The 140,898-nt window shown below is 45.0% G+C and overlaps 3 protein-coding genes and 1 pseudogene across 5 annotated transcripts in view; 2 read left to right on the top strand and 2 right to left on the bottom strand.

The window, feature by feature from the left end:
• tlcd4b (TLC domain containing 4b) overlaps positions 1–4,707 on the bottom strand; it is an 11,797-nt gene extending 7,090 nt beyond the window's left edge. The window contains 3 exon segments of the mRNA XM_079282035.1: positions 401–490; positions 2,266–2,418; positions 4,452–4,707. Of these exon segments, the coding sequence (XP_079138161.1) occupies positions 401–490; positions 2,266–2,411 (236 nt within the window). The 5' untranslated portion in view covers positions 2,412–2,418; positions 4,452–4,707.
• A 31,440-nt stretch (positions 4,708–36,147) lies between these two features.
• Positions 36,148–45,859, top strand: LOC306787355 (acetylcholine receptor subunit alpha-like; annotated as a pseudogene). The gene is made up of 9 exons: positions 36,148–36,258; positions 41,266–41,310; positions 41,880–41,989; positions 42,151–42,254; positions 42,465–42,704; positions 42,949–43,167; positions 43,214–43,328; positions 43,486–43,605; positions 45,833–45,859. The product of its transcript is annotated as an acetylcholine receptor subunit alpha-like (transcript).
• A 2,073-nt stretch (positions 45,860–47,932) lies between these two features.
• plppr2a (phospholipid phosphatase related 2a) lies at positions 47,933–85,399 on the bottom strand (the record flags this gene model as incomplete). Its single annotated transcript, XM_079281082.1, has 7 exons — positions 47,933–48,041; positions 49,020–49,147; positions 49,647–49,823; positions 50,770–51,020; positions 51,492–51,612; positions 64,339–64,527; positions 85,307–85,399. The coding sequence occupies 7 exons, from the start codon at positions 85,397–85,399 to the stop codon at positions 47,933–47,935; spliced, it is 1,068 nt and encodes a 355-aa protein (XP_079137208.1).
• Positions 85,400–101,867: 16,468 nt separating this feature from the next.
• On the top strand, positions 101,868–125,511 carry LOC306787554 (uncharacterized protein). Of its 2 annotated transcripts, XM_079282728.1 has the most exons (9): positions 101,869–102,194; positions 116,391–116,579; positions 118,011–118,062; positions 119,223–119,303; positions 120,755–120,819; positions 121,238–121,367; positions 122,276–122,303; positions 123,445–123,525; positions 124,131–125,511. In XM_079282728.1, exons 3-9 carry the CDS (start codon positions 118,018–118,020, stop codon positions 124,949–124,951), a joined length of 1,251 nt encoding a protein of 416 aa, XP_079138854.1. In that variant the 5' UTR covers positions 101,869–102,194; positions 116,391–116,579; positions 118,011–118,017; the 3' UTR covers positions 124,952–125,511. The 2 variants fall into 2 exon arrangements, with proteins under 2 accessions (XP_079138853.1, XP_079138854.1); XM_079282727.1 differs by lacking the exon at positions 116,391–116,579 and having other exon boundaries at positions 101,868–102,194.
• The last annotated feature ends 15,387 nt before the right edge of the window (positions 125,512–140,898 follow it).

Below are 140,898 nucleotides of genomic sequence, written 5' to 3'. Positions count from 1 at the left end.
GCCAAAATGACGAAGCATAATGTGTCGGTAGCTTTGCAGCAGAACTGCGTCTGTGTTCATTGGGTTGTATTTGTTTTCATGTCACATCTTCTCCAGCCGTGTTTCATTGGATTACAGTGTTGTTGGATATTTTATTTATGAACGAAACCGTTCCGGAGCTGGAACAGCAAGGGTTGCCCATGGCAACCATTTTGAGAAACCAATTCTTGGCCTTTCGTTGCCATCAGTGCCAACCACCTTTTAACATGTAAAATAATAGGAGTGGCAGTTTTAATATTTGTTAAATTAGTGATTTTTAATTATTGCCATTTCAGTCAGAACCAGAATAAGCTGCACGTGAGTTGGTGCATCAGCAGCAGCCACTTTAAGGAATGTGTGTTGGGCTTTCTGTTCCTCTTACCAAACGGGGTCGGCGTTGACGACGTCATCGAACCACAGGATGTACAGACAGAACAAGCCCACGACCAGAGCGTGCACAGTCGACACCAGCCTGGGGACGCACACATACAAGAACAAAGTGGTAAACATGATGACCAAACAACAGTTTCTTCTTCTGCCATTAAATATTCATCCAGTCTGAACTGATCCTTTATGGAAATCTGATTTTATGATCCGCATATTTGATATTTTTACGCCCCCAGAAAGGCCCAGAGACCAGGGATCGAACCGGGAGCCCTGAGCGGAGGCTGATTAGGTCTCCAGGGTCTTGATAACAGTTTGTATTTAATTGCATCTACGTTATCTGCTAAGTCCACGTGGCGGTGACTTCTTCTTTATCAGGCTTGATACAGTATCGCCCCCTGACCTTTGGAGTAGTTATCTGTTCGACTGAAGAGATACTTCAGAGAGTTCAGCGAGCCTTATCGCCGCTCCGCCAGAAACACAGGTCCTCCACGGTCATCACGCAGCCTCTCTAGGGGAACAGCAGTTCACTGTCCGCTGGGGCCACGGCTCTACAGCCGGGCCACCGTAGGACCGGATGAGTCCATTATTACCTCTGAATCACTGCAAAGAGTCTCAAAACGGAACGTCCATAGAGGCACTTCTGCTAAAGGACGCGTCAATGCAGCCGATCTCTAGTTCCAGTGTCTGCATTGAGAAGCTGTCCATTATACATCTGTCAAGTAGTCGCAGTTAAGAAGAGAAAAAGACAAAGAAATCAGTAAACAGTCTACGCCATTGTGCGGCTGTGCTTCAATGCTAGCTGGTCGACCCGGCTCCCTCTTTGGAAACGCTTCCGCCCTCTCTTCCCCTTAAGTCGCGGTTACATAAACAACACGCTGACAAACAGAGCTGGCTGTTATGCAACAGCAGGGCCACTCTGAAGTGAAGCATCAGTGCCTGGGCCTTTGCCTCGTATCGGACTATTCATTGGTGAATACACCCCGGTCTTTCACATGAGGAAGGCCTAATGCAAACTACAGCTGACTGAATGAAGGCTGTTTTGTGAGGAACTGGCAGACGGCAAAAGACAAAACAAGAAGTTATGCAACTACGAATCATCGCCCTCTGAACTTCACCCCAGAAGCTTCAGCTTGAAACCTAAAACCTCACAGCTGCGTGGGACGACGACGAGTCACCGGAAACACAAGTTGTGTCAGAAGGTCACGACTTTGCAATGTTACGCAACGACGTGGTGGTGTTAGGAAGTGGTAGGGAGGCGCGTCTCAGCAGGTCTACGGGACCATCAGTGATTCTACGACCAACATGTTTACATTCTTTGCATCAGTGAGACCGTCAAGGAAATAGGAACAATTGAGTGAACCAACAAAATGCTAGTGGGTGTCCCTTCACATCCAATATAGGAGGAAAAATGAATTGTTACAGTCAGGTATCGATGCATCCAGAGCTTAGTGACAGAGTCTAAGAGATAAGTGGTACATTGCACCGATGGGGGAGTCTGAAAACCGTGGGAGAGAATTCAATTGCTGTTTATTATTGTGTGTTGGACGTCACAAGGAGCCTTGGCTGGTGATAGATGATACTTTTTAAAAATGGTGTTACACTTGGGGAAATAACCTTATTTGCTTCCCTGCCGAGAGTCAGATAATTAATACTGCTCTCGTGTCTGTTTAGTGAATATGAAGATGCGGCTCTTTATACGAGCACGTAGTTAAAATAGTGTCCGCCTCTATCAGAGAGGACGCTGTAGAAGGTGCTGGTAGTTTGTTTCCTTTAGGCAGAGCCACGCTAGCCGTGTATGTTTGCAACCGTACGGCACTTAACAGATGAAATAAATAGAAAATGAAAAAGATAGTGGCACACCTGGAGTTCCACTCCGTGAGCTTGGTGGAGGGCAGCCGGCCGTAACCCGGCGTGATGACGGTGGAGAGACGCGGGCTGACCACCGAGAAGAGGAGCTGGAAAGTCACGAAGCTGCCAGCTACCACGGTCAACTCTCTCGTCTCCATCACTCACCTAAACACGAGGAGGAGGAAGGGGAAGGGAGGCGAGGGTTGGGGGGGGGGGGGGGCAGGACAGGGACACACATGGACAGGTTCAGTCGAGGACTCTCAGTCATCCTGGGCGGAGCCAGAAGAGAAGCCGAGGCGGCGGTTGGGTGAGAGGGTGAAGCGGCACCCTGTGTGGTTCATCCAGTCCACAAAGAAGAAAAGGAACGAGACAGAGGGTGGGGGTATATGTGTGTGTGTGTATATATACACACACACACACACACACACACACACACACCAAAGACATGGGCTGTCTACTGAGAGTGACATGAGAACATTAGACAAGCAAACTAATGAGGACAAACACAGGATGTAGGCGTGCGAAGCAGCTGTGTGTAAACACAAGGGCGTGCACACTGAAGAGATGTGTTTACACTCTCTCTCAGGTCATTAGGTCAACAATCTAGAGGCCTGTCTTTTTCAAATCACAGGCGATCAGCGGAGACGGCCTGAAATCTGTTCACAATGGTCTTTTTTCCCCGACCCGGTTAAAATGACAAAAAGTGGAAATAATTTATTTGAATTACACAAAGTTGTAGATCGACGTAGCCGTAATCGTGTCGGTTTCCCAGGGTTGCTTGAGTTCCAGAGCAAAAATACTTGAGACTGTGTCCTGAGCAACCGGATGCTTCGGGGTCAACAACAACTCGCATGCTTCATTCCTAAGAGAGACAAAATAAGGAGCTTAGTCCGAGCATCGAACCACAGAGATCGTGACCACCTCTTCCTCGTTTCCATCTTTCATTTTTCCGTCATCGTGACCTCTCACTTGTTCCTGAGCCGTTACAACATACCGGGCTTATGCTGGTCTGGACTCTGGCCCGAGGAATGCATTCAAATTCTGAATTTACAGAAATGAGCCGTTTAAACCCACTTGCTCCAGGAGAGGTGGCGATTAGGGTCGTGTAAGGTAAAGATTACTACCGACTGCCAAACATAAAAAGGTGGAAACCTCATATACTGTAGCCATATACTACTTCATTAAGCTTTCCAGTGTTCCCCATCCACTCCAGAAACTGGCATGTTGAACAGGGGAGGCTGAGGCACTTCTTCTTCTTCTTCTTAGGGAAGCCACACTACTCTTTAGACTCTAAAGAGTAGTGTGGCTAAAGTTTAGAGCCTCTCATTGTCTCCAGCAGCAGCTATGCACATTCCTGGGCCACGCTGATCATTTGCAGCATGTGCCTGAATAATTCAGTGGCATTCTTCACCTGGCACGCTGGTTCACACTGCCCCATGGGAGGAGGAGGAGGAGGAGGAGGAGGAGGAGGCAACGTGCAGAGAGCCTCCTCACTGCGGTTGACAGCCACGCTCCGCCGTCCACGGCTCACCTTGTTCCACCGGGCCGATCTTGCCGCTGTCAGCAAACCGTGACCCCGTGACATCTCGACCAAACATAAATAATAGCGGTTCAATCCCCCCCCCCATCCTCCTCGGTCCTTTCGGAAATCTAACACCCCCCCCCCCCCCCCCCCGTCTACCGCATTGCTACACCAGACCGATGGGTTTGACTCCCCTCTCTCTCTCCGTAGCACAAAACCGGGGCACGCCTGGTCTTCAATCTCCGCAGGCCAGGTTGGCTCATGACAGGACTATACTAACGATTATCTCCGTTTAAAACCCGACAGATGTTTTTGCGGTTAGCGTACAGACTCTTTATAGCGAGGAGCCGCTCCCCCTCTGGAGGAGTGTTGTGCACCCTCCGCCACAACAGCGCCGTCAACGTACACGTTAAACACAGCCATAAAAACACACAAATGTCGGTGGTGTTGAACAAGATGTAACAAGAAGCGGAGCCCCGGACACGCGACCCGCTTGAGATTCAGGGGGCAAAGTTGTCAGCTAAAACGGGAAGGCTACGTATGCTGTTGTTGCTGCCGCTGACGAGGCGTGTAGCGGTCCCAAGATCCGTACGGCTAAATATAACCTGAATTGTGCGAGATAAACACATCACGCTTTTATATTTAAGGTGGAAGGCAGGAGGGAGAGCTCGGTTACCTGCTGTCCGTCGCATGGGTCTGTGTAGGCGGGTAGGCTCCCGTTTAGCCGCAGTCTTCTCCACTTTCTTAGCTACAACTTGACGTTAGCTAGCAAGTCGGCTAAACTGACACAGCCCGCTGGCTCTCGCTCTGCGACCCCTGGAAGGAAGGAGAGAGAGGGGGGGGGGGAGCCTCCTCTGCTACGCGAACAATGGCGCCTCCCAACAGCCACTACAACCAGGAGATGGGGGAAATTGCTTTCCCTCACGGCTTCATTTCCCGACTGCCATGCGTTTTTTTTTTTTGGCGTTCACAGTGAAGACTGACCGGTGACGTCGATATGTACCCACCCCTCGTGCACACGCCCCCAAACCCCCTCCACCCGACAGAGGCTACACCCACGAGGAACAAAGGCCATAATGTAATATTAATGATGATAACGTGCTCCAACCGTAGCTAGTGCAGACTTAAAGGACCACGCCAACCAAATAGCCCATTCACTACAAATCACTATTCAACGTTATAATTAATCACTGTGCTGTGTTTAAATGGACTTTCTACTCTTCCGGTGGTTTCCATTTTTTGTTTTATTAATCTGCACTGTAACTGCATATTCATGATCATCATACAACCACACAGTAACGTGTGACAGAAACAAATGCACGCCTTGTGGTCTCTGTGATTGATGACGAGGCTCAAGCTACTTTTAGTCTCATATAAGTGCAATGACTGCTGACCAATGGCAGCCTGCAATGTGGAAAAGAAAATACATCATGTGATCCATCTCAACTTGTAAACAAACTTCTATAAATGATGAATTATCCAATCTTTGTTTTCAATCTTTTCATGCAATCCAATGTGGTGAAAAAAAACAATGTTGCCAAAGCATCAACATACAAAAGTACACAACAATATTGCAATGCATGTTAATACAACATTAACATTGTTATACAATAATGGTATACATTATATCCTTTTTCTTTTTCCTTTTAATTCTGACTATTGATATCTAATAGGTATACTCAGAAGCCATTTCTGGCTTTTAACCTCTCCTGCACAACAATGTTCAAACTTGTTTTATATATGTGTATATGTTCAAATAAATAAAAAGTACAATAAAGCATATAATGGGCAAATTATTTAATAATCCATTAATTATTTGGGTCAAAATTGTCAAACATTAGCTGCTTCCAGCTTCTCTTAGGAGATGATATGCTGCTTTACATCACTGTAAACTGAGTATTTCTGGGTTTAGCGGTGTTGGTTAGAGCAAACAAGTCAATTCAAGACGTCTACTTGGCCCCTCACAAATACACCAGTGTGGTCCTTGAAAAGACAGAGAAACCGTCTGGTCTTGCAGCATACAGAACCATGGAGAATAATAGCACGGTGAGGAGGTTATTATCTTCTTTCTTGGCTCCAAAGCCAGATATGGATGCAGTTGGATCCGGGCTTTTCCCAGACCCGGAAACACCTTCAGTTACCAACAGACTTTGGAATGTATGAGGGAACGGGCACACCTGGAGGGAAAAGTGAACGCATGAATAATCCAAAGAATTGAAATGCAAATACTTATATGCTGCATTGTCAGAATACGGACACAGGTTGACTTCCTGGTCATTTCAGCCTGCTAATAAGTTGTTTATATTTTGGAAAGGAGGGTTTGTTCTTTGTCTGAACTCTTTGTTCTGTCAGCTTCTGGGTAATTTCACCGAGCGATGTGTTGAGTCAAGGCCGTCTGTCTAGTTCCACCGCACGTACTCGCACAGCGAAGGAGGAATTGCTTTTTCATGCTCACATACCGGCCTGTATAGAAAAATAAATTCACATTTAGTGGGTTAGCCTTGGGCTTACATTGTGTGGCACCAAGTGCACAGTGGGCCCTCTGCGCAAGGTTGAAATAGACACAGAATCTGATTAGAAATGAGAGGCAAAGGTATTGGTTTTATTGAATTGAAAATGAATCACTGTTTGGGTTTGTTCTCTTAAAGAGAGAGGGTGAGAGCCGGAGCGTACCCTCCATTAAAGTATACTGAGTGAGTCAGACACGAGTGTGGAGACGGAGGCATTTTTGAAAAATGGAGTGCACGTCGACGCAGAGAGTGTTAGAGGCAGATATATATGAAGCTGGCGGTATACTCGCTCGGTGCAAGGCCAACATGCAGCCTCAGAAATGAACTGAGGAGATACCCTTTGCATTATGGGGGTTCAATCACAACCAGAGAGCACAATTAACATTACATTGTGATACAATCCCATGAAAATTTAGAGGAGAGAATTAGGTTTTAAAGTAAAAAAAACAAAATCCAAATTCTGTTTAATATTTCCTCGCCAGTATCGCAGAGAGAGGGAATACGAATTTCCATTGTGATTGACCGACGGAGTGTGTGAGAAAGCACACAGAGATGGTTCAGTGATATTTGCGTCGGTTTAAAGAGTGTGTCGGGACAGGATGAATCGAATTCTTTCTCCAACAATGAAGAGGCTCACGGAACGGAATGTTTACCAAACATCAGCTGCTAATTACAGCAGATCAGATGATGATCGAGGAGCGGCAGTGTGAAATCAAGGTGCGTGCGGAAAACAATGCATTCCGATAGAGTCAGATGGTATGACACGAGCAAGCATGCAAGCAGAGGGTTTGGCATGTTATTACTTGATTTGCATTAAATTGTAAAGTCTCTGTAATCTGTTCTGTAAAAACAAGTGGGTTTTTATTTTGTCATTTGGGTGAACTGGCCCTTTAAAAAGGCACGTTAAAGGAATATTTTGAGACTTTGGGAAGGACGCTTATTCACTTTCTTGCCCGAAAGTTAGATGGGAAGATCGAATGGCACTCTCATATCAAGTTGGAGCCGAGAGACGGTTAACTTAGCATAGCACAAAGACTGGAAACAGTGGGAAACAGCTAGTGTCCAAAATCAACCTAGCACCTCTAAAGATCACCAACTAACAGTTTATGTCGTGTTTGTTATCTGGACAAAAAGCCAAGTGTAAAAATGACATGTGGTTTAACGGGTTATATGTATACGGCTATTGTGCTAACTTGCTGGAGTTTTAGGTTTTCGTACGGGTTAAATCTTCAGAGGTGCTGCTAGCTGTATTTAGATACCTTTGGACAGAGCCACGTCAGCTGTTTCCCCCCCCGTTTACAGTTCTTATGCTAAGCTAAGCTAACCAGCTGCGACCAACAATAAAGTAGCATCAATCTTCTAATCGAACTGTCAGCAAGAAAGCAAATTAACTTATTTCCCAAAATGTCAAACGAATGAATGTTACATTTTCCATTCCAGTCGGGTTGCGTGAAAGTGAAGCGAATATTTCAGGACAGGAAGTTGCGACAATGCGCTGTAACCACTTGGCTGCCAAGGCATTCCTTTGATGTGCGGGTACAAAATAACAAAATGAATAACACACAAAGAAAACCAGGAAGTCTCTCCACTGAACTAAAAAAACAAGTTTTCAAAAGCCTTTGTTACCTGGCAGATTCAATTAATTCAGTCAGACACACGAAACAAATCCTTAATTTACATTTTCAAGCAAGGAGACTTTGTGCCCTCGATGACTTACTGTAATTAACCTGTAATGATGATAATGAGAACAACAACGCTGTTTATTGTATTAGGAGAGTAATTTAATACAGCAGGCTACATAATTAATCTCAATGCAGGCCAGAGGGCTGTTCTCATCGAGGCGTCATTTAGGACGAAGGGCAGGCCACAGCAGGGCGTAGAAATCAGCAGGAGTCTCTGGGTCAGTGCCATCCCTGTTGGTTCAGTTCAAACAAAGCATAAAGTCTGTGTGAAGTGGATTTTTTTTTTTAACCTTGAGGGCAATTGCTGGAAGGAGAAAGGTGGTTGGCTTGTAGCCCAGGACAAAGAGGTAATTGGTTCACAGCAGCCCTGCAGTGGTATTTGCCGAGCAGAAGGGGACATATATGTGCTCGTATACAGCTTAAAGTGGGCCGGTACTACATTATAGTCTTTGGCGTATCGTGACTTTTTCTCAATACAATGTTCGCCTCGTCATAACTTTTTTTTTTTTCAAATTGTAAAGAAATATAATTAATGACTCATTATTTAAACGTTTTCAGAATCTGCTCTTCTGATTTACAGACCATAATTTTTCAGGGCAAATATTTCCAGGATAATCATATGTTCGGGCGAAGGCTCTGATATGTGTGAATGATAAGATAATTATTCAACGATTGCAAGTTTTGTCGAAAAGCTTTGGTCGGTCAATGATTTTAATTACAAAGTTTTAAGTCAGATGTCTTCAAATTGTCTTGAGGGAGGACCATCAAAACCAGGATCTCCTCATATCTTTTACTCACTGAAGAAATTCAGAATGTGTTTCTTTATCCTGCTGCATTGTATGTACGAGCATCCTACAACCTGAATGAGTCGTTCACAACCTGTCCGACTGGCTGGTGTTGATTCCAGCCTGTACATTATACAATACATTGTATAATGTAATGTAATACAAATTATAATAATTATAATGTAATAATAAGAAATACAACAGGCTATAAATAACACAGGAAAGAGCTTTAAGTATTGACGCGATAGGTGAATATACAAACACACCACTAACCCAATAACGATAATATTATAGGCCTACTAAAGAACACAGCCCGAGTAGAACAATAAAATCACAACTGGCAAGTATAACATGCAAATAATTAGCAAGACTACATGCCAGCATGTGAATATAAGTCAGTTTGGGGGTTTTATATTTATTTATGTGTGTTTCCAAATCTCTTGCAGAAAGGTTCTTGGGAATTCACATGATTACCAGCCAGGACAGCAATGCTGGTGTTACTTTCACTTTGTGAGTCTGTGTGTGTGTGTGAGTCATCGTAGCAAAATGTGGCCCTGTGTATCAGGAGCTAACACAGAAGCGTCTTTTTGTACGTTGCCAGGTGGTCGATTTTTATCAGCAGGATGGCGTCGCAACCGTGCAAGATGCAGTCACGTAACTCTACAGGAGCGCTTTGTTTACGGCTCATGGACCGGTTTGGCGTCGGCTGGCTGTTGTGTTCCCATCGCGAGATGGTCTCTACTTAGATTATGCTGCTGATGTAACAGGGTTAAGTAGTCTTTGCTTGTTTGCCTCGGTAGAAATGGACAAATGGGCAAAAGCAGAGCGGCAGTCGCTGTCCCCTTTTTCACCCGAATAGACGCAGTCGTGAGACGGAGCTCCAGAGACACAGGAAATGTCAAGGCTCTGCCCCGAGGTCAGGGGCATTTGGAGCCGTGATTGTATATTTTCTCAGATAACATATAAAACACAATCAAGCCCCAGGAGAAGGCCACAGAGGATAATGAAATTAACTGATTAGCTCGCATAAAACAGCAGTGGGAAAAAAGAAAAGTGATGAAGGTTTACTGAGAACTGCATTTGACAGGATATAATGAAACATGAGAAATTACTGAAGCATGTTCCAGTAAAGAAAAAGAAAGAAGAGAAGACTTACCAGAATGTTTGAGAACAGGAAATACTGTGTGAACTGCCCAAAGCAGAAACCTAAATATTAAAATGTTGCTTGTATTTGTGCAGCATGGACCTGTACGATTTGTCTGTACTAATATTAGTGGGACTCTGTGTCAGGTGGATATATATGCTGATGTTTTTCTATGTTCTAGCATACACACACATGCAGAAACACGTATGCATCTTCATCAGTGTGACAGTATAATGCAAATCATATTCATGTACCGTGTTAATATATTAATGCTGCGTTTTTTCCACTGCTTTGGAGACGAGTTTGGAAACGCTGCCTTTATCAAACAAAAACATTCGCTGCAATTCCAAGAAAACGCTTGGCGGAATAAATCATTGTGCTGCCGTCTTTAGTCAATTACAGTAATTATTAACCTCCCTTGGGCCCCCGTGAGTAATGTTTGAACTTACCAAGGCTCAGAATATTTAATTATCTCAGGATGAGACTAATTAGCACTTTATCGCAGGTAGTGATACAAAAACAGCCATTATTCAAACAAATAAACATGCAATTTAAATTCAGTTTCATGGTCATGTTTCAGCAGTAGGAGAAGGGTTTTACGGTGCTTTTTCCAGACCATATATACATATCTATATAGATGTATTTATATATATGTATGATAGATCTAACATTGCCTGTTTCTGAATGAACAGTCTGCTGTGGTATCTTTGACATGGTTATTTGCTTCAAGCTGATAAATGATTTGGCGTCCGAGACGTATCCGTATAGGTGAATGAGGGCAAGTTTTGAGTTTTACATTTCAACCGCAGCACTCACCCTCCCAGGTATTATTCTATCAACAATGTGTCCCTTACTACTTGGGTTTAAAAATAAAATGTAAATGGTGTAAAATCCTTTCACCTTATATTAGGCTTAACAGATTCCCTTTGGCTCAGGGAATCCAGGATGCAAAGGTGCTGCTACACCACAGTGCATGTGGGATATAAAGTGCTTTAGAGCTGGTATGCCCAGTGGGGGACCTTGTGTGCCAACTCCAGTTATTTTAATTTATTTTGCATCCATGCATGGTGTTTTAAATGTATATAAAAAGTATGGTATGTAAAAAAAATGTAAATACACTTGACGATTGCTGCTCAAAGCAGTGAGATATAAGGGACTGTACAAAGATTTGGGTAGAAAAGTTGGGCTGCAAAGTGATGGCAGGAAACAAAGAGTTAAGTGTCTTGGTTGCAGTTGGGTTAACAGTGAACAATAGAGTGTGAATTCATATGAATGCCAATGGACTGATGATGTGCTACTGATCATGTAACTGTAAACATCCATATCATGGCACATCTTTGTGATGTAATCGTTTGTTCACATAAAAAAAACCTCACAAAGGAAGGCCGAGTTAAAATATAATAAAAGAACACAAAAAAATACACTCCCTTCAGCAGCAAACTACATAAAATATAAACTAGCCACGACATATATTCACCGCTAATCATTGTTGTACAGTCCCTAAGCACGACAGTGTGACTGTGCAGCGATCACACACACTCACAAGTGGAGGGAACACTGTGTGATTGAGGAGAGACTGACTGCAAATTGTCCACCACCAACTGGTCCGAAGTCGTCGTTATTCCCACAGTGAGCACAAGGTGGCGTACTTGTTTCTGTCCTTTCCAGTAACAGCGCCTCGGAGAAGGGGAGTAGTAGCTTGTCTTTCTCACTCAATGGCTGTTACATCAGCGCCATCCTCCAACCGACGGCCTGCGTTTCTTAGAAAAGTGGAGAGAGAGAGAGAGAGAGAGAGAGAGAGCGAGAGAGAGGAAATTTTTTTTTTAACTTCCCAAATCCCACTGGACGCGACCCCGTCTCCTGCCAGCCAGGATTCTAACATGTAGCGTCGTGCCACCATTGCGTTTGTGCGTGGGGGTGTGTGTGGAGGCGTCGGAGGAGGAGAGGGAAGGGGGGGTGCCATAAGTTTATATTCCATTCTACGCCCACGCAACTAAACTAACTACTGCAACAACTAACAAAATGCAGGAGGAGAACTCACGAGTAAAACATGTGCAAGATACACGGAGGCCGATGAATTCATGCGGCATTCTTCGACAACCATTGTCAGGGTGATTTAACCCCACTTGTCCTCCGTCTCCGGGACGTTGGACGAGCGCCGTGAGACAAATAGAGCTAGTTTGCTTCTTTCTTTCTTTTCCCTTTTTGACACAGCTGGGGCCTTCTGTGTTGTGACTCCTGCTGCCACATCTGGTGTGTGTGTGTGTGTGTGTGTGTCCATGTGATAGGGGTGCGCGCTTGACGAATTCTGCCACATCTGGGAGGCGGTCCAGCTGTCCCGCTTCCTCGCGCGTCTGGACGGCGCCCTGCAGACACTTTGCTGTCACTCCGGGTTACCTGGAGCCCACCTCACGGATAAGAGGCGAGACACTGGCTACACGTGTGCATCCACACTGCCACATCTGTGTGTGTGTGAGTGTGTGTGAGTATGTGAGGCTGGGGTATGCTTATCAGAGCGTACGCGTTCATGTTTGTGCGCAAGTGAGAATCCGCACGTGCGTGTGTGTGTGTGTGTCCAAGCGCCGGTGCGTGTGACACCGGGGACATGCGTGTCCTCGGGGCTGACGCTCCAGTCTTCACACCTCTCAGTTGAAAACACACCCAGAAAGACACAGCAGGCCCCGTGCATGTGGGTCACAGACTCCTTCAGACGGAAGATCTTCAAGCTCACCTTTTCCAAAAATGCAAATATATTTAAAGAAATGTTACATTTGATAAAAGATGTCCAACAGCAGCACTTTTTTTTTTTTTTTTTTGCAGCAGGTGATCACTGAGCGATCCTGCAATGACGTTCGCTCAAGGCAGTGATCATTTGTAGAGATAGTTTCTGTTACATTTCAACCCATGTACTCACAATATTGCCCTTGAATTTGACCGAAAGTAAAGTTGTTGTGTTTTTTAAACTGCACAATCTCACAGAAACTTTATATTCTGGATCTGCTTGTTCCAGTTCACCACCCAACACATTTCCCACAGTGAAGAAGTTTTTGAATGAGTTCAGAAAAGGCGTACATTTGTAAAGAGGGCAACTGAAGCGGTTGTGGATCTCTTTCTGTCCGGGTCAATGAAAATGAGGTGACGGCCCCTTCAAATCTGTGATCAAGAAGGATGTAAATATATGAGGAAAAACTTCAAACACATAAAATATATGCAGCTATATCTATCTCTGTACGTTGGGGCGAGCCAGGGGTCAGAAGAGGGGCAAGGTTATGTTCTCCTTTGCCCTGAAGGAGGGTAGTCTGATTATATTTGGGGAAAGCAGGGGGAGGGTCATTTTCTCATTCCAGATTTATATTTTATTTCATTCTCCGCTTGTGCCGCGAGACATAAAGTTCACAGCAAGTCAAACTGTTACCAGGATATTTAGAGCTTTGCTGCAAATTTTCCCTTCGTCAGCGGTTCAAAGAAAATATGGATAAAGGTGGGGAGGGCCTTGCTTTCTTTATGAAGTGGAAGGTTCGGCCCCTCTCCCCACCCCGACAATTCATGTACCAGATAAGAAGAAACCTCAATAACACCACAACAGAGAGACACACAAACAACATGAGAGCAAATACACACCGCACAATGTGGATTACCACACTGCGGAGGTCAATTTACCAACAGGAAGCACATGAAACATCTCACCTCATATTGTCTTCTATAAGTGAGACGCATGAGAATAAGTCAAAAATTGCAACATTTATGAATAAAAAGGTATTTAAACAAATGATCTATTTCTGAAAAGCAAAATGCCATGAAACATCCAGCGCTTGCAGCTTCTCAAATGAAAATATTTTTGCAGGTATTCTTAGTCTTCTTTCACACTTAACTGAATACATTTTGGTTTTGGACAGTTGGTCGGACAGAAGGGCATTTTCATTATTTTTTAAATATTTATACTTTAAAAAAATCATTGATTTCATCAGGAAAATACTCACTCACACTCAAAACTTACAGATTATAATTGAGAACAAAAATAGCGGTTATTTGCTGGCGTCAAGATGATTTCTATGACGACCAAACAAGATGCAGTACACTGTAGTACAGCGGTGTACGTGTACATACAGTATGTTAGACATCTGCCTGTTCACTGGTTCAGAAGCAGTCCTGTGTGTGTGTGTGTGTGTGTGTGTGTGTGTGTGTGTGTGTGTGTGTGGTGTACTGAGGAGCCTTGGAGTGAGACGGCACCGCCGCACTGTACTCGGCGTTCCAGCGAGTACGTCTCTTTCTCCTGCCTTTTTGTGCACTGTTGCCAGTTCTGCACCTCCAGATCAGTGCAACATGCATCTCTCCCTGAGCACTCCACCACTGAAGAATCTCCACTCTAATTAACCGAGATTACAGCAATTAGCAGACCATTAATCACACCCTTATTAGTTTAGCCAGGCGGAGGAGAAGGGAAGAGTGGAGAGAGGGATGGAAAGAGACGGAAGGGAAAGTGCAATCGGATGGGAAACAGGGGGGGGGGAGGGAGGAGGAGGAGGAGGAGGAGGAGGAGGAGGAGGAGGAGGAGGAAAAAGAGAGAGGTTCTCCTCTTGGCACCAGAGCGGGCTGAGATTTCACACTGGATTGTGTCTCACATAGCGCAGCTTTAGGAGCTGAAACAATGCCCCCCTGATTAATACATGCCCGCTCCATATAGTGTGTGTGTGTGTTTATATTAAAGTGTGTGTATGGTGTCGACCAACACGCGCTTGCATGCAGAAACATCCTGGTGCAAATTTCAAAACGCGCCCTGTGCAGACTTGGACTTGTGATGGAGGAAGTGTAGATTTAGCGTGTAATGTGCTGGGTCCTAAAGACAACTGTGTGTGTGTGTGTGTGTGTGTGTGTGTGTGTGGTGTTCGTGGGTGGCAGAGTGTGAGTTTGAGTTGGCATGAGCGCTGGTATGTTAAAGCTTAGAGCGCATGTGTGTCTGCATGGTGTTACAGTATCAGTGAGAATGACTGTGTGTGTGTGTGTGGGTGTGTGTGTGTGTGTGTGTAAGCCAGGGGGTGTGAGGCTGTGTGTGTTAAGGAAGGAGTGATAGTGAAGCGGCTTCAGAGGATACATACAAATCTTTTCAAAAAAACGCTCTGATCATCCTCCATCTACTATTCTCTCCATCTCTCCTCCCCCCCTCTAACTCGCCTCCCCCTCGTCAGCAAGCGGGGTCAAATGTTATTCCCTCCTCGTTGTCACGGTTGCCAATCACCTCACATTCTGTAGCAACTGTTTCCAAGGCAACGGAGGGATCCGGTTGCCAGGCACCGAGAGCAATGCATGTGATTGTTACTTATTTATTTAATTCCATCTTTATCTATTTGTTCATTCTAAATGCGTCCGCACTCGCCGTTCACGTGTGCTCGCGCGAGTGCTCTCTCTCCATGCGCCAGAAATACACACACATATGCAAACACACACACATATGCAAACACACACACGCGTGCGCGCTGTTATCACTGTTCCGCTCACACTCTTTTCTCTCTCACATGCACACATACGTGAACTGTCTTTCTCTCTGCACACACACACACACACACACACCGACTTGCATGACCCTGGCGCTAACTAACTAACCCATCTGCATTTACCACAGGTGTGAAACGTGCGCAGTGGATGACAAACAGTGATTATCACAGCAATAAGGATCCTAATCTGAGCCCCGCTCTCCTCCTGGCCTTCTGCTCCCTCCTCTCATCTGCCACGTCTCACAGGAGCTGCACAGTGATAACGACAGGCCCTAATGAGAGGGCTCTTATTGCGCTGTGATTTCCTCCCTCCGTATCCATCCTCCTCTATACCTGCAGCATCCCTTTCGCTTTCTCTCCCCTCTCTCTCTCTCCATCCAACTATCCATCACTCCTGCGCGCATGCCGCCTTTTGTTTGTCGGGATAAATATTACAGGGTAATTGCAATGGAGTGACCCATCGAGGGGTAAATTGCCGGTTTCGACGCATGGCCACGTCCAAGACACGCTGATTCATTCAGGGTCTATTGTCTCTGCTTGCTTTGGTGCTGTGGTGAGTGCAGGCAGAGGTACAGGGTGTGGGAAGGGGGGCATGGATGGAAGAGAAAAAGGGAGGAGGAGAGGCTTCAGTTGACCAGGTTGATTCTGACGGGGGGGGTCACTTTGATGTCAGCCCGCTCACAGATGTAACGACCGTTTGTCGGCCCGTGTATTCGCCGCATTCCTGTTGAGAGGCAACTAGCTGTTGTGCAGAGAACACAATAGATGAATCATGTTTATCACTGTCAGCCCTACGGGAAGTAAAGAATGAAGACATATCGCTGATTTGAGTGGTGGGCATGTCGGCAGTGTTCCTGATTATACAGTCCTGTGGATATGCAGTGCAGGCAGATCAACCGAGCATCGGAACAACGTAACATTCTGTGGAAACGCATGCTAGAAATACTCGCCACAGATCATTGCTACTGGCGATACATATTTTAGCCATGCCAGCGGAACGGCTCTAGAAACGGCGACATTGGTTTATTGTTTGATGAGGATGAAATGTTGCACAGATATTCATGGTCACCAGAGGATGAATCCCACAGACTCTGGCTTCCTTCTGACTTTTCCCTTCAGCGTCATCAACATGTCAACAATTGTATCTGCGACTGAAATATCCCAACTGCTGTTGTATGGATTTCCATGAAATTCATGGTGCCCCGAGGTTGAACCCTTGACACTTTGATGACCCCCTAACTTTTCCTGTTGTGGCAACAGCAGGTCACAGTTTTCCTGTGAAATATCTCAAAGTCTACTCATTGGATGCACAACATTCCGCGCAGACATTCATGGTTACCAGAGGACAAATCCTACTGACTTTGAGACCGAGAACTATTTGACGGGTTGCCGTGAAATTTGGCACAAACATTCATGTTCCCCCTCAGGATGAATTGTAATATCTTTGACGGTCCACTGACTTCAGCTGTAGTCTGTTTAGTGCTAATTAGCTAATAGTAGCATGCTAACAAACTTAAAGAAGATGTTTTACATTTAGCTCAAAGCACCGCTGTGAATTATGCCGCATTTCCGCTGCATGGCACGGTACGGTTTGACCGGACTCGCTTGGAACCGTTACTTTTTGGTTTTCCATTGGTGAACGTTGTGGTTCGGGCAAGGTACTATTTTCCAAACCACCTCGGTGTTGGTTCCAAGCGGGCAGAGTCAATAGAGAAGATTAAAACACAGGGAATTCTTTTCAACATTTCACGGGATGATGAGCTACGATCAATAGCGACCACAGTTGTTTTCTTCACTTGACCCAGATTTCTTTTGAATTACAGCCCGTTGACGTCGTACAGACGTTCTTCTGTTTGGTTGCCGATAAAAGGATCTAGAGAACATGAAGAATGTGATAACCGCGCGTTATCATATTCTTCATGTTCATGAATATGATAACCGCGCGTTTTTCTGAGCTGATCAGCTGAGAATCTTACAATCCTACATGTAGTTCGTGCTGTCTGCGGTGGAAAATGATATGGAGAAAAGTACAAAGGAACCAAAATCGTTGAGCCGACCCGTTCAGTGGAAATTCGACATAGGTTCCTTCCTGCAGAGCTGATAGCATGGCTTTATACTGTCACAAACAGTGTGTGTCGTGGAAGATGGTGGAACATTTTGGCTTTACATGCAGCTAAATGGAAGGAGTGGACACAATGTGGATACTGGTAGAATACAATGCAATTTTTAAGAAGTCATAAATGTTTGGGGCTGCAACCCATGATTGTTTTTTTTACTATTCATTCATCTACCAAATACTTTCTTACAATAACAGTTTGAAAAATGTCCGGTGGAAGGTCCCAGAGCGGAACATGACTTCTTTAAAATGTATTGTTTCACCCAAAACCCGAATAAATTCAGTTTCCTATCACACGAGACTTTTACGGGAAAAATGACTCAGTTAACCGTCAAAACTGTGGATGCACATTTCCTGCAGTCGGACGAATCGATTCATTGTTTCAGCTCCATAAGTGGGCCGTTTCTCATGCCACTGTTGTGTTATAATGCGAGGTGCTCATGTTATCGTGTCAGCTCCCTGCACATAGTCTCAGTATTAATCAGATCTCATAGAAAAAAACAAACTAGTGAAGCAGGTAATCAGTGTAGGCAGGGAAATCAATTGGATCTTTAATAGCTGTGTGGAGGAAGAGGCAGGAAAATTGCAGACACACACACACACACACAGTAACGTGACGGAGAGACAGTGGCGCTGATGTGAGTGGAGTCTCTAGGGAGTGGCGTGGAGAATCCTCTTGGCTGGGAATTTCCAGGGTTTAGCACACAGACAGTTTTCTGTCAAAGGGCTCTTTTACATGGATGAGCCCCAGAAATAGAGGGATTTGAATAATCTTATTACACCCCATTACAATAACACGAATATGATCCAATGCCCCGCAAACTAACCCACAGAGGGGAAAATTGACAATTTTGACCACCCCGCAGAGTACCAGAGTACATCACCAAAATAAGAAATATTTTTAACGGAATAGTTTTCCTTTTATTCGTGCACTTAACCAACATTCCAGCTCTTACAACGACTGGACTGGTGATTTGATCCATCAAGTAATTTTCCTTTAGTAAAAGTAGTACAACAGTGTATAAATACAACTACAAGTACAATACCTGCATTAAAAAAAACAAAAAAAAGAGTATTATCTGCAACATGTACTTGTACTTGCTATGAAGCAAAATTACCCCTATAATTGTGTTTTATTTTTTATTATGGGTTAATTTTCACATCAGTGTGTAAGCTTACTGTTATAGCCGGTCGAGGCAAAGCTTCTTTTAACAATCTTATTTGGAATATTCCAATAAAGACCTTTCTGTCTTTATTTGAGTCCTAAAGACGTGTTTTCGTAAAATGAGGGGAACAAAGTCAGTTAAAACACATTCACTTTCAGCTCCTTAACGCTGAGAGGAGCTGCAGATTCAGCTCATCGCTTTCATATCGTCACGTTGTTTTCTCATTATCATTTGATTTGCTGTTGTTATAACAAAATTCATTCACGGCCGCTTTAAGGACTCACTCGCAGACGAAAACAACTCGATAAGAAGGACCAGAGCAATGCATCACGCTTTAGAAGATCGCTTTTGTATAAAAAAAAAGTAAGTTGCTGTCCGATAAATGTATTGAAGGGATGTATACCATTAAAGGTCGGGTTGGTGATCTTCTCCAAAGACATTTTCGTGGAAATCCTCATAACATCTTGACAGCAATCAATGAACCAAATGCTCTGATTAAAAGAAAGAACTAAGAACAATTAAAGTGTCTGTGGTTGTCGCAGCACTGTAATTATCCCGTCCAATCAATTCACGAGTCATGATTGGACGGGCTGCTTTCCTGCTCGTACTCATTGGTCATCACCGGAGTCCTCAAGCTGCTAGCTTGACAGCTGTGAGTACCAGCCATGCTTGTTGTTTACGTTCACAACGATAACTCTGGGGGGAGTATCTTTGAAGGGAGGCCTGAAGGTGTCAGTGTTGCCGACGTGGCGACTTTCATGCTAGATTTAGCGACTTTCATAACTACTGCTGCTAGCGACTTTCATTGGAAAATAGTTGGCAACACTGGGCTGCTTTTTTTCTTTTTATTCAGTTGGATCATTTTTTAAAATCAAGAGTGCTCTTGCTATATTTCTCAAGATTACTCAACCCTGCCTTTGAGTACATTACCTTTGAGTACATTACCTTTTCAAATTTAGTGGGTTAGAAGTATAAAGTAGCGGGAAATGGAAAGTCGATGACAAGTACCTCAGAAAGTGTACCAAAACGCGTTATTGTCCACCATTAGACCCAGAAGGCGTTTCCTGTACTGCTACGAGTCTCATTGTCCCCCCGTCTCTGCCATTCCGTCTCCTTGTCTTGCCCCGCCCCTCCTCCGGGACAGCTGAGAGTAGACTGAGATTTATCTCTGACTTTCTAAATGCCCCAACCTGCCCGTCTGCCCGCCAGCCAGTCTGGATATTGGATTTGCTCTTTGACTGTGACCTTATGTGCGGCGAGCCACGGGAGCTAGTGCGACTGCTGGACCTTCTGTCCTGCCGTGCAGAGTCGCGTCCCCCACCCTCACCCCCCCCCCCCCCCATGCCTCCCCACTCATCCACCGTGTGCACTTATTGGATTCCCCTCTTCAACCACGCTCTCTGATAAGGGCATCTGTCAAGCGGATGAACAATCAGAGCTAAAAAGGTGTGTGATGCACGCTTGGAAGGATCTTACTTCCTGCAGAGAGCCGAGAGGACGCTGGGCGGAGTCTCGGGGACCACAAGCAGGGACTCGAGGAGAGGACTGCCTCTGCAGCCGAGCGAGCGCGTGCGCTCTCACGCCACGTCGAGTTCTGCGTCTGTTAACATCCGTTTGCAGGCCGGTGGTGATGGCTTCCGCTCAGCTACGCGTATTCTCAAGCAATAACATCGACATCTGTATTATCAACCCAAGAATACCCGTGGTCGAGACGGGAGCAAACGGTGGCGCCACCTCACTCCCCTCCACCTTCTCTCCTCTTTCTCTCTTGCCCCCCCCCTTTTTTTTCCTGGTCAACGCTACACAGCGGGAGAGAGCTGGAGGGAAGGGTGGGGGTTTCAGAAGCTGCTGAAACAGTCCAGGTTCCTGCAAGAAAACACAAAGAAAACACAACTGTTTTGGGACTGATTCATGAAACAATTAGGGTTCTAACTCATCTGTTTTTGTATTGAATAATCTGCACATTATTTGTTTCATGAATCAATAATTGTTGAAACGAAAATAAATGAATGACGCAATGAAATAATGCCCAAGGCCACTTGCCAGAGCACGAGGTGACGTCTGACAATGTCTTGTTTTGTTTGGCGATGATGACAAAGAGAAGCAGCAAGCAGAACTACAAAATGTTACGCATTTTGTCACCATTGATCGGAAAATGATTCAATCGTCTGGTCAGTTATCAAAAGTTTCTGTCGACCTACGAATCGATTAATCGCTTCGACTTCAAGGCAGAGCGTCTCCACATCTTCACAAGTGTAATCCGACATATTGACATATTAAAGTTACACTTTCTTCACGAGAGGACGCCGACCGATGAGCGCCGAGCAATCAATCGCAAATACAAGGAGGAGGATCATTTGGGAGGTGGAGTTATGGCCGTCTAAGCGAAGGGCGAGCGCTTTGCTCGACAAGGCCCGCTCTGCGTTGTGCGGAAGTCCTCGCTAACTGGCGGTAACATCTCTTGCGCTTAAACGCCGTCGAAAACTGCCGTTTTTTTCTGCCGTCTTGAATTTACTTGCTGTTCCACGCCGACTGGGTCTGCAGCAGCAGTCGACAAGAGCGCGAAGAACAATGAAGATTGGGCTTTTCAATTCTTTTTTTGTCAATGCTTGGAACCCCTGACTGAGCGCAATACGAGGAAGTTGGAGATGTGAGCTCTGCCACCCCCCCGAGCTCCACAGTTGCACACGTACATCTAACGGGGAGCGAGGGCTGCTCGAGCCCCCCGTCATGAGAGGGGGAAAAAAAGATACAGAGGAGGAGAAGAAGGCCACATGACAGCATCCGAGGGAGACAGGAGTAAGGGAAATGTCACGGAGGAGGAGGAGGAGGAGGAAGAGTGCGTGTAATTTTCAAGAGGCGAAACCGATAGAGAGGAGGTGGTGGTTGGGGGGTGGGGGGGGTGTATCAGCTGGGCCTCGGACTGTCATTCAATGACATGATTGGCTGTGTCAGGAAGAGATAAGCAGTCCTCACATCCCCCCCCCCCCCCAAACCCCCCCCTGCCCTCGCAGCTTCAAGGCCCCCGGAATCAAACGGCGGAGAACACCGCCGAGCGCTCCTGAAAAGAGACGACATGAAAGGAGCCGTTCCTGCTATTATTCTAAACACCTCTGCATGTGAAATTCCACTGTTTTTCCAAAAGGGGGGGGGGGGATGTGGAGGGAAAATAAAGAAAAAGGATGGAAAAAAGGTGGTAGAAAGACAAAAGAAATGTTAAGATTCTTCATAGGGAGGTTGCAGCAGGATAGTGGCCTCGCAGTTACGATGTGTGTGTGTGTGTGTGGGGGGGGGGCTGCGATCTGAAATCCCCGTGTCTTTACAACTCTTTCTTCCTCCTGCGCCCGCCGTAAGCTCTCACATTAGACGGCATTAGGGGAGGGAGACGGAGCAACTCCCCCTCGCGTCCACGGCTCCTTCGGGACCTCACATCTCAACTGTCCCGGTGGCCTGTCCGCCCCCCCCCCCACTCCCCCCTTACCCCAGCCAACCACCTCCCGTTGTATCATCAGAGAGAAATCCCCCCCCAAACAAATCCGTCCCCCATTGCTAGAAGCTCTGACACTCAGGAGCCTATAGATCTGCAGGATTATATAATCGGTAGGAATTATAAGGTATTACTAGGAATTAGTTTTTGTAAGTAGCGGCTTAAACCGTCACGTCTGATGACGGGAAAGAAAGTCGAGTGAAAGGAGTTTTAAAAAACATGAATCCTATTGATGCAAGTGGTTTCTAGTGGGGACTTCGAGTGTACGTTCGGATCACAAACCCTTTGTAAAAGGGTTAGCTCAGAAACCACGCGTCGGGGATCGATTGAGCGGATCGTAGCGTTGGACCCTGCGAGGACGGAACGCCGCACGCTGATACCTACCGCTCCTGGGGGCCCCGTGGCACGAATCGCAACGAGAGGCCGTCAACAATCACTTGACACTTAGCACTTGTATTGTATGTTTTTGTTGTTGTGTTGGATCTGTCGGGGCTAAACGCAGGCCGGGGAACTCGCTCGGAGCCATGTGGGTCCTTCGTTTTGTGAAAAGAGACGATGGCGGTAAACGTGCGTACAAGAGACCTGTGGAGCTTTCACAATGCAAACACCCCCCCCCCCCCCCCCCACACATTGGAACACAAATGCATTTTCACACTCACACCCCGTCCTCGTTTCCATTCTGCCTCTTCCTTCCCTACCAAACCGGCATTTAGCGTGACACGCGCACCGAGGAGCCGCGGCAGCCAATTATCAAACAGATGTCAATGTATGCGTTACAATACTGAGGGGAGCCCAATTACCACACAGATGTTTTGTTTTTCCTCCTCTCGCTGCTTTTTTTTTTTTTTTTTTTACCCAGCATCCTCTCTGCTCAAGGCCCTCTGAGGATGGGCCCTGTCCCTCCCCCGCACCGCCCCGAAAAACCACAAGAGAAAAGAAAAAAAAACACCCTTCACCAGTTCACACCAGCCGAGGTGCACACACACACACACACACACACACACACACACATGTGTTATACAACTAGGCGGCCTTTAGCGAGCCAAATGAAGAGCATGCGGATGTCAATCAACAGGGTGGGGAGGAGGGGGGGGGGGGGATTGGGGAGGGAGTGGTGGTGGTGGGTGGCAGTGTGTGTGTGTGTGTGTGTGTGTGTGTGTGTACAGAAGCATGTGTATGTGCTGGGGGTTGGCGGTGGGTAGCAGGCGGAGGAGTGTAGGGGGCCACGGATCAGAACCAAGGACAGCTCCCAGCGGAGAGATATGTGCTGCTTTGCTGTGTTACTAAATGGAAGTCTCCCCTGAACACACAACACACACACACACACACACATGATGATACACAACTAAATGGACACGCTTGTGTATGCACGCAAGCAGGAGATGCCTGCAATCAGACACGTTTAAGCGCACGCATACACATGTTGCAATCACAAGTGCACACACACACACACACTCACACACACTCACACACACAGCATCCTTGTCCGAAGCGCTAACTGCGCTTTAACAATCAACTGCTAGCTCGTTCCTGTTCCCCCTCTTCATCCATCTCTCCTAATGGATTCCCAAGGCTTCGACCAATCTTTATTTTTTTCCTTCCTTCCTCCCTCCCTCCCTCTTTTCTCCTCTCCTCTTCCTCCCCTCTCCTTTTGATGGGGGGGGGGGCGAGCCTATACGAAACCGGCAGGGGGGGGGGAGATGGAACTTTATGTCTCTCTCCCTCTCTGCTGCTTGATCAATAGGAATTTAATGGACAAGGATCGAGTTCAGGCAGTTCATGCTTGCCAACGAGCCCGAGGGGCTGAGCACACGCGCGCACCGAGAGGCAAGGCAGGGAGGCTCACACGCGCACATACACACACACATGGACACACTTATTCAAATTGACGTTCTCTCTCCGCACACACACACGAGCTGGTGGTTGAATTGCAAATGTTGTAAATTCAATCGTTTTCGGACCGATAGGCAGAATTTGCTTTGAAATAAGAATTCACTGATGATTGAATTACACAGCTCACGGGGGGGGGTCTATAGGAGAAAGCTTGAATATTACATTGGAGAGAGCCGAAAGCAATCAATTGAAGAGGCCATTACATTACAGCAGACTCTCGTCGGCTCCCGCCTCACAAAACGCGGAGTTAAAAGTGCAGCGTTTAGTCCACACGGAAACAGACAGGAAAAACTCGCACGAGACACTGCTGTGGGTCATAAAAAACGAGAGAATGTGGAATCAACGAGGGCCCGCGAGCCTGAAGCAGGACGTGTAAGTCCGCGCGCACATCTGCGTCGCGTTGGCCTCGCAATAAAACGCCAGGTGACACTTGATTGCGGCGTTGTTTGAAGCCCAAATTTGAAAGTGAATACATTTTTATTGAACTCTCATTTTTCCCCCCACTTTTCTTAAAGTGTTTTTTATTATTTCCAAGCTTCATTGGTATTAAAAGTCACTCGCGTTCACTGTGAAGCGCGGGTAGGAAAGTCGTCGCAAACGCGAGCAACAAGCGAAGTCACGTCCAACTCTTTATCTCACTTCAGTCGAGCGGAGAGAAGAAGAAGAAGAAGACAGAAAAAGGGGGAGAGAAAAAGCTCCGGAGCAAGTTGGAAAATACTACGTGAGGAGAAGAATGAATGAATGAAAGAAAAAAGACGTGGTGTGGTGAGGTTCACCCGTTGGCTTTTTAAATGTATTTTTATTTAATGCGACTCTATACAGTGAGCGTCCCCCCTCCTCCACTCCGCCCCGTCACCGCGTTCATAGCGAGCCGTTCTTCTCTACGGTGGTCAAACATTTGAAAAAGCCCACCTGACGAAAGCTGACAGCTCCTCGCGCGGCACCGTGGCCATATTGGCCGCGCATTTCTGCGTGACTTGCGGGGTTATGCGTTAATTCTATGACACAGCATTTTAAGTCAAACGCATTAGTGTGAACGGCGGCGGCGTCAACCTCTGGAGGATTTGATTCCATACTCACCCTCCACTCATTCATTGCTGGAAGTCTGTCAATCCCTCCTCGTGCAACTCACGTCGACGACAGCGCATCGGCAATATCTGGAAATCATACTGAGCGAGAGGGGGTGGAGGGAGGGGGAAACGCCCCCCTCTCTATAACTCTTTTTCTCTCTCTCTCACCCCCCCCTCCCTCCCAAAAGCCTCTCCCTTGTAGGAAATAAGAACAAAATGAAGGTAAAAGGGGAGAAAGAGAAGAAGAAAGAAAAATCCGAGAGGCAGCAGCCACTCTACATCCTTTATCCTCCCTTTAGATCCTGGAATCTCTCTCTCTCTCCCCCTCTCTCTCTCTCTCTCTCTCTCTCTCTCTCTCTCTCTCTCTCATTGTTGCGAATCAAGCGTGGTCAAAGGGGCGCGGCGGAGGCGACTCAACGATTCAAGAGGAGGCAGATTCAGGCTCGCGCATCATCGTGGTGAATGTGATGCACCGCACTGATCGGGACGCAGTGGCGGCCTCATGCTGGGGGATTTATTGGGTGGAAGTCTATATAATAATAATAATGATAAAGTAATAGGAATCCCATTTAAATAAAATATATTAACTTGGCTCTATTTTTTAGTTTTGGGCTCGGTGGACATTGTGCAGCCTCACTTTTCCTCCCCTTTTGTCCCCGCGTCTTAATTCCATGAGGCTACAATAAGCACATTAAACAATGGTCTACTAACTAAGGCTTGGAAATTATTGAAATGTAACCTTCACCAAGTGTTCAAATGATAAACCTGCGCACCGGGAGACACTCATTAGGCCGTGGCAGGCTGACTGGAGAGCGCTACTTTGGAGCCGTTTGCCCCGAACATGACCGCGTTAGGCTAATTCACTTTTTAAAATTACAGATGGTCCCACATTTAAATTCTGGGGCAGAATGATGGACATTTGTTTTTCTGTTATTCATTCTGGGGGGCGCCTACCTCGCTACACATGAATCATAGTCCATATTGTTCATAAAATGAGGGCCCTTTGAGCTTTTATATTTTCCCTTTAAAAAAAACACGCTATTTTCGATGGCGCACAATGGGAACTGATGGACAGACGGCGAGTGCATTACTGCCTGATGCGCAAGTAAAAGAAGTCTCACCCGCCTGCCCATTCATGAGCACACAATCCGTGTGTGTGTGTGTAGCACGGCCCTACTGTGAGCATGTGCAGCTCCCTGACAGCAACATCTCAGTGACTGGCTCTATATTCATCCTAATCCAATCCCGTGGGATTTCCACAGCAAGAGGACTGGCAGCTTCAGCGGGATCTCTGCTTCCCAAAATCTCCCCAAACCTCGCCTTATCTGCCCAGGGATTACACAGCTCAGCTCCCTGGGTAGCGAGTGGAAGTAGGGGTAGTGTGTACTCCAGGAGTAGTAGTACTAGTAGTAGTAGTACGAGTAGTGGTGGTGGTGTGGAAATGACGTTGTGCCGTCATTGCATAATGGCTCAGTATAGCTGACGAGGTGGGCACATTGTGGGACTGCGCCACCATTCATCATGGTTTTATTATTTGTCAAACGGTATCAGGATGCAGGCTTTTTACTGGGCTGACACTGAAGGCACGCACACTCACACACTGTATCTGACCATCTATCACTCTGCGGCTGATACAGCTGTAGTATTACATAATACTGCTGCATGCTGCCCGTCAATCAGTCCACGTTTCGATTTCACATCACATGCTGCGCCGCGTGCCCAACAGTCGCTTTCCCCCCCACTGTCCAGGCAAACGAGTGCGCAGGATTTCCAAAATCCAGTTCCTTCCGTCTCTTCCAGTCTCAGATGGCGTGTCGACGGCGCGTTCCCGCTCCAATCTCATCGGCGTAGGAGCTTAACTGGCTCCCGCTTCACGAACAAAAAACGACAACAATGGGCCACAATCGTCGGTTATCGGTCAAACGCGTAGACGTTAAGGCCTCTGCTCACTATCTGGACGGAGGATAAATAAATCAGCCCATTCTGTTTACTCACTTTACACAGAGCTAAAATGAATATTGTTAAATCTTGTTCATTGGATCAGTTTCTGTTTATGAGTCGTGAGAAATCATTGATGATCTTTTAGAAGCACCAGATGTTCACCGCTAAGCTCGCCTCCGTTGAGTTGACCGATATGTAAAAAGGCATTCGTTTATTTCCACGAGCTAAACAGCGAAAGTGATTCAACACCTCACTTGTGCTATGGATTAGCTCCATGCCGCTAACGGTGATTCCAGTGAGGCTGGTCTAAGTTACAGGAGTCTGACGAGTCTGCTGATGTTCTCTGCGCCGTGCGTGAGGATGGGTGACGTTTACGCCGAGGCGCCATCTTCCTTGCAGTTTTTAGGACAACGATCGTAGAAACGCAAATGCTTTTGCTGTTCTCGCGGCTGTTGGAGATAGCCCCTACAGCTCGCAATGGCGCAATAGTAGAAAAGCAGCTATTTTTGTTGTCATGTGGCTTCTTTAATACTTATTCCGTGAATTGACTCCCACGTGGGCACGATTCTCCAAAGATTCTGCAAGAAAGTGCATCCTTTTATGAGCTGAGATGACCCCCTCCGGGCCGTCAGGTGGTGGTTTCGGGATCCGAAGCAAGAGCGCAGACAGGACGGTTGTAAGTCCTGTTTCCTGCCTCTTCGGGTCTCTAATTTCTCCTCCCTGTCTTCCCTCTGTCTGCCCCCCCCGTCCCTCGTTTGCAGTCTGCTCAGATCCCTGTGGTATGAGCACATTTCTCATTCCCTCTCCTTCTCTCCCTCGCTCCCTCAAGATTGCTGCTTTATTAAACAGACTCACCCTATCTTTCATTTGCCACTCTCCCCACCGTGCTCCCCGCTTTCTTTATTTTTCACCGGCTTCGCATACGTCAACGCACTGCTCGGCAGGCATCTCTGTGCTGTATAGACTTTTCAGCTTCCATCTATACCCGCCACCTTCTCTTTAGTACAGAAAAAAACCAAAGGATGCAGAAAGAAAGAAAGGCTCCTCATTTCTCTCCTCTATATGTTCCATGCTCACTTCCCTCTTCGCCCTACCTCATCTCTCCCTTTGTTCGCTCTCTACATTGCTCCCGCCCTCTGCGCTCCCTCCATCTCCCTCTCCCTCCATCTCTCTCTCGCTCTCCGTGCTCCCTCCATCTCTTTCAGACCCAGGGCAGCTATATTTAGCGGCAGGTTAACTGCTCCTGTCAAAGGTCTGATTTGTATTCTCTGCATGCAAGTCTGACTCGGGCCTCCGCAGCAACACAAACAAAAGGCCCTAGTTTGAATATGCACTGAGCTTAGGAATCAAAAGCCCTCTCTCTGCCCCGCTGCCAGTGGCGCCACCTGCTATGGAGGAGGGGGGGGTTGGTGGGGACTCAAAGTCAAGCTCAATTCACTCCGAAACGCAGACATTCATGCAGGGAGGAGCACCGCGGCTCAATGGGCCTACTTCACTCTGTTGCACCACACACTCTGGATGTGCAATGTTTGAGAAAGAGAGGGGAATAAGGACAGGGTCGCGCCCCCGTACCTTCTTCTCCTGGCGACAAGAATATGGGCTGGCAGGAGGGAGGGACAGGACAGGACAGGGAAATAGAAGGAAGCCCTCGCACAGGAGACGAATTGAGAAAAAAAAAAATCTCCCTTTTCCTCCAAGTCTGCCCCGGGCTGAAGTGACAGTGGAGATTAAAGTGAAAGGCACATACATTACACGCCACTGTACATGTAAGGACACATGGGGAGTCCGCGGAGCTGGAGGAGAGGTGTGATGCTTCCACCCCCCCCCCCCCCCCCCCCCCTGCTGCTCTCCCCCCTGATCCGCTGCCTGGTCTCATCTGGTCCGGCAGCAGGCTGTGGGTGACAGCCTGAAATGGCACCCTGCTACATCAAGAGATACAGTCACTCTGACCAGAGGCTCCACATATCTCACACGGCGAAGCAACGCCAGCCCTAATTGACCGCGTGCTATTTTACTGCTGCTGCGCCTGTCAAGCTTTCAGGTTCTTGCACGGCACATGTACTTTTTATGATAATGGTGGCAGATTTAACCGTAGAATTATTTTGGGAAAATATGAGTCCCTGATGTCAGACACAAGCAGGCCTGTTGTGAACTCTTTTCCAATGAAAGTAAGAGGTTGGCGACGTTGAAAGCCCAACCCTTCAGGCCTCCCTCCAAAGCCGCCCCCAATTATCATTATGAATGCAAACGACAATACCAGCTATTGTTAGCACTCAAAGCTGTTAAGCTAGCAGCTTGTGGAAGACTCCGGTGACGCGCAATGAGTAAACACGCAGAATTTGCGAATTTGCGAATATGAAATGATTGGACGGGCTTGTTACAGTCCTGCAACAGCCACAGATTCTGGATTTTATTTTCGTTTCGTCAGAGCATTTGATTCATTGACTGCTGTCGGGATGTAAAGAGAATTGCAACAAATATGACAAAAGAGTTTCTTGAACACATCACTTCCCCTAGCTTGAAATACTACACAGTGGACTTCACTTGTGACCTCACATAATATAATAGGCCGGGGCTATTATCTGCTCCTCAGCCTTGGAAGTAATGCATGATTACGACTGTAGGCAGTGAGCTATAGTTAGCAGGAAAAGCTAATGATTTATGAGTCTTGCTCATACTAGTGTGGAGGTAGTTATGGCTGAAAAGCTATGATTGGACAGTTGTTTTGGGGAATACTTGGAGAACAGTCACTTGATTTTTATTTTTTTAGTTATGACACAAATTCAGATGCAGAAAAAACTGAATTATGACAGATCAAACATGAATTGGAACGAAAGCCCTCCAGCCATTTTCCTATTTAGCGTCGCAGCAGGTTTCATCTGTTCACACTCACACATGTAGACAGACATTCACACACGGGGGTTTCCTGTTCCACTTACCTGCTTCACTTTGATCAACTGAGACTGATTGAATCAAATGGTCATTCGAATGAATTGACCCTTTACCTGTCAATCTGTATCTACTCATGCTACCGTAGCGCTGTAAAATAAATCCTATAGGAAGAAAGATTGATTCTACCGTCTGCCCCAAGAAAGAAATGGCAGAAAAAACTAACATTAGTCCTTAAATTGTCCCGTTGCAACCCCATAAGGTCTTGTAATGAACATTAATCCGAGCTTGAACTTGCCCAACTGCTTTATGAGCAAAGTCTGAGGTTTACGACCATGTGGCCAGTAAATATTTTGAATGCAAGCAGTGACAGTTAGTGTCCAATGATTGAATGATTCAAAAGGGGACTTATCCAATCAAAAAACAAAAAAACAATCTCCACATAACTGCTTTTGAATTGTCTATTACATCCGAGTGGCATCTCAGACCAAAGTGAAAATGTGGTTGGAAAAACTGGCAGGGCGCAGATATATAATGAATACATTTCCTGGTTGGCAGAAACATATTTGAATATAATTCCAAATGAGCTGAGGAACACTTTATATATTCTGCCCACTGAAATAGCTTTGGAAATGGACACATTACAATCAATCAAGCGGTCTGACGATATATTAGTCCAAGGTGCTCAAGAGCAGCATCGGACTTCTGTTTCCATATAATGTACACACACGATATAAAAATGTAAACGATATCGAATGCATGGCATGTTATTTTGTGATGTACCAGCAGACACTGCAGACCTATGTTTCATACGGGGCTTTCTGTTGTGCATGCACAAGTGCGTGTAGGTACGCAATGCATGTGCGAATTCAAAAAGGGGTTCCTTTTTGTATTTCTTCAGTGTAAATACTGAGACGTACATGTGTGGATTACTGTGAGTGTATTGGTGCATGCATGTCTGTGTGCATATAGGATATAAGTGGATGTGGGAGATACACTGATGGCTCCTTTTCATGTCACATGTTGCATTCCATTTAAATCGGAAGTCGGAGCTGAGAATGACGTCGAACCCGAGTTGGTCGCGTTCTAGTACAAAAACAGTTGGAAAACTTCACAGGGTTCGCTCCAGCCAGGTTAGCGCTTGTTAGCCCTTGTTAGCAATAGCAGTGGATAACAAGGCATCACTGGAAGCAACATGTCCACAGATAGAAGTTGGACAGTACTGTGTGTACGATTGATCTAACGAGACACCAGTCATGAACAGCATATTACTGCAGCATTTTTACTGGTGAGGCGCGGGGCAGCCATCTTGAATTTTGGAGGTCGTGGTCGTTTGGGGTTTGTCAGACTTTCCGACGTCAGGAAATGGTACGCAGCAGGAGTTATAGTGAAAAGACATAAAGTCCGATAGGCTAATTAGAAAAGTACTTAGGGTCCCATTTGTTTTCTAGGTCCCCTCCTAAACACAAGTTTATTACCCTCTTATTCCCTGCAGTGCTTCCCCTCTACCCACCAGTACACGCAGCAAGTATATTATTGGTATCCTGTCAGTACAAAACATTAACATTTTGCAGGCAGTAATTCAAAACATTACCGATGTTTCAATGTATTTTATAGGAGTCCTGGATGTCAAACGACATTGCTGAAAAATCTGAGCCCCGTCCTGCAGATACACAACATTTTACAGATGTTTCTATGCCATAAAAGAAATCACAGCCCGGGCCCTCCCTCCCACCTGTCTGTCTGTACGTCCCAAATCCGTTCGTCTGTCTCAAGGCTGAAATGCGCCGCCGAGCCCGCAACCACAAACATGGAGCGATTTCTCCCCATTTTTCAGCCGACTCAAAACTGACTGGGAGGTGTTTTCAGCTTTGTGGCTATCGACTTTACTTCACACGAGTAGCGCCGACATAAAACCGTGTGTACATGTAGCGTCCAGGCCCGGTCGGCCAATAAGCAGGTCTGTCAGTCAGTCAGTCAGTCTGTCAGTCAGTCAGTCAAGCTTGGAATGAAAAGGTTTCGTTGTAAGACAGACCAGCGGAGAGGAGGGATAGAGCGACATCCAATGCTTCACTCACAATTATATTTGTTTTCCATTTATCCTGATAATTAGGGTGAAATGGTGCAAATATGACAGCTGCAGTGCGGTTTGACAGACTCAGAGTGCGGTGCTTCGTCTCGACTGCACTTAGACCCATCAGCCACTCAAGGGGGGGGGGGGACGTACACATTGTCTTTCAGCTCGGTGTGTGTCCATGTGTTTATGTGTGTGTGAAAGAGGTCCAGGGCCTGTCATCTGTCAGATTTACTACAGCAGCAACAGCGTTGGCAGGCAGGCAAGAGGTTAGGAGGGTTGGGAGGGGATGTGAGGAAGCTCAGCTTGGCTCAGTCCCTCAGGTCCTGTTGCATGTGTGTGTGTGTGTGTGTGTGTGTGTGTGTGTGTGTGTGTGTGTGTGTGTGTGTGTGTGTGTGTGTGTTTCAGGTCAGCACCTCGCCCACAGCCCACTGATGATGTCCACGCCTGATGATGTCATGGTATCGATCAGCAGGGCGTCTGTTGTGGGATTTGGTGTCAGTGGCTGGAGAGAGAGGAGAGAAGGAGAGGAGGAGAGGAGGAGGAGAGGACGGGGTTGCTGGAGTTAGGTGGAGAGAGATGGGCGATAGAAGGAGAGAATATTTTCTCTATCTAAAAGACAGATAGATAGATGAATAGAAGCTCATATGGGCTGAAAGGTCTTAAGTGTTTCCATTGTGTGCAACTTGATACTTCTATTCCACTGCAATTCAAGGGGATATTTAATCTACCACTTCAATTTGACAGCTAATAGGTTCTTTTGAAGATCACATTGTACGATCAAAACATATGAAGATGATGCATCTTTAAAGGTTAAAGCAATATTTCAACAATTTGGGATTTACATTCACTGTATTTAGGGTTAGGCGAGGAGATTGATGTATCACTCATCGACAGCCAAAAGCTGGCTAGCTTACATTGGCATTAGCATGAATGGGGGTAAATAAACGGCCATAAAACCACAATGCTTCATTATTTACGCACCTTTTTGTTTGGATTAAACGCACGGGACACAACGCTTTAGAGGTGCCGGTAGGTGGATTTTCTATACCTTTGGACAGGACGGTTTCCACAAAGTTTCCAGTCTTTATGCTAAGCTAAGCGAAGCTATGCTAGATAGAGCAAGTTTTTGTGATCAAAACATACAAAGATCATTTTAAAACATGATGCAGCTTTAAAGGGTTAAAGCAATAACTCAACACTCTGAGAAATACATTTACTGTGTTGGCTTTCTTGCCGAGATTTAGATGAAAAGATTGATGACACTTTCATCGACAGCCAAAAGCTGGCTAGCTTACATTAGCGTTAGCATTAACAGAGGGAAATAAAAAAACACAATTTTGTTTGGATTAAACACACGGGACGCAACACTTTAGAGGTGCTGGTAGGTGGATTTTCTATACCTTTGGACAGGACGTCCGGTCTTTATGCTAAGCTAAGCTAACAGGCTGCTGGCTGTAGCTTCACATTTACCGTACAGCGAGTGGTATCAATCTTCTCATCTAACTCTCTGCAAGAGAGGAACAAAAAGTATGTTTCCTAAGATATCAAACAGCTTCGAGTTAGATATGTAATGGAGTACAGCTACATTTGCTACTTTTACTGACGTAAAAGATGTAAATGCTTCATCTACCACTGTAGATGGATGGATAGATGGATAGATAGATAAAGAAAGAGAGTGTGGGGAGGATGGTGACCTCATGACTTCCTGTGAAGTGAATCAAGCCCTGTTAGCGTCCAGTAGACACAGGGGACTTGTATGGAGGATTACAAACCTCACTGCCAGCTCCGGCCATCATTTAAACCTACTCCAACATCTCACGCGGTTCTGATCGATACGTTGCCGAGCATTAGAATCACATTAGCCGCGTGAACAAATAGACCCATGTGAGATATTCTTATGAACATACACTGCGTACAGCGCCGTCATCCTGCCAATGATTACTTTAATGAACACCCTCCTGTGTGACAGTGGGCTTTTTATGAAGTGGGCGGAATCATAAAACATACAGTGGCTTTCTTTGTTATTTTTTCTTTTTATGGATTTGTGTCCTTTGGGTTTCCCCTTCCGATGCCTCGGCGTAGTGCAGCACCTCCATCACATTGACAGTCAGTCAGTGGGCTGAAGGTGTGTTGTGTAAGGCTTGTACAGTACAGTTAAGCTACAGCTGCTGTATCAATGCTCTGCTGTGTGCTGTAGAGAAGAAGAAGGGGGGGGGGGGTACTTTTTACTTCACCACCTCCTCCTCCATCTCACTATCCTCCACTTCCTGGAACCTGCCCATGCAATTGGATTTAGTGTCTGTCTGTGTGCCTGGCTTGTCTCAAGCCTCTCTCTCTCCCTCGCTCTGCCTCTCCACTGCTCCATGGCACTCCACTCCCCTCTTCGCTGCTCTCCCCAGCTCGTCTCTGCATTCTAATTGGACGATTAATGCAGCCAATGTGGTCCACGACTACAACACTACATGACAAGTGCAACAACAATGGTGCTCCTCGCCGCTGACTGCGCGTATTGAGTTGTTGCCGCCGAGTGTGTGTGTAGTTTACGCCGCGTGTCTGTTTGCATATTTGTGCGTGGCGAGCGTGACACCCAGGTCTGGTGTTACAGTTGCTGTTTGTGTTTAGACAGGGGGGGGGGGGGGGGGACGAAGGGAGCCTGGGATGGAGAGATAGACAGTTCATTGTTGTTTACCTTTTATCGATTGCACTCCCTTCTCCTCTCTTGCTCTCGTTGCTGTCGCATCTAAACCCTGCGCATTCATCTTTATTCCTCCACGCATCCATCCTGTCCGTCCCCCTGCAGGCCTTCCTTTACACCCGACCGTTTGCACACTTATCGCTGCAACCGTTGCCCCGGCGCCGCTCCCCCTCTGCATCTGCTCCGCGCTCGGCCAGAGGGGGAGTAATGGCCGTGGAAGCGGCCCTAATGACATTACAGCTGCCGTGAGGTTGGGGAGGGGGTCAGGGAGGGTGAGGCAAGGGAGAGGGATGAAGCGTGTGTGAAGGGTGAGGGCCGGCGGGGGGTCTGAGGGGTGGGGTGCTGCGAGGGAGGGAGGGGGGGGGGGGGGGGAGGGGCAGGTGCATCACTAATGGCTTTTTAAAAAGGTTACAGCATGTCGCTCCCTCTTCATAATGGGGCCCTGGCTGTGCTGGAAATGCAATTTCCGGGAAAGATAATGCAAGGAGTGAATGGCTGCGTGGAAAGTGTGTGTGTGGGGGGTGCGGGGGGTGTTGGGAAGGGAGGATGGGCGAGCGGTGTGTTCCTTGTGCTTATGTTCAAGTGAAAGACAGAGAGGGAGAGATAGAAGGAGGGAATGAAGACAGAGATGACGGAAGTGGATGGCGAGCGGGGGAAGAGGGAGGAGGGTACAGGTGTGAAAAAACATGGGTGGGGGGGGAGGTGCACCCCCCCCCACTGGAGGGGATACAGGGGGGCGATTGCCCGCGTGTGCGAGCGCATCAATAGTTAATGAAGACATTATCTGCGGACACCGCGCCCCGTGTATCTAAACAAGCATTATCCCTCAACCCTTCAACATCCTGCACGCTTGGTTAAAGCCAAGTATACTTATTAATTAACCCCCCTCCCACCCCCGCCAGCTATACCACGTGGACACGAGTTCTCAACTTTGCCTGATTGAATCCTCCTGCGTTTTTCGACGGGCATCTGTAATTGCTAGTCATGTTCCGAAGGGAGGGGGGGGGGGATTTAAGTGTGTACATTGTGTTCCTGTCGGCGCCGGGCACTTCGCTTGACGCCGCGGTAACACTTTCAATGTATTTCACGCCCTCTGCACATAACACAAAATCAATAACTCACGGTTATGTGTATTTTCATTGAGTCAGCCCGTACGTAGTTCTGCCTGAACAATTATAATTTAACTAAATTAATATTGTGCTGACATCTGGTGTGTGTGTGCGTGTGCGTGTGCGTGTGTGCATGTGTGTGTGTGTGTGTGCATTATTTTTCATGTAAAGAGAAGGGCGAGGAGCAGGAACATAATAAGTTGCTCTACACCTGCTCTGTAGCTTCCTTTCTATACAAATTCAACACACACACACACACACACACACACACACACTTCTTCCTCCCCCTCCCCTCCACGTCTCTGTCTGTCCCATCATGACTCATCCGGCTTGTCTCTCCCCTTCCTCTCCTCCACTTAACCACGATGATGACATGTGCGACTTCCTCAATGGAGCGCTTCAGCTGACTGGGCCTCACCTCCAAACTGTCAGGGGAAACTGATGGGCCCCGGACCCACAGCACCTGCTTTTAGAAACAGGTCCCGCATCCCGACAGAGGGAGGCAGACAGGAGACGAGACGGAGTGGGGCTGGAATTTGAGATTCGAGTGGGAATGCCCCGTTGTCTGGTTGTTATAGATTTTCTGTTGCACCTCTTCCTGCCACCTGCTTGCTTGCACTGCTGTAAAAAAAAGAAAGAAATGTATACGGGGATGAGCATATAAACCGGGACCCACGGCTGCATTTGAGATGAAAATGAACTAAATTGTTGCATTTCTTTAATACCTTGATGTGATCCACCAATCACGCTAGCAAGCTAATTAGGCTGACGTTAGCTCGGGACAGCAGCTCATGTAGCTAACGTCAGCCTAATTAGCTAGCTAGCGTGATTGGCTTTAATTTTGACTTGTTTTTAAAAAAGAATCTTGTAAATAACAAGATAAATAACTGATATATCATACTTATATATAAATAATAAATAACTAAATAACATACGAGATAAAAGGCTGTGGCTAAAGACGCAAAAAGTCAGCATCCTGACTATAGCATCTAGAAGACATGGAAATAAAGAAACAGCGCTGTGTTGCAGTGAGGTATGACAACCAAAAAATATAAGTTCAGGGCCACTTCTACCTATCTTCAAACAGTATATTTTCAGCTTTAATAGTACAAGAGAAAAGACTTTTAGGATGATGACTTGACAAACCAAGGTGTCTGGCAAACTGAACGCCGTTGTGTAACAATTGTGCTGGTGAACTGAGAGAGCTACAATCGTTAGCTTAAACTCCGTTAGCATCCAGGCCACGGGTCCATACAGTGATAAAATACTAACACATTGTGAACAGTGCTTTTTTCTTTAAATGTTGGAATGAAAGTTGTAACCCCACATTAGTTTGGGGGTTACAAGTTACAAACAGCCATGTAGTAACTTGGAGCTCGTATGCTACCGTACCGTCGGTATTAGCTAGTTAGCCGGACATGCTAACAATCACAGCTTGCGTGAGAGCAGATAAACACAGTTTACTCCACTTCATACACTTTCACTCAGTCGAATGTAAAGACATTGACTCTATACATCTACCCACCATCTTCATTTAATGGTGCTTAGTCTTTATGGTCCTCTTCTAAAATGCTGCCTCATACAGACTCACAGTAATGCACTCAGAGAAAGACCATAATATCTCACATTTTCATTTGCACAGAGGCAGAATATGATTACTCTCTAAGAAATATCACTTCCATCTTATTCTCTGGTGCTTTTTTTTCCTTCTCTGTGGCTTCTTCCCATCACATGCACCTTCATTCGCAGTCTGTCAAATCACTCAGCTATTGAAGCGTTTGGTCACACTGATCACGTTCACCTTCACAACCAGCGCGCTGAAAAATAAAATAACCAAGATTTACCAGAAAAGCCCCCTTGTGATTGTAATGCGGGGAGGAACGCGGTGGAATTAAAATTCCCAACAAACTAACAGAGGGAGTTGTGCTGCCCACACTAATGAAGGCCTGTAGGACGAGAGAAAGACAGAAAAAAAGAGGCAGAAAGACCGAGAAAGACCGAGGAAACAGCATCATCCTTTGAACCTGTCTGACTGGGATGTTTGGTGGTCGTTTAAATTCAGTCAAGCGGAGTTTTTCTGTTTTCAGGAGATTTCAGGTGCTTCTCTCGAAAGTCTGCAGAATTAAGCCGGCTCCAATTAGTGTCAGCTGTACTGTGAGGTTTCTTTTAGCACATCGCCCTAATTCTCTGTGTGTTTTATGGCTGCAAATTCCCCCAAAAAACGAGTCAAAGAGGCACCGCTTATGGAACGCTAGCATGCAGAACGAAGATGTATAAGTAATTCCTTCCATTATCTGTGACATTAAGAAAATGGAGGTCGTTACGTCTCATTAGCGTACACAGGTGCACATCTTCTCATTAGCTGCTGTGATTGTTTCCCCTTGGTTTCGTGACACAGCTTGAGAGGCCTCTCTGATGTTCTGAAAAGATGAGTGCTGGGTTGGGATTGTGTCTCGGTAGCCCCCCCCCCCCCCCCCTTTCAAAACGTATACAAGCACATGTCTATGATGTGCATTGCCATCTTGTGGATTTAACCTGCCAATGCATAACCCTGACAGGGAGTCACGTGGAGGTTCCTAACAGGCTGGTGTGTTAGAGTCAGTGGACAGCAAAGTGAGAGTGGATGTTGCTTTTTAATCTTTTAAATCTCATGTGAATTGGTTTCATCTCGTTATTTCCTAACCTGCATAAATTACAATTCAACTTGTTTTTTAATAATCCGCAAAGGAGCGTTATATCATGTTGCATATTCAATATGCTGCGATATTACAAATCTGCCCTCGTATTCGTGCTTCATTACCAAGATTCGGATCCATCTACGGCGTGTGGTGGGTGAGAACACATTAAACCACACGATGGCAGTGCTGAGCCCACTTAACCTCACACATGGTGGGTCAGGATGGAGAGTACTTCTGCTGTTAACTTTCTATTTTATCCTGAGGGTCATACTGTAGGTCTGCAGTGAGTTTACCACTCGTGGAGAGTACTATATGATGAGAATATAACTTCAATGATGTCATTATCAAGTGTAAGATGTGATTTTGAAACTAAAGTCAGAATATCTCGGCCTCTGCTGCATCGATTTTTATCTTTTTCAAATCTGTTTCTCTACTTTATGCACTGCAAATCACTGGAGCGCCAATGATGACAGTAATGGAAATTGGATTTACTCAACAATTGAGGTACTTGTACTTTACTGAGTGTATTCATTCGATACAACTTCACTCCACTGCATTTATTTGACAGCTATGGTTACAAGGTACCTCACAGATTAAGATGTTTACATACGATACATATTACACTCGTATAATACAAGTCATTAAAGATGAATCCGGTGCTTACGTTTTTGTATTGTGGCTGAGGCTCCTTGTCACGTGTCAGATGTCAAGTTCCACCTCCAGCAAAGATTTATTACAACAACATGATTCGAGTGCAAGTAAAAGACAGAGAGATTCTTTCCTCTTCCGTTAATCATTTCACGACCCTTCAGATTTATCATGTGACACTTTGGACCAAACCCCTTATCCAGCCACAACGGTAAAATGCTGCTCACACATTGATGTATCAGTATTAACAATCGAATAACGTCATATCAGCACTTCCTTATATTTGACATCTTGCTGCTAATACTGTGCGGCGCTTTATTGAGGTGGGATCTTGAATGCAGGACTTGCACTGGAGTATTCTCTAGTTTTGATAATAAAAATCTTACAAGGTCCACTTACTAGATTTATTTGGAAGCATGGTCTCCATCAGCAGATAAAGTTTGCTCAGTTGTCATGGAGATGGTCCGAGATGTAATCACATGACCTAAAAGTGGAAAAGACACACAGACGGAAGGACAGACGGAAGGACAGACAGACGGAAGGACAGACAGAAGGACAGAAGAACAGACAGAAGGTCAGAAGGACAGAAGGACAGACAGAAAGACAGACAGACAGAAGGACAGACAGAAGGACAGACAGAAGGACAGAAGGACAGACAGAAGGTCAGAAGGACAGACAGAAGGTCAGAAGGACAGACAGACGGACAGACAGACAGAAGGACAGACAGACAGAAGGACAGACAGAAGGTCAGAAGGACAGACAGAAGGACAGACAGAAAGACAGACAGACAGAAGGACAGAAGGACAGACAGACAGACAGAAGGACAGAAGGACAGACAGACAGAAGGACAGAAGGACAGACAGAAGGTCAGAAGGACAGACAGAAGGACAGATGGACAGACAGAAAGACAGAAGGACAGAAGGACAGACAGAAGGTCAGAAGGACAGACAGAAAGACAGACAGACAGAAGGACAGATGGACAGACAGAAAGACAGACAGACAGAAGGACAGATGGACAGACAGAAAGACAGACAGAAGGACAGAAGGACAGACAGAAAGACAGACAGAAGGACAGACAGAAGGTCAGAAGGACAGACAGAAGGACAGATGGACAGACAGAAAGACAGACAGACAGAAGGTCAGAAGGACAGACAGAAGGACAGATGGACAGACAGAAAGACAGACAGACAGAAGGACAGATGGACAGACAGAAAGACAGACAGACAGAAGGACAGATGGACAGACAGAAAGACAGACAGAAGGACAGAAGGACAGACAGAAAGACAGACAGAAGGACAGACAGAAGGTCAGAAGGACAGACAGATGGACAGAAAGACAGACAGACAGAAGGACAGACAGAAGGTCAGAAGGACAGACAGATGGACAGAAAGACAGACAGACAGAAGGACAGACAGAAGGTCAGAAGGACAGACAGACAGTGTCTACATTCTACATTCTCAACATTCTACATCCTAGAACGATGACGAGCGCGGGGCGGTGACGTCAGCAGCACTTACTTTAGCAATTAGCCAAACAAATGAAAAAAACAATGATACATTTGTGTCCACCTGCTAACGGGCTGTGAGCATGCGCATGACATGTACTTGACTTAATCCACCATTTTAAAGCTGTTCTATCCGGTCACTTGTCTTCTGTTGTATAGTAATGATGAAGTACAACTGAGGGTGCTTTGTGTCATGCGTTCATCCAGAATTATCCACACATTTCTTTTGTTGCCAGCAAGTAGCGCTTGACCGTTGCTTCTAATTATTTCTAACATGAACATTAGCAGTTATGTACACCCAAACAACCTGTGACGTTGCTGGCATATCTTTTAACATTAAGGCGGCTGTGACTATCTCCACAACCTTTCACTTTGAATATGTGGTGTCAAAATGTTGAATTCACATTACAGATTGACCATTAATATAACAGGATGTTTGCCTCTGAATGTGCTTTTTTATTGTTAAAATGCCACAGATTGTCCATAAAAACATCAAACAAATGGTTACAAGCGTGCAGGTTGTATTTTGTCCTGAAATCTCTCATGACTGTCTTACTCGTCTCTGACTGGTTTTCTTTATTCTGTCTTTTTCTGCTTCTCTCAGGATGAAGTTAACCAGATTGTGACCAGCAATGTTCATCTCAAACAGGTAAATGTGACTGTTGAATTCAGGAAAACCAAAAATATATGCCAACTACATATTTAGAAAATTCTAATGACAATGCTCAGAGGGTTCGCCACATTGCAAGTATGTCGATTTAACAGGATATTGACGAATGGATTAATTAATTAGTATTCATTTCCCTAGAAATGAATGCCATTAAAGTTCATGTGACACCCAAAATACAGTCACTCAAATATTATAAATCATATATTTAATAATTCATCTGCTGTTTAATTTCCATACTTGGATGTAGTTGCAACTGGTAGCCCATTATCGTGTATTTATATGCTTTTTATTGATGAATATATGACAGAAATAGTATCACAAACGAATATTTGTTGTGTCAACTCGTTGAAATAGAAAGAAGGGAGGGTTTATGACATGGTGACTACTGGAGGTTCCAAGATTTGTGTTTCTTCTGCTGTGATATATACAGTACATGACAACTTGTATTTTCACAATGTATTAATTCTGGGAATAAAAACAACTAAACTTGGCTTCATCAGTACACTAGTAGACAAAATGATCTCAAGTTTCCCTGATTTTCACCTCAGCAATGGCTCGATGTGAACCTGAATTGGAATCCAGATGAATACGGAGGCATCAGGAAGATCAGAGTCCCTTCACCTGACATATGGAAACCAGACCTGGTGCTGTACAACAAGTAAACACACACTACTCAAACTCACACACACACACACACACACACACACACACACACACACACACACACACACACACACACACACACACACACCTATACGTCCAAATGCCTCGCATGCTTCTCTCACACTCTCCCTTTGTCCCCGTCTTCCTCTTCCTCAGCGCTGACGGCGACTTTGCCATCATCCACGAAACCAAAGTCCTGTTGGAGCACCTGTTTGAAGGGCACCTGGACCTACGACGGACTGCTGGTCGTCATCAACCCAGTGAGTGTGACTTATATATAATATATATATTCACAGGGTTATGTAGACAGATGAGTGTGAAGCTGTGGTTTCAAATACTACAGATGTATTAACCATCCTATGACTCCTGTCATCAAACTGTAGTTTACAGCATGTAACCCCTGAATACCTTCACCGTTAAGGCCCTTTTCTGCTGCGGTGCATTACCTCCTATACTCCTCTGTCTTCTAGGACAATGATCGGCCTGACCTCAGCAACTTCATGGAGTCTGGTGAATGGGTGCTAAAGGACTACCGGAGCTGGAAACACTGGGTTTACTACACCTGCTGCCCCGACACGCCATATCTCGACATCACCTCCCACCTCCTGATGCTGCATCTGCCTCTACTTCATCGTCAACGTCATCATTCCCTGCATGCTGTTCTCGTTCCTCACCGGCCTGGTCTTCTACCTGCCCACCGACTCCGGTACGTAGACGTGCACGGAAACCTGTCCAAATAAACCTTGACGGTGTGACTCAATAAAGTAGGTTATGACACTTTCATACATGGAAAACACATGGAATCCACTGGGATGTGCTTGTACTACATGAGCTTGCTATTCTGTAACATGAGAGCATAATCACTTTGCCTGTAGAGCCGTAACTTGCCACCATTTCTACTGTAAGAGCTGTTTAAAAGTAGCCTGAATGTCCGTCTCCGTGTCTCTCTGGTTAAAAGACGACTCTGTCCATCTCTGTCCTGCTGTCTGTGACCGTCTTCCTGCTGGTCATCGTGGAGCTGATCCCCTCCACCTCCAGCGCCGTGCCGCTCATCGGGAAGTATACATGCTCTTCACGATGGTGTTCGCCATCGCCTCCATCATCATCACCGTCATCGTCATCAACACGCACCACCCAGAGTTTTATACCCGTGATGATTTCAGAATGTGTTGTGTGTGACTGAATGAAAAGAATGCATCTGTTTGTGTTTGTGTCTCAGGTCTTCATCGAAACCGTTCCCAACATGATGTTCTTCTCGACGATGAAGCATCCCAGTCAGGAGATCCGGCAGAAGAGGTTGTTCCCCACCGACATGGACATCTCCGACATCTCAGGCAAGGCTGCAAAAAAATGAATGACACATCAGCTTTATTAGTAAAAAGCTAAATACACTTAAAGGTTACCAGGATGCCGTTTCTCTCTGCATTGTACTATTATCATGTTGATGATTAATATGTATGACCACAAGTATGACCTGTCTCTCCCCCGCAGGTAACCCCACCCCCACCAGTGTCACCTACCTCCCATCGGCAAAAAGCCGGATGTTGGCAGCGTCATTGAAGGGTGAAGTACATCGCTGAGACCATGAAATCAGACGAGGAATCGAACAATGTAAGACAACGGACACAAGTGGTTTCACAATTCATAGTTACAAATAATTATACATATATGTGTGTGTGTTTTATATTATAGTGAATATTATTATATGATATATATGTTATTATATGATATACATTATTATATTATAGTGAATATTATATGATATGTATATTATTATATTATACTGAATTCTCTGTGAGGGTGACTAAAATAAGATGTCCTGACGTATTTATCAAAGTGTTATTTTCTGCTTTTTTCATGTTGGAATAAAGGTTAACTATTTAACTGCAAAGTAGTAATACGTGTTTGATACCTTCATTGTTTTGCATTCAATCATTCTGGGATGTTTGCTGAAATTGATTGGATGTGGCACAGCCCATACCTAGAACATGTTCCACCAGCCGCCACTGCTTCTGGTACCATCAAAGATCAAAATGCGGTCACGGTGTGGAGTCTTTAAATTCATCACATGGTTTCTCTTCAACATTCAACAAACCTTTTGTCCAAAAGCACTTTAGCTGCGATGTTCTGATTCAAACGAGGAGCTCCAATTGTTGTCAAATAGTTCTGGGTTGTTGTGAGTTTTTGAGGAGTTCAACAACTAACTAGAAACACACACACACACACACACACACACACACACACACACACACACACACACACACACACACACACACACACACACACACACACACACACACACACACACACACACACACACACACCTGTGTGTGACTACACAAGATGAACACATCCCACCAAATGACTGCATGAATACTTGAACACATCACACGGTGCACGCTGACAGCGTTTCTTATTGCAATATCCATTTATTGTTCTCGTCACACAAATCTTGACAAAACAGAGGGTTTGCTGCAACAGGATCAAAGGAAAACGTGTTTCTCCCTCAGAGTTGCAGATCTGAAAGGAGTCTGGTGCTTTTTAAAAAATATTTCACGTCAGTCAACCGCAGCGTGTTTGTTCTTTGATGTAAAACATGAGTCGCGGCAGACTTCAGAGGGAAGGAGAGCCGCGGTGTTTGACGGTTTGAACCTGGAGGAGAACGTTATTCTGACCTGAAGAGAAATCGGACTCTTTCTGCGCGGCGGTTTCCCTTTTTGGTGCTCGCATCTCATTGGAGCATTCCTTGTGCCGAAGCAGCGCTCACACAGTGAACACCGATTCAGATACCGACCGACTGCAATTGGCCAAGAGTTGCTGAGATTTTGCTTGGATGAGAAGCTTGCACTGAAAACACACACATTTACAAGCTGTCAATGTAACTTGATGTTCTGTTTGATTTCCATTAGGTTTAGTTTTTAAGGCATTTCTGCTTCTGAGGGACACTGAAGGCTGGAGAGCAAACGGGACGGATATGACACGAAGGGACGTCATGCGACAAAGGTCATGAGTCTGACTCAAATTCACAACTTTGCAGGTGCCGTGGTGTTTGTGCGCTGACTCGCCAGAAGGTCACTGTTTTTATGACGAGTCAAAGTTGAAGACGCTCGGTCTAATCTTTTCCGAGATAACAGAGCTTATCGGACATACTCTTGACGGCTGTGCTGCACATGCAACCACTTGTTGTGGTCGTGGCTCGGTAGAAATGTCAGAACAACAACAAGGAACTTCCCGGCTCAGAGAAAATTTTACTTTTTTTTTTACGTATAAAAACATAATTGTGGACGTGAATGCAATTTTCCCTTCTTTTTTGTCGCGTTCCCGATCTCATGTCAGCTCACACAGCCAAATGTAAAAGTCAACAAAGGCAACATTAGGCCAGCTAAGAAAAGTACAACATGGACATTAAAGCAGCATTCAGTGATTTTTGGTCAGGACGTGTTAGCTAACGTTATCTTGCGCTAACAAGATTATAAAAGAAATGTGGGGACTCCAGAGACTTCCAACAAAACCACACAGCTCATAGATTACATTTCTTAAAGCGGTTAATCGATAAGTTTATTAGCACCAAACGACAGACGGATAAAGTTAGCTGATAGTTGGAGCATTTCGCAGTGCGGAGCGCGGAGACCCGACACGGTGTTCGGACAAACATTAACAAATGGAGCTCAGGTCGGGTTCGGCCTAATTGACGCTCAAAGTTCCTTTGACTGAAAATATTGTGTAAAAATACATGAAAATTATGAGTTTGTTAATTTCGTCACATAATTTCGTCACAACGTGGTAACAACAGTTGCGTGACAGAGTGACACAGTGCTTTCGGTTACTACTCTCTCAGACCCGAGACTGGTTCGGACAGAAATAGAGCGGCTCGAAACACACTCTTATTTAGCAGCTAAAGAGCCAGATATTGCTCTCAGAAGTTGGTGGGACCGTAGTATAGAAACGTGACTCCAAAAGAACGCTCACGTTGCTCCGTGTCTGCTGGACGTGCTGCGTTCACAGCTTGACTCACTGAGTGCTGCTTTGACTTGTCGCATCACCGTTAGCTTATGCTAACTTATGAGTATGCTAGCTTCGTCGACTTTTACGTTGGGCCGTCTGCTGAACACGAGACCGCGAACGCGTCCGGAGATTTGACATGAAAAGTGGTTCACATCCACCGTTTATGCTCACATGAGAATTCCAAACAGAAAGGGCTTGGAGTTCATAACCTCACGAACACACAGCGTCTTACAGACCGTGACTTTTAACTAAGGAGGGAGTCAGCCGGTGTTTTCAAACCGCTGTTGGTCCAGAGCGGTTCAGCACCTTCATGCACACGGTTCTCTATCTTCGCAATACATACAAAAAAGATTTATGTACAACATCATACAAACAGGTTTCAGTGTTAGAAAGGGGATTAAGGGGTGTGTGTGTGATTGTGCGTGTGTGTGTGTGTGTGTGTGTGTGATTGTGCTTGTGTGTGCTTTTGAAGGTGTTTGAATACGCATGTGCTCTGTGAAACTGGACTTTACTCTTGTGTTTGTGTGTGTGTGTGTGTGTGTGTGTGTCGTCCAGCAGAGGGAAACATTTCACAGCACAGTGATGGTATTACAGTCAAGATACCACAGAGGAGCGAAACAGAGGTTGTAAAAAAAGATGTGTGGGGAGAAGGGTGAATGAAAAACAAAAACAAAAATAAAAAAACATGGATTTGAGGGAGTGTGCAAATCAAAGTCAGCAAAACTGTCACGCCACATGGAGCGCTCACTGCAACCACACCGTATGTACATGTCAATAAATAAATCTGTTGATAAAATCTCAGAAGTTAATCACAATAGTTACACGACTCGGCCAGTTCGTCGCATCGTCTTTCACCAGGATTCGGCGAGAAAGAAAACTCCAGTTCAGGGTGAGCGATGAGAAAAAAGAAGGTCTGTCGGCATTACAGGAAGTGTTTAGTATGAAAGCTCCTGGTCTCAGAAGAATACAAAACTGAACAAACATTTGCTCCCGAATGTGATGCACTTTATATGCCAACCTGCAGTCGGGAGCTCGGCTTTGTCTTATCAAATGTGTTTGCATTTGCCATCAGTTTTCTTTCTTTTTTTGGGCAAAGCTGCAACCATCTGAGAGAAGAAGAAGAAGAAGAAGAAGGAGAAGAAGAAGAAGAAGAAGGAGAAGAAGAAGAAGAAGAAGAAGAAGAAAAAAAGAAGAAAATAGCCAAGTGATGATCTTGTCTGTACTTTCCTCCTGTTTGCTGTTATCTGGTGTCTGCTGAGAGATATGAAATGGATTCTTTGATCTGTGTAAGTCGCATGTGGAGCTGACAAGGGCACTGCTACTCACACTACTGTGCGAGTATGTTTGCGTGTGTGCGAGTGTGTTTGTGTGTGTGTGTGTGTGTATATGGCTTGCTAAAAGGATGTCGGGTATTTTTGTTTTGAAGGGTTTGAATCTCAGCAGCACGCGCATCCTTCAGAGGGCTTCTTTGGTCCAACACGTCCCCTCCTGACAGCAGACGGCGAAGTCACACGGGGACTTCCCCGTCACGTTTAGCCTCCTTCGAACGGGCGAGACCTCGTTCATGATGTTGAAAACTAAAAAAGCAGTGGACATTCTCAGTGGTCACAGTTTGAAGTGTTTTTCCTTCAGGAGAGCACGCCACTGAAGACGAAAGCGAGCGTCACACGACCGAGAAAAGTCTTATACAAAATGAAAAGAAAAAGGAAGCTGTTCCTGACTCTGTGCTGAATGTCCAGCAGAGAGAAAAGTCTTTGAAGAGTTTGCCTATCGGTTCCCCGGGGGTTTGAGAGGGCAGCAGGATGGTGTGTGTGTGTGTGTGTGTGCTGGATCGCGTGAGAGGTCTAGACCTGCGTGGAATAGGAGCGCTGCAGCGTCGCGTACCGCCCGGCCGGATGGGCGGCGCAGCGCGGCGAGTGCTGCTCCGGCTGGTCTAGACTTCGCTGGAAATGGAGCGAGACGGTATGAGGACATCGGGGGTGGCGGGGAACCGATAGGGCTGATGGTCATGTGACATCGGTGAACGCCGATCCACGCGGAGTCTGCAGGGGAAAGAGAGGAGTGAGAAAGAGAGAGAGAGAGGGAGAGGATGGGGGCAGAGAGAGAAAAGTGAAGAAAAGAATAATCAAGAGTGATGCGCTTGATGAGGAGGAAGAGGAAGAGGAGGAGGAGGAGGAAGGGGAGAGGGGTAACACAGGCAAAATCGAGCAGGAAACAGAAATAAGGCAACAGATGACGGAGATAGTGGGGGGGGGGGCGATGGTGGGCGGAACGAAGGGTTGAAGGTTGGTTAGAATGGTTGGACGTAGGCGTTGTAAGGTGGGCAGGAGGAGAGCGCAGGATGCTGGAGGGAGAGTGAGGGACAAGGGAGCAGATTGGGAGGAGAGAGGCAACGTGGGAGACAGAGGAGAAGAGGCAGTCAGGTGAGGGTTAGTGACGGAGACAGACCACAGAGGACGCAAGACATTTCCCGAAACACTCGCCAGATAAAATCTTTTTAGGAGATGCGGCGCCGATGAAATGTCGAGGGGGGGCCCTTGAGCTGAATTCACAGTTTTTTTACATTTGCTTTACATCCGAATGGGACATTAAAACCTTGAGTGTGTCAGCCAAACTGCTGAGTCACCCCAAAGAGATAAGTGACTCTCTAAATCCCCGATGAGATGGAAATGTGTAACAGCGTGGAGTTTAGCAGCGAGGCAGCGCCTCTTTTACGACGTAAAACATCTTTGTTCTGTCTGAAATGAACCCGCGGCTCATTTCACACCTTTAGAACAAATGTTATCGGCCTACGACAAGGCTCGGAGATTTAGAGGATTCACCTGGGTGCTTTCTTTGGTACTGGGGGTGCAGGTGGGACTTGGAGCATGCATGTTTGGGGATTTGATCAGGGTTTTATTCTTGGGGGGGGGGGGAACGAATTCAAGGTAAGAGACAAGGGGTGTGCATCTCAGCCCCTCTTTAGTGAGCGCAGGCGTGCCTCGCACCCACCCCCGCCCCTTACCTGAGGGCCACTTAACTTTTCAAGTGGACTCTCCACACAGGGCAGCGTCACCATCTGCATGCCCAGCACGGACTCGGGGCGCTGGGGGCGCAGCGGGGGAGGGCTGGGCAGCATCTGCTGGAAGTTGTTGATCACGCAGGTCACCTGGAGGAGACAGAGGCCAGGCGAGAGGGGGGGAGAGAAGAAAAGAGAGATGTGGTGAGATTTGACCCCTTCGCTAAACCCCCACTGGGAATCATAGCTCGGTGGAATCTATTGGACTCTTCAGGGGGTAAAAACTGGTGTCTCGAGAGTTAGTCTTGTTTATTTTTGCCGAAAGCAAAAAGCACACGCCAACGTCAGCTGCAAACATGAGCATGATCAGCTAGTTGTGCTAAAATACTTGTTAAGAACGGGAACATCCACCCCATGGTGGCCAAGATGATAATATATCTGAATTTATAGTCAAAATATGGGCTGCGTCTTACTCGTTATTTTAAGGGACGATAACACCAAAGATGTACAACAATTTACTTGTATTCATACTGTACTCTAATATGAGGGCTAACTTATCCTTCCCAGACCAGCTGTTTAAAAACGGCTAAGAATTGCGAGTGGTAAACCTGCCACGGATAATGACTTCCTGTCCGGTCTAGGCGCTCACCAAAAACACAGCGATGGCTCCGCCGGTGAAGAATCCGGCCAGGACGTCGGACCAGTGGTTGCGGTACTCGGCCACCCTGACCACGCCTACCAGCATGGCCAGGCAGAGCAGGGTGAGGCTGATGGTGGGCTTGGTCAGCCTCGTGCCTTTGGTCTTGAACACCAGCGTCACGTACATCTGCAGAGAGGCACACGGGAGGACGTATGCGTCGTTATAACCTCATTGGATTTTTCAGAAGCAAAGAAAACATAACTTATTCTTCTAATTCTATTCAACTGTTCTTGACTGGACACAAATGGAATTTTTAGAGAAATTGCTGATGAAGTAAACGCAAAGATGAGGGTGGATACTGGAGACACTTTTTGATCTAGCTGGCACGAATAAAGGTAAAGAAGTGTTCCTCACGATTTGAAAATGTTTCAACATTCGCAAAGTCAATACTTATACTGAGTCTTTATGACTTCAATTCATTAACTTACTGAGGTTAGAAGAAAAGAAGAGGGTTCTGGAGTTTATACTAGGCTGCTAGCTGGCTACAGATAAAGTCTTGGTACCTTTAAAGTTTCATGTTGCTCATGAGTCATCACTTCCTGTGCACTCAGAATATATCCCAACAGACAACGTTAAAGTTGGAGGTTTTGGACAATACTTTCTTTATTTCTTGCTGAGAGTTAGATGAGAGAATTGATACCACTCTCGTGTCTGAAGCTACAGTTTAGCAGCCGGTTAGCTTAGCTTAGCATTAAGACTGGAAACGTGAAACAGCTAGTTTAGATCTTTCCAAAGTGAGCTAAATCCGCCTCCCAGCACTGCTCTTTCTTTTCGCTGGTTGTCTGATAATCTCCCAGTGACAACGAGACTCCCGGCCAAGAAATAGTCCTGCAACATAACAGACACTGTTGTTTTGCCATTTCCATTTTTGTATGCATTAAGCAATTGATTCTTCATGCTAAGCTACGCTAATTTTGTATCGATCTGCTTCACTAACACTCAACATTGCTGGTTTCTCAGCAAGAAATGTTTTGCACTTCAATCCCATAGAATAAAGTGAAAACGTGAAAACATCGGTGCGGGTTTAGCCCTCAGAAGCACAAAGCATCACCTCCAGCGGGCTCCAACCTACCACTGTGTACACGGCAGAGTAGACGCTCAGCGCCGCGTCCTTGGACGGGAAGGATTTCCGCGCGGACATGACGATCAGCGGGTTGCCTGTGCAGGCGCGCCGCTCCGCGATGTACTGCATGGTGGACTGGCAGCCCAGCGCCGTGTAGTTCGGCCGGCAGGCGGACAGGTAGTGGGGCGTCTGGTTTCCCGTCACCACCTGGCCGGCGTTGACGAAGATGGTGGTGGTGAACAGGCCGAAGGCGTAGACACCTGGGGCAGGAGACGAGCGCCGATGGAGGGTTGAAGGAGATGAAGAAAAGCAAGTTAGATGTTTGAACGATTTCAACACATGTTAACAGTGCTGCGAGATAAAAGTTTTTCCCTTCCTGAAATAGCCCCAACACATTATTATCAGCTGAGGTGTGAAATCGCGAGAAGAAGCTTCCACCTCAGCTGAAATTTGCAGGCTGCTTAATATTCACAAGTGTCTTCTTGCCGTGATCCTGAATATCTTACCTCATCCAATCGTCCAATTAACAGCTACAAGCACAAGCTCTGGTTGACAAACTCTCAAGTGTAGCGGGTCACGTTCTGATAACCTTTTTCTTCCATGTTGTTTTGATCTGTTTGATTTTGCCTCTCGCTCGCTCTGTGAAAAACCTCACACCTAGACGGCAGAGTGCCCTTTCCTTGCCTGTAAAGAGCAGAAGGGGGCTGAGTGATACAAAACAGCGTGTTCACCTAGAAAGCGTATCATGCGTCTCAGCAGGGGGTTGAAGAAGCAGCAGTCTGCAGTGACGACGGTCTTCTCCTGGGTTCCCTCTGCCTTGGTGAAGAAGGCGCACAGCTCTCCGACAAGAATCTGCGCACACAAAAGAAAACACAGAAAAACTTGAGTGTTTTTATTTTATTTTTTTACATGCACAGAATAGCATTTGTTACATTTTTTAATTTAAAACATAAGCGCGTTAAGATTGTCATTACAAGCCTGTTAGCGTGTTTTGTGCGCTAGCATTTTAGCTTAAAGCATCGATGTACGATGTACGTACAAAGAGCTGCTAGCACGTCTGTAGACTCTCACTGTTGTTATTACCAATGGTTATTACCAACACATTGCCCAACATTGATATCGACTTAAATAAGCAGATCAGGTATTGGTTGAAATGGAGCCGATCTTTTCCATTCAATTCCACGTTTCTACATTTGTAAGTTTTGGCCCATTTGTTGCTGCATTTAGAAAAGGTTTACACTTGAACTATATTCATGTTCTTTTGGTGTCAATGTAGATTTTTTACTAAATTGCTGGTGTGCGATTTATTATTAATAATACATAATTCAGTAGTTTTATATCTTTGGAAAGTAAATGAATAACTATCTACGACAGAGAAATGCGCTTAATCTTAAATCATCCCAACAGTTTCCGTGCTCTGCTGAGGCAGTAGTGGGATCCACTTAAACGCTGACCCGATCCCAGAAAAACTCATGAAGCTCGTTCTTCCTCTTTCCACATTTGACATAATCCCCCATTTATCCCGCGGTGGCGGTGTGCGATGCACTGGTGTCTGAGGAAGGAAAGCAGGAGAAAGTGAAAGAACTACTGGACAGAAAGAGAATCGGAGAAAGACGGAGCCAAAGAGATTCAAATGATCACGTTTTCAGCCAAGGCTTGTGCTGCTGGGCTTTTTTTCCGAGCCAAGTCAAATGAGGTAATAGCATGCAGGGGCCCAGTCGGTGTAGCAGTGACTGTGAAGTGCGTGCCCGGCCGAGTGCCTTCATTCATTAGCGAAACACAACCCTACTGGGTGCTCCATGGCAACCCTCGAAACACTAGTACGAGCATGAAATCAAAGCGGAGGGCGTTTAATCAGCAGCTTCAAATCAGAGGTGTAAGGGGGCACCGGCGCTGTGGACAAACGTTTGTGGGCCAATCAAAGACGGCATAGTGGCCGTTTCCATGGGGACTGTGGAGGGTTTAGGCGTGTGTACACCACACGATGTGAGATAATGGTACTGTGCCGTCGCTAGTGGACGAGTGCTCTTGAACGCTTTGCCTCGGGCCGAGCTATAACGCGGTGTCTGTTCGGCATCGGTGCCCTTTTTGTCCAATGTGAATGCTCGTTCTGTGAATGTTTGTTTGGCCTCTAGAGATGGTCAATCATAAGGTCCCTCCATAGAAATAGAATAGGAGTAGAACGCCTTTTAAACTGTTTGCCGTGGTCATTTAACGAGTACAAAAGAAAATGTTTGTTGATATGGCGACAAAAACATGTCAGTGGGGCCGTTAAGTGTTGGCCGAGAAGAGAGCGAGCGAACGCAGCTCCAGACGGATGGCTGGCGAGTTAGTTAGCTCGGTTGCTCTTCTCCAGAACAGTGGGGAGTGAGGCGGAGGGACCATAGACTGGGTATAAGAAGTGGACTTAATCATTGTGATGTCACCCACTGGTTTTTGTCGTTTTGAAGCCTCAAGTTTGGTGATTTCGCCGCCGCCAAATTATACTAAATGTACTAAATGAACATCATGCTGTATTGAAGAATACTTAAAACTAGAGATTGAGACCATAAACTCATGTTTACAATGTTTACTGAGGTAATAAATCCAGTAAGAAGTTTTTCTCATAGACTTCTATACAATCCTACAACTTTTTGCAACCGGAGGAGTCGCCCCCTGATGGTCAGTAGAGATAATGCAAGTTTGAAGACACTTCCACATCGGCTTCACTCGGCAGAACCGGAGAAAATATGGCAAACAAGGTTGACGCCCATGTGGCGATAGCAATGTGCTTCTCTACGCTGTGACAAGAGTGAGTGGATGAAGCATTACGTTGTTTTTACTCATTTACTCTGGTGCTCTTCGCTTCGTAACGTAACTACTCCACTGCTCGTTTTAGTCAGTACTGCAAAACCTCACCTCAAAGACTTTCCTTCTTGCCGTAAGTCGGTTTAGTTTACTGTATGTGGAAGTTAGCGCGATACAATGGTCGCAATTGCCACAATACACATAAAAATGGCCATCGCTCTGACTATCCTGCTTTGTTGATTTGAATGGGAAGGTCCGTTCTACTATTTTATTTATATATCAGGTTTCAAAATCAACACACCCTTATTGGAAACAAGTCATTAGGCATGAAAAAGCTTGAAAACACAAGAAAATTACTAATCGACTAAAGAAATCGTAGTCGACTAAGACTAAAAACGGCCGATTAGTCGACTGATCGACTGCAATAAGAGCGGTTAACGACCGTCATAATGAATGACAAGATGACCACGTCGTGTGCTTGTGATCCATATCCAGTATTGCAGTTATGTAAATGCCGATGATTTTGTTTGTATGCTCAATTTAACCTCCAAGTTTTGAAAAATGAAAGGATTTGATCACAAAAAAATGAATTCTGATACTTTCCGAACAACACATTACCCCCCCCCCCCCATCTGAAACCAAACTCTTAAAGATGAGCGTGCGAGAGATTAAGTGGAAGAGTAAGAGCATGAACACACAATCGAAAAGTTGAAGAGCAAAGAAAGAAAAAGGAAGAGAGAAACAGTCAGAGCAGTGATGAGGTTGGTGGGGTGGGGGGGGGGGGTGTGTAATACTGCAAGAATGAATTATTCATGTGTGGATGGCATCCATGTGAATCATGTAGCGCATTATTTCAACCAACATTCCCTAAATTCTCTCTCTCTGACGGACTCCCTGCCGCCGCCAAGGATTCGTAGTTAAATATGACGCGCTTGTCGCTGCGGTTCAGGGACGAGCGGATTATAATCCCTTGAAATTAAGCGTCCAGTCCACAGTCCGACGACGCAGGACGACGAGATGACTAGAAAATAGCAAGATGAGCTTAAAGATTGGCGGGGGGAGTGTGGACGTGCATTACAAGCGTACTCACATGCATGATTTAGAAGCGGAACAAGAGGAAGGAGTGAAGGAATGAAACATTAACGACGTGACGAGCACAGGACCCATCCTCTGCTCTGTGCGTGTGAGTCATCAGATCTTGCTTTGTGTCAGTGGGTATTCATCAAATGTGAGAGTGCATTCACACTGGCCCTTGTTACGCAACACGCGTCAATTAGAAGACGAGCATGGGGGGGGGGGTGCGGTGACTACGTACGATTTAACACCAGCTTCAATGGCCATCGTGCGGGAATCAATAAAGCTGCGAGGACTAAATCAAGCGTCTACGAAGGAGCCTGGATGACTGCACATGCACAACATTGCCTCCATCAGCATCCCCCTTCTGCAAATAGCGACTGACTCTGTTCAGCTCGTGTTCGGGATCAAATAAAGTGGGGAAAATACAATACGTAAAAAACAGAAGTCAATATTGACATTGAACTTCCCCAGTTGATTACGTACATGGAAACTTATTTTTTATATAACAAGTTTTCTGAAATGTTTAAATATGCAAATAATGCTAACTTTTGCTGAATTTAGGAGAAATCTTCAGCTGCAAACAGACAAAGTATTAAAACAAACACTTGAACGTGTATTATGGATGTTTTCTTTCCACTCGTGCAGGGGTCGGCTCTAGAGCCGCATGCAGCTCTTCAGCTTCTGTTGCGGCTCCCTGAGTCTACATCCACACTAATACGTTTTAAAACCAAAACGATCTGCGTCCACACGGCGTTTCAGCATCGTTTTCGAGATGATCTCCGTTCAGACTAAAACGCCTGAAAACGTGACTATTCACGTACACCGGGCATGCAGGTAAGTGCCGGTGTAAACAGGAAGTAGATTGGTTGCTTCGTTAAAAAAAAAAAATACAACAGAGTGATTAAGTAGTCTTTAATCATGAAAAGTCGTGTTTGATACTTAAGATCTTCTCTAAAATCATCCTCGATAAACTCAAACAGACACATTCCGTGGAAAGTTTTAGAAGTTCAATTTTTCAGACTTAGTTACAGCGCTGCAGGTCTTGCTCTATGTCTCTCTCACATATCAAATCGACTTTAATATTAACACTTACACGTAAAGGTTTACTAGATTATGGATCCATAACAGTGGTCAACACACGTCTCTCACTCGTTTCCTTGGTTTCATTGTTGTCTGTTCTCACTCGTAGCTCTGCTGGTGTCTGAAGTCTCTGTCCTACTGGAGAGCAATCAATGTTTTGTTCCTTTATAGTTTATGTGTGGACTTCACAATAGTTAAGAAATAATAAGAATAAACAATAATGAGAAAAGGCAAGTCCTCCGTTTTGTGTCCGTCGGCCTCCTCAAAGCCTCTAACTGTGACTTCAGACGGCCGCTCCGTAGGTCTGATAGCACCGCTGGTCACGCCGCTCACTAACCGCTCCAATAACAGCTGCTTCCTCCGCAGAAATACAGACTTTAACTGAACAACAGCTGCTAGTACAGACAACAAGGTCAGAAACTCCTGTACTCAGTTGTCCATGTTAAATGAACCTGGTAGTCGATCGGTAATCAAGGCTGTTGATGTTCCGGGAAAGGGTCACGTGATAGGGGTGTGACGAATCAGGGAAGGACACGTCGTGACTGCTAAGAACCGTTCAAGTAGTGAACACGTGATCGTTTCCAAATGTATGAGTTTAGGCCGTCCACACGACAAAGCCACTCCGGAGTTTTGAAACGTATCCGTCCTCGGGAGCGTTTTCAAAATCCTCGGTTTTCGGTGCTCGAAAACTCCGGCGTAGTGTGGACACTCAGTGTAAACATGGCAAAACATGCGTTTTCAAATGGAAACGTAGTGGACATGGCCTGAGGCTTTGACAAAAAATAACATGGAAATAAATAACATTTTAAAGAATAATATTTTCATTTTATTGTTTGCACAGTGGACAGTCTTTCAAAGGGAACACCTCTTATCTTGGAGTTTGAGGTGATACTGTCACTGAAAATAGCAATAAAATGTCAAGAATTGTCTTTATTCTTGTTCTATAATTTCATAAATACAACAAACTATCGTTTTTGTATCTATAATATAACTATATATATATAACTTTATAAGCTGTGATACCAGACAAATTTTATTTGGTGGAAAATAGGGCAAAATGGCTCTTTGGATAGTAAAGGTTGCCGACCCCTGCACTAGTCTGAAGGAAGACATGTTATCGAAGTATAATTCCCCCAAATCTCTGAACTGAGCAGTGCATGTTTCTTCGCCCCTAGCGTCCTCCTCTTAAGGTTAAAGTGTTTATAGCTGTTCCAAACCGCTGCGCTGTAGTGAATGATGAAACCTTAAATGTCAAGAAATACGATCACTCATAAGTAAATGATCGAGCGGTCACGGGCTCCCTATCTCTGGCGTGGAGTGAAACTAAAGCATGCTGCCTCTCTTGCACCGCACAGGATGAGCCGACCACTCTGCAGCCGTGAGACCTAATGCTTCTGTCACTAGTATCCCATTATCCGTCGTCATCTGCAGCGGTCTCGATCTCGGTTTGGCTAGCTGGATGACGTCATGCTTATAATTTATTTAGCTTTTTAAAACAACGGGGACGGATCCAGCACGGACAGTTACGGGAGTGAGGGATGAGGAGGTAAGGAAACATGAGAACACCAGGGTAGGGAGTGAGGGATGAGGAGGTAAGGAAACATGAGAACACCAGGGTAGGGAGTGAGGGATGAGGAGGTAAGGAAACATGAGAACACCAGGACACACATGAGAACTCTGTCAAGCTACATATTAGACAAAGTGAACATCTTTTCTTCTACATAGTTGTCCTCAGTCTCATCTGCTTAACTTGGTCATGGAGGCATCAACATGTAATAGAGATGTTAAATTAACAGTGAAAACTCATCATAGCTTAATTTAACATCAGTATTCATAATTACACTTCATGTTTACTTCTCCTGATCTTTACCTTCTATAACAAGGTCCATAGGGGCATCTCAATAAATGAACATGTTATATTATAGAAGTGTTATTTACTGATTGTTTTCGTGTTGGAATACATGTTAAATATTTAACTGCCAAGTAGTAATGCATGTTTGATACTTTAATTTTTTTTGCATTAAATCTACTGGGATGTTTGCTGAAATTGATAGGATGGCCCTACCTAGAAAATGTTCCACCAGCCGCCACTGCTTAGCAGTATAGATGTATTCTGCCTCACAGAAGCAGAAACCTCTTCGTCATTGTGTTGCAGCATCTCTAATCCCTCGCTTTATGTATTTTATTGTTCCTTCCCACTGGGAGGAAAAAGTAGGTTGTACATTCTTTGTCTTTCCCCTTCCATTTTTATCCAGCTCCACCGCACACCCAAAATCTGCTGTTATCTCTCTCTCTCTCTCTCTCTCTCTCTCTCTCTCTCTCTCTCTCTCTCTCTCTCTCTCTCTCTCTCTCTCTCTCTCTCCCCATCTTTAATCATCTTTTCTGTAATCCTCCTGATCCCGGAGGTGGGTTCACCCTGGTGCCACTGACCACAGGGTCGTCTGACGGATGGACCTGAATCAGAGAGAGGACCAGGGTGGAATACCATGTTCTGAAATTTCTTGACAAAATGTAGGGAAAAAAACTACTGCATGAAAATGGGAATTTTTTTGCCTTGGTGCTTGGTACGTTTTTGAGTGGATGGAGGCTGTTCAACAAGTGGCTCAATCAGACACGTAGGCCTCCGTCCTCAAACCAGAGTGCGGAGCAGCATTCAACGGTTGCCACGAAACGTCTCATCCCTCAAACTACCAAGACAACAAAATGTATTCAAGCGCCAACTCTTTAATAACATTCTGCAGAGGACTTTTGTGAGTGTGAGTGAAACACAGCTACACACAGAACACCTCAGATTTGGTTCAGTGGCCAGTTGCAAAGAGGGTGGCGAGCCCCCGTTGTGAATGCTGATTGGGCACTCTGGCATTCGTCAGAGATCTTCTAGGTGCTGAGTGAAGTGTGGCACTCCATCGGCCAAGCAGGACCCCTGAGGTGTCCCTCCTCTCTGCCTGACTGAAAAAAAATGGATCAAAGCTAAGAAGCAGAAATGACAGCCGCTGTTCGGTCTTATCGCATTTCACAGGAATGGAGTTCTGACCAAAGCCGCTAGATAGGCAAGAGGACGGCACAAACCCACACTCTCTGCTACTGTCTATCTCTCTCGCTCCACTGTGTAGCCAGGGCGATGTGACACCCGCCTCGGGCCCACTGGGAATATGGTACACGGAGCAGGCAGCTCCACTGTGAACGCAACTACAGAGGGAGTGAAATAACTGGTTAAAGCTGGGGTAGGCGATTTATTTGAGATGCATTTTATTTTATTTTTGTTTAAATGTTCTTTACATCCCGTCAGCTGTTGATAAATAAAATGCCCCGACAGAAAATAAAATCTGGTATTCGTGGCTGTCGCAGGCCTGCTCATAAGCTCATCCAATCATACTGGCTCGTGCACTCGTTGGCTAGCTAGCCAGGAGTAAATTACTGCATGGAACTCAATTCTTCTATGAAAATCTTACAAAAACTAGCATGGTAGCTTGACAGCTGTGAGTGCTAGCAACAACAATGCTCGTTGTTTACGTTCATTATGACAATGTTACGTGTTTTCTTACATGTGAGGCATGAGGACGCTGTATACGGTTGGCGACGATGACGATGTCGCGCTCTCGTGGACTCGTCAGTCAGGCAGAGCGCATTCTTGTGTTTTGGGGGAGTGGCTTTGGAGGGAGGCCTAGCGGGAGGGGCACTGATTTTTTTTCTGGTTCCTCCAAAGTTGCCTACACACCAGCTTTAAGGTGACAGGAAAAAAAAGAAAACGTGAGAGAACAAGGAGATGATGCAAATGCAAAAATGGTGTGATGATTCAATACTGCGCTGGCTCGGGTGGGGTGATTACTATCGGGAGCAGTTAGATCCGAGCTGTGATTGTGTCCCAGGCAGAGTGGGAGCTGAGCAGACTGTGGTGAATTACTCCATCAGCACCACAGATAGGCAGAGCAGATAAAGCCACTTTAACGTGCGGTGAAGAAAACAACACGTACCTCTTCCCTCCATGAATAGAAAGTCGATCGTTTTCTCTCTGAGCCGTGATTTCATCTCGTCCCTGTTAATTTCATGACGGGCTGGGAGCCTGCTTTGTACATTTATTCTCTCCAGTAACGCAACTTTTACCACGTAATAGTGGAACAGTTTTCCTCATTTCCCTTTCCACCGCAGAAACGTCAAGGGGCAGAAAGTCGTCACCCACGGCACCGTCGCAGCAAGGAGCCCACCCCGCCATCTGTCTCATTAACCTGGGTCAGCGGCACGCTGGCCTAGATGTGATGTTTTGGAAAAGGGAGATATGGCATGCAGTGAAGTCAAATCAACAGCAAAGAGGATTGGAAGGCTTAAGAGGGAGTGAGAGACGGACAGACAAACAGAAAGGTATTGATCCGTGTCTGTGCGGTTGTGCGTGAATGTGAGAGTTTTCTGCTGAGGCCGGTGTGAGGTCGTGGTGGCTGTGGGTGAGGCACAGCACAGTTTAACGTTAGTCCACTGACATTAGGGCTGAGGATGTGAGGATGTGACAGGACACCTCTGTGACAGCCAGTTAAATGTGTACAGGAAGCTCTGCGGTTAAAGAAAGGACAAATACAACAAAACAACACGTTCCAGACTTACTGAGTGTTGGTCATGGTTGAATACTGGGTTACTCAAGACATGGCTGTTCTAATACTACAGAACATGTTCTAATTACTGTATTCCTGTAAATATAAAACTATACACAATGTCACAATGTCATCATTCAAGGTGGTAAACAGTGTTCAAACTTGGTGGCATGAGTTTCAGAGAGAGAATTGCTGTTTAACTGAATACATATTTTGCCTCTTATTTGCAGCGCTACTTATTAATCTAGATTGTTTTGGTGTGAGGCGGCTGGTTTTGGAGATATCAGCCGTAGAGATGTCTGCCTTCTCTCCATTGTAATACAACTAAATGGCACTCGGCTCAAAGCGCATGAAGAATACATTAAGTTGAATTTCATGTCGGAACTGAAACTGAAGCATATAGTCATATTATATTGGAGAGAAGACAGACAACTCTGACATCAAAACAATCGAGATTGATAAATAGCAATACAGGCGAGAGGAAAAATGTGTATTTTTGATTTGGGGGGAGAACTATGCCTTTAAATTCACAAAGGACAACCTCTTATAGGGCTGTCGTTGATGCCAACATAGACATCAACTTGCCAGTTAGCACGCCTGTTAGCTTGGTCGCTAACGCAGACGAGAAGTTCACAATTTTTTGCGAATGCAATTACTTCTGTCGTCTGCAAACAATTGTTTTTTTCAGGATAAATAAGAGTGGAGATGCAAGACATATTTACATACTGTAGCATATTTTTGCTGAGATTAAACTGTGATGAAGAAAAGCATAATTTTGTTCTAAGAGTGCTAGAAGTAACTCAAGATCTACTGCTAGGTCACTGTAGTAATGCTGCTGTAACCCTCTCTATATTATTCTCACATGTGCCAGGCTGAAATATGCATATTCCCTTTTGTTGCTGAGCGTTAGGTGAGAAGATTGATACCCCTCTCCATGTCAAAATGAACAACCTGGTTAGCTTAGCTTAGCATAACGACTGGAAAAGGCTAGCTTGGCTCGGTAGTGCCACGTTTACACAAGGATGTAGTGTGGGCTTCACCTAGAATTGAACTGGATGCGCTGACATTTTTATTTCGTTAATAAGATAGGAATGCATTTCTCACTGCGTATGCCTTTTATCTCAGTATGATTTATCTTTGTTGCCCGAGGAAAAGAGCAGGAAGTGAGAGTGTCTTCCTATCCGGTTGTACTTTGATTGATCCCTCCAGCCACAGATTGTGGAGCGGGAAAGCTGAGGCGCTCCGATCGATTCACAGAAGACAAGTGTTAATTGGAGGGTGAGACAAACAACGGGTGTGAGGAGAGGTCAGGGAGGGCAAGGCCGTAAAGCGTCAGAAAACACAGAGGAGGTATTGATGAGCGTGGAGACTGAACCAGAGATGAAGGAAGAGCTAAACCCGAGTAAAGACGAAGCGCTAACGGACCGAAGTCGGGTGAACACGGCAGATTTCCAACCGAAGAAAAGAAAGCAAGGACGAAACAGATGAGGCTACAATTGCACAGGCGAAAGGAGGAACGGTTATGAATAGAACATGAAGTCAAAAAGGTCAGTGTGGATGAGATGCAACGGCGTGAGGAATGGGGAAGGTTGTGGAGAGAGGACACGTAACCGAGTTTAAGAGAGCGAGAAAGACAAAGAAAACTGATCAAAGGAGGGATTTACAGAGGAGCATGAACACACATTTGCGAAGGCACTGTCAGATTGAATCTGTGCGAGATAAGTTAATTCATCCTGAATTTAACTGGCTTAACAAGCTCCATTAGGCAAACTTTCAAGATGTCCTCAAAACGAACCAGTGTGTGTTTGTGTGGAGAATTTTCTGCAGCAGTTCCCTCAGGGTGAAATCTGCGAATCCAAAAATAGGATTATTAAGTGCAGTTCTTTCTCATTCACTTGTTTTTGTGGTTCAGGTAAATTCGTCACCATCAAAAGCTTGAGATTTTGCCCATTCCTTGTTGTATTTCAGGAAATAACCAAATCCAAAAAGGATGCCTGCAAATTATAACCGCTTACACAATAACCACCGAAAGGAGAAAACATTTACCGTCACTTTTTGTTTCTTTCCATCTGCTGCTCAACCCCACCTTACAAAAGATTCACTTACAAAGTCCGACCGACCTTTGGAGGTAATGTTAGCTTAATTAGCTCGCTGGCGAGCTACAGCTGATAAAATCAGAGGTCATCACTTCAGCCGGCAAAATCAATGAATCGAATGAGACGCTGCTTGTGTTGATAATCGAACACCCGTTGTTTCAAACAGGACGCTCGACAGGCTTGGCAACCAACACATGATGTGACTAACAGACGGAGGTGGGAAGATGTCAGGTCCCTCCTCTTCTGTTTCGCTCCCGGAGCGGTGGATCGGCTCCTCGTGCTCGAACTTCAGAAGGTGACTGATGATTTTAATTAGATGTCGGGGGGCCCTACTGGGAGCTGTCAGGGAGCCATGGAGTGCAGGACTGTGGCACTGACCCAAATATGAGTCTGGTGGACCGGTTACCTACAGCGACTCGGACAGGCGGGGTCCTCCCTAAAACGCCACAACTCCTGTTTGTATTAGAGGCGATGTGGCCTTTGTGCCGTGAGATGGATAGAAAAAGAGATCCGGTTCCTCGAGGGAACCAGGAGGCACGTGGCAGAGCACATTTTGAAACAGACTGGTGCTATCGCGGGGAGTTACTGCTGCGATTTACCTTGCTGCTACACACACACACACACACACACACACACACACACACACACACACACACACACACACACACCAGAGCCTCTGTCAGCACCTGTTAAGGCAGATTAGCTGGTGGAAGTAATGTGCTCTGACCCAGATCAACATCCAAAAGTAATTTTCTCTCCGCTAGGGTGGTTTTAAAGGTCTGCTTGGTTTTAGGATTCGCGTATGGTGCTGAAGAGTGCACCTGCTGTTTGAATGTTAAACGACGATGACGGTGTTTTTATTTAACTTATCAGAAACTAAGCATTGACCTTTGTACCCCTCCCTTCTACCCCAAGAATTTGGGGAGGGGCACTAAAACAAATGCATTACCCTCTCCCAATATCTTGAGACAATATATTTGTGAAAAGACAAGTAAATCATGTGATTCTGTGATCATACAGTCCCTAAATCCATACTTGTACTTGACTTCATAAGCAGCGTGAACCTATAAGATTACTAACTGCGCACGTTTGCTCTGGTCTGCTGTGAATACGACTTTATTTTGAAAATCTGCCGGCTGTAATAACCCACAGCCATCAGCTGCTGTACACAGAAGGTACCGGGCTGTGGTTTTGTCATCCGGTCAGGTTGTCGGCTGGAGGCTGGTTCTGTCTGTGGTGCTTTTGTGAGTGTGAGTGTGAGTGTGTGTGTGTGTGTGTGTGTGTAGGGGGGGGGGGGTCTGGGGTCTGCCGGGGGATGAGGGTTGACGCCAGGTGTTCTGCATTTCACGCTCGCTGCCTCGCGTCTCACTCGGGGTTCGACAGCTAACCTCACACGTGACAAGCCCCCCCCCCCTCCAAATTGCCTTCCTTTGTGCTCATTGTCTCTTATCTCTCACCTATCGTCTTGAGAAGTTTTTTCTTATTTATTCTTTGTAAGGCAGCATCTGCTGCCCGCCAGCATCGCTCTGCCTCGATTCCCAACTTTTGCTCCGTTTCTTTCTGTTGCTTCCTCTATTGTTTTGTCACTTCTTCTGTCTGCCTCTCTTTCTCTGCTTCCGTCTCCTTCTCTCTCTAATGACCGTTATGTCTCTGTGTCTTTTTACTATCCACACACACACACATGCACACACACACACAAACACACACACACACACACACACACACACACACACACACACACCTGCCTGTCAAGGCTGGAGGTTGTTACCTCCATGCGGCTTGCCGATCTGCTCACTAGATCGGCGGTGCGACACGCACACCAGAGATGATTCATCACAAAACTCCCGAACCGTACGAAGAATAAAAGGGAACAACACTCGAAAACAACTCAAACGCACCACCTCAACTTTGACAACTTCTTCCTTTCCTTAACACACTTAAAAATACACTCCTACCGTGAGGGTGGGGATGGCCGTGACGAGCGAGTAGATGAGCACGGGGGGGATCTTGCTGGCGTCGTCCGGACCCGGGTAGGGCTTGGAGAAGGTCTTGTCGTAGCAGAAGAAGCCCTGGACGTGCACGGGGAAGGTGTCCGTGTACTCGAAGTAGTAAGCCAGCAGCACCGTCCCGGCCATGATCACCAGCTGGAAGTAGAACATTATCCCGCCGTTACGAGGTGAGAGGAAGAGCAGAGAGGAGGGAGAGGCGGAGGAGGTGGAAGAGGATGAGGAGGAGGAGGAGGAGGAGAGGAAGAGGGGCGAGTCAGGTCCCTGTTCCCCTCGGCCACGGGGAGATGCATAGGAAACACGGACCGAGGGAGAGACAGAGTGAGAGGGGGCTCGGTGTTTGGATCCGAGAGAGAGAGAGAGAGAGAGAAAGAGAGAACAAGACAAGAGAGAGACAATGAAATCTGCAGGAGGCTTCTCTCTTCAACAAAAAAACTGAATAAAAGAGGGTTCCGCGGCAGCACGAGCGGCAAAAACAAAGAATTGCATAGCGAGAGAGAGAGAGCGGGAGAGAGAGGAAAGGAGGTGGGTGGGAGAGAAAAGGGGAGCAGCCTTTATGCTGCCAGCACTCATGAAATCTACTACAGTTGAGCTGTGGGTGTATTTGTAGATACTGTGTGTGTGTGTGTGTGTGTGTGTGTGTGTTGTAAGAACACGTGTGCAGGGGACAGAAGTGCGTTTTTGACATTTGGTTCTCAACCATCAGCTGACGCCTCTAAAAAGTTGAATTCCTGAAATACTAACCGGCTTCATATCTTTTGAGAAGGTGGCGATGGCGTTCAACATCGTAAGCCTGGTGAACACAGCGGAGCAAATAGCAACGAAAGTGGAGACACGTGTTCCCCTCAGGAGCTGCTGGAGACTCAAGAATACGGTCACCAAATGGACACACCGCTCCAAATGAGCGCTAACGTTGCTCCGCGACACTCGGTGGGTGTATTTCTGGGGACCCGCCAATACACTTTTAATAAACAAGCGGCAGCACTCTGTGAGTCAGGGCTCAGGGCTTCAGTTCACTGTTTCGACTGGATGCTGGATACACATTGCATGACATCGCAACCAAACTCTCCTTCACTTCTCCGGAGTCAACGAGCAATTTTCTCGGCAATGCCGCCGTGAGAAGTGAACGTAGTCACGTGACATCACGTTGGTTGGTGGACTCCTGTTCTGAATCCTCGAGGTTGGCACTTTGGCCGCACACCATCTTGGTATTAGGGTGTCGCCATCTTGTTTTGTTTGGAAGTGATAACACTGAACAAGACATTTTTAGGCAACTGTTACAATTGACTCTCACAAACTGAAAACACTGTGAAAAGGTTTAATTTCTAAGATAAAAATTGCGTCGAACTCCCTAAACGGACAACGCTGTGGTAGCAACCTGTCAATCACAGTAGCCCCGCCCTAAAGCATACTCTGCTTCATGGTCTATTTGACTCTAAATGGACCTTAATTTAATAAATGAACATCATGCTGTGTTGAAGAAGACTTGAAACTAGAGATTGAGACCATAAACTCATGTTTACTGAGGTAACAAATCACATGAGAACTAGAGTCATTTTCTCATACAATCTGACTTCTTTGTGCAACCAGAGGAATCGCCCCCTGCTGGCCAGTTTAAGACACTTTCACATTGGCTTCACCTTTGAAACCCGGAGGTTGCTGCCTGACCGGGAGCCAAGCGATCGGCCCCTTTTGAACAGGCACACGTTCTATCCTAAACAGTAAAGTCGTTGGTGGTAAAAAAAACAAACAATGAGCTGAAAGATGCCAAAATGCGATACAGATAGAATCCTACGACAGTTCATCACCAGAAATCAAACGTGGTTGTTACATCCATTGTTGATATAAAACAACTTCATCAGCTTTTAATGTTTCAGTCCCGTACACTCAGAAAAATGAATCATGGCATAGTTTATCATTAAGTATTTGAAACCATTTCATTTTATTTAAATACTTATATTTTTTAAATATAACTATTCAAATTCCTTAAAATCAGCATAAATCAGTTAATTGTGAATACAATTAAATTGAAACAGTTAAAACGTATGTATATGGTATGAATATGCTTTGCCGGGAAACATTCAAGATTGGTTCAGAAGCGGAAGTGACTCAGGACTTCAGTCGGCCATCTTACCTCAGCGCAACCTGCAGCCTGGATTGTAACCGGTAAATTACATCTGCTCTCATCTGATATAATCTTCCCGTTAGTGTATGTACATGTTTTATGAGTGCAGTTGATATTGTGTCACACCATTATTGATACATTGAGTATCAAATCCGTTAATTCTAACATTGCAAACATTTTAGTCCCGTGAGCTAGCTAGCTTACTTGCACGTGTTGTAATAACGTTACGTATATCAACTAACGTTTTACATTAGCCAACATCCGACGTATTACGAATTAAAACGAGTCAGTCTTTAAAATTAGGCGACGGACTTTTGCGCAAACGGGGCTATAACGTTAAACGGCACTTTATTAAAACGGACACTTAACGTTAAATGTTAACGCCTAACTGTTAGGTTAATACCAATTATACAGCCCACAGTTACTCTGAAATGGAGACATAGAAATGCTTTGTGTCGCCGAAATTGGTAACGGAGCTAACTTGTAGACTTATATTCGAGTGATAACGTGTCCTGCTGTACAGCTTGTCTGACTTTCGGTCAGGTTGAGGTTTTTAGTTTACGTATAACATGTAACGTAAGGGTAAGCAACATCCCATAACTGTAACGTTATATTTCTCTGCTGCCCGGTGGGTCTGGGGAGCACAATGACGCCAGCACACGGTTGAATGACGGTTTCAAATGTTCTTTATTGTCATACACTCTGACTGGGCTTGGCCGTGTGCTCTCCTGCCTTGCCTCCGAGCACACGCCGCCTGTCCGTCTCAGCATAGCACTGCAGTCTGGGGTGGTCAGGTCGTACCGTCTTTCACCCGCTGAAACCCCGTGGCATCCTCTGCCCTCCTTGTGGTCTACGGATTACACTCCGCCGCTCTGCCCGCCTTGTGTTAAACGGACTACACTCGCCGTCAAGCTGCCAGCCCTCCGGTGTCGAGCCACGGGCCTCACGCCGTCGATCTGCCACTCGGGTGTCGGACCACGGGCTCCACACCGTCACACAGTCTAAATAAAACCTGTTAATATTAACTTCTGTCTCCTGTGGTCTTGCGTTTGGGTCCTACCTGTGAACCCCCGTGACATTTAGATTGTTAGGTTGGTCAACATTTATAAAATGTACGCATTCCAGTACACTAACATTTTACCATGTCTGTTCAGCAAAGTTCTGAAAGGAGTCTGTTTTTGCTGCTAGGTCTTGTTTACAATTCTTTAAAATTGAATTAAAGTTATTGTTGAAGTTTTTGCAATGCCCACACACAATAAAGCCCAAAATCTGTAGAATAGATTTTATTCCCATGGGAACACTGCACATTCTATTCCAAATCAAAACATGAAGAAAAATGTCTGAAATGTATTACTCAGAAGAAAGTGAAGAAAAAGGAATATTACGCTGTTCAAAAAGATAGCAGTGTCTGCATTTGTCTTTACAAACTCAAACATTTACTGTAGAAACTGAAAAATGCTTGAAGATCTAGCTTTCCTGCAAATCACTGAAGAAATATTTAGTTGTATAACCACTGTTGCATGGAGTCAACCAACTTCTGCCACCTGTGAATTGTGGAATGTAGTCCAATCGTCGTGGGCTGGAATACCTGTTCACAGGTGGCAGAAGTTGTCTCCATGCAACACAGATGTGAAGCAGTTCTCAGAAACAGTGGTTATAAAATTCTGTATTTTTAGCGTTTTCGCATAAAAAATGTGCCCGTAAAGCCCGGTCTCTTTGTAAGGGTGGTGTTAATATTACACTTTCTGATTCTGTGCGTGCATTTTTTTTTTTGTGCATGCTGGAAGTGAGCGGCTGCAAACACACACACACACACACACCTGTCGGAAGCTCTTTGGTGGCTTTGCTCCGGGTGAGAGGGGGTGTTTTCATGTGTGTGACTCATTAAACCGTCAGCTCAGCCATGAAGACAGGAGCACAGTGCTCCTGTCTTCATGGCTGAGCAGCAGAGGTGTACGTTTCTACTGGTTAAACAGAGGCAGCGTGTTTCTCTCGCCGCTTATCGGTGTATTAACAACATTTTTGTAAAGTCCTACAAAGTTAGGCGATGTGGGTCATCTATAAAATGCAAGGTGAACGTTGTGTGAGGTTATTTTTAGGGCTGGACCCGTAATATTTGTTTGTTTGTTGGGTTGGTATTCAGCTTTCAATTTTAGCACCGTGACTTTCAGGAGGGAAACCAACTCGTGGTGTCTTATCACCACTGCGGGCTTTGAACTGAACCTTGTTTGTGTGGCAAAAATAGTAAAAATGCTATAATGAGACGCCAAATAAACCTGGGCGGCCGTTGCGCATTTTGTCAGATGTCTGAAATAAGGTCTGTGGTTAACACAAGCTAAAGAGATTTCAACGTTTTGTTCTATGATATAAAATAAACGAGTAAATACCCCTCTCCTTAATACTTTTAAGTTTTCTTTAAAAAGACGGTTGCTAACGAGTGGCTACATTAGACGGCTGAACGTCATTACGCTGAACGCTGTTCCGCTCGGTGAGTGCAGGAGCTACACGGCCCTCTTCCTGTTTGGTGCTGGACATTTTTCCCACTACCACAAAGTTTCATGGCACAACATGCGTCTCTGTAGCCGCCAGCTTTCTCATTTGGTTGCACCTCTTTAAAAAAGTGCCTTTAAGTTTAGACAGAGAATAAGACATTATCAATGCTAACATGCTACAGTTAGCACGATTACCAGATGGATCTCCACAGAATATGTTATAAAGCTGTAACGAGGGTCAATCTGAGGCCCTGTCTGTCCCTCTGGAGCTCCGGTCTCGTCCCTGGACGCCGTCGGAGCCGTGTTGCCTGAAAGAGCAGTTTTGTGTTTCACGGACGGGAGGATTTAGAGCAGAAGAACGGCGAAGGCACAGGGGTCCACCGTCAAACACAGGCCGTCCATTAGGAGGCCTGACGCCGACACATGGTACACTGCACCTGGCCAGCATGACAGGAGTCCTGGGGGAGGAGGAGGAGGAGGAGGAGGAAGGGAGGGAGGAGGAGGAGGAGGAGGAGGAGGAGGGAAGGGAGGGAGGAGGAGGGGGGTCAGGAAAAGAATGAAAGACGTAAGGGTGGGGGTGGTAGAGAAGGGAATGAGGGGAGAGAGAGGAAAGACGAGATGACAGAGAGAAAATCAGAGACAGAGGACGGAGAGAGTGATGAGGCGATAGAAAGAGAGGGGAGGGAGGAGAAGACAGAAATGTAATTGTGTGGTTTAGGTAGAAGAAGCGAGAGGAAGGGTGAGAGGAGGACAGGCTCAAAGCTCGAGGTGGTGGCCCTGAAGACAAAAAAACTTTACCACCTCCTCCTCTCTCCAGTTTTCCTCGTGTCCTCTTTTCTTGCCTTTTTTTTCTACTCGGGCTGCTGCTTGTCTCCATCTCACTGCTCCACACTGTTGTGATTCACCCTGTAGAGATCTTCAATATGAAAATGTTCGCTCGGTTAGCGTAGGTGGCTCGTACCCCGCGAAAACTAGCCTGGTGTTGTTTGTGTCTGTGTGGGCTTCACTCCACGGCTGTCTGGCAACGTGTGTGTGTGTGTGTGTGTGTGTGTGTGTGTGTGTGTGTGTGTGTGTGTGTGTGTGTGTGTGTGTGTGTGGTGGCCAGGTGTCTTCGGCCGCTCCTCTATGACTGATTGTAGAGGAGTTACAGAAAGTTGATGTGATTTGATTCCACACGTTTTTGCCTGTTTGTGCAAGTTGAGGCACTTCAACTGAACCGAAAACTAAAAAAAGTGAGGAAGCGACACGTTGTGGTTGAACTCAGTGAGCTTCAGAGGAGAAGCTGGTAGGTCAGCTTTGTTGAAGTTGGACAGAGCCCACCCTTAATGCTAAGCTAGGCTAACCGGCTGCTGGCTTTACTTAACTTACATATTTCTCAACATGTCAAACTTTTCCTTGAAACATTATGTGGTGGCAGTTAAAAAAAACAGCCATATGAATCCGTTATTGTAATGGTCATAGTGCGCAGGGGTTGTTATACAAGGAGTGAAGTCCTTTAAAGTCCCAGTGAAACGGAAATCACAGCGTCTTTAGCTTCAGCACTGTGACGTATTTCACAGTGAAACTGATTATTTGAGCGTTGTAAAGTTACAAGAAGGCTTTAAATCAAATCTTCCGCATTTTATTGGACCGTTAAAAAGGAGGAGGTCTCAGAGTCTAGAGCGATCCGGACCGTGGCCACATTTGTTTTTTGAGCAATGAAGACGTTCTTCCCATTTAAATCTAAAAACACATTTCCTCCCATCTCTCCATATTGCTCTGTTAGCTTGGGCGCCACACCGGCCCACCAACACTTTTGCCAGCACAACCAGCAACCCGCCCACACACCGCACTCCCACTCCCAGTTCCTCTGGATCTCTTCTCTACCCTTTTTCACTACAAGAGAGGGAACAGGAAGTCTTCTGTCATTCTGATGCGGGTTACTTCGTTTAGACCTGGAAGCAGACAGGCGGTCAGTGCTAATTACAGCTTCGCAGCGGGAGTTGGAGTCGCTCAGTGGTCCATGCTGATCTCTAATCTGTCATTCTAAATACAAGAGAGGCTCCATGCTGAGACTGGGAATGAAGGGACTGGGAGACCAAAAAAACTCTTTAAAAAACCCCATTGTTGAAGAAGCCGCGGGGAACCATCTCTGTGTGAATCATCCCCAAAATCAGTCAGCAATGCTCAAATTGCTTCCAGCTATAGTAGCGTTTTCATTTCATTTTCTAAAAGTTAGTTTGCACCAAAAAATGAAAGATAAAGAATATGAATATTCCTTCTTCCTCTTTCCGTGAGCAAACAATAACATTGTGTGTTAGCTGTCACCTAGTGAGGAGGGGGATTGTTTGGACAAACGTGGCTGGATGCTACTCTTGTTCTTGTCAGGGTTAAAGCTACCTCCTGTGGCCACCAAGTGCCGGCTGGCTTTGTAGCCCTGTTTGTTCTAATTGGTAGCTGGCAGGATACCTGAAATGTTTGTTGAAGCAATCTTTTCTTTTAACACGGAATGAAATGACTCTGTTTAATGAGGGAAAGGGTCGCTTGAAACGAGGAACCCTCAAAGGAAAAAAATCACCTGAATCTGCAGTTCTCCTCAGCACCACTAAGCATGTTATATTTCACTAAAAATACTAATATATTCTAATTGGTTTTTGGCTAAATAAATTGTAACATTGATGGTCCCTAGTAATGTCTTTTTAAGACAATTCTGCTTGAAAAAGTATCAAGATGGCGACTTCCAGAAACGAAGATGGTGACACCCAAAAACCAAGATGGCGACAACTAAAACCCAAGATGGCGACTGCCAAAAACCCAGATGGCGATGGACAAAAACAAGATGGCGATGGACTAAAACCCAGATGGCGATGGACAAAAACCAAGATGGGGATGGACAAAAACCAAGATGGAGATGGACAAAAACCAAAATGGGGATGGACAAAAACCAAGATGGGGATGGACAAAAACCAAGATGGCGATGGACAAAAACCAAGATGGGGATGGACAAAAACCAAGATGGCGATGGACAAAAACCAAGATGGCGATGGACAAAAACCAAGATGGGGATGGACAAAAACCAAGATGGCGATGGACAAAAACCAAGATGGGGATGGACAAAAACCAAGATGGGGATGGACAAAAACCAAGATGGCGATGGACAAAAACCAAGATGGCGATGGACAAAAACCAAGATGGGGATGGACAAAAACCAAGATGGCGATGGACAAAAACCAAGATGGGGATGGACAAAAACCAAGATGGGGATGGACAAAAACCAAGATGGCGATGGACAAAAACCAAGATGGGGATGGACAAAAACCAAGATGGCGATGGACAAAAACCAAGATGGCGATGGACAAAAACCAAGATGGGGATGGACAAAAACCAAGATGGCGATGGACAAAAACCAAGTTGGGGATGGACAAAAACCAAGATGGCGTTGATGGCAACAACCAAAAACCAAGATTGTTCGGGTATGTCGCAGTGTAAGATCTGGGCAAACTCACAAACTGCATCTGTTGTCGCTCTCTCTCTTTACATTCCTTCTCCACTACCCTCTTTTTTCAAACACGCATCATCACTCTCACATCGATTCCTCGCTCAAACGATGACAAACAGCTACATTAACACAATGATGTTCGGAGCTGGCTTGTGCAGCCACTCTATGCTCTTATTTTGACAAAGGAGAACGCGATAAATAGGCTTCGTGGGCCGAATAAATGGTTTCCACATGAAAACGACCCTGAGAGGTTTATCCGGTGTTGGCTATTGAATGAGAGTGAGAGAAAAAGAGTGAGGGGAGTATTTTATAGTCTATACAAGTTTAGTGACAAAAATGCTGAGGAAATGGAGTTGAAGTAAGAAAGCAGCAGAACCAATGGTGCATTCAGAGAGCTGTTGTAGTACCAGCAGCGAGGGGAAGTAAAGAAAGGAGGACAGAGGATGATGGGAGCGGGGTGAGATGGGGTGACTGGATGAAAAAGGAAAGAGAGGACGGGAGCTGGCATTGGAGAAGGATTACATGGAGAGTTTTGGCCTGCATGCTTTTTTAGCAGAGTTTCTCTCGCTGACTGTGTGTTTTCTGGGCAGGTGAGGCGAGAGCAGACGTGGAGAGGAAAAAGAGAGAGTGGGAGCTTTTGTACTTTGTGTGAAACAGGGCTGAGGGGAAAAGGAGATGCTTTCATCATCTTCCAGCCCAGCTCTCTTTCCCCGCATTTTAAAAATTCCTGTTGCTCTCATTTCATTTCCTGCCAGCCGCCATAATAGAAACACTTATTTTCTCCTGTCATCCTTGTGTATGCGTGTGGTTTTTAAACTTGTGTATTTGGTGTTTTTGTTTTGCTGAATTGCGAAGCACCTTCTGCTGCATTCTGTGAATGAGAGGTGCGATATGAATAAAGTTAAGTTCTTCATTCATATTTGTCTGTAGATTTCTCCTGAATTCACCAAAAGTTATCTTTAGATAATGCCTCATTTGTATATTTATACATAAAGTTTCAGAATACTCGTAATACTAAATTATAAATCGGGGAAGTTTTATGTTGATGCCTACTCGTTGTTTTTTTCACCTTTTTTTCAGAATACATATCTTGAATCATTCTCGTTTTCTCAAACCAAGTTTTTTCTCAGATTAGCGAAGGGTCAATTGAAGTAAAACCACCAAACTCTCGAGACAAACTTGTTGATGAGCCGACAGCGTCATTAAGTTACATCGACATCAAGTTAAGAGAAGAAGAAATAATTTGAAATTAAGTGACGGACAAAAAGCTTTGGTGACGCGGGAGATTATATCCAGAAAAGAAAAGGACACTGCTTATTATTCATCAGTGAGCAGGTTGGAAAGTTGGGCTTTCGTATGCATCACAGCGTCAATTTAAATCTGCCACACGGCATCAAAACATCAGGCCTTGCTCATGAAGTTCACCAGCTGGAAAGCAAAGAGAAATCTGCGCGTTACATCTAATTTAATTTGCTTGATCACACCTCAGAGACACTGTATATGTGTGTGTGTGTGTGTGTGTGTGTGTGTGGTTCAGCCTCTCGCGAGTGTTTGCGTGGGGAGGAGTCTTTTGTTGGCAAAGACTCGGGGGAGACTTCCTGTGAGGTGTGAAGCTACCGGAGTGTGTTGATCTGTACTGTCTAATCTCTGTGTGTCGCTCAGGTGTTAATGAGGCTCTGTGTGTGTGTGTGTGTGTGTGTGTGTGTGTGTGTGTGTGTGTGTGTGTGTGTGTGTGTGACACAGACACTTTGTGAGAGAAATTATCCCCCCCTCCCCCAAGTGTCAAAGTGAATTAAGAGAGAGATGCAAAAAATAGCGATGTTTGTATCAAAACACCTGATGATAGATGTTGTGGAATATTTCTATGTAGACGTTCAGGAGTGAAGTTGGTTTTGTTCAATGTGTTTAAAATAAACAGTCTTGATGAATGATCAAAGTTTCAAAGAGTAAATGTAATGTTTGCAAACAGAGAACACAACCACAGTCACGTATTGCAGTGAACTGTGAATATGCTCTCGAGACACAGTTTCAAAACATGATATTTATACATTCCAAACTGAGAGGAGACAGAACAGGAGACTGAGACAAAAGGCGGCGGCCTGTGTCCTTGTGCGAACTTTCACTGACACTAGGTCTTCAGCAAATGTTTCGTCTATTAAGAAGCAGTTGATTGCAGAAAGAACACGTCGGTCATTTGTCCTGAATAAGAATGATAACAAACGTGTAGAAAGCGTCAATACTTACGCAGGGCTGATTTGCGACAGAAAGTGACCTTTGTACCAGAACGAATAGTTAAAGTGTCCAGATACCTCGACGCCTGTGTGAAACACAAACTGTGTGTGTGTTACCCTGTCTCCTTCTTTGCAAAGAACAAATGTCCAATGATGAATGATTTTTTTTACACCAGTCTCGAGTGAATTCCTCTAACAGCAACATATCACACAGAAAATATGATGAGGACATGTTAAAACATTTTTTTATCATTACATAGATCAGGTTCAAAACTGTGTGATGTGCTCCACCAGCTCACAACAAGTTGCAAAGAGTAGAACTGAGTGTTGTGAGGGAGCTTCAGCGGTGTTACAGCAGCGCCCTCTGGTGGAGGCTCTGCTTCCTAACTTATATATCACAGTAATGGGAAGAAAATTGCTGTGCAAATCCATGTTTACTTCTATGAAAATGGCACTGGGGGCACTTTGGAAAAGGAAGGAAAATAAAACACCAGGGAAAGATTTACACCATTAAGTTGACAGTTTCGCTGTAAAGAGCACTAAAAACAGAATACTGTATGCAGAATCCTTTGTTCCTGTTCATAAGATTACATCTAGGGTAGGCAGTTTATTTTAGAAAACTTTTGCTAGTGCTGACATTTTTATTACATCCTGAGAGCAATCAAAATGCTCAAAAAAAAGAGAGAGAGAAAAAAAAAAATTACGGTATCGGCAAAAAGACCAACAAATCCTTTTACCTGCATGTCTACCTGCCTGTGCACTCACTGGGCGTGCTTGTTACGGTTAGCGGTGGAAACGATGCGCCACGCTCCTCCCAGGCGCCATCAGGCAGTGCGCGTTTGATGCATTTTGGGGGGAGTGGCTTCGGGAGGGAGGCCTAAAAGGGAGGAGCTGCGATTTTTCTGAGTTCAATACTTCCAGAAATCAAATTCACTCCCGCCGAGCCCAGCTTTAATGCATCAATCCTCACGCATCAATCCACACGCTTCTTAAGAGCGGGGGAACCTCAGGGAAAATGGCAGAGGATGAAGACATTGGCCGCTCAGATGAGGTTTAGTTCAGATGATGGCAGAGGAAATGATCATACCCGCACTGAAACCAAGTGAGAGTACATGATAGCTGATGTGTGGCATGTGAGACGGAAGGTAATTTAATCTGAGCAGCCACCTCATAGTAGAGCTTTAAGCACCTCCTTCCCCTCCTAATTTTTGCACAGTCCCTTTTATGATGATATCATAAAGGCCCAAATTGCAAAGCTATGGTGCTAAAAATCCCAATCACAGCTGATATCGAGCGCAGGTCACAAGATCACATGACGGCGGCAGCATGGCCAACAGGCGGAGGCTGAGGGAAGAAGAGCTGTGAGAAGTATCTACAGCGGTGGAATGGGGCTTTATGTTCGCCCCTCCACTGGTCTGGATAAGTGCCTCATAATCACAGCCTCCTCGCCATCCAGAGCTGCATTCTCCATCACACCTCTTCACCGGAGCACCGGGCAGATTGGCTTTAAACTGAAATTACTTTTTAACTGCAAATTTGCTAGCGTGTCCCCCAGATGGCAGATGATAATAATGTTTTTTTTTTATTTGAAGGGAGAAGGTAGAGAGAGTTTTATCCGTCCACACAGTAAAATGGAAAAATATCTCTAATTTGTAACTAAATTGTGCTTTTATTTTGGTTCCCCGGGTGAAAAGGTTAAATCATTCATCTTATTGTGATGTCAGCCTACACAGGATATAATTAGATGCGGAGGAGAGATGATGACACAGATTGTATAAACATTAAAACAGGAATAATCAGACAGGTGATGTAGATGTCTGTGTGCTAATACGATTGGCCTGGGAGAAAATCAAGAGACAAAAGATGAATGCTGGCGGGGGAATCCCACCGAAAGTAAAATTGAAAAATGATGGCGCAAAATGGAGGGGACGGCAGAGACACGCAGAACAAGATGGCTGAGTATGTAGCACTGATAGAAGAGGTTGTGACTTGTGATTAGGGCAGGCAGGATGAAAGGAGTCAGAAGAAAGAGGGAGCGGAGATGAGTCGGGCTGATTGGTTTCCATGGTAACTGCTGATGAGGTGTGGGGCTAAATAAAAGAGCAGGTCCTTCTGGCTTGGTATGGATCACTGTCACATTTCACACACACACACACACACACACACACACACACACACACACACACACACACACACACACACACACACACACACATTCAATGCTGAAGCTGTAGAGGGACATGGTGATCCCGCTCCTCTCTTTAATATTTACCAGAATCAAAAGGAATAGTTTGACATTTTAGGAGATGGGTTTGCTTTCTTGCCGAGAGTTGGAGGAAGAATATCTATAACACTCTCATATCTCATATCACAACTGTTACGTAAGAGATAATGTACAACGAGGTGTCCATCATCAGGAGTTAATGGGCGACGTGGCGGCCAGGACCGAGTACGGTTCCATCTGTGAAGTCCATTAATCCCCGATAATGGACACCTCCAAGGGCAGTAACCTGCTCATAACTGTCATCATTTGCCAAAGAAAATAAAGGAAAACCATTGATTTATATTTTCATGCACTTTGCAACCAAAATCAATCAAGTTATCCTCTTAACGCCGAGGGTTCGCTAATACCCGGAACAATCACTACCATCCCATAATGTTCTTATGCAATGGAAACATTATTCATCGCTCTAGTAAATAGGACAAACCTTAGATACGACTTGGCGACAGAAAGTGTTTTTAATCCGCTCAGCTCATATAACCCAGAAAGCTACAAGCCAGAAAGCTAATGATACGCTAGCAAGATTAAAAGTCCAGGACCAGGGCCTCACGTACCCATCAGACAGACTGAGCATCTCTCTCACTCACTATGGGCGGGTTGCAATGTCCAGACACTGGGCTGCATAATCTGGCAATCTCAGAATACGCAGAGAGGCACAGGAATCACACCTGAGGCCTTCTCGCTATACTTTTGACAGCACTAACCCTGAAAGCACCTTGCAATCAATAATAAATGTAACCTTGCAGAGCCGGCCCTGACCAATTAGGTGCCCGGGGCAATATTTTACCTGGTGCCCCTTGCAATGCAGCCGATTCCACCACCAATCATTGTGATCATACGCTCACACAGAAACTGCTTTGATGTATATCTTTGAGATCAAACTATTTAAATCACACTTAATAAAAGCTGTATATCTCAGAATTATGTCGTACGTTATTCCCGCAAACAACTGAATAGTCTTTCAAACTTAACTTAATTTAACTTTAATGAAGTTAAGGCGGAAGTAACTGACATTAAAGCTAGTAATGTTGAGAAACTAGCAAGAGTTTGCTAGATTTTGAAAATGATCCTACCTGACAACCCAGCACAGTGTTACCAACTTTTTTCTAATGATGGTAGCTAGCAGCACTAGCTCCAAAAGTTGCTAAATCTAGTAAGAAAGTCGCCAAGTCGACAACACTGATAGCCCGTCCCTCTCGGCCTCCCTCTCAAGCCACTCCCCCTCAATTATCATTATGAACTGAACATATTATTATACTATGTACTCAGCTGTTAAGAGAGCAGCTTGTGGAAGAGAGCTTGGCTGCTTAACTACAGAAAATACGACAGAGTATTATAGTACTCTTCAATAATAAAAGGTTGGGCTTGATCTTAAGCTTAAGATCTTCCTCCAGAATCTTCCTCTACATACTCCAACAGACAGGTTTTCTCACTCGTAGCTCTGCCGGTGGCTGAAGTCCCTGTCGTACTAGAGAGCATTTATGCTTTCGTTCATTTCCAGTTTCTTTGTGAACTTCACAATCGTTGTACAGAACAAAATAAGCATTAATAGGAAAAGGAAAGTTCTCTGTTTTTTTGTGCCATTGCCCCCTCAAAGGCGCAAACTATGACTTGCCATCGGGGTTGTGATTGCGGATGTGTTTCTGGGCAACAGAGTGGCAACCAATCCAAGGTGTTTCCTTGTGGATGACTGTGTGTGTGTGTGTGTGTGTGTGTGTGTGTGTGTGTGTGTGTGTGTGCGCGTGCGAAACAGGGTGTTGGTGTGAAATAGTGTGAATGCTCAGTAACACATTTATTTCTGGTTGCAGAGCCAGTGAAGAGAATTCAAAGGAACAGAGTCCACAGAAATACTGAGGAGTCGCTTAATGGAGAGTAGTAGAGCAAAATAAATCATGTCTGCTGTTTAGTACTTCACACTGTCTTCTCGGCCAAAATCTGCCATTTTCACCCCTTCGGTTTGTGTAGATTTCCTCTCCCAGTTGCATCACTGCTTCAGAAAACCCTCCTGTCTCATTTGTGCACAAATGAAAAGACACATTCTGCCATCCTCGTCGTGGTACTTAAGGTCTTTACTGAACATAAGGCAACTTCAAAGACTGCAACTTCAGGCGAGGCAATTAATGGAAATTATACTGAGTAAAAGAGGGGTCATATCTTCGAATATCACAGTTCAGAAAAACGATTGTTCCGCAAAAACCTTGATGTCTGAATGGAAATAAGACTCTAAGGGAGAAAACTTCGCAACAGCATCAGTAATGACATCAACTCCTCCCAGTTCATGCCGTGACTCAGTGGCCTGATTTCAATCTTGCATCGACATTGAGTCTAGTTGCCGGATTATATATAAAGAATGCAGAATCATATTTTAGGAGTGTTAAAACCTTTGCCAATTAGATTGCCCTCCCTGCAGAGTGGAAATGTCTGCATATTGCACAAGCCCTTCTTTTAATATTGAAAAAGGCAATTAACATAAATAAATAACCATCGTCAGTAGTGATAAGTAATGTTAGATCCTCATTTCTACATGTAGCCTGACTTTTAATCATCTATGATAGATGTTACAGGAAAGTGTGCGGGAGAAACATTTGACAGGGATGTTAGTTAAAAATAAAGTTGCCATCAATCAAAAATGTAAATCCGCCATTCAGGAGAAATCATTAACCTGTTTGCTAAAGCCCTCCCCCAAACAGTGAGCGTCCAATCACAGCGTTGAAACTTGTTTTCAGCCTTTCTTAAAACCAAAAAACATAAACGAAAAGTGTAAAGAATGAGTTAATCTGCCATAACGTAAACTGTGATCGTTAGCATGTCCAGCTAACTAGCTCAAGGCTAGTAAGGTAGCTAGCAAGCTAATGAGCTGGACCAGTGGTTCTTAACCTGGGTTCGATGAGTCACTCTCAGGGGTTCGGCAGACACACACTGCGGTCAAGTGAGCCGCCTCATTAAAAATGAATGACCGTCTATTCCTTAAGGTGCGTTCACACCGAGCGCCCCGTTCGGTGTGAACACTGCGAGGTAATTTACATGTAAAGTCAATGCAGTTACGCGAATGGTTGCGGATGACACGAATTTTCAATACATTTTCAAGCGGCAGCTCACTTGACCGCAGTGAGACATTTCTGTACCTGGGGAGCTGAAGCAAGCGATTGCCATGCACTTAGATGTGCTCGCAAAGTCCCTCGACGGATACTTCCCCACCACACAGTCATATCCAGCATGGGTGAGACAGCCGTTCACGTTTAGTGTTGCGACAGCAGACGTCAACGATGAATGCCTCGACGAAATCATTGAACTTCAGCAGAGCCAGCTTCAACAGCAACTCTTCGGAACAACAACGCTCTCAACGTTTTGGTGTCACCAAATCGTACCATACCCTCGTATTGCCAAGAAAGCCCTTGAGATACTCACACCGTTTGTTACAACGTATCTTTGTGAGCAATCCTTTGAGGATGGTGGACATGAAAACTAAGAAAAGGAACAGACTTTGCTGCGAAAATGATGAGAGTGGCACTTGCCAAGGTGAAGCCGAGCATTTCTGAACTTGTATCTGAAAGGCAACAGCAAAAGTCACATTGATTTGCAGTAAATATTCACTGAGTTATGTTTTTGTGTGAAATTCATGTTTTGTTTGTCGACAAACCGATCCTCACAGCATCATACAAAGTGCGTACCTGATCGCAAATCATTCATTGAGTTATGTTTTTGTGAGGATTTATGTCTAGCTCTGCTGTATTTCCCTCAGTAGTGTCCTCCTACGAGTCCCGCCCACTGCCGCGCCTCTCTCCATAGGAACAGCTGTGCCTCATCTCCTGTGATCACCTCCAGCTGACATAAATACTCCTGTCACTCTCATCCCAGTTGTCAGTCCGTCCGTTTACCGACCTGGTATTCCGACCCGTGAGTAGCCCGTTTGTTCACTCTCTGAAGATCCGTTACTAACGATCCGCTTTGTTTTTTCAACTGGCCTGCCGTCCTGTGTCGAGCCTCGGGTGTCACACAGACGATCCAGCCTGCCTGTCAGCCGCGGACGCGGACCTGCCACCTCCCGGCTAGGATCCGTGCGGAGCGCGAGGACGCGCCTCCGTATTTGACGTTTGACAGTTTTCCTGTCGGCTTCGTCTGCCGCTGTGTAGGATTAGCCACTTTCCGGCTTGGAACCGTACGGAGGCGTGGAGACGCCTCCTATTGACTTTGGCCGTTACCTGTCTTTTCCCTTGACTGAGAGAAATAAACTACCTTGGTTTTGAAATAGAACTCTGCTGTCTGAGTCTGCATTTGGGTCCGTGAAACACCCCACATCATAACAGTTTTTGTGTGAAATTCATGTTTTGTTCTTTGCACACAGTAATTTTTTGTGCAACTGATGCATGGTTCATTTTGTGCACTAATAAAATATATAAAATATATACCTATGTTTTGAAGAAATCATATTTTATTTTTCCAATTACGAAGGGTTCGGTGAATGCACTGATGAAGCTCGCAGGGTTCAGTACCTCCAATAAGGTTAAGAACCACTGAGCTGGACACTCCAAGGCCAAGGAGCACGTAATTAACTAACTGTATGAGTTTGCAGGGTTACAGGTTACATTATAACAAACCTATTAACTGGCCACTGATCATTGCCGGTCCAAAATGTACAAAAATCTCTGCTGGTCCATAGTTTTCTTTGTTACATATGTCAGAGACTTTTGGCCCAGTTGATGCAATCAGGCCTACACAATCATGGCCGTCGCAGGATCAGCACCTGGACGGCAGCTGTGACACTTTGTGGTTTGTAATGTTAAAAAGCTCAAACAGTTTAAGGGTTTGATCACTGAGAAAGATGTCTATAATCATAAATACAACGGTTTGAGCACACACTAATGAACCATAACGTTGTGTGTTGTTAACGAGCATGCGCTGCACAGTCCAGCTGTGTCCGAGCCCCACAATGCACATTGATGACCTGTTACTGCTGTACGTTGCACGGAGCGAGACGTTTATTGGTTTTTCCCAGCACTTTATTGCTGATAGAAAATATGTTGAAAACCATTTTACTTATCCACCTTTTCTGGGTGGAACAAATACACCTTCGCAGTCGGATGGATTTGGTTTCGGCCGTCAGTGTTTCCGTCGTTCATCAAATCTCTCTATAAGTGTATCGTTCGTCACTGTCGATGCCATGCAGGGGCAATAAACCTGCTCTTTGTCCGGCTTCCATTTCATGCTGTTGTCTCGACAAGCAGCAACAAAAAACAACCTTGTCCCTCCAGTACAGCTAACAGCTGCTGGCCTCTGTTCCCTGGCCCTTAATGCTTGCTCTGGGTTCTCCATCCCAGTACAGATATAGAAACACTCTCTGGCTCTCTCTCTCTCACACACACACACACACACACACACACACACACACACACACACACACACACACACACACACACACACACACACACACACACACACACACACACACACACACACAGATGTAGAGCATATGTGTCAAACTCAAGGCCCGCGGGCCGAATCCGTCCCGCCACGTCATTTTATGTGGCCCGCGAATCCCCCAGCAAAAAATAAATAAAAATTAAAAATACTTTTTTTTTTTTTTTTTTGGAAAAATAATTAATAGTTAGACTTGAAAATAAAAGTATCCCCATGGTCGAAATTATGAGATAGAAAGTTGAAATTATGAGATCGCGTGTTGTCTGTCTACCGACATTAAAACTATCACAACAGGTGGACAGGAGAGGCAACAACCCGAAAAGCTGTTTTCCAACAATTGAAAAAGATCGACAAATAATCCCAAAATGTCCACGAAGAGAAAAATTGATGCAGAGGGAAGAAAATGTAATGAAAGATGGGAAAGCGAATACATGTTTGTGCTTCAAGGAGAACAACGGGTCTGTCTTCTGTATTATGAGGCGTGTCGGTGATGAAGGAATACAATTCACGTCGGCATTTTGACACCAAACACGGAGCTAAATTTAGCCTCCAAGAAAAACATCAAATTGTCCAAGAATTAAAAGGCAGACTGCAATCACAGCAGAATATATTTACACAGCTACAGCCCAGTGCATGCTGAAGGTATGTGAGCAGAGCTCCGACCAGATACAGACTTTTACAAAGTTTGTGAAGAAACACCATCGCAGACCGAGTTCATGAACTAGCAGCAATCTAACAACACAGCGAGCCGAAGAGACGAGCAGGTACTTGTGTTTCTAATGAACGGTTGATGAAAGCACAGACAACACGGATACAGAGCATCTATCCATGTTTATAAGACCTGACTCAGTGAGGAGCTCTTGGATGTAGCTGCCATGCACGGGATGACGACGGGGAGGAACATTAGTGATGCAAAGAGGTGACACAAATAGCTTTGAACAAAGTTAATGTAATAACTTGTGTTTGATATTTGTCTTTATTTTCTTTAATAGTTTGATCTTTGATAGAGTAATGTGGGTTTCTTAACCCTCAATTAAAATAATTTATGTTATAACAGAAATGTTTAAATGTCATTTTACATTTATATAGCTGCATGTACAATATTTTTACACTTGAATAAACAATAATGAAATGCAGAGAGAGTTATTTAACAATATGTTAGGGAGAAGTTAGTTATACAGTCTTACAGTTACAACCGGCCCTTTGAGGGCGACCGTGACGCTGATGTGGCCCAGAGTGAAAACTGACACTCCTGATGTAGAGTAAGCGAGGGAATTGACTGAGACCCGAGGGCTGATGTGTGGGAGGCATATGACGGAGAGGCCCTAATGGAGAGCTGTTACAGCGTATCATAACCAAAGGGAGCAGCGTTTCACAGACAGGCTCACATGGACGGGTAAGTGGAACTATTGCATCATGGTCCGTCCTTTTGGGGCCTGACGTGCACGGTAGACGTGGACAGCGAGGACATGCTGAGGTGTTCAGGTAAAGGGCGACTAAAACACACCAGCATCCCTCTCAGTGTCAGATGTCGTGTTCAACATTTACTTCTTCAAATGTAGCAAACTGGCGCTCTACAAAGTCTGCCGAATTAGCTATTAGCAGCTCTGATTTGCGATGTGCCCATGAATGTACAGACAACTATAACTGGGTCACTTTGATTCGAAAGTAAACTTAAAACTAGAAATGTCTTTTTTCTCTATTATTTCTAAGCTGACTCATGACATCTGAGATAACGATATCCTGGGGAAGCGTACGCGTATCATGTATGCGCGTTCTTATCTGGCTGAGTTAAGGAGCCTGTGTGCCTCCGTGTGGCAAAGCTGCTGCTGCAACCGCCACTACAACGACACTAATGTCCTGTTTTTCATGCACTGGTCCCTTTCATCTTTGCTTCTGTTTTAGATGACATTTAACACAGTTTTAAGATATAATCACATTAGAATCAGACATTTGACAACTTGGATTCATTAATTACAATGAGATCATTGCACAAATATTTCTATTACAGAGCAGTAAAATACAGTTTGCCTTGCACACATATTGTTGGAAGGGAAGTGAATCCAGACATGTAAATCCAATGGGATGTAACATCTGCATGGCATCACGACGCACCTGCAAACAGCTTCTCCCGTCTGAATCTCTTACAGAACAGTGCTCTGGATGCATGGGGGAACTCCAGCTGAAGACTGCTTGGTCTGTCTAATTGGATTACGGACCATCTGATTACTTCACCAGTTCACGCTTTTCTCCACCTCGGTTGCGATTTGGCGAAGGCCCTCCGAGTCATCCGCCTGACTGACAATGTAGAGCATGCTTTCCACAAGGGATGAAGTGGTGCGTGTGTGTGTGTGTGTGTGTGTCTGCGGTGCATTAGTGTGCGCAGACAACGACCTCTGGCATGATCTGTACAACGCAGCCCACCGTGTGCAGCTGCTGAAAAATGCACTATGTCTGTGCTGTGACATCCGCAATCACCTCGATGAATTATGCAGTTCGCAAAAAATGTGCTGGGGAATGCTCAACCCCAACTGTGGCCACTTTACAACGCCTCGGCCCCCCAGCGCAAGAGCACGTTCGCCGAAGCTGTCCCCGAACGCTACCGCTCAGCCTGAAATATTCACCGCCGCGGCACTGAGGTGCTCTTTCTCGCTGACGCCGCAAGAGGTGAACCACGAGTCAGATTCCAGAGGAACAGGAAATAGCCAACAAAGATACGATCAAGGAATACACGGTGAGAAGTTGTTGAGCTCAATTTTGCAGAGGTCTCGTCAACCTTATATTTGAGAAATGACCTCGTCTTTCAAGTGTTTTCAAGCGACTCTCTTGTTTTGTAGTTGTTTTGTTCACAGACAGGGGAAAAAAACAACAGTCATCGCTGGTGTTTCTTACCTCCACGAACAGGAAGCAGGGGACGATGGAGCTGCTGCTCTTCACACCCGGCTTCTCCTCCACTGCCATCCCTCTCTCGGTTTCTCTGAACATCCCTCTGTCCAGCTCTCTGTCTCCCTTATCCTGAAGGAAAGAGGGTTCGGGCAAGTTAGTCCACTGGCCAATCAGAGGGAAATCCAATCAGGACAAATGAGCTGTTTTGTTTTCATTCAGCACTGTGATACATTTGTATTGTTCATCTACTACATATGCTACAACCATGAATATTTTATACGTGCACAAAGAGTGAACTCATCGCTTAGCGCCGTGGGCTGTGTGCATTCTACAGTTTACCGTTGCAGTCCTTGGAATTGCTTTGCTTATTTTGGATTTCGATGCGTCATGCATCAAAGGAGTGAGAACAAAATACTTCCAATGAATTCCGCAAACCCGATCTACCTCTCTGTGCTCGGCGTTTTCATTCAACGATAACACAGCGCTCAGTCTCGACACGACATCCAGGCAAAATCGTTCAGCAACCACAAGCTGAAATAAATCCTGTAAATGACATAATACAGTGAATGTGAACGGTCACACTATAGCGCAATGATTCATAGTCCTCGCAAAGCAAGGGGTCTCAATTTGCAGCTAACTGCAAGCTAACTGGTGATATGCTAGCAAGTCGGAACCCAGTGAGCACTAACCCGGATTTCAACGTTGATTTCTGGTTGAAAAAGCGTTGATATGGGGAAACAAACACGGCACTATTTGAGCTAGCTAGCTAGAGCTTGCTGAGTTCATGAGCGAAGTGAACGAGCTGACGCAATAAACGAGGCTTCACGCTAACGACACACTCTGTAAGTACTTGAACTACTTCATTCCAGTATTGCAAACCGAAATATCATTACCATCCCATTACTATCATGTTATGCTCATCATGCGGGCGAGGCTGCTAGCTTGTTAGCATGTAGCGTCAGCATGTTACGAACAGTAAACAGTAGACATGTGTGTTAGTTAATGTGCTCTACTAATACGATCATGGTCAAAACATTGTTGTTTGGGTTATGGCAATATACAAACAATATAAACAAGATTGTGTAATATCCAGGTCAGCATCGTTCCGTTGAAGACACGTCTATGGTCTCGACGTTCAAAACTGGTCTGAGTCAATATGTTTTTTAATACTTGTTTTGCTCCTGTGTGGCTTTGAAAATGACATTTAAAGAAGGAAAAGGAGATTATGTTCTTATATAAAGAACATTGTTATATTTATATTGTGCTTTAATAAATACAAATGAACTGTTGCTGTGTCACTTGGTCTTTTGTCCTGTAAGTGGAAACTGTTGATGTGTCATATACCCAGAAGGACTGTAAGCATTTCGGTGTTGAATACACGGTTAAAACACGGTGAGGTTGAATCAAAAGATAAGGTTTATGATCATTATATAACGAATGTGTAAACAGAGTGATTTAACAAATGTAAAAACTGATTATAATAATGATCTGTGCAACAGAGTTGAGACGTGAAAAGTGTGTGTATGAAAGAAGTTTTGGGGGAATATGGTACCTTCCAGAAACAGTGAGTCAGGAACAGATGTTTTGGGCGTAGGTCGGAAAAACAGACACGCGGCAGCAAAGTCTGTTGCAAGAGATGACTCATAGAAGCAAGAGGAGAACTCCGGTACTTTCCATACATAAGCACACACACATAAGGGTGGGATAAAGATCATGTGTTCAGAATAGGAGGGGGGGAACAGACAGCCCAAATCAAGGACAAAAGGAGGCGCTTGCGATACGCAGGCTGGGATTTCTACACGAGCCGTCCAGACGCTCTGAGAAGAAGATACGGACGATTGTAACTGAAGTATTCGAGGACTTCGTCTCTGTTCACGGAAAGAAGACCGCTGTTCGTGGACAAAGATTGAAAGACGGAGATTTTCCTCTCCCCACTGCTCGACTTTAACAACTGAACAACGGAGGAACGCGGCAGTCCTAGAAAGCCTTTGTACTGAGCCTTGAGGACTGTTGAACGGACTCTGCTGCGGGAGCAGGAGGACCGAGGGTCTGGCCAGACCTTCGCTCCTAACAACTCCAAAAGAACCTTTTCATCGCACCATTGAAATCTCGGCAGTCTCGGCATCAATAAACAAATGAGTATAATCTAAAAGAACAAAATTAAGATAACGAATCAAGTGTAGTAACATTTTATGTGAGCTGTAGCTTAACCCTTGCTAACTAACTAAATATAACCTGCAATAAATATCTAATCTGCATTTAAAGTAAATTTCTGAAGTGCATTTATTTGCTTAAGTAGTAAAAGTTCCTCGTGGCAGTAAAAAGTTAAATCCATTGTATGTCTAACAACTGAGTTCTGTAAGGTTATCCTAGAGACCGAATCCACTTAACAATCCCTTACGGTTTTAGAAGTAATCCTAGCCGTTAAAACCTAAACCTGGCATTTACCAAGAGCACGGATCCAGAAGAGGGAAGCTGCCATAACCGACGCGACTGGTAGGAGAGCCCAGGGCCAGGCTGGCCTCTCGGCCGAGTGCACTCAGACCAGAGGAAGCAGGGTAGACGTCGGGAGTAACGGCAGTTAGCAGAGCCAGGCGAGTTCCCTCGCAAGAACACCAGCTCGACAATCTTTTAATAGAGAGCTGAGTCAGTAAGCAGCCCCGTATCGGGCCAGAAGTACCCCAGGATCTAACGTCTTTTAAACCAAAAAATGCTCACTGGGAACATTCTACAGCTAGCCAGCCACAACAGAGCGCTGCAGGAATGACCGACGACTGACAGGAGTTCATGCATGAGTTTATATTTATGTTCTTTGATTCATAACTTGTTATGAATGGTCTTAAATGAACGTTATAGATCAGTAAGATCGCAACAGACTGTACTATCAGCAGACGGATTTATTCGTAGTTTAGCTTTTGAAATCACGCTAAAATTAAATATCTGAGATCATAAAATTCGGTGTTTGTTTGTTTGCTTGCTTTCACACCACAAACGAACCGCACTGGAGTTCGCTTGGAAGCGGACTGAGATCCGCCTTTTCAGGCTGTCACATTTCGGTTGGTTGGGCCGCACCAAGGTTCTCACACCAGCCCAAATGTACCGTACTAACCGGGAAAGCGGACCCAAACCTAAAGGGGTTATGTGTGGAAGCAGCCTTGATTGTAGTTCTTATATTAAAGCTTTTGTTGGATTTAAACAAACAACATGTAACATGTTACTCAGTGAGCTTTAAAAGGTTCCGAGGTGGCTTCTGCCACCACTGGACAGACCCAGGCTAGCCATTTCCCCCTTGTTTCCAGTCTTTATGCTAAGCTAAGCTAACCGTCTGCTGGCTGTGGTTTCATATTTTAACAGACAGACATGAGAGTGCTGTCAATCTTCACATCTAACTCTCAACCAGAAAGCGAATAAGCATATGTCCCCAAAATGATTCCTTTAAGCTGCCATATGGAAAGACGAGTGTGACTCATTGTATTTCCACTTTAAGGACTTGGACATTGTACTACAGAGAACAAAAGGGAAAGATTCCTCACAGTATGAAGTGCCAGCGGTGTGTACAGTGTCATCAGTGTCATGTCAGTGTTGGCCTTCAGGTTTTTATCCATCACATTGCAGAATGTAGAGCAGAAACTCTCTTTTCAGAGGAGCCTGAATCATCTGCTGTCTAGTCAGACAGGTTTTAAACACACACAATATAATGAGAAGACAGGAGGGGTAGAAAAAAAATGTCTTTTTTGTTTCTGAGAAGTTGTCAGGTTGACGTCTACTCTGCTGGTGAGTAGTGAGTTGTGTGCTAGAGAGCTTTCTTCCTCCTAATTCCTTCTACACTGCTGGAAAGAATAGGCCTGAGGGATGAATAAGGCATGAAGCAAAGCTCTTAGCAGTCATCAGAACAACGTAATGTGCCCACCGGGACTGCTTTTTAGAGAGGGTTGGTTGGACTGTTGTGTGCATGTTGTGTGCATGTGTAGTGTGTGTGTGTGTGTGAGAAAAAAGTAGCTGTCAGGGTGACCAAGCAGAAGCCCCGGGTAATGGAAATCAACGGTGGGGGAAAGAGAAACGGAGAGACGGGGGGTGTCCTTCCCGTTTCTTCTCCACTAGAAGCTGATGGGAGGAGTTACTTAGTGTGTCATTCCCTCAGAGGCGAGGTGGCACAAAGGAGGCTGTCTCTCACCGTTTTGGGGCCAGTCAGGCTGGGATAGCCTGACTGGCTGACAGTGGTGTATAAAGTACCCAAAGGCCATACTTGAGTAAAAGTAAAGATACCTTACTGGAAAACTACTCCAGTAAAAGTAAAAAGTCACCTATTAGAATACTACTTGAGTAAAAGTCTTAAAGTATCTGATATTTATTGTACTTAAGTACAAAAGTAATTTTCTGATATTAAATGTACATCATAACCTGAACATTAAATGAACATCATAACCTGTTCATTGGAAGTAAAAGTACAAGTAAATGCTGTTAATAAAAAAGCAAAGGGTCAGAATTTTGAGAATGATGAAGTTTATTCTTTTAAGTGCTGTGGCACCATGACCAAGGACAAGGAGCTGTGTTGACAATAATTGGGTTGGCTGTGATCCATCCAGGAGCAACAATGTTCAACATAATATATTGTACATAAGTATACTTTTGCATCTACTATGAACGTATCATCATAATTCTCCAAAAAGCAATATGACACTATGAAGGAGTTGCGTTTATAAGTATGCTCATTCCGACGAGAGGATGTAGAGGGCCAATGGATAATATTATGTTCAGCAACAAATATCCACTTGATGCATCAGGTCAGTGTTGTGAGAAAGGACGCCTGCCTTGTAAACTCCTGTGGGCCTGATTTGAACACAACAGACAAAGGTTTTGCTCAAGCTGAATCTGCAATTGGGCGACTGCTACCATCAGAACTCCATCTGATCATCCACAACATGACTCAAATATCAAAACATGATCAATGCTAAAGCAACACCGAAAGTAACCCAGTCATAACTTGAAACTGAAAAATGTCCTGTTCATCTTCAAAAGAAGTTGGTTTTCAAAATTGCGAGAATTCAGTCTCGCTCTTCTTGGGCTGAAGACTCGTCCTGCGATGCTAACGAGTCTTTCACAGGCCGCTGAGGCAGGTAGAGGTGTGTTCAGCGTTATAGACAGCTTGCACACAGCTGCGAAGGATTTCACTAATGCTAACGCTAACGCTAACGCTACCGCTAATGCTAACGCTAACGCTAATGCTAATGCTGCGCTCTCTCGGCTCCCGTCAATCCTATGGTGTCACAACTGTCAACACTTCCTCAGCTCACTAACTCGCTAGCGATCCACAAGTGTTGGTCTTCGTCACCACCGTCGTTTGTTGCGGGAGTAGCAGGTGCTTCCATTTCTGCTTCCATCATGAAATCAGTCATCGTAGAGTGGAATTATACTCAGGTAGTCGCCCGCTAGCTTATAGCATGTAGCATCCTGGGAATCAAAACGCCGCGGCTTTGAGAGCACTTGTTTGCAATTGCGCATTAACGTGATGAACCAATGATTTAACTTGCTGCTAGGACCACTGATTCAGCAAACCTGCTTGCTTGCAGTCTGTGTTCCACCACAGTCCCCGACGCTGCTCTCATGATTCATTTTTTTCTAAAGATAGATTTGATTTTGTAGCGAGTAACGAAGGTTTCAGGGGAAATGTATCGGAGTAAAAGTATCGGTTTTCTTTGCAAAATGTAGTGAAGTAAAAGTAAAAGTCAACAGAAATATAAGTAGTAAAGTAAAGTACAGATACCCAAAACAACTACTTAAGTACAGTAACGAAGTATTTCTACTTCGTTACTATACACCACTGCTGGCTGATAGAGTCGGTGGTGGCAGATCTACCCGGAGATGAAACCGCGTTTTGGGAGAAACCAGAGACGAGGCGGGGAGGCTTTTTTTGGTGATGAATAACTGATTGTTAAGTGGGAAGTGGGACACCCAGCCGGGGACGATTTCGCCCCCTGAAGAATGGGGACCGCAAGGCTCGTTTCCTCCAAAGGGGGTGTGTTTTGGAGCCTCCCGAGCTGTCCCACACACTTGTGGCGCAAGTGAATGTTCCTCAGAAGCGAGTGCTGATTCGGGTGACAAGTTTGCCGCTTAATTAGTGTGAGAAAATCTGGCTACTGCTCGGTATGCAGAACATTAGAAACTGAGCTGGAGGCTCACACAGATCTTAACGTGACTGTCCTCGAATGAAGTCGGGAGCATTAAAAGCAGTGCGGGGCAAGCTACTTGACAAATGTAATGAGTCACTTATTACTTGCACAGCACTCACTCTTTAGAACGTATCATCTTCAGTATTTGAAGCTGCTGTGATCGATACTTTTTATAATAACAATGTATCAAATGACAATGTGAAAACAATGTGACGGAGAATTATCTGTAGCTCTCCTCGGCTTTACAAGAGCTCTATAGTGAGTTTGAGCCCATTGTGCTGTCCGGCCCACAACTTAAAATCTGGTCTGTTTGACTCTAAATGGACCATAAGTTACTAAATGAACATCATGCTGTATTGAATAAGACTTGAAACTAGAGATTTAGACCACAAACTGATGTTTACTGAGGTAATAAATCAAGAGAGAAATAGAGTCGTTTTCTCATAGACTTCTATACAATCTGACTACTTCTTGCAATCAGAGGAGTCGCCCCCTGCTGGTCAGCAGAGATAATGCAAGTTTTAAGACACTTCTGCATTGGCTTCATTTGGCAGATCCGGAAGTTGCCGCCTGGATTTAACATGCAGGCTTATGCTGCGTTCACACCGGTCGCGTTGATTTTTTGACGCGCGTCGAGATTACATACAAAGTCTATGCACAGACGCGATGAGACTGGCGCGCCTCGATTTTGCGATCCCGCGGCGCGTTGGACGCGTTATTGCAGTGCGGTGGACGCGGTGGACGCGTTGGACGCCGCAAAATCGCCAACGCGCGAGTTGAAATTTTTCAACTTCAGCGACATAATCGCGTGACGCTGTGGCGCGATAGCCTATCAGCGTTGAGTTGCTCCCCCTGTCGTCACTGGCTTCCTGCCGTTGTTGAATCAGGAAATAAATCCTGTCGCCGTCTGTGTTCACCCAGAGCGCTACGATACCTCATATCAACAGAGACCGGACCAAACTATGTGTATGCATGTGTGTGTGTAAACCATACGGTACAAACAATAAATAGACGCTGCCGTATTTACGTCTACGTGACGTTATTGAGTGCTGGTGGAGCTGCTACGATGTTAGCATAGCCTAGCACCGATCCATCAGAGCTCCATTGAGAAGACCAGTAACCTACAAATCGGTATCATTACGTAGTTATTTCGGAGTCCCTTTTTGTCGGAGAAGACAAGTACAAATCGGCATCATTACGTAGTTATTTCGGAGTCCCTTTTTGTCGGTTTATTGCCGTTGAATCACAGCCAAATCAGTTTATTTTGTGTTCCTACAGCTGTAGTAAACAGCGACCGGTGGCTTGCTAGACACAGTGAATACAGCTCGATACAATCCACGGAGCTCCTCTGAACAATATTATGAACCAGACATGACGGCGTTTGGCATTCCGATGTTTGAGGGACTTCCACAACACGTACAAAGCAGCAATTGTCCTTATTCCTGTCATGGTTGACGGCGGAAAACAATGGCGGCCAGATCGAGGCTTCCAGGACGATAAACCACGCCCCCTCTCCGGCGCTACGAGATTTTGCGGCGACCGGTGTGAACACGACCGGCGGCGCGTTGGACGCTTTTTTGCAGTGCGTTGGACGCTTTTTTGCAGTGCGTCAAAAAATCAACGCGACCGGTGTGAACGCAGCATTAGGGTTTAAAGGTAATTGCTGACCATCAACAGCTAGCTTAATGTTAGCCGCGGTGGCTCCATGCAGTGCTTCAGAAGCCCTGTGATCCCGGCTGAAGCTAAAGGAGACAATTTAAGAGTAACTGGCTCCTCCTCCTCCTTAAACGCAATCACATTACTGCAACATTGCTAGGTAATATGTTGCTGGCAAACACTGGTTCAAACACACTCATCTGTGTGCATTTGAGTAACTGTGTCGAGGCAGCTGCGTGGTTTTGATCTGATTAGCGGGGTCCAAGTGTCAGGGGGGTCTAATCAGATAGCCCATCCATCAATCAGAGAAAATCAAACAAACCCGTCAATACAGACAGGAATGGGTGGACGGACAGACGTGCGTAGTTTGAGGTAGGAAACGACAAAAAAAGACGAGAGCCGAGGAGACAATTATACAAAACACACAAATCAGAATGAAAACATGAGGGAAGTGAAACCAAAATGGTGGAGATGAGAGGAGCTGCAGAGGAGAAAGTTGAATTAGCTCCGTCACACACACACACACACACACACACACATTGATGCATGCAGACACATCTTGGAGAGCAGGACATTTGCTCTGAGGACTCCAGTCAGGGTAGAGTCTGGAGACTCAGGCGGCCATATGTCCTCTGCAGTGCAACAACCCTGCCTCAGGACACACACACACACACACACACCCACACACACACACACGGACACAAAGGCACAGCAATCTGGATCGTGCAGTTATTTTCTGCCTTGTCAAACGACCCTCTTCGCAAACCCTTTTCATGCACACGTCCATATTTGTGCAGCAGCAATGCAGCGTTAAAATACCAACTGTCAGTCAGCCGTTCTTCTTCTTCCCTAACCTGAATATCCAAGACTTTGACTGCACAACGTTTGTGAATGTGGGGCAGTGATGGAAATAGTTTTTTTTTCATCTACCTGCAGCTCAGCGCTGTCACTGTCGATCTGAGTAAAAGCCTCACGGCTCTCATGTTGCTTGGAATTTTTTGGGGTTTTGTGTGTCCGTGTGTGTTCAGCGTGGCCATTGTTTGCCCCGACATTGTCATACCCATTTCCTTCAACTGGGATCCCGTGCTTTAATCCTAATGCACGCAGATATTCTAACACACAGTGCAGGAAGCGGACGTATACACACACACATATACACATTAAACCACAAACAATACACCTTCTCCTGACTAGGAGTTGAGTCACGAATCAAACAGCAAATATCCCACTCCTCTTACTACACGGCATTCCCTGCCCTCTAATAATAGGAAGTCAAGAAGGAGAGGAAATCCATAATAGGATTTACCCAGTGCTGGATAATTAGGGGGGAATACCACCACAAAACAGACCCCCCCCCCACACACACACACACACCCCCACACACACAAACACACACCTTCACACTTAAAGACCCGGGAGGAAGCACACAACAGATCCACTGACCAGCAGAAAATGCAAAAACATGTGACTTCCACAACACGGCCGTTCTGTTGTGGCGCCCCAGGCAGTTCAAATCACCCCGGCGTGCAGGAGAGGAGCGTAAACCTGTCATCCCTCCCTCCCTCACCCCTGATACCTCGTCGCCGAGCTGACGGTCGCCGCGGCACCAGATTCCTATGCGGTGGCCATGTCAGATCAAATGATGGCAAAGTGGCGTAAAAAAGAAATCTCCTTCCAAGCGTCTGTCTCTACTCTTGCTTCCTCCTCTTCCCTCTACTCTCCCCTCCTGGTCCACAGTGGAGCGTGAGATGACGGCGGCGGCAACCTCCAAATCTTCCACACGCTCACACACACACACCCCCCCCCCTCTTTTAATTAGCTTGTTCCAGCGACGGCTCACAAATTGAGTGGCTGAAATCACCTCGTGTGCGGCGTTCGCTCCAATAAGGAGGCACGATGGGAGAGCACGAGGACATGTGGTGAGGGAGTCAGAGTGTGTCCCTCTGTGTGTGGGTGAGAGAGAGAGAGCGAGAGAGAGAGAGAGAGAGAGAGCATGCATTATGTGTGTCAGCTCATTTGTATTCAAAGCTTGTTTTCCCTCTCCATCCCTCCCGGTCTTTCTACCTCTGTCCATCTCTCCCCTTATCTCCCTCCCTCCTCTCTCCCCCTCCTGCTCTTCGTGAATGGATGTAGAGGACATGAACCTGACCCAAACATTAGAGGAAAGAAGGAGGGACACTGCAGACTATAATGAGGGGAAGAAGGCTGCACGTGTGTGTGTGTGTGTGTGTGTGTGTGTGTGTGTGTGTGTGTGTGTGTGTGTGTGTGTGAGGCTGCTTGGCTGCCTGCCTCCAGCTCGAGCACACTCTGGATGTGGGTTAATGATACGCGGCTATTGATCCAACACTCCTGAAGCACATGGGTAAGAGAGGGAAGAGGGTGGCCAGACCGACTGGACGGCAGCGCGTGTCGGATGATGACAGGTGAATGAAAAGTCTGGAGTCGCACAGGAAAAAGATCAGCTGTTTAGAACCGTACATCGCCTTCTGCTGCGAAAAGTTCTTCAGGGCACAGCCCGCCATTTAAAACTACGCCAGTTGTGATGCACTGCTTCTCTGTGGACGGCCGAGGCGACGAGATACTGACCGACAACAGATGACGAGGTTGTGGTGGATGCAGGGGCGGACTGGGGGAAAAAAGTGGCCCGGGAGTTTACTGTCAGACCGGCCCACTCAATACACGGCGCGTTGCCCACTCAATGCATCGCACGTATCGACCAGTCAGTGGCCTAAAGTGGCCTGGAAGAATACCCATACACTTAACATTATTTTGGATGATTACAAAGAAATTACATCACATGTTTTTTTTTAATAACATTTGGATCCACCAATTTGCATGGATGGACACATTGAATAAAATAATAGTCGCTATTGTAACACTCCAAGGTAGGTATAGTTTGCTAGATGCAGTAAATAACACTTTGACAAACACGTCAGGACATCTTATTATAGTCTCAGTATAATATAACAATATATATATCATAACAATATGCTGTACAATGTAATGATATATATATCATATAATAATATATATATATCATATAATAATATAATATATATATCATATAATAATATATATATCGTATAATAATATTCACTATAATATAAAACACACACACACACACACACACAGACATATATAATGATGTATTTATAACTGTATATCATGGATCTGTCCCCATTGTTTTAAAAAGCTAAATAAATTATTAGCATGACGTCATCCAGCTAGCCAAACCTGTCTGGTGTTCAGCTGGAGAACCTTCGCATGTACTGCTGCCCTTTCCTGCGAGTCTGCTGTCTGATTGTGCAGTTTCTCCCGAAAGTTCTCCTCTCAAACGGCTGGCGCTCGCCTGTAGAGACTAGTCCGGACGGAAACGCGCAGCTTTGGTCAGAATCCAGTTTATTTCTATTTGAGGACGCTGATTGGCTAAATTGTATGTCACTCATTTATATCTTTAATCAGCATTGAAGCATCATTGGCTAAACTGCTTCATAGACCCGCCTCTTTGGGGCAGATTGCATGCTGGGTGTGTGATTGTGTGTGTGTGTAGGGGTGCTGCCGGCTCAAAGACGGAAACCATGAGTGTGAATACAGATCACGAGGAGTAGTATAAATCTCAGTCAGCAATTATTGACTTTAAGTATTAGAGTAAATTTAACGTGTTCTGTGAAGCATAGAATATAGTCGGGGTCGGCGATCTCAGAGCGAGGTTAGTAATGGCGGTTAGTAATGGCGGTCGTCCGGTGTTGGACCGGCCCAAAACCCTGTCGGCCTACCAATCCCCGGTATCCCCTATGGCCAGCCCGCCCCTGGGTGGATGTGTGCTGAAGGGATTGGCACAGACTTTGGTGCATACATGCATGGTTCCCAGAGGATGAACCGTAACAACTTTGGCGAATCCCCTGACTTTTCCTCTCGTGCCACCATGACGCAAAAATGTCCTTGTCAAGCTTCAAGTAATGTGTTTTTGTTTAATAAGACAGAGCACGGACCAATCAGTGTCCTGTGAGGAGCTACTGGTATATATGGGCGTGGCTTACAACAATGGCAGCTCCTGACGAGGTTAACGTAGATGCTGCAACAGCATCAGTTCTATCAGAACTGGAGTGTCTCCATTGAAAGAGAACAAAAAACAGCACTGATGGCTTTTCTCGATGGAAAGATGTTTACGCTCCTCTCCCCACTGGATTCGGCAAGAGATTGATTGACAGATTGCTTGTCCAATCACCTGCCAAGTATTTCTTTTTTTTCTCAAGTCTCCAATGACGGCTTCTCAGATGGTCCATCTGACTTGTCAGGTTATGGTTTATGACCAAATGTTAACTCATGAGCTTTAGAGGTAAATTTTGAATGAAAAATAATACTTCCGTTTACTGCAAATAGGTCGACATGGCACATGCTAACTGTGGTCATAACCTACACCTCACAAACATTTTGCGTTTGTGTAACCTTATGTGACTGGATGAGCAAGGAAAATAAATGAAAAATAGCATGAAACAACAAAGCAAGAAGTCAGATCTGATCACATTCTGCAAGACTTATTTGATCTACTAACATCTCCAATACGCTGTTGTATCTTCTTTCAAAATGGACACAACAGCAGGAAGAGGTGCACTATTTCGGCCCAGATGCAACCAGAGGTGCTAAATGAATCAAGAGTTAAGAGTTAACCTCAGGCGTTTTCTGTTGGCCGGGCTGCTGGTGGCTTCTGCCTCGCCCACTCTTCATTAATATACCATTACCTCAGCGACATTAATAGCCACTAGACAGATTTGTTTCTTTTTTTATGTGCACACAGCTTCTGATCTATATTTTATGAACAATCATACATCAAGAAAGAGGCAAAGAAGGCCAGCCAATAACCGCCAGTGACTTATTCTTTTACATGTGGTGGTGAAACGGACTGAAAATAGGAAATCCACAATCACCTATTAAGATCGCTAATTTGCAATCCTTATCCTCGATGTTTTTTGGGGTGCCCTAAATAAACTGTCAATGAAATTCAACGCCCTTCTTTGTTGTCGTGCCTCCTCCCCATATCCCCACCTCACTTGTTCCAACCTCCCCTCCTCCAGTGCTGAGTGTGCGGTTCTGCGTCGCGCGGGGTCTCGGCGAGCCTGTCAAGGCGGTAGATGAGATATAGCCCGAGCATCGTGGAAATGACAAATCTGCCTGTTATGGGGCCGTTATGGTTTACAGCACGTTGGACGCCTGTCCCACGGGTCTACTCCTTCCTCCTGGCCATATACCCTTCTCCATCGCTCTGTCCATCCCCCTCTCTGGCTGCTTTGCGCCACCCTCCTAGTCTACGATGGCAACCTCCACAAACGCCATATATATACAGTACATATACAGTATATATATACAATAGAGGGACAAACTAGGGCAAAAGACATAGGAGACGTCCAGTCAATTGGACAGAACTTCGAAGTACCGAATGCATTAACGCATTAACTCGATCATGCGCGCATGAATGCCAGCATCCAGCGGGACCCCCGGTACAGTTGGATGCCTCCCTGTACCCTAACCGCATACTGGCGACGTACTTCATTTAAATAATTCAGACGATCAATTCAGAGTCAGTTGAACGTGCGGTGGGCATTCATGCGAGGCGTTTGGCCAATGGGATGAGTTCTGGAACCGAGAGAAAGAGCTGGAGGCGCAGATCCACTCAGGATGAAATGCTTTAACGGCTGCGTAAATGTACCGATGACAGTCCACCGGTCTCCATCGACTCCATCCGTCATGATCCAAAATGTGTTCATTTCAGTTCGTTTTTAAACTGGATGTTATTTAACATGACTTATTTGATACAGCTGACATTAACCGTATTGTTTATTTATAACCATTCATGCATTGCTGGGAGTCTTATTTTATTACCCTGGGACAAAGGGCAGGCTAGCTGCTGCCCCGTTTCTAGTCATTATGCTATGCTAAGCTAACCAGTTGCTGGCTCATATTCACATGAGCATGGTGTTAATCTAACAAAGAACCAAGAAACCCTCCTCTAACAGTTCAGCCTGCGTGGGGCACACAACCTTGATGTCCAATTTCAAGCCTGTCACTTAGACACACCGTACACATTACACCCCTTATTACCACCACACACATAATCGCCACACAGCTCTCCAAACACAACCCTCCCAGGCGCACACACACACTATCACACACGGCCTTGTATCATTACGCCAGGAGCTCCAGCTGTGGTCTACGGGGGACATTCATTTATCAGCTCGACAACAAAGGACCACATTCCTACACTGTGCTTTCTCCTTTGTCTGTGGCTCCACTTGATCCGCCGCTAATTCTGCCAGTTAAACAGTCAACAAAGCTCTCATTTCAGTCTCAGACCAGATCGTCCCTATAACATCAGATATATATATATATATATATATACATACATATATATATATATATACTGAAGTGGAGATTTTGGATCAGGGTCTGAGAAATTAATAATTTTGGGATACGTATTGTAAAATCCCATACATTTTGCTAACAAACGTGAATAGGGTAAAAAAAAGAATTTACTGATATACCACCATGGAACTGTCTCAGTTGATTATTTTTATTTCAACAATTAAGTTTGGAATAAAGGTTTAAACATGACAATGAGGCATCTAATTTGAACTGTCTCTACAGTCGTAAATAGACAAAGTAGTAAAACAAACACCTAAATGTGTATTTTGGGTGTTTTCTTTCCACTTGTCTGAAAGACACTGTTGTATGGAGGCAAAGCCCAAAATCGCAAAATTGACAAGTGCATGAAAACCGATATTTTTCGCCTGCACTGTCTCGCCTTAAAGGAGCAGTGTGTAGGATTTAGTGGCACCTAGTGGCGAGGTTGCAGATTGCATCCTACCGAACAGCCCTCCACTCACCCCCTCCCTACGGCGGCCTTCAGGTAAAAAGGCTCTCGCTAGTACTGGTGTTTGGTTTGTCCGTTCTGGGCTGCTATAGAAACATGGCGGTGCAACATGGCGGATCTCCGTGAAGAGGATGTAGATGTGAAGGGCTCATTAGTTAGGGGTGATTATACACCAATGAAAACATTGTCATGAATATTACACACTGTTCCTTTAAGAAAGTACATTGAAGCTATCACACAGTATCGCTCACAGGATATCTGACTTTTCGTAGCAGCTCGAGTGCCTCCACATAAAATACCTCGGGCTTCTTCTGGAGTCTCATTGAGTTCAACTCGACTAGTTCTCTTCAGGGATTTGTTTCATAACATAGTCTCCTGCTTCAGGTCTGTGTTGCATCGTGGAGCGGAGCAGCTTCATGCCAGTCATAAGGAATGTCTTGCCGGATGGGCAAATGCCATTACTGTCAGAGCATAACATCATGTGGGCAAGGTTCTGCAAATATCAAGGGGGGGGGGAGGGGGCTACAGCAGGTGTTCCCCTCTTTCATTGTGATTGGAAAATAAATTCCTTCTCATGTGATTTGATTTCCTGCTGCAGTTGGCTATTATCACCCCCCTCCATTAGCATGGGATCCAGTGAAGTGGTCCCTCGGTCATGTAGGCTTGCTAGAAACCCCTCGGGCACATGGGGGGGGGGGGGGGGGGTAAATGATGCGTGTTATTGTGAACACACCAGATGGGGTCCAGAAGCAGGGAACACGGAGGTATAGAGCAGCAATCTCCCCATAATGAGATGTAAATGGAGGCGACTCCAGGCTGGGCATGGTGACAGGGACAGGGATGATAGCGCAAAGTAATTTAAGTGACAGGTAGCAAACCTGCAGGAAAATAAGTCGCATTTGTCAAATTAGGCAGAGGACACGGCCTTTAATTTTTTATAAATTAAACTAACAGCAGTAAGGCATTTAAAGTAGTTAAGTTAGCTCTATCGCAACCAGCCAAAACATGGAAAAAGCTGCTTACATTTTAATCATTCATACTATCTGAAAGGTGCTATCATGCATAATTAATATTGAATATCATTTTGATGATAACGCTTCAGTAGTTTTATTTCGGGGACATTTTAAATGCAGGACTTTGACACATGGTGTTAGCGTTGCTAGCTAACATTATTTGTAATTGATGTCAGTAATGTTGCTTCTCCCATCACTGCTAACTGCTTAACATGGCGAATTTTGCAACTAATGAGCCATATATTTCTTTAAGTAAGTGCAAACCAAAAACTAAACCACAGGAAGAGTGAATGTTGGACTTACATGCATCCATTGGACAGAAACACGACTCCAAAAGAAAGCTAATGTTACTATGTAGCTATCTACCGAGCTTAAATACGCACCTGTTTACTAACAGTTCGTCATATACATTTACTCTGCCCATGGGGACACAAAAAACAGCTTCTGCAGGATTTTAAAAATCCTGTTGGTCCTGACAGCTGATAATATATGTTATTATAACAATTTCAATATGTTAAGTTTTCCATGTAATTGCCACGGGCTGGGTGACATGTTTGTGTTCAACTGTTATTTTTATCATGAGTGACACGCGGTGATAAGAGATGCGACTGTTGACTGCAATTACTAATACTGAGAATTCCAGGGCGTCGGTGAACGTGTCATAAGGTTTACCAGCTGTGACGCCTGTCAGTCATTTTCAGCGACCAATGACAGGGATGTGTGTGAGACAGCGGACCTGTGATTGGTCGAAAGTTAGAAGGTGGGCGGTTCGTTGTTTTCCCTGCAAGTTTGGAGAGCGGGAGTTCGTAGTCCAGAGAGCAAACGGTGAGGAAACATAAGTGAGATAACGGGTTTGTTATTTCGGGCGTGCCCGTGTACTGTCTGCTAACAGCGTGATAGCGAAACAAGCTAACGCGACGTAGCCTTCTTGCAGAGGGACGCTACGTTATTGAATGACAGGAGTCTGCAGCGCCACGCGCCGGTCTGCTACACACACACACACACTAACATTCCAGGCTAAAGTCACTCCCACCTCTCAGTTTGTGAACTTATGGTCAGTTTGGGCTCCAAAAGTACTCGTAAAAAGCCCCCGTGTGACGCAGTAAACAGCAACGCACGAGCAGTCTGTAGAATTGAATATTTCGCATTAAGTTGATGGGAACTATACCGCCTGCAAGTTGTGAAAGGTAAGTCGCTTTATTCATAATTGCTTATTCCTGCTTAGCAACCAATTGTTTTGTGAATTTGCTGACAACGTGCTGTTAAAAAATACATCTCTACTTCCACAAACCAGCACAAAAAATAAAGAAGCTCAGACTCGCTATTCAAACCTCTGGTCTATTTATTACAACTGATTCGAGCCTGCTGGGAAATGCATGCAGGATGGAGTAAAACAATTATATTGCACGAACACACAACCTGCTTCAAAAAATACATTCAACTTTTCTGTCAAAAATGAAAAGTAAATGCATGTGCAATGGAGTCCCATGAACATTTCTTAATATTATTGTCCAGAATAGTCTGTCATCTAAATCGCTGTTTTGTATGGAGACAAGACCACAGAGTAAACATGGAGTCATTCATGGGTGACTTACGATGCATCATCACCAGTGGACACTAACGACCAAGTCCTCAGTCCATGTCAGCAGACAGAGTTAATATGACCCAACTGTTAAGGGACACACGCTGGCTGTCACCCAAGGCCCAGGGAGGCCGTTTACTCTGGTTGCTTTTATTAAAAGTGGTAGCTGTGGTCCCGGCACACCTCCACCACCACCACCTATCAGCATCACTGTCATCCTCATCATCCTCATCACTGCTGCCCCCCTTGTGGCCCCGGTTCTCTATAACTCTTTAGCGAGAAATAGTTAAAAATCCTGATGACAAAACATGAGTGCATGTGTAGTTGAGACACAGGAACCATATTATGCTTACACATGCACAATATATTCTTAAATGTGTTACCCATATGGGAAGCAATGAGGCATTGATGCAAAAAGATGTGGCACTATAAGATATGTGTGTCCTAAAGTGTGTGTTTTATGCATCTGCACCCAGCTTCAGGTTCAGTGTGATAGCCCATCTATGATATTGCAGTGGTGCTGTATTTAAGCCAAACATACCTGATACCAAATCATTTTGTATCTATACTTTTATTAATGTAATATTAGAGAATGTTATATAGAGTATAGATTATAGACTCTGGAGTATTAGGATACTTAAAGTTACTTGAAGGAACTTTCATTTGTGTCAATTTTGGCGGTCCCTGTGGTAGTGGTAGTTTTTCCGAGCACCAGAGTCCATTTAGAAAACTTCTAATTTTACTGCAGCAAGGGTCTGACGGCCTGCTACGTTCAGTCCTGGTTCTGGTTCCCCCGGGCCTCCCTTCCCTCCAGCGGGCCCGGCAATACGGCGCCCCCTACTTTAGTAACACCTGTGAGGGATAGATATCGCCGCTCTCATATCTGTCTGTTGAATTTAAGGCCACAGCTAGCAGCCTGTTAGCTTAGCTAACTAGCACATAACTCCTGTATGTTTTTTTTTTTCTTACACTTTGGTCTTTGTACGAATTAAACAAACACGATATTTTTAAAATAGAGTTTAAATATTATTTGCCGTGGCTCAAATAATCTGTCTTTTACTCTCGGGCCAAACAGTTGAGAGAAACCAAAGCTCGCTTGTTAAAGAAGCATTACATCACATGGTTGTCAGTCCAAACACCGGCACCAGTTCAAGGTAATAAGAGTATCACTGTCTACTCACAAAATGCACAAAGATGAGTTTCTAAGCAATCTTAAGAGAGTTGTAGACAGACGTGAGTCTTTTTTTTTTCTGTTAAAAGTTTTTTGGGGGAGCTTTTCCTTATCCTTAGCGAGGAGTCACGGGACAGAGGGTGTCATATTCTGTACGGATTGTTGAGAAGCGTGTGTGCTGATGCGTTTGCACATATAAGAGAGAGAAAGAGAGAGAGACTCAGTGAAATCTGCAGCACGTAAAGGGTTTTGACAGCGTTACAAGCATCCGGATTTGGCGCCCGAGGCTGCTGAGACTCTCTGTAAAGACACCCACATGCTGCAGCAGAGCGTCTCATTAGGTAGGACACGCAGCGGTGGGGGGGGGGGCGAAGAGAGGATGGGTGGGAGAAGGAAAGAGAGATGCAGGGGAATGGTTAGTCACGCTCCATCTGGACAGAATAAAAACAAAAACACTCCCGTCGTGTCGAGGCTTCACGCTGCTTTGTTGTTCAAAGTGGTGGCGACATGGAGGGGTGGAGGGTCGTAGGTCACCGTGAAATCTTCCGAACTGGCATCTTGCTGAAAATGAAGCAGGATCTGAACAGTCAGACTTTGAACTGCCCACAGCTCTTTAATGTATAAGGACGATTAGCTGTAGAGGGCAGAAGCACACTCAAGTGCATAATGGGGTTGTGAGGCCAAAGTGTCAAGTACAGCGAGCAACAGGGCGAGACGCTAGGTTAGCTATTGTTAGCGTGGTATCTTTAACGGCGTTCTTCACCTTACAGAATTCCACATCCTTTCTTATCCATAAATCTCACATCCCACTTTGTGTAATTGATATTTGACTGTGATATTTGCCATGAATGTGCTACAGATGGGTGATAAATTAAAACCCAGCATGAAGTCTCTTAGTCAAGCTAATAATACACTGGCTTTTTATGGAGGATTTAAAAGTATATCCACTTTGGGGCGGATCAGGGCTGAATCATCCCTTACTAATGCTGGAATGTGTCAGAAAAAAGTGGCATCATGCAACCGTCTATGTCTTCTGTCGTATAGCTCTACATCAAACTATTCCGCAAGGAATAGTTCCTTGCGGAACACATATCTCGTTCGCAGACGCATATCTGCGAACAAGATATGTGTCGTTCGCTTATCTCGAAAAGCGTTCGTCTGATCGACTTCGCACCTGGCGGGTGTATTGCTAGAAGGCATCCAAGTACAACGCTACGAGCGGCCGCATACTCCGGGCAGGCACCTCACAAACGAGCACCGCTAGAGCTGCCTTAACAAGACCAAACAGATGGACACTGCCATCAATAGAGCCATGCTGGCGAATGTGTTACTGGTTTGAATATTATCCTGTTTGTTAGGACAGCAACATTTAATTGAGTTTGATGCATTCGGGAAATGTCTTCTTGTCCAGGGGTTCTTAACCTTTTTGACCTCGGGGCCCAACTTTTCAAGTACAAAGTGTCCCGGGGCCCATTCAAATATTAACATTATTAGTTTAACTAATTGATCTCACTCTTGGTTTGATTTGGATTCAATAACTATATCGTTACCTGTTCAACTCCACCCCTATTTTGGAGCAAAACCGCCTAAAATGACATACCCAAATCAAAATGGCTGTAGCTTCTGAACCACTCTGACTATATTCATCAAAAGTGTCAGAAAACCTGTCGGTCATACAGAAACAGAGCAGTGGGCCTTTGGAGTCAGTAAAAATTGAAGATTTTTGTCCGCATAAAATAAAAAAGTATCTTTCAGTATAAATAACTGCCTGTGGCTGTATCTGTACAGGTAAAGGACAGCATAGGGCTGTAACTACACTATCAGTGAACAACTGCCTCAAATTTGAAGAAGATTGGACAAAGTATGACCATTCTACAGTGTTTCTTCCATGAAGAGATCCAGGCGGAGCTCTAAAAGGATATTTGGAGACCCAAATGGACACATGGTAACCACATGATATTCTGACACACTAAAGGTGTTTCTCCCTTTATATTTTGATATTATATTGTTTTCCTTTTATTTTTAGCCTTTGCAAATTGCAAAAACTATGTATATATGGTCGAAGACATGGTGTGTGAGTAGCGGACTTGCTGTGCGTAATAGCTGTGACCGAGCGCACGATCGAGAATGAGAATAGCTCAGTTACGCAAACGTTGGTTGACGGCTTATGGAAGAGGAAGATAAGGTTTGTACTATAAGTACTAGCGTTTTCTGAAGCCAGTAGCTCCATGGTAACATCCGCTAGCACGTTGTCGGGTCTGTAATGTGTCTTTTTCCGTTGAAATGCTGCAAGATACGACTTGCAGCGGTTATGGCGACTTTGGACAGTGTGTGTGTGGGCTCCTTTTGTGGAGAAACCATAAGATATTAAAGAAAACCCTTGTTAAATAAATGAGATGATACAATGTGATGATCACAAAGACATTTATTATCATGTGTATGTAAACCTGCATACACAACAAGAAGCCCAACAGGCTTTCCCACGAGCGTTGGATGTTTCGTCGCTTGGTGTCGCTTTATTTTTGAAGGCTTCAGTGCTTCGTTTGATAGCATTAGCTCACATTCCACACACTGAGCCCTCGGCTCTGCCTCGTTGCCTCCGTTCACAAAGCCGTACTTAAGAAAGTCAGGGTTGTACTTGCACACACATTTAGACTTTGGGGAGGGGGGGGGGGGGGGGGTATGGCACCACTGTCGTCTTCATTTTTTCTTTTTAATAACTTAGCCATAACTTTCGCTACAGGCTAGCGGCTAGCTGAGTGTCTTCTTCTGCTTATTGCAGCTTGTTAAACAACTGACTGACGCATTACCGCCACCAGGTGGTGGGAAGCTGTATTGTAACAGAGTCTCATGGATAACAGTAATATCTCTGGTGTCTTCAATTGATAACCTATGCGGCCCCGCGGCCCACAGGTGCAAAACTCAAAGTTTTTTGCGGCCCTCTAGGTGGCCCCATGGTTAAGAATCACTGTTCTTGTCTACTTCGTTGGTGCTTTCAGTTCAGTGTTCATTTACTGTAAATATGTGTCGGCCAAGCAGCTTTAGAAACAAATGTAGTTTAATTTGAACTGGTGGTTTCAAGTGAGTCTACGATGGTGACGCTCAGTCATCGCCTCAATGATCACCTCTCTTCTCCACCCTGCTTTGCTCTGATGGCTTATTTCCTGAGTTGAGGATGCCGGCAGTTTCTCAGACAATCACTGATGCATCACTCGACTTCTGTTCTGTCCCAGCCAAACTCTCCCAGGCTTACGATGTCCATCATGTGGCTTAAAATGGTTCAGGAAGACACAGGGGCGGACGTGCTGACAAAAAGAAGAAGCCCAAATAGAGTATCGCAGGGGCCTGCAGCACACAATGAGCTGTCAGCGTCCCATGAATCAGCTTTGCAACATGATGGACGGCACCGCTGGGATGCTGAACCTCTGCCCTGACTTTTTTGTTGTTTGCTTTACTTGCCGGTATCAAAGCCGTCGTTTTCAGACTCATTACAGACCAACAAAGGACATGGTTCACAGTCTCAGGCAGTCTATCGCTCTCTTTTCCCCAGCTGCTCGTCACAATCATACGTCCACCTCTTTCTTTGTCTTTCACCGCTCTCTTTACTTTGCATAATGTATGAGGCTCTCTGTCCCACGGAGCCATTACTCTCTCATCAGGTGACCCAGTTATGAGGGTGGGGGGGGCTGCAGTGCAGTGCAGATATGATCCGTGTGGGGCTGATAAATCCACATTTATTGGAGACGTCGTCCAATCATTCAGATGTTGAATGTGAAATCAGAGCCCGCTCTAGCTCGGTGATAAAGAATGACGTAGCGCCGCACCTTGGCCAGTGTTATGCTAGTGCCGTGGCTCTGGAAGTTACGGTCAGGATCAAGGATTTCTGACCTGATATTGGATGTCTTACAAATACAAGGAGTTGTAGGACATCCAATATGTTACGCCTGTAATTAATTCAACCCGCTATTTATCAATGTTTAGGTCTCCAGAGGACAGGTATACCTGTGTGCAGCTGTGATAACATAATCTATATTTCATGTTCAGACTGAAAGGCATTGGACCTGGTATTGACCCCTGAGGAACTCCGCATTCATCTGCTATGGAATGGGATTATTTTAGACAGCAGAAGATTTGTAGAGACTATTTGATTTGTCGATCGATAGAAAAATAATTATTTTGATAATCGATTTAATCTTTAAAGTGTTTTTTACGTGCTAAAATGGCAGAAGATGTTTTCAGCCTCTCCAATATGGAGATTTCCTGCTTTTTGTTTCAAATCCTATTAAACTACAGGTCGTTGGGTTTTGGACTGACTAAACAAGACATTTAAAGACGCCATCTTGGACCTTGAGAAACTGGTACGGACAAATGTCACTATTTTCTGACATTTTATAGACCAAACAATCAATCGGTTAATCTAGAAAATAATCTGCAGATGAATCAATAATGAAAATAATACTTAAATGCAGCACTAAACATTAGTTTAAAGCACGTATTAACATTTTATTTAAGCACAGACTTCATTATAAACACACGGTCAGTCTGCCATGGAGATCATTTCCATTTGCAAAATGTGATTGGATTATGATGGCTTGCTCTTCCCTCTTACATTTAATTAACCTTATTAAACCTTCAACTGGATTACCCCTCTGCAACACCTAGTGTTTCTTTAGATCAGTATTTATACCGAGTCTGGATCAAAAAAATAGGTCAAGCCCGTTGCCAGTTTATTGTACATTTAATGAGCTCGGGGGGCCAGGGAGTCAGATGATTTTCTTAAATGGATCCCAGGTTAAGGCCATTTGTCTTGCATCTTTATGCAGGAAGCAGAGCCGATGAAGTGGAAATAGAAATATGAAGTGATATCAGGAGCATAGCCACAGAGGGCTATTTAAAGAGAGTGCATCAGCAGAGGCCAGAAATATCTTTGCTATTGTCTAAAATAGTTTCCCCTCTTTCCCATTTTATTACCAGCTGACGCTAGATATATAAAGGATCATATTTCTAACGATCCAAAAGAGGAAGGTAATACATATTTTGAGTGAATATAATATTTCGAGAGTAGTCTTTACTGAACTAGTATCTGGCAGCAGGCATAAAAATACTTTCCTGGAAAAAAAACACACAAACTGCTAAAAGGGAAATGTAAAATGTGAATGGGCACTGGCTATTTTAAATACTGTATTCAGGCTGTTTCAGTGTAGAAGTACTGTAACGGCACCGAAACAGGTTTGACCCACGATAAAGGAGCTGCAGGAAGTGTTCCAATATGATTTGGCTGCCTTGTTCCCCACTTATTACTTATGTATCGCATATGTAGAATGATTCACGGTAAATCAATATACTAACTGGTTCTTAAGACTTGCTTGGGTTTCTGCTCACATTTTATTGAATGAAAACCTACAGAAACAAGATCTTTGGCGAAGATCCATAAAGTTAGTTTTTTTTAATGCAGTGTGATCAGGTACATTTCGGAAGATCTGAAATCTGAAAAAATAGCATTCATAATCTGCGTTGTTGGAGAAATTAACCAAAAATACAAACAATAAGACATGAAGACTGGCAATGCTTTTGAATTTTTCACAAAATCAAAAAAAACTTAATTTCCCAAAAGACGTCAGTCAGGTGGAGCAGAGGAAGAGTAATTATTCAAAAAAAAAAAAAAAAATCCTGTCCTTAGTGATCTAAACGTGTTATTTCAAACTGAACTAACACTGAAATGAGCCTCCTCGGCTTATCAGAGCTTTGTGTTGAGCTTCAGCTCATTGTTTATCAAATATCGCAATATTTTTGAAACCTCGATATTGGTATTGCAGGGTTGACTATTGGTGCTTTCACAAAATATTTACACAATGAGACTTTTGATAAATATCATCAGTAAAGTGAATATGATGACTATCTGTAAGTAGGTAAAGGCAGATGATAGAACGTGTGAGTTTAGAAAATGACATCACTTTCCTGTAATGCAGCCTTTAAATCCAGGAAAAGAGAACACACAACATGTTACGATATAAGTCGATATCTAGTCTCAATATGATATAATATTGATGTATTGCTCTATACCAGCGGTTCCCAAACTTTTTAGGCCACGCACCCCCTTCTACATCCCGACCGTGTTCACGCACCCCCAACCCCCCCCCCCCCCCCCCCCCCACACACACACACCTTAAAAAAAAAAAAGTAACAGAGCCGCATAATGATCGGACGAATGAGAGAACAGTTTGCTCGCGCGTGGCGTTTGTTTACAAGATAAAAAACACAAAAACTCTTCCTGCACCGTGCCTTCGAAAAGGTAACGGACGTAACGTTACGAAGGTAACGGACGATTGGCCAGATTGGCCACATCTGTAGGCTCGTCTACTTGCAGAGAGTAAAACTCACTCTTCTTCACGCGACCGACTAATGTAGCCAGGATGTCTTCGGACAAAGCATACAGCGCGACAGTGTTGTTGGACACCGGGATCACGTCCAACTTTTTCGCTTCTCTCTCTCCAATCATACATTCCACCATCTCTTTAACATTTTTCCCTCTCCACCACCGCCTCTCCTCCCTATTACGCGGTCAGAATACCACAACACGCCGCCTGTCTCCAGCAGCAACGCGCTCATCCATGCACGGGAACAACACAAGTTGTAATATATACCTCCATAACACCCCGCCACTCTCGGCTCATACCTCCCCAGCAACGAGGCACATCACCCGGTCACAATACCTCCAGAATGTCCCCCGGGTGAAATCCGGGACTTGGTTTTATGGTTCCGAGTGGCGGGCGCTCACCCGTTGGCGCTGGGACGCGAGGTCTCCAGCCGCCCCCGCCGTGAGGCACCCGATCGTCGGGTCTGTCAGCCCTCGGAACAGGCCGCGGGTCAATAACTTGTGCGTGGCGGGGCAGAGGCGAGGCAGATCACAGAAAAATAATAAAGACTAGAGTACGGCAAAGATATGTTGATGAGAAACGTATTTGTACGTCAAACACAAACGTAATCAGGGAGAAAATACGTTCGTGGTAAAACGTAATTGAGAATGCATTTTAGTTTTGGGGGAACGTAATTTTTAGGAGACAGGACTGCACCGCCATTACATTTTTCCTCTCGCGCACCCCCTAGAGGCAGCTCGCGCACCCCCAGGGGTGCGCGCACCCCACTTTGGGAATCCCTGCTCTATACTGTTGTGGTTCATTCTCACAAGTGTCCGTTTTCAGTGAGAAATCTCTAAAAGCCGACCGTCCACCTGCTCAGCACCAAACAGCAGATGGATAAAGTTAGCGACTAGCTGGTGGACACGGTGGAGCACTGAGCCAAATATTTCCCCCCCGGGGGTCGAGACCAAACTTCATTCATCACATGTCCAGAAGCACGACTCCAAATTAATCATAACCCGTGGACGCTGCACGGGTAAATAAACGCCTAGAATTAAAAAGAGTCGGTCAATGTTGTGTTCTCAACTTGTTTCCACCGTCCCCATGAAAAAGAAAATATTGCAGAATGAATCAACTTTAAAATAACATGTTTATCAGGGTTTCTATGAAAGAATCAGTGGAGAAGACTTTAACATCAGCGGTCCACAGTTCACTCTGTGATTCGGTCACAAAGCGTTAGCTTGTTAGCTAGCAGCATCCTCAAAGGCATATTTGTGATCACACAAATGTTTACTGTCTTCCTGCAATGATAATATATTTGCTCCGAGGTGAAAAAAAACATTTAAATCCATATATTTTCCACACGTTATACGACTGAATCCCAGAGTGAAGCGTAAGGGCTTCGAGGCCGGCAGTGCAACCTGATGATGATGTAACTTGGATAAATGAGTAACTGGACATCAAATAAGCGGACTAAACATTTACTTTTATAGATTATCTGTATGAAAGCGTCGAGCCTCTACCACGCTGGGAAATTCATAAATGTGTAGCATATTCAAGTTAATGTGCAATCACACGCTCATTATATGCTCCTTTTAATCCCCTTAAAACTGCCATTAGCGTCATATATTGACCTTCGGGTGATGGGTAATCCTTTTTCATGCCATGTGAACCCATGATGGTGCTCATGGAGCATCTGATCCCCGCCTCCCGTCTCTCAGGGGATGTGTGAAGGGCAGAGGAGAGGAAGGGCGGCCTCAAACGTGGACATGAAGGAAATATGAAACAGAAGAGAGCGTTGTCGAGCTTAAACGGGGCCTCCTGTTTATCGCTCTGCCGGCAGCGACGCTGCTGTATGTGGATTTAGCTCACAGGCAGCCTGCAGCACAATACATTCAGAGACGTTCTGTCACAGATCAGATTGCTGTGTGTGTGTGTGTGTGTGTTTGTGTGTGTGTGCCCCCAGCACTTCATGTCCCATGTTGAATAAACAAGAATTAAGCAGCGCTGCCAGATAGAGTAAGACGGCGCTCAATCTGCAGCTGGGGGTTGGGAAGGACAGAGAGAGAGACAATGGCGCAGCTTTATTCAGTGGCAAGTGAATGGATGATGATTAGGCAAGATGACTCTGAGAGCAAAGACACCTTGACGTCTGGAAACCAAGCTGTGGACGAAGTGAACAGAAGATTATGTTGTGTGCAGTTAACTCCTCCGACAAGCTTCATGTGCTCTTTGCAGGGGTGGATTTAGTGATTTGGGGGCCCTGGGCAAAAGCAGACACGAGGCCTCCCTTGTGCCTGATACTAACCCTCTCTCTGATTGAAAATATTGTTATTATTAAGAATGTCACAGATTTTCAATGGATACAGTCATATTCCATGAGATAATGTTGATTTATTCATTGATGTACTCATTACTGTTGTGGTTCACTCTCACATTTGTCCGTTTTCAGCGAAATAGCTCTAAAAGCCGACCATCCACCATCTGCTCAGCACCAAACAGCAGACGGAAGAAGTTAGCGACTAACTGGTGAACAAGGTGGAGCATTTAGCAGCTAAATACCTAAATATTTTCAGTACATCTATAGCCATTAGGGGCCCCCTTAGTTGAGGGGCCCAGTCATTATTTGCCTACATTGTCAAATGGTAAAGCTTGCCTTTGTTCTTTGCTTCTTAGCATGCAACTCCTAAAGAGGAGGGATCACAGTTGAGTGCAGATGTCAGCAAAGTGTCGAAATAGCTTGACCAAGGTCTTCACTGAGCGTTTCTCACACGCGTTCACTCAAACATGCAGCAGATGTCTGATTACATTTCCTTTAATCAGCTTTTGTTGTCGTTCTATATTTTTCTAAAATATAAAATAAATAAAATAATCAAAGAGTATCGATAAGAGTACAAGTATCGATAGAATCCTAATGATTACGAAACATTGATTGCACTTGTTGTTTGAGCTTGATTGGATGGCAGTGTGGTTTTAGTCAAGCTACAAGGAATGCTACATCACAGCTGTGTTTTACAGCAATGCCACATATACGGAATATATAAATCATGAGCTCCGTCAGCATTCATTTTCTGCAAGATTGTGTATCGATTGTCAACTTAGAGATCAACTGAAAGCAAATAAACAGGCTGTTGTGTAATTGATAATGTGACAGCCAAGCCTTGAGTGCCGAGTTCTCCCAGCTGTAGTCGTGCGTCCGGAGAGTTCAGCTGAATCCAACAAAAGGACGGAGCAGTGGGGGCGAAGAGATTAGGAGGCTTGTAAAAACTCAGCCGGCATTTGAGATTCTCCCAGTCCTTCATGTTAGGCTACATACAGACTTTGAAATCTGTGCTTCTCCTGGCATAGAATGCCTCTTTCTTACCTATCTGCTTGTTGCAGTACTCGCACTGTTATGTTCTTCGGCTCGATGTGCACTTTTTAACTGTGCGCATCAGAAGCCTCAGTAAACATTTCACTTGATACAGGCAAGCAGCTTCCATTTATCTTAATGTAGAGAAGTATGTGTGAAAAGATCAAACCCAGGAGAGGTAGAGACGGCAGCCTTGGAAGGTGAAGGATTTCTGCATGTTTTTTAACGCTGAGGGGAATTCTTTTTGAAGTCCGTGGTTTAGCGGATTGTCTTCATAGAAGAGACATGGACATTCTCTACTTTCCTAATTTACAAAATGTAAATCAGGTGCGTGTCCTTCAGCTCCTTTGAAGCAGAAGAGAAGCATTGTTCTTTACTGCATAATGTGTGGAAGCAGTAGCTTTTATGAAATTTCTAGGGCGCCACTTTAGACTGATATTTGACATAATTTCAGTTACTTTTTAACTGTCTCTCAACTCTCACTTAGAAATTCATTTCTAGGGTAATTTAACAGGCCCAGATCGCATTGGTTATAGTCATAGACGGAATCAAATATGGCCGTAGTCTCCATGACGTCACCCATAGACCGGCCGCGGCTCTAAATGTGCGTGACGCAAGGAGAGACGTTCTGTTCTGGTCTCATGACGGTGGGGGTTTTCTCCTGGGTCACAAGCCTCCACGGGATTCAGTCCACATCTGTTTTGCCTTCCTCCGTTTTCATGCTCCAGACCGCTTCTTCTTAGCACCGTTAGTCGCCGCCCCTCCTCGTCATCGAGGCCGTTCGGCCATCGGGTCGTCTGACCGTCTCGCCGTGTCCGGAGGAGATGATACGCAAGGTCTCAAAAGATTAACGTCCATCGTATGAGCCTGTTTCCACGGGGCTACCATGAGAATAGATGTCTGTGAAACACTGCCAACTAAAACGTCACCCGTATCTGATGTTATTAACCTCCAGGCCACACATGCACAGTATCGTATCCATATGCTCGCTGCGTGAATGCCTGTGTGCATGCACGTGCTGAGGGCCGCTGTCATGAGGAGATAGCAGTCCTCTACTACCCCCCCCCCCCCCCCCCCCGCCCCCACCCCATCCCATCCCCGGGGGTTTTCTGTGACTTTGTGCATCTCGATTGAGCTTCTTTTCCTCATATTCAACTCCCGACTAACACTGACTGCCGTACTGTCACGACTGTTACTGCTGTAACTCCGGCTCTGCTTTGACTCTGAATTGTTGAACGCGTAATTCCCAAACTGTAAGTATTCATCTGCTGCTGTAACAGCCTGCGCTCTCCTGGGGAAGGCTTTCCTCCAGATTTTGGAGGGATTTGTGGGATTTAAATTTTATTGTCATTGCACTGAGACAACAAAATGCAGCTTAGCAACTAACTGGAAAAAGCAAACTGCAGCAAAGTGCATAGAGATGTGTATAAACATCAATGAATGACACTGAACGGTGAACACTGACTGAAAAAATGTGCCAATATGGAGATTAACCATACGAATTAAATTAGCTTTGATATGTACAATACGAACAATAAACCAGTCATAAATACTACATAGAATGTAGTATAAATGTACAATATAATCGGGCTAGAACGGTGATTTCTAAAGTGGGTGCTGTTGCACCATGGGATGCCTTAAGAACGGGGCAAGGACAGTGTGAGATGACTGTACCTGGGCCAGCCTAAAGAAATAAATCGTTCAGTGCAATGAGAGCCACTTGGCGTCGGTTTAAGTTTAGTTTCGTGATCGATGAATCCAGCAAATGCTTCATCGATTGATCGTTGGGTCCCGGGAGGCGAAGTATCCTGGCATCTTTGATGAAAATGATACTGCGAAGCATTGCATTGTATCTTAATTACTCCGAACATAGGGTGACTTAAAATGGTAACCGTTTTTCTTTTCAGTTTGGGCAACCTAAAGTTGGTTTCCAGCCTATTAACCACTTTTTTTTCAGTTTGTGCTGAGCCGTGACACTACACGTTACATTAACACCGTCACATCTGTCTATGAGCGTTACATTAAGGCACATCTTCTGTACATTACAGATTCTTTTTACACTTAGTACTGCGGACATTTCCACATTCTTCCGACAATTTTACACTTTTGTCCACAAAATCATTTCAATTCTGATGTATTGTACATGTTTTGTTTTTTTACAGTATTTTTCGTATTTTTATTGTAATATTTTTCTATTCTATATTTGTTTCTTGATTTTTGTTCTTTTGTTTTTACCATTTACTCTTCTCTTATGTTAATGCACCAATACACTAAAGAAAATTCCTTGTGCGTAAAAAGACATCTGATCTGATCAGCTGTTAACCACCTTATGACCGCAGTGCAGAGAATCTTTTGACATATGACACGGGGTCACAAGTAGACCTTGCATTGTAATGGAGTCACTCATGATGTGATACTTATTCCCACAGAGGTCACAGTGATAACTAATCCACATTGTCCCGTCCTCATGCCCGAAGCTCCCACGAGGACTTTTACCGAACACACCAGAAGCCCAACATCTCATTTTTGCAGGCGCGAAATGTAGATCTGAAGTTCGCGCTTTCTAGTCGTTGACTGATCTCCCTTATCTCTGGAGAACTAACAAAACAGTCATTAATGGTGAATTATTATACATCTCATTGGGTTTTTAAGCCTGCTGACTTCAAAGAGATGGGGCTTTGCATTGAGAGGCTTTGATGTAATGTGTATGCAAGAAGTCTGAAGTCTGTCGCAGGATTATGAACCATGGAACATTACTTTTATATTAAGCTTCCGTGCATATCCGAATGTCTCTGGAGAAAATACAATTGAAAAGATAACAACTTGGTTAAAAAATTGATTTGTTCGGCGTCGAATATGATTTTCGGTCTTCCCTCTTTTACTTGTTTCTCTTTTTCCTTTTTGTTTCTCCAATCCCAGGGCCACAGGTATGAAGACACTCGAGTACACTCTTACTGCCTGGGCCGCGTGAAGGGAGTTCAGAGTGCAAGTTAGATGTGTGAGGAATGTGAGCTATATCTATCTCCAGCTGCCTCCCTCCCACTCCGCCCGGCTAAACTGAGAAATGGCGTGAGCCCGGTTCTTGGCAAGGGTTTAGATATCCAATCTGTGAGTCGGGGTGTGAAGTGATCAATATCTATGTAGTGGAGTCTCTCTATCCTGCCGCCTCCTCTTTTGTTTCACAAAGTGCTCATCCATCAGTCAGTACTTCTTTGAGTTTGCCTCCTCATTATTGTGGAAGGCCTACCGGCGAATCAGCACATCTTCATCGTGTGAACGCTCAAAGGATCAAGCTGATGGTGTTCTATATTTTTCATATTGTCAAAAAAATGTATTGTTTGCGTAGCCAGAGGCCACTATAGTTTATTCCTCTGTGCTATAGAGCTTGACTCCACAAAGAGCCACATGTTGGAACATCTTCCTTCATAACATCGGCACTGTAGTTTATTTTGAGTCAATCCCACATACACACACGTGTATTGAAAACATATTTTATTTATTTAAAAAAAATTGGCCCATGCTACACCCTTCCACCCAACTTCATAAAAATCGAGCCAGCAATTTTCCCATAATCCTGCTGACAGACAGACCAGCAAACCAACTAGAAGGAGAGCGCAGACCTGTGCCAAGGCCAAATGTACCGTCTCGCAATGTCAACGAAAGTGAAAAATAATTTGTGTATCTGCCCTGAGATCTGGATCCTCTCCAAATTGAATGAGTTCTTCCTGTGCCAATGCACCATCCGTCCACCATGTTTCATAAAAACCAGGCCTGTAGTTATTTCTGAAACCCTGTTGATAAAGAGACAAACAAACCAAAAACATAACCTCCTTTGCCGGAGGTAACTATAAGTGCACTCTGAGAACACAGACGTGATGCGGATACGCTTTCAAACTGTAACAGGTTATTCCTTGGTCCACGCTACACCCGTTGACCAAGTTCCATTAAAATCAGGCCGGTAGTTTTTCCACAATCCTGTCATCAAACATAACCTCGATCACCAGAGTTACTACAAATCATCTAAAGCCAGACATGAATGTCTGAACCAGATTTCAGAGCAGTCCATCCAACAGTTCTCGAAACCATACGTTTCAACCTCGTGGTGGTCATCTAAGTCTTTAGAAATCATCCTCTGGGGCCATGAATGTTGATGAAAACATTCCATCATACAATAGTTGTTGAGATATTTCTGTCTGGACCAACCAACACAACAGACGGACACTGCCATCCCTCGAGCCACACCCCTAGCAAGGCTAAAGATATATAATAACCCCCCCCCCCCCCTCAACTATTGAATTGGATTGCTATTTGTCTCTCACAAACATGCAGCTGTTGGGCTGCTCATAGTTTAATTGAAGAGAAATGTTCAACAAACACTAACGGTGTGGAACGCATACTGTATCATTAATACCTCATATGATAACTCTTTAAAGTACAGATTTTTACCAGTCCAAGTTTCCCCATTTGCTGTATTTTGATTGTGTTGTATTGCTTCCTCGTGTCTACTTAACTTGATATTTTTATTTAATTTCTTCTAAGGCCCGGTATGGACGAGGCAGAGAAGTACCAACAAAGGCTGCAAGCCATAGCGGTGAGAATGTCACTCTTTCACTTTGTCTTTACTTTTGCCCTTTTACTGCCCACTCCAGTCTGCCTTAAACCAACTTGGACTTTCACCTCGTGTCAAAAACAATCTCACCGCGCCGTCGTTGTCTCATGTCACTTCAGTGGAACGGTCCCGCTTGATCCGCGCTGCCCGAAGTCAGCGGGCAGAGACCATTTCCACCGGTTTAACTTTCCGGCCAATAATCTCTGATCTGTGAAGTGAAAGGTTGGAGGGCCCGAGTGGAGCCCGCCTGCCCGACGTAAAAATCTGTCCAACCGCGAGTGACCCACTTCACCAGCGAGTGGGCCCCCGGAGTTTCAGGCTTACGTTAAAGGCGCGGATACGGAGCCGGCATCCGCACAATGTGCCGCGTCACTGAACTATTTCTCCCGGCATCTCGGCGCTCCGCCAGCTGCATCTCCCCGCTTTAATCTGCCGGCCACAACCCCTAAAAATATCCCCTCTCTCTCTTACTCTCTCTGCTTTTGTACAGAAGAAGTCCTTGTCTTCAGGGACCAGGACTGCAAAGGGGTGTTACTTAAGAATTATATCAAAAAGCGGGTGTAACCCACCACCATAAGCACAGTGTTCTTGGATCAAGTTCTGTCTGTTGTTAGTGGAAGAAACAGCAGTTGCTTAACTTCTCGTTAAGCTGCTCTTTTGTTGTTGGAATAACTCAAGTTTTCTTTGCTGTTGAGAGATAACTTACAGGAGGACTCAATATAAGTGCGGGGTAAGTAGCGCTAACATTCCTAGAAAATTAAAAAAGTAAATTGTCTTTTTTTTGTGTGCGTTAGATTATGTAAACGACTTCCAAGCAATGTAAAGCCAAAGGCGGCGTAGACAATCTGTCGCTGCCAATAGTTCTGACACTTTCTGTGATGGCTGCAGCAGGAAAGCGAGGCGAGTTGGGATTGAGTATCGGTACAAAGACACTGTAAAACTGAATCGTGCCATCCTGCTTCATCAGCTCTTCTTTCACAGTGGTGTCACTGTCTCAATTCATAACCAACTCGTAGGATTCCAGAGTCTTCCCTCTGGTTGCACTGCCTACTTATCGCCCCTCTCTTTGTCGACCAATTCCCTCCTGGACTTTTTTTTTCTTCACGTTCCCTCTTTGAGGATTTAACTTCGTCTGTCACCAGGAGCGGCGTCGGAGGCAGGAAGAAGAGGAGAGGCTGACGAGGGAGGCGGAGGAGGAGTGGTTGAAGACTGCCCAGGAAAAGGTGATTTAAGTTTTTCCGAGGAACCAAATTCTTTCCTACTTGGTCCTCCGAACGATGTAAAAAACCCACCTTAAATTTTTGAGTTTTGAGTTTGATAAGAAGATTGTTATCAATCCTCACATCTAAGTATTCCTGAAATAATGATGAACTATTTTCTTGTAGATGCTGTCGGCTGGGATCGAGCTATTTTGTTTTTCATTGTTTTCCCTCTTTTCCAGCTGCTTCATGTTAAAAAAATGACCACTGGCGTGTCCCACCCTCATGTCATGTCTGAGCTCATCGTTAGCCGACGCCTGGCTCTAATGTTCTGGGTGGGCTCATTATGACCTCATTATGTCTCAGATTTACTCACATTCGCATTTGTTTTCACAAGTGCAGAAGATGTGCAGAAGGCCCACTGCCGTCTTATTTAGTTTGGCCCCACCCAAAGAGAATCGGCTCATGCATGGATACATGAGTTGGATCAATGAACGTCTGGGGGGGCTTTGGATCACGGAGTCGTGACACCTTTTCACTCTCAGACAACGGCAGTCTGCTGGCCTTGCTCATCCTCGGCAATCCCGCGGGGCTTCGTTCGTGTGTCTGCGGAGGAGCCAAAATGGCAGAGCAGCGCTGCCAGGTGGCTGGCTGCGTGTCTTGATCCGCTGAATGATTGTCAACACGGGCACAAGGCTCTGTGCGCAGTAGCGTTTGTTTTGGTTATATCTCTGTTTTTTTCTGTTTCTGACAGCGTATCAGGTATCGTCCAATCACAGCTTAGCCTCCGTATCCAGGCACAGCTGGTTTGTGAAGCTTTTGGGGTTTTCTCCACATGCTGAAGCAGAGTGTAGTGAGCGTGATGCTCTCTATCCAAAACACATGGAGGGTGGTCTTGCTATCAGGGTGACCCAAGATAGCGTTGCATTTACCAAACACTTTGACAAATTGTCCCCTTTTTCCCCACAATCCTAATATTATACACGTTGTCAGCGCTTACATAGACGTTTATCATGTCCTGTCCCACTCATTAACCCACTATAAAAGCATAAGGAATGCACCGCCCGTCTCAATTCACCACTGAAATGTCTGCATGAGTGTCTCTCGGTCGGTATGGCATTGTCACGGTGACGGTAGCAGCTCTTTCTGACGGACCCTGTCGGTACGCTAACGGTTGTCAAGCTAGCCAGCTTGACACTTGTGGCGCTAAAGTTAGCTTAATAAGCTAACAAGCTACAGCAGAGAAAATCCAAGTGCTCCGGTGTCACTGTAACCTGACTAAGAATCATTGTAAAGTGTACGTGCCGCATGAGAGTTGAACACTCAAGTGAGCCAGCAAAAGAGGCCACAAACTCCTAAAGGGTTTCATGATCAATGTTGACCGCTCGGATAAAATCACCAAACGTTCTGCCCGTCTCTCCGTCTCGACCTTTTAGTTCTGAACTTGACTTTTCTGTCCTCACATTCTCCCACAGAGGAAGCACTTGAGGGAGCAGTGGCTCAGCGAAGCGTCCCCTGTCCTTGACGAGCCGACGACAGGGTGAGCCACATCTCACCAGCCTCATTCACGCGCACTTAATTCAATCACAATTTCACGAGTCTTTGAGACATTCATGACGGGGGGGATTTGATTCGATTTAGTCTGCACTCTGCTGGCACACAGATAACTGATATGCAAGGCTCACATTTGTAAAGTTTTTTTTTTTGAAGCGGAGGGTACAGGTATTTCCGTCACAGATGCACTTCTGTATCGACCATGACGAGATCAAACAGGAGGCGGCCATGTGGCAGCTGGTGTGATGGATTATAACCAAGCACATAACTACACACACACACACACACACACACTCGACGTCTTTAATTTTCTTCGTCCAACTGCTCTGCTTCGTTTATTTTCCGAGCTCTGATGTGCATTTTTTTGTGTTAACAAGTATTATGTCTGTGCCGATGTGTGTCAGGGAGCGAACCGAAAGTCAAAAGACGCCCGAGGACGAGGAGGCAGCTGACGCTAGAAGAGAGGAGCAAGCCTCCCGAGAAGGAAACAAAGAATCTGGCAACTGTGCAGCTGCAGTCAGAACACACAGCCAGGTGACACGATCAGATGTTTCTGGAGTACCACGCCACAAAAACAGACTTGAATGTATCAGACTTGAATGTTGTCGGCTTGAATGTAGCCGACAACATCCAGATTTTCTTGCAAAATGAAAATTTAGAGACATAACGCAAATAGCGCCAAAATATTTTAGGATTTGAGCCGCTGTGACGGCAGTGGAAGTAAACACCGTGCCCCCCCCCCCCCCCCCCCCCTTTGGCTAAAATTCTCCTCAGAAGGCTGAAACTTTATTTTTTTCTTTTGTTGTGTCTTTTAAATCTCATCCACGGTCAACATGAAAATAAGGCACAGAATGATCTCTTCGGTCAAAACATGCAAATTGTATTCAGCTTGGCCTCGTGCCACGAGTGTTAAATAAATAAAACGTTCCAGGAAAAATAACCCACTAGCCCGTGCAGCAGGGGTGTGAGCTCTTCAAATTATGTATCATGAATAAAAAATGGACGACAGGCGCTGCCACATAATGATTTATCACCGCATGAGTGAACCCACACAGAATTTTCACCCTGAATTTGGTGAATAGGGAAACAAATGTCCTCGTTTTCACGGGTTTTGCGCGAATATCACTTGTGTGTGTTTTGCGGGTTGAATCTAACACTTCGTTTGATACGTTCACATCGGCATACATTTATCATATAATTGTAGCGAGTGTGTGACTGAGCTTGAACTTTAAATTTAGCTGAGTGTGCAACAGCAGCAGGACTGAAACGGCTGCCGGGCGACGTAGTCTCAGCACCTCTTGACATGATGGGACTAAGCTTGGTTCAACACTTCTCTGGTGATGACTGTGAAATATTTATTGCGGGGGGGGTCACAGACTGTCTGTTTTAAGTGCGTGACCGAGGACAGCACTCACATTGTCTCCTCTCTTTCTGCCCTGCAGGCTGGGACTGACGAGGACGAGCAACAAGGTAAGAAGTCAGCCGGGGGGGAGGAGGGGGTGCTGTGATCGTCATTAGCTCACCGTCGATCTCCATCTCTCTTTGTCGCTCTCGGGGCCGTTACGCCTGCCCAGAATCTATTCTCTCCTGATGGATGCTAATTTAGCCGAACTAAGACTTTGCGTAAAGAGCAGTGATTTAAAATCGGGCTGACAGAATGGAGCCGCGTCTGGGGAAACGGCGACGACGTCTCTTACAGTCTGCGAGTCATTCTGCTGAGCGAGAAACACCACGAGAGGCCGGAGTTTATCCAAAAGATTTTGCTTCCAATGGGCACAAAGTTACAGAGGAGTTACAGAAAAGACTGGCGTACGCTAGAGAGCATTCGACACATCGCCGACTACAGAATGGAGATCGCAACACGGTGCGATATTTCAGTAAATGGACAGAAGTGTACTGATGACTTTCTTCCATCCAAACATCAGTCAAAGAATGTTAAATTCATGAAAATTAGGACTCATGTTAAAGTCAAGTTAGCACATTGAAAGCTCCAGAAAACAGATGTCTCTAAACTACCGGTTTCTGTCAATAGTAAATGCGAGCAAGTCTCGTTCCTGACCGGTCCACACTGCCGACTATACACTTCGACTATTCTCAAGCGATTGTTTTGTTTTGTTTGTCTGGAAACCTGTTTTTCTTTTAACCCAAATATGTACCATGATATATTTGATTGACTACCACGTCCTGCGTGGATGGGAACTCAAAAGGTAAAATAATGTCATCGGGGCTGAAACGCACAAAGTCAATAGTCCTACAAACGTTGATACACCCGACCTCGAAATCCAAGATGGCCGCAGTCCATCAACAGTAAAAAGCCGATAATAAGCACTTCAGTCTTATTTTTGTCTGTCCAACTTCTATCGGTGGACATGTTGCTACGGTGCGGAAAGCAATAGTGGCGTAACGCGTTGTTGTTGCTGGTATCGCCAACAATAGCGAGCCTGGCTGGAGCTAACCACATTAACTTTTTGCGAGTTTGGTGATTTCAATTTTCAGCAATTGATTACAAAACAAACTGATGATATATGAACTGATCTCTAGTAAAGTAATACATTTTAATTCTACTTTAACTCAAAAACGTACTGTACAACGTGTACGCTTTCTTTTTCAGTGAATAAAGACGCTGAGGATCACTTCTCCATACAAATGGCGCAAAGGATCTTTCATGAAAGTGGGCAAGAAGGCCGATCAGGTGAGGCATAGGAGTAGACTTTGTTGTAACTTACCATCAATTTAGATGTTCAGTATGTAGTAATGACAGGGCTGTAGCGCACACTGAGTATTCAGTATGTCTGGCTCAAGTGCTGGTGATTTGAGTCCCCTGAAGTGCAGATTAGCGCCTGTAACACACTGGAACGGAAACCAAATGTTTTACTATATATATATATATCTCGATAAACAGGAATTGAGGCTACAGAACATGATATTTGAATTAACCTTTCTATTCTCCTCTAGCAAAAGACGAGCCCTTTATTTGCTGCTCTGCCTTCAGGCTAAGACTTAATGATGGGACTGAGGTGAAAGGCCTGAGAGCAATGTTCTATTTAGCCCACTTTGTTATTTATGTTTGTTCATTTTTTTATGCGCGCTGGAGGGCTTATTGTGTCTCTATATTGTGTGTTGTGTCGGCTCATATTAGTGACACAAAGATCTGGTCCTGACCTGGCGTTAACCTTTGTACCTCTCGCCCTTTAAACGTCCCCAAGTCTGTGATGCATTGAGGACAGTTTGTCCTGGACTGCTAATGAGTTGAGAATTTCTATCTTTTATTTTGATAATTTGTATTCTGTTCCGTAGTCCTGGGAATGTTGGCAGTGCAGGTCGAGAGAGACCCCAAGACGGGGGCCACCGTCGTGAGGTCGGTGGCCCCCGTGTCCTCGCCGGCCGGGGTGCCGATGACAACCACGGTCTTCGACGACGGCAGGAAGAGCATCCACGCCGTCGGCGGATCGGGAAGTCAACCCTCGACCGAAGAGCTCGGGCAGATCCTGAGCTTCGTCGATGGCGTCGGGATGAAAGTGCTGCTGGACGAGGTCGCGTTCACGCCGAACCAGGAGGAGACTGAGATGGAGAGAGTCGATGCCAGCAGAGCGCCGAAGGGACAAGTCGTGTCTTTTTCTACCCGTGGTGTCGTGTCAAAGGACGACGATACGCAGTTAGACGTCCCTAGAAGTGACGACTTGGAAGCTGAGCTGGGGATAGAGGAGTGCTCTGCTATGGGACAGGAGGAGGATGACAAAGAGGACGGGAGCATCATGGCGGTAAGAGACATCGCCGGAGAAGTGGACAACGTGGAGGATCTGAGGTTGGAGGAAGGCCCGGTCACTCTGGTGTTCCTTGGATACACGGACGGCGACCAAGAGGACCATGAAGGCATGCTCACCGCGCAGCGCGTGATCATCACCGAGGAGGGAGAAGAACACGTCTTAGGACCGGAAACGTCTGCTTCACCTCAGGAAGGGAAAGAGTCCCGAGTGTTTCACGACGTCCCCCTGGATGGAAATGGGGCAGGAGTTGAAGTCCAGGGAGGGAACGGTGATGACTGGCGGCAGAACTCATCTTCACCCAGTAAAGCCACTTCCAAGCCCAAGACCTGTCGCTGTTGCTCCGTCATGTAAGACAGCGATTGAAGAGATCAGCCTTCTTTGTATCATTTGTAATATTTGTAACACCTCATGCTGCATTGCTGCCTAAATGACTGAGACTAGACCACCACCTGATGTGGTCCTAACGACGGTTTTGAGCACCCATCACGTCTGTTCACATTGCCAAAGAAAGAGATGTGTATCATGTTGTGGGTCTGTTATAGCAGCTGTGGGCTGACAACTGCTCTGAGGGACAATCCACTTCCTCCCTCTGGTGGACAAAGCGGAGAATGAAGACAAATATATCTGTCCCTTAGGACTTGTTCTGTGCCTTACCAGCCAAAACATGTCCATATGTTTAGCTGTTGTTTGGTCTACGAAATGGAAAAAGCCAAAGAGCAGAAGAATCATCAATATTTCTAACGGTAATCACGGTGTGATCCAATGTGTCTAAATACAGTTCATCAGAGTGATATTTGTACCCCTACTCCTCAGGGCTTTAGCTTCCACGTAGGACACCAGCGATGTTTCTGAGGGTTTTTAATGTCATGGGAGGAGTTTGTATTCTACAATTAAACATGAATTTAACATGTTGAGTTTCTTCGACTCAGTCAAAATCTTTAAACTAATGGTCCGACATTTTGTGAAACTTCTGCAGCTTCAGAAGGGGCTGATCGCCTGACCTCCGGTGATTCTCGAGAACCGCTCATCCAAACAACTTCACTCTCGACACCTTCGCTTCCTCGGGTCCTGAGCAACACACCCGTCAGGTGTGAAGTCAAACAAATCAACGGTTTCTGAGAAAAATTGAAGGACAGGCATACAGACAGAGTCCTTTTCATTTCTGTTAAATTAGATACCTCATGGCAGGAGAGCAAAGGTCCAACTGTGGATTGGACTATTTCAGGCTTCAGACATGGATTGAAACAAGGGGGTGTGGTATTTATCCAAAGCATTTATGTTCTCAGCATTGTGGGAAAAGCTTTGAAATTGCATTTAGGCGATAGTATAGGAGGATACAATTTTAAATTTACCATCAAATATTTTAGAAAAGAAGATTTCACAGACTTCCCAAACTTGTGGAGTAACACTGTAGGCATCTCCATGTCTCAAACCTTGTCTTCATGTCTGCTACGGTGCAGCGATCAGTGTCTCATTATTTGTATCAGTCATTTTTTTTATTCAATTGATTTGATTAGAGTGGATGTTTAAAGGAATATATGATGACAAAAAATGAACAGAATTCATATTTTCTCCAATTTCTTTAAAATCCCACTTTAGATTTGAACTGTACTTCACAAAATGTTGTATGCAAACACAAAAGAAACAAAAAAGGAATATGGGGTTCACATTCAACGTTTCACTAAAGACAAACTAACATTCAGTGGAATAGATGCACGTGAATCACTGCGAGGCTGCTGCGGGTCATCTCAACTGCTTCACAAAGACGGATTTCGTTCGCTCACATGATGCACGGGACAGGACGGTACAGGTGTTACATGTAAGCAGATCAGCTGGATCCTTCATATTTCCATCGGGCTTCGCACTATCGCGCACAGGAGGTGACTGCAGCGCTACAGTCAGGTGGGTCTCTCTTCCATCAGCATTTCTACACTATGTGATGATATGATTAGGTATTAATAGCTTTATCTGGTTATAGCACGAAAAACAAATACGGTTAAAGATCATTTCGTCATGTTCAAAATTTAGCAAGACTAACAATTACATTAGTCATTTAGCAGACGCTTTTATCCAAAGCAACTTACAATTCAGATTCTATCACATCTCTACGCCGTAGGTTCAGCTACGGGAGCTTTTGGGGTTAAGTGTCTTCCTCAAGGACACATCAACATGCGACTAGCGGAGCCGGGGATCGAACCGCCAATCCTCTGATTGAAGGACGGCCCTGCTCTCCACTTAGCCACAGTCGCCCATATAACTAAATATTAGCGAGAATGATGCAATTTGCATGTGTGCACTAGAGTCATTTATGCCCAAATACTGGATAACAGAGTCATGTAACTGCCTGTACAATAAGCAGGCGAGCATTTTAATCGTTTTTAATGGGGTTCTTCATAACAACATAAACAGGTTACGCTCATTAAGGCGCATTAATATGTCCTGTTGCTTGGGCTCTATACACAGCGTGCTGCTGCTGTAGGCAATCCTGAAACGCAGTGTGGCTGGCTTTAAGCCCCTGAATGCAGGTTGTAAATATAGATTCATAGATTTAAACCTGCGGCTCAGGGAACCAGATAATACCGGGATAATGTTCATATTCAGGAGAACACATTTTTCACAAAGTACTCGATGACACTGCGTGGCGTTTCTCTGCGATGCGTCCGTGTGAATACTTAAAGCGGGTTTGGTTAAGGAGGATCACAGACGGTACAAGTCACCGTGGCCCGTGGATATCCAGCATTAACCCGATTGGCATCGTGGGAAAGCAGGATACTCAACAGGGCGAACTGGTGAGATGATGAGAGCCTCTGTGGCTGGCAGACACTGAGCATGGTGTGCGTGCCAAAACAAGACTGAGCAAAGCCGATTACTCTTTCCCTTTGTCAGCAGAATTGGCTGTACTAGGTCACAGTGAGGGAGAAAAGCCACACAAACACAGAAGCTGTATGCCCTGCTGAAAGAAATGTAGCTATTTTTAAATATGGATTCTACATATTATTGTTGTGATCACTTCAGGCAGAAGAATTTTGAAATCTGGATCGTGAAACATCAAAGCCAAGAGAAAGATTTGCGCACTTCATATCCTCATGAAGGCGTTGTTGTAAAGCTGGATTAACAACAGGGCAAAGCACCTTAACCTGGGGCTGCAGAATGCCAGGGTTTGTTTGTGAAATGCACATTTAACACACTAAATATGGACTTAAAGGTGCCCTGTGGAGACTTCCTGAAAAATAACGTTTCTTGTTTACATTCCGTCTTACTCGAAACAACACATTGTGTGCATCCTAGAGGCCGAAATGTTTATCGGCCTCTAGGATGCACACAATATTGTTGAATGCACTTCCTCACTATTTGCAAAGCAGATTCTTCAAGTTCAAGTTTGAAACTCAACATGTGTCTTAAAACGTTACTGCCACCTGTAGAACAGTGGAATACTGTGAAAACTATTGGCAGTAATATGAGCGTCCATGAGAACAAAACAAACATGGACCACTGATAAAAACATGATTCTCTACAGCTACTTGGGGTAAAAAACTCCACCGGACCTGATCTATAACCTGATCACAACCCTCTCATGCAGTGTGTCTGTGTGCGAAAAACTAGTTTCAAGAACCTCAGTTTTTCATTTTTGAGTTTATAAACTGCTGTTTAAGTAAACTACTACACAGCAAACCTGTACACATCGCATAGAGAGCGGGGTGAACGGGAGTCAACAGAGGCTCCATGTGGAGCCTTTGCAGTGGCCATGCCCAGTAGGCTGTAGCAGTCACACAAAAATATGATGAAAAAATAGACAAGACAATAATCTTTATAATTCCTGTAAAGTTTTGTAAATGCACTTTAGTTTTTAATTACAGTTATGATAACAGAGCTACCAATGATATGAAATAATTGATTATCAACTTCAGGGACTCGCGTGTTTCAACTTAAAGGGGAAGACAAAGAGACAAACACCCTGCTTGTGTGTGCTTCAAAGGCTTGTAACCATGGAAACAGAAAAACCCAGCCCTCAAGGTCTGCTGTCCCGAGATGAGTGTGGTCTGTGGATGAAGATGGACTCCAACCCTGTGACAGACCACACATTGGTAAGCTGTGGAGAGAAGCCCCAAGATGAGACCAAAGTCCGGGCCGTGATCACGAGGTACTACAGCGTGATGGACGACGTTGTCCCACCTCCTCCACCCCACACGGCTCCTTTTCTGCCCGCAGAGGGCAGCACAGGTGCTCGGGTGAATAATTCCAGAGTGACCCTTACAAAAGGGGCAGCTGAAGCCACACAGGCTAAAGATAATCCCAGAGGCTTAGACTGGCATCACGCTGAGAGGCAGTTAATGGCATCACAGAACGAGGCGGATGAAGTGATAGTAAGCACAGAGCAGACTTCTAAGGCGTCTCTGTCTGAAGACTCCATTCTACCTAAAGATCAGGACCAAACACCTATGGAGGAAGCATGTTATGATCCAACCGGAAGACACCATCAGGAAAACACAACGGGAGACGAAGAATCGGATGAAGAACCTGAGGGTATTGTAATTTTGAGTGAGGGGCAGGAAAAGTGCAGGGAAACTGAGGTGGGAAAGGACAAATACCCAAAACAGGTACCTTCAAGCATCGAGGAGAACTCTGAAAATGAGACGCATTTTGACAAAGAGAAAGAATCCGGGGATGTTTGTGGTCTTGCTGAGACAGACTCAAAACTAACCACAGAAAATGTTGACCAAAACACGACGGACTCAGCGACCTGTCAGCCACAGGTACAGGACGTCCCAGCAGAGGAGTCCAATGGTGATGAAGAGCATGCTGACACGGGATCTTTGAACTATACCCTCACAAAGTACAACTGGGTGAGGAGAGAGAGTGGCACCACATCAGTATCCCGACTCTCCATCTCTGAAGGCTCCGAAGAGATGGAGACAAAGGACAAGCATGGAGATGGGAGCGGCAGAATATCTACCGGTATCCAACAAGGGGAGCAACTGCTTCAACGTCTGCAACTACTGCAGCTCCGTCAGGATGTATCTACACCAGAGAGCCCTCACGCCTCCTGGCTGGTTGGCCAGGAGACAAGAAGCGAGACAAAGCGCGTGCTTGGGACTAAAATAGATGATTTGAAATCAAGAGAAATCCACCTGACAGGTGGAGATGAGAAGGAAGAGAGTAGATTTCACTCCATCGAGAGTGAGGGAGCGAGGACGAACCTGAGGGCGATGGAAAAGAATGAGAGAAAAGACGTCGAAGCAAAGGCAGGGATGTCTTCGTCAACGACGCCTGTAGAGTCAGAGCATCACAAGATTGCCAGAGCAGAGGCAGGAGACTCTGATGATGATCAAAGTGACAGCTGGGTACCTGCGGACTTGTCTCAAATAGAACCCAAAGAGACATCTTCCTCCAAAATTCCCTTTCTGTCCTTCTGCCACCGACGCACGGTCGTTGACACCTGCATTGAGATGGAGACCCTCCAGGAAGCCCAGGAGAAGCAGAACCTGCAGAGAGCCGGTGGTGTCTTCAACCTCGCAGATAATCCGGATGTGCTGGAGATCCCCTTTAAGAACAATATTTCGCTTGAGCCCTTTCTCACCAAGGATGGCCCAGAGCAGCGCAGCGACTGGCAGTTCTCCAAGCAGAAGATGAAGAAGGAGATAAGTCAGGAGACTCAGAGAGAGTGGGTGCTGGTCAACCAGGGGAAGATCCCAGGGGCGTACAGCAAAGGAGAAGTCCGCCAGTTAAAGGAGACAAAACTGCTGTTTGAGGCTTTCCAGCAGGATAACACGGAGGGTCCGACAAGGCACCGGAAACGCCCTATGAAAGGTCACGTCTATCCCTCTGTGCTGGAGCGCACGCGTAGCCTGGAGATGTTGTCACTCAAAAGTTGTCCCGTTTCCAGAGCACATTCCTTCAGGCTGTATAAAGAGACTGAGAGACACGCAGAAATATTAAGACCAATGAGTCCAACTGGTGGTTCTCGAGACAAAACGCGCTCGCCTCCCTACGCAAAACCAGACAAACACGCACCCCTGTGCAGAAGCATGGACTCCATAAACGCAGACGTCTCTACGTCGGCTGTGGATACTAGGGGCGAAATCAGGAAGGGAAACGGGGCTCAAGAATCTCCCATCCTCAGAGGAAACCCCTTCTTCAAGTTGCGCCCGGCCCTCGCTCTGAAGCCAGAAGTGGAGAAGGACATCCGGGAGGCCAAGAAACGAGAGGAGCTGCGCAGCCAGGGATGCACTCTGTACGGAGAGAGCAGTGGTGAAGACGGACAGAGGTCACGGTTCAAACCGATGCCAGGTGAGTCTGCACGGCCTGTGCCATACGTTCGACATCAGTGGTGGAATACACAGCTCAAGTTAGCACGAGTAGTATATAATATATCTAATGCACGATATATAGTATCACACTCGAGGGGCTCATTATTCTCAAAAACAAGTACTTGTACTTTTGTTACTTATGTATCTAAAATAAGTACTGCTGTTCCTTTTGATAACTCTGTACTTTTACTGAAGTATCTTATGGATGCATGACTTTTACTTGCAGTGGAGTATTTTTACATTGTTGTGTTGCTACTTTTACTTCAGTAGAAGAACAGAGGACTTGTTCCACCACTGATGATGACCACGTGTATTCTTGCATGCACCATAGAGGCTAAATTGTACAATATTTGAACGGTTTCAAAATTAACAATATTTCAGTGAAATCCGATCATTTGTATTAGAACTACTGACAATACTATGAAAATATAGGTAGAAAAATACTGAAACACTTATTGGATTATTTCCATCAGGCTGTTCAGATGCATCATGTAAACACTTGGATGTCTAATAAGAGTCATTTAGAACTTTATTCATTGCAAATTGCGGCCTTCTGACACTCAGTCTGAGCACTTTAATGAATGCCTCCCCACATTAGCGTCACCCAGTGTTATCCGAGGAGTCTTATCGACAACTTAGTGTCGGCCCCGTCTCGAGCGGTTAAGGGCGAATCACTCCAGCGGCTGCCGGATCGGAGTCAGCAGATGCCAGCGGGCTCAGTGGCAACCTGCCTGCACCCAAGCTTGAGCCAGGGGCAGTTCTAGTTCGGTTATAGTGTTGTGTAAATACAAATGACTTCAGACAGTTGATAGGTCTTGTTGATAGTATGCCCAGCTTGTGTGCATCTTTCTGTTGTTATGGCCCTATATGCATGGCAGGAGAGCTTGGAGGCAGCCGGCCAGAGAGTGTCTCATTATACAGCACCGAGCTCGTACTTTCAGCCACGGCGGATGGATAATGATGTGTGGGGTTGACTTGAGGTGAGGATGATGAGGCTTGCATGTGACAGCAACACAATATGTCTGGGGGGGTAAAACTGGGCTAAACTGATGGAAATGACTCATTCTTAAGGTCAAATAAGCTGTGGTGTGTTATCCTAACCAGCCATGACACACAATGCTGTATGTACAACCCAAATACACTGGGATGTCTTCACTGAGGGCACTTCAGCACAGCTTTGACACTACACTGAAAATATAACCTTCATAGAGTCAAATATACAGTGAATAATGACGTCGCATCACATCAAAGCCTTCATTTCAAAGCAGCACCCATTTTCAGCATGCTAAATGTACGCACCTAGAATAACCTAACTGAGGCTGTTGCTATGCCTGTCGAGCTTTATTCTGGGCACATTTTCATATTGCATTCATTTGCGAAACTGTAGTTCCTTGGTTTTAGACGGCGGTTGACAAAGACGGGTGACCGCCTATTTTCTTGGCTGAAAAGACAACTGTTGCTAGCTAAGCTTATCAGCTGTGGCTAGGAAACTAATTATGCTCATGTTAGCTTAATGAGTCGATTTGAAAATGTTGTCTCAAGTTGACTTTTATTGTTTCCGGCTGACTAGATTCAAAATGAGATCAGGCATACATGATGCTAAAAGACTTGAGGGTGCGTTGTTTAGTGTGAACCCTGCGGGGTTTACCCGCTCGGTGCGGTTTGTTTAGGTTGGTGTAAATGCTGGATTTGAACTCTGGTTCGGACCAAACAACCGCTTTCCGCCCTGCCCGAAGGGGTGGCCGTGGACTGCTGTCATGTGAACTCTGGAGTTGGTAATGTATTGTGTGAAAACCATGCAAACTAGGGTTCAATCCCGGGGAAACAGGATTCCCGGGAATACACGTCCAAACTGTTTCACAACAAATATAATAACGGGGAAAAACTAGCTACGTTCTAGGCATGAACCGAAAAGGCTGATACACGTAAAATATAGGTATCAGCACAGAGATATGTAAGTACTTTACGATCAGCTTTGGAAGCCGCGCCAACAAGGGAACAATGTGAGTTTGGCTTGGGTTGCTGGATTGTAAACTTTCCCCAGATCCACTAGTGCAGGACAGAGTCGCTAATGTTAGCCTAAATTGTGATAAAGTAGAACCCCAGGACCGGCATCCACACAGTTGAGAAAGTCTACACAGTGGATGTGCTTGTCGTAAACTTTTCTTACGATCAACATGTTACCCCACAAAATAGTGAAGTTTGAAAGGCTGCTGGCTTAGGAAGCTAACACCGCTACCGTTTGCTGTTTGTTACGGCAGACTAACAACTAAGGATTAGTGTGACTCAATTAGTGAAATCCGAATTGGTTTAATGGAGAATTGAAGCCTGAAAGTCAAATCCCTTTGTAACATCTTGATCCTTTTTTTCTGTCCTTAAGATGTCAGGAAACAGTCCAGGGGGAAACTGGAACGAGTTTGGCCGCCGCCCTCCAAGAAAGCCCAGATGAAATCGGAGCAGACACAGGTGATGTGCCAGGTCCAATCACTGTAAATGGCTTACTTCTTGTTTTCTCCATTGTTCTGTATGTACAATCTGTTTCCACGTGTTTAGTGTACAACGCTGGCGAGAACAAAGTGAGCCATTGTGTTGTCACCAATTCAGGGAAACACTACAGGAAGACGTTTTTGTTCTTGGCATCTCACAGATTGTTATGTATCATTTTGAAGTCCCTAAGAAAGCACTGATGGTTTATATCAGGAGAGGAATTCAGGTTGAATTTGATTTCAGATATGTTACCGTAAGTGAGGCCTTCTGGATCCTGGGTTAAAAAGACATTAGATTGTAGGTGTTCCCGCACGCTATTTGTTTTACAAATGCTTGGATTAGTAAGAGTGCTTCTGCAATTGTTCTCCAATTCAGCGGCTCAAGACAAGGGAGCTGATCTCCTTCTCTAAATCTGGCTTGTCTTATCTCACAGCAGGAGCCAAAAGTTCACCGAGCAGGAGGTCAGAGGGCTCCTCTGTGGCAGCGCTGGGAGTCCGGCCTGATCGACAGCAAGACGTCAAAGGAAAAGAACTGATGTTGGCCGTTGGGATGTTTTCAACGCTACAAATAGAATAACAACGATATGCAATGCTAGAGCTGCTCAAGCCCAAGATTAAATCAGTAAAACCAAAATCCTGGAGTTAGCTCCGGCTTAAATGCTTTTTGTCCGTGTCAAATATCCGTTTTGATATTTTTAAAGACTAGTTTTATTCGCCACATAAATAAAGCAAAAGTATCACTTCAGTCATTCTCTCCGTCCTTGTTGTGTTTTGCAGACACCAGTCCTTTGACTGTAATCACACCGATTATGGATTTTAATGAGGCGCCAAATTTCTCGAAACTGTTCGACAAATTGGCGTACAATGTTGTAACGATGATGTCATTTTTTCCCTTTGTTTCCCTTTGATCTTTTGCTTTGAGATTCGAATAAATTAAGAAAACAAACTGCAGTAAAAAGTGGATTCCACATTTTCACACATTGGTTTGTTGTTTACTTCCATACATCGACACACTTCTTTAATGATTTGTGTAACATGCTCACAATGATTAGAAATAGAAAACGAACTCGATATACTTTCAGAATTCACGGTTGAGACATTAAAGGGGCACTCTGCTGATTTTACATTTGAGCTTACTCGGCACAGAGTTCTACTCTGCTGCTAAAAACAGTTGTATAACGTCCTCTGTGGCTGTGACGGGAGCTTTCTAAGGCCTCAGGAAACTACCCTGATGATGTCATCAGGGTAGTTTGGTAGGGGTGGGAATCGGCAGAGATCTCGCGATACGATATTATCGCGATACTTGGGTCACGATACGATATTATCATGATACTGCGATATTATCACGATACTTTCACGATACTGCGATATTCTGAGTATTGTGATAACATATATTGCGATTTATTACTTTTTTCAACTTCAAATTATGTCCCCAAAGGAAAACTGTGTCAACATGTTTTATCTGAGTTCTTTCTCTGATGTCTCCATCTTTGTTTCGACCAACTTCCTACCAATCACGCACGCAGACCCCGCACCTCTGCTGACCTCACCAGAAAACAACTCAGCACCATCTAGTGGACTGAAAAAGCAATTGATTTGATTTTTAAATAGTTTATATAATAAAAGATCGATACTTGGCGTCTGTGTATCGATATAATATCGCCATGCAAAATATCGCGATACTATGCTGTATCGATTTTTCCCCCCACCCCTATTATTTGGGCGTGGGCTTGGAGTTGACAAACATATAACAGAAAGCCTGCGTTTAAACTAGAGGTGTTTCAAAGATATGGGTGTTTATTGGGCAGGGAGTGTCATGAATGAGACACAGTCCGGTTTCATTATGGGAAGCGTAGGTCCCCGTGTTTTTGAGGCTTGACCCATACTCTGCAATAAAGATGAAGGAAATCTCACTGTGTTGCAACAAGTCCCCCCCGCGGTCTAAATAGCATTTACCCCAGACACCACCATTGTAAAGCAGACACCTCAAACTGCAAGCAAGGTGAATAATGACTCTTCCTGTTACGATTTATTTTATCCACGGAGGTTTTATATTTGTTAAACTTTCCAAAGCAAAAATAAGCAAAGTCTAAGAGCCGAGCGGGAACTGCGGCAGCCAAGTTACTCTCACTAAACTGAACAGGCGACATCTTCAGCAATGTTTCAACACTGCGGTACATGTTCCCCATGCAACATGAATACTACAATCATTATTTTGGTGCCCTCTAGAATTTTGTCGAATCACTGAGCTGAGCCCGATATTAAAGAGTTCATGTCGTGCCTGAATGAATGAAGAAGATCCGTGGTAGATGGTGCCATCAGAAAAAGTTCGGGAAAACGTTCCCTCGCTGACCGGAGATCACATTTACTCGAGAGGGCTTGGTTTCTAATCTCCACAGAGAGTACAGCTTAAGTACCACCTGTCAGGCAGAGGGACTCTGGTGAGGGAGGAAGGACTTTCACTCCGCCCTTCCTGGCTCGGATATCCCAGTGGTCTTTGGCCATCAACCCACGGGCAGCCGGCCGCACGGCCATGGCCTGTAAGGTTTCAGCTGCCAGGACCATTAGAGCAGCATAGTGCAGAGTGGGACATACTGGACATCTCCCAGTGTCGTATGTTGTATTCATCCTTCCTATTGATAAGACATGTGTAGGTGGGCAGCACAGTGAGGCTTTCTATGAGCAACAATACTATTTTGAGGTACTAGAGTACGAGGTATTTACATTGTTTGCTACTATACAACCTGCACCGGATAAGCAAAACTAGATAACGGCTGGACGAATGAACTTTACACTTCTTCTATAGATCAAAACATCTTTCGATTTACCAGAAAGGAGATTCATAAGCTTTTAAAACACGATGCAGTTTGAAGATTAAACAGAAGCTTTTTGTCTTGTGATCTCTTGCAAAAAGGTAACATAACTGTCTAAAGCCCAAAGAGATACACTTCTCCACTAATTCACAAAAAAGTTTTGACTGTCAAAAACTTGATTATTTTCCAACTCCGTTACCCCACAATAAAGCAATGTATCTTGTGACCCTTTATACTACTGTGTAACTGTATAAAGTAATTAAAACTAGCTCCACTGAGCAGCTACATCAGTACAATGATATTACATATTGATGCATCAGTACTAACACTCTAATAATGTCATATATAATAATAATAACACAAGGGACATTTTCTGCTGAACAACTACTTTTAATTTAGATAAGTATATTTTGACGATAATTGTGTATTGTGTAAATGCAGAGCATTTGCCTGTGATGGAGTATTTTTACACTGTTGTATTGGTACTTTTGGGATATAAGTACCTCTTCTGCCACTGTGATGGGTAGACGAGGTGGTGCAGACTTGACTGTTAAGAGATGGTGTAGAAGATATACACATGTTATGTCATTGTGATTTGTAATTTTACATGATCTGATCAAAGACGCTTTGGGTGATTTTTGTTTTCCTTCGCCATGTAATAATTAAAACAAACTACTTTTTAAATCGTCGTGTTGTTTTCCCATACATTCTTACTCACATGTGGATACTAAACATGTTCAGAAAAACACTTCATGCACCTATAGTGTGGATGTGAAGATTCATTTACCACAAGAGGTCAGTATAGCCTCAACAACCAGGAGACCGCAGCATGTCTTGTCTCGGTATGTATGTCTGTGGGTAGATATTATAAACATCATATCAATAAGAGGACAGTAAACACCAGATGCTTGAACCCAAAACGGAAAAAACAACCCCGCTTTACCCAAATATGTTGATAGTTTGTTCATAATCATGTTTGGGACTGCTAATCTGATACCTGGAAGTCTGTTCATAGGGACGGGAAACATATGCTGAGCTGGCACACTCGTTATGTAACCTTTGTAATTCGTCCTATGATGACTCACTTCCTTCACTGGAAGTCAGCAGCTGCACATGTCAATTCCATGAACAAGATGAAGGAAAAAAAAGAAAAGTTGCTTAAGAACACATCCGCGTCATTTGTCTGCATTAGCGCGTGGGCGGTCGTTTATCCGGATGTTTGGCTGACACTCTGACTCACTCATGGGGGCTGTCCATGTCATGTACGCGGCACATTAGAGCTGTGATGCTCCGGTCAACAACACAAACAGCACGTCAGTCTCACAGTAGAGTTATCTTTTATCAAACTGCACCTGAATCACCAAGATCAGAGTGACACGCCGAGGCAGAGCTACAGGGGAATGAACTTTCTCAGAGTATTTGCTGAGAAGATTTGAGGGGGGGGGGAGCTGTTGAAGAAAAACAAATAAGAAAATAGGGCTCACAACACAGAGACGGGGGGGCGGGGGGGGGGGGCTAAATGAAGACAGTGCACTCAGTGCTATTATTGTACTTCACCCTGACGATACCGGAGCTCTGTGAGTGGGTGCTGATGAGAGAGTGGAACAGTGACAGCTCTGACGTCAGCGCTCCCTCGGCGACGTGAGATACGGGGCTCGACCCGGCGGCAACCTAACGCAGCGGGCAGATGATGGATGACTCAGTCCCTCCACCGACACGGCTCCCCATCGTCAGGGATCCATCATCAAGGAACTCTCACTTGGCTCCAAATGAAAGCCTTCCACGTACTCCACACGCAGCACTAAAGTCTCACTCGGGGCACAGAGAGAAGGGTAGATGTGGCGGTCAAATCACCATTCGGTTTAGTCAAAAATCTACAAGTGATGCGTCAGCTGTAACACCTGAACACCTCGTCGTGCCACTGGGAGTGCATAGCTAGCAGAAAGGTTGATACAGTAATGGCAATGGTCGGATAGTGAGCCAACGGTAAACGAAATTGATAAAAGGTTGAAATAAAAAGCTACAAGATCATGAATAAATAGCTGAAATAGATCCAAAAATGTATCTAACGCACAACAACAAAGAGCAGAAAATCTAGAGTCCCCGGCCCCCGCCAACAATACTAATTAAATATGTAGAAATATTAAAAGAAGGTCCTGCAAGTGAGCCTAATACATATTACAAGGTAATTGCAACTGAATAAACTGAATGGAAACAGGAATATATATTATATATATACACATACATACAGAGATACATACATACACATATATACCCATCTACTGTATATATACACATACACACATATACATACATACACATATATACACACGTATACTATACACATGTGAAAGTGTGCATACTTCATCCTGTTTTCTCATTCTGAGGGTTATTCTCAGAGTTGGACGTGCCTGTGCTCCTTCTTGGATAACTGAAGTGAAATGAATGAATGAACATTGTTGTTGTGGGAGCATGAGTTAAGAATGAACAGACCTCAGATGGCCTTGCTTAGTTGAGCCATTGTCCTCAACAAACCGCTCTATTCGCAGTCGCTCCCCCTCCTCCTCCCCCCTCCAGCGCTTTCTTCTCGCACAATGAAAAACTCAATTGTCTAATTATATGATCCCACATTACAACAGTGGACAATACCGTAAAGAAGTCGAGCGTTAGAAGATGATGAGTGTTTGTTGAAAGGCTTCAACTCCTCTTTGTCTCCCAACATTGGCTTTTCTATTTTCAAAGCTTCTGGGTAACACTGTTGTCATCTCTTACTTTCCAGAATTAGATTTTCTCTTAAAATACAGTTTTTGAGGAACTTAAGCAAATTAGCAATTTCCTTCAGGCTTTTGAAATGTATATTGAGCCAAACAACATATCAGTTCCACAGAAGCTATGCAGTGCAGGGGCGCAAGAGTTCAAAGCACCCGAGCTCTGTCACCCGACTCCACTGCCTTTTTGTTTACTTTCATATAGTGCGGGGCGGTATACCGGTTACCGGTTTTAATTTCCCGTATGACATGAATTTTTCACACACCATCATACCGGTGCAGCCGAAACAACTGCTGTCACTCTTCAACAGGCAGCTAAATATATTGTTCGTCGCTAAGAAGGCGACAGTCGGAGCTAGTTGTCTTAACTGTGTTGAGAGGGACCTCAAGTCATGGTTATAGCGTTATAGCAACTATTAATAACCCACAACTAACAGGGCAAAACACCACGACACAACAGTTTGTGACAAATAAACAATTTGCAACACAAATAATTGTACATTTATAAAATTTCACTGCCGAACGGCATGCTGGGTACAGCTCGCTCGCTAGCCCGCTAGCACAACAGTCTGTTAACAGCGAGAGGCTCCGTCGCTACAGTAACGATACATTAAAGAACAGAACAGAGCGATGCAGGATGAACAAAGACAGACCGGAGATGCACCAATAGAGTCTGTGCCCAAGAGAGGAGCTGACTCTGCTGTTTGGAAGTGTTTTGGTTTTAAAAAATCCGACGTTTTGCGAGTTTCTCGAGCCACTGTTGTTGCAGCTGATGGTAACACGAGCAACTTACTCCATCACCTCAGCAGAAAACATGTGTTGGAACACCAAGAGTGTAATAACGGCCGTCAGATTCAAGGCCGTCAACCAGTAACGTTAACGCGAGTGAAGCCGAAGGGTCAGACATCGCTTGAAGGGGCATTTGCTCGAGGCAGCATATGACAAGAAAAGCAAGCGGTGGAGCGACATTACGAACGCAATAACGATCCAGCTATGCAAGGACATGGTCCCGCTACAGACAGTCGAGAAAGACTCAGAGTAATGATTATATTCGATGTACTCCTGACAGTAGAGTAAGCCACTATAAACCTATATAAAAACACAGTCAAAGGAAAAAACAAATACCGTGATATACCGTGAAACCGGCAGAATCTTAAAAAATACCGTGATACACATTTTTGGTCATACCGCCCAGCACTACTTCCATACATATCTGCCCCTCAAAGTCTCCATACATTAGCTTCATATGCGGATGTATTGCATTATTTATTTTACAGGATAACCGGGGCTATTTGAAAATGTATGAACATGTGATGTGAATTGTTGTATTCAACATTTATGATGATAATAAACAGAAAATGTAGGCTTTACTGTAGGTTTGCTAATTGACTAACTCATTTATTCTGAGCACATATAAAGACCTCTTTGGTGTGCAGAAGCATGAATAAAGACTACAGGAGAAGTTGCGAGATATGTTGCGTTAATTAGTTGCTAGTAGGTTTCTTTACGTTTGGACAGAACCAGGCTAGATGTTATGCTAAGGCTGTGCTAAGCTAACCGGCAGCTAACTCTGGCTGCGGAGAAATGTGGCTCGTGAAAAATGGGTCCAATATTTACTTTGGTTAGTGTAGCAAAATAATTCTTCCTATTCTGTGTTCACGTTCACTTCTCCCATTGGAGTTAATAGACTCTGGACCTGCCGGTAATCTCCTAAAGGGGGCGGGGCAGTGGCAAAAACCCATGTGGCACAAACAGACTCTCAGCGGGCCGTCTCCTTTCTGAACCATCTCTGGAACTACCTTAGCAAAGAAGTGCCATATTGTTCTCGCCAACCAATCAGAGCAGGTTGGGCTTTTTTTTCGAGAGGGGGCCTTAAAGAGACAGGCGCTAAAATGGAGCGTTTTAGACAGAAGGTGAATACAG

Source organism: Melanostigma gelatinosum (genome assembly GCF_949748355.1).
Source record: "Melanostigma gelatinosum genome assembly, chromosome: 13".
NCBI classification, from domain to species: domain Eukaryota; kingdom Metazoa; phylum Chordata; class Actinopteri; order Perciformes; family Zoarcidae; genus Melanostigma; species Melanostigma gelatinosum.
Note: the sequence above shows the minus strand (reverse complement) of the source record. Positions and strands in the feature narration are given on the sequence as shown.

Coding starts and splice junctions, on each gene's coding strand:
- LOC306787554 (XM_079282727.1), top strand. CDS start 102,163: ATGGGAACTATACCGCCTGCAAGTTGTGAAAG. Junction 120,820..121,237: donor CTTGACGAGCCGACGACAGG/GTGAGCCACATC, acceptor GATGTGTGTCAG/GGAGCGAACCGAAAGTCAAA. Junction 122,304..123,444: donor TGACGAGGACGAGCAACAAG/GTAAGAAGTCAG, acceptor TTTCTTTTTCAG/TGAATAAAGACGCTGAGGAT.